Here is a 140608-nt window from a genome sequence, read left to right as displayed (position 1 = left end):
TGGAAAGCGGTGCGTAGCAGTGCTTCAGAAGCTAGCGGTTTCCCATCTCCAAGCTGTTAGGTTTCTTGTAAAAACAAAAAGTCAATATTTGGTTGTTAGGGCTTCCAATGTGGTCAGGAAGTGCTTCATTTATGGGTTGGTGGGTCCATTCCTTCCCTGGTAGCTCCTTCCATCCAGCCTGGACAGCCAAGTGCTGTTCGTTCCCATCTTGTCCCCAGCCCAGGAAAGAAACAAACCTCATCAGCCCCAAAAGCAGTCCCATAGCTGAAGGTGGGAAAGCTGAACTGTACCACAGATACTTTTGTATTTTCAACAGCAAATGGCCATGACCTGTTCGTACGTAAAGACATGTGACCTGGTCGTAGTATCTTACTAGGTGCTGGTACCAAACAATGTTCTGATGCTCTGATCATATCATGATTCTAAACGTAAATAGCATCAGACAATGAATGCCAAAATTAGTAGACCTGCTGTCATCATGTTGTCTGTCATGCTAGCCTTGAGCTTTGCCTTGTGCGTACCCTGCCCTGTGCTGCCTGAGGCGTCCCGAGGGGTTTCCAGCAGCTGCTTCCGCCAAAGGAAGAAGTCCCTCCAGAGCCGTCCCAGCCCCGTCACCGATATCAGGTTGAGGATTGGGAAAGGAAGGTAGGACATTCCTGTCCTCCTTACAGACCTCTATGGCTCCCTCGCTTTTTCTCCAAAAAAGGTTTTAGATGTGATGCTTTTTCTGGTGATGGTATTTGGGTAACACTTGCCTTTTACTCCTTGTTCTAAAAGGGTTAGTGTCACAAAGCTGAAAAAAAAATATTAGCCAATGCATTTAGGAGAAAAAATATAAATGGAAAAATGCAAGCAATAATTACACATTACTAAAGAATGTCTTATTTGTGCCCAAACTCTGAAATCCCACAATTAATGAAGAAAGCCGCACTATTTCAAAATCAGCCTGGCGTATAAAAGAGATGGCACATCTAAACAGTAGGACAGTCGTATATAGTTAATCGTTAAAGGAGAAGAGGTTAATACTACTGAACATAATCCAAGACTAAAAATGAGAGAAGTGAAGAAATAAGACACAAGTAGCAATCTCTGTCTGGCCTGATTAATGGCAGTAAGGAATTAAGCTTATTAAGAACAGTAGCATTTTTTAACTACAATATTGGTTCATGACCGGATAGCAATGAAGGAGTGGTAAATAACAATGTAGTAGAAATGTTTCAGTTCTGTACTTGAGGAGAAACTTCCAGATAGTATACAATAACAGCATAGCATAGGGATGAAATACTTTCCCTCAAATGATTGTGCAGTGTTGAACAGCAGCTGCCAGAATTAGGTATTTTAAAATTCCTAGCTCTGGATAACTTGCATCCAAGAGTCGCAGAAGAATTTGCTGAGGAGCTCTCTGATCAGTTGCCTTTTAGTTGCTCTTGAATGAGAGGATGATTCTAAGAGACTGGAGAAGACTAACACTGTACCAGCATTTAAAAGGATAAATGGGATGACTCAGGTATTTATAACACAGTGAGCTTGATATTGATCCCCAAGAAAACAGTGGAATGGCTGACGTGGATCTGAATTAATGAAGAATTAAAGGAGGGGAAATGAAGGCCAAGTAACATAGTTTATGATCTGCTTTCCATAAAGTTGATAACTCTTTCTGCACAGAGTGATTAGGTATAGTTGTTAACGTTTAAATCATGTGGTTAAGACTTCTTTATGATATTTGGCTTAAGATGTGGTGACCTTCTGATGGGTAAACTAGAACAAGCTATGGTCAACATGAGACACACAAAATGGATCAAAAATTAGCATCTCAAAATATAATTGTAAATGGAAGTGATCTTGGATGAGTTAGGTTTCCAGTGGTTTTTACAGGGACCTGTTCTTCACCTTACAGTAGTTAGCATATTTACCAATGACCTGGAAAAAATCATAATTGACTAAATAAAGATGACAGTCACAAATATGGGAGAAATATAAGCAGTGAAGTGAGCAAGTCACTCATACAGGAGTTCAGGCTGTACATACTGGATAGGAGATTTCATCCTGAGAACCACGACTGAAAGCACTTGCAGGATTATACTTATGATCAGTGGAATATGAGTTCCTAGTGCAAAAAGGGTAATGTGGACTGTGTGTATGTGTGAGTGTGTATATATAGGGAACATGGGGTGAGAGAAAAGAGGTTTGGCACTGGATGATCACGGCTGGGTGTTGTGCCTAGTTCTTAAAACAAAAACACTGGAAAAACTAGAGAAGTTTCAGAAAGATTTGTGAATTAATTACCAGTTTGGAAAACGTACCCCTAGAGAAAGACTTGAGTAGCTCTTCTTTCTGGATTATCAAAGAAAATGTTAAGAGGTTAGTTGATCAGATTTATAAATATCTTTAGGGGAGCGGAATTTTGATAGTGGTCACTTCCTGTTATAGGCAAAAGAGTTGCAATCTGACTAGAAGCTGAAGCTGAAAAACACACGTTTTGAAGAGGTGAGGGCAGTAATTCAGAGGACAAGCTGGGGTTGTTTACCAGTCTTGGAACATATGAAGGCAAACTGTCTCCTGAATGGCACTGATGAGAGGTGAGCAGGCTGGCGGAGGACCTTCTATTTGTTTTTCATTGCACCAGTGCTAAATGTGTTTCAGGTGGACAGCATGGACTAACGATGCACCAGCAGCTCGGAGTGCGTGGATGAAGGGGAATCTCCAATGGGATTTTCTAAATAAAAAGCAGGATTCAGCTTGGGCAGCAGGGAGGCAGGAAGGCTCCGTGGCATAGGGGTGGACTCCAGCTCAGAGGATTTCAGAAGGCAAATTTGTGGGAGCTTGAGAGACTGACTCTGGAGAAAGTGTAAATGAATGCTCTTTTTAGTGCGGTTTCGGGGATAACAGTCCCTGACTAAGCTGCCTTTTTCACTTCTTCACTGAGACATCTAATGATTCTGCCCCATTCTCAGTCCTAGCCAAAAGAGAGGGAGCTGTTTGCAGCCATGAGCTGCTCATCTGACATGGTTGTGAAAGAAAATGCAGTGGGAACATCTGGTGTAGCTGGGCTGTGTAAGAGGCTATGAGAGGCAGCAGAGCTGTCCAGGACAGATGCTCGTGGGAGTTGAATCTTTCCTGAACAGCTTAGTGCTGTGCGCCGCTGTGGGGGGAGCGGCCATCTGCTGCCTGCTCCCAGCCTGAGGTCACCAGGGTGCTAGAAAGCAGATAGTGCAGACCCCTGTCTGTCTCTGTCCCTCAGCTGTGCTGTAAGAGGGATCTTAGCTGTGCCAAAGTAACAGTGATACTGCAGGTTACAACGCCAGGCTTGCACAGCCAGGTGCATCTGCAAGTTCTTCCAGGTGGAAGCTCGGAAAGGAAGAAGGGAGATGTCCTCTGCTCTTGCAGGTCGGTGCCTCGGTGTGTTTCCTTGCTGATGGAGCACTTGTGGCCAGGGCTGACTTGAAGCGATCCTGGAAGTTTGCCAGGAAAGAGGGATAGATTCCCTTCTGTCCTGAGACAGCATGCAGCCTGTCAGTCAGTCTGCCGCTCTGCAGCAGATGACGGAAAGTCTTCCTTGTGCACATCTGCTGCAGAGAGCAAGCTGTGTCCAACCTTCTGGGGATGACAGTAGCATGGAGTAGGGGAGGGGATGAGAGTAGCATGGAGTAGGGGAGGAGGAAGAAAAAGGGTCATGGACTGTGGCTCAGAGAAAAGGAGGCCCTGCACTGCTACGTGCGGACTCAGTGGCACAGGAGGAGGTCGAATGTGGGTATTATGAGTTATGAGCTGTAGCTCGGTGTCCTGTGCTTTGGACTGTCTGTCCTGACCTGCATGCATGAGAGGGCAATTGACTGCAGTTGTGTTCTAGGGCACAGGCTGATAATGGTTGTTTTCCTGAAGTGTTTTCTTGCTGGCCCAAAGTGTATTTTAGTATGGCTGTTAATCCCATCTTCTCTCCCCATGGCCCTCCTGATGCAACACAGCTCATCTGAAGATATCTCCTTTGTCTTGCTAATGAAACAGCAGCAAGCTTGGAGCTGTGAGAGGTGCCTGAAGCTGCATGCACCTCCTGCCCTAGCCACATCGGAAGTTCACATCTGTGTTCAGTTGTGGTTGTCTTCTTCCTCTGCGCTTTTCTGCGGTCAGGCCATGGGGACTCTTGGGCCTATGCTGGCATTTCTCCAGGAGGGGAAATGTGGAAACAGTTGAGGGTTGCCTTAGCAGTGAGGTGCTGGAAGGGGCAGAGTAGTGGGCTGGGATGTTCCCTCCTGGAAGGAGAACGTGGTGAGATGGAGCGACGCACGCTCCCGTTCAGGAGGGTGAGCGATCCTCACGCTCTGAGGTGCGCATCTGCGGCTGCAGCAGGAGCCTCTGGGGACTGTGAGGTGCAGATGGGAGGCCAAGAGCCTCTTGTGATGTAGGTTTTTGGTTTTTTTAATCTATAGTTGATAGTTTGAGGCATTGGGGAAACCTAAAATGCCTGTGTGTTCAGCAGAGCTCTTACCTGAATGCCAGTATGGGAAATAGCATGCACTGATGGAGAGGCCACGCTCTTAGGCTGCTCTGAGGAGTCTGTCTTCCAGTAGCATCCTGTTAAGTTGAGAGCCTGCAGGGATGTGCAGCCCTACCTGCCGCACTGCAGAGCCTCTCCTGCTCTGGGAGCACACCATGCGATGCCCAGGGCTGGGGAGAAGCTATAGCCCTATGAAATAGGGGATGCAGATGGTAAAATAAAGAGGTTGGGAAGGAATTAATCTGTGACAGTCTTCCATGCTGAGACTGATGGGTGTGGTATGTGTACAAAGGAATAAAGCAAGAGAAACAAGCATAAGGGTGCATGCAAACCCCATGTTTTGGGGTTATTTGAGGTACGAACATGGAGTGTGGAGTGCTGTGGGGTCTAGGTTATTGTCAGGGCCTCAAAATAACATACTCTCTCCATTTTGTTTGTCTTCTGCTGCACTGAGACTCCTGAGCGACAGATAACCACCTGTGCTGGCAAACAAACAATGGAGGAATTCTGAGCTGGCATTAAAAACCCCGTGGAAATGTTGTCCCCTCTTATTCCCAGATTACTCATCAGTCTGTTCAGATTCCTGTGTTCACTGATTGTTCTGTGTCCAGGCACTACCCTGATTTCTTCCTTCTCCAACCAGCAAAAGACAAGTTTGTGTGAAAATAAGTGCAACAACGAGTTTCCGTTGGGTCGTGTCCTGTTGGCATGTAGGCGCGTACCGTACAGGCTTTTTTGTGGCCTTGTTATAGGCAGTAACTCTATGAGGCAGTAACTTAAGATGTGCAGATGCGTACCTATGTGTGTATGTACGCAGGAGGAGGGAAAAGAAAGAATTGTCCAAAGCTCTCCTCGATACTTACATCTGAGCTTAGCTCTAGCAGTATAACCTCTTTTTTGGGGGGGGGTTGCAATGCCCATCTGATGACCAGTATATAATTCTGCAACTCAGCTGGTAGCATCTGTATTACAGTACCACAGTTCCATAGTTCAGGCTCCTTTGGTTGTGGAGGAAGGGATTGTACAGTTATATGTAACTTTATTTTTATTTAAAAAGAAAAAGTCATACGAAACTACTTGCAAGGAAACTGCACTAAAAACAAACGTTATTTCAGTTCCAGAAGCCAACCTCTTGAAAATCAATTTGCATTTGCCTTACAAGCTAATTTGAGTCCTTTTGCATACATGTTATGATGCAGCCTTTAATTATGTGCTCCTATATTTTCCACAGAACTTTGCCTTACTCAGAATGTAAAATGCATGCACGCAGGCCTGAAGTAACGTTGTGTAGGCAGCTGCAGATCTGGCACTCCTAGCTGTTGAGTGCTTGTCTTTGTGATCTAGATCATGTTCTTCTACTGCATTTGTTTCAAACTGTACTAAAAATGAGCTTGTCTGGAGGGAGCTTAACTTTGTGAAATGGAGGGGCCCTTTGTGCCCTCCTCTGGTCCTCGAGGGAGGAGTTTCCTCAGGGCATCTTTCTTCAATTCTTTTGCCTCTTGGAGGTAGAATTAGAGGATTTGGGGCCCAACCCATCCTAATTAACCCCTTCTCTCCTCCTCCCGAGGGCTGCATTGCAGAGAGCTCCTCATAAGTCTACTGGCAGTGGTATTAGGCTCTCAAGATCCTACGTCAGCATAATACTGAGCTTGTATCTCTTGCTGCTGCGTGACAGTCCAAACGTGATTAAGGATTATCATGAACTCAGAGTCCTGGACGACCCCCCTCGGAACGTCAGGAATGACATCCGCAGGGTCCCTTGGTGACACTGATGGGCCACGCGTCCCCTGGCTCCCTCCCTGGGAGGGGAGGCTTTCTGCTGGATGCTGCCCCGTCTTGCCCTGAGCGCTACCCAGAGAGGTGGGAAGGAGCTCCATGGCTAGTGACGAGGGGTCCTCCCCTTCCGTCACCTCCTGGTTTTCCATTTGCAGGTGGTTCGATTGTTCCTCTGTAACAGTGGCCAGGTTTTGTTTTAATACCCCTCTCTGAGATCAGAGGAGTACAGGGAGAGAGCGCTGGCGAGGTGCTGCCCGATAGTGGTGGGGAGCTGGTTCGGAAAGATACAGATGGTGACTGCTCCATGCTGCAGAGGAATGAGAGTCCTCGTGGATGTAATCAGGATGAGCTTTCCGTCGAAGCTGGCCACCTCTCTGAGCACTTGTGTGCTTTGGGAGCTCGTTGCTTGTGATGCACTCGAGTTATTTCGGAGGAAAAGCCTTTATTCCCCACAGGCTGTTTTCTAATTCAGTCGCATCTGAGGCAGGGCAGAGACTGCAGTCTTCTCCTAAGACAATGATAGGAACTGACTGCGGGACTTGGAAGGGTATGTGGGCAAGGAGATTGCAGCGGCCTTTTAGGACAAGGGTACTTTCTGTTGCTGTTGTGAATGGATTTATAGATTGGCTGGGGGCAAAGTGAGGAAAGAATAATCTCCCTCACGTCCCCAGCTCTCTTCTGAGTTTCTGCCCTATGCTGCCTTGTCTCTAGGCGAGTCCTGGTCTCTGGCATTCCCTGTGCAAGGGAAGCAGCAGCTGGTTTGCATGAGATTAACATGAGCGACATTGTTCTGAGTTGGTATGTCTGGGTTCCTCCGAGGACTGGCTGTTGTCTCCAAGGCTGAGCGGGGCCCCTGCCCAGCCCTGGAGAGCCCCTTCGCCCTCCCCTGACGGTGCCCAGGGGACCTCTACGAGGATCCTGTCAGAGACACGCAGTCACTTCCCCCTTACTTAGTCTGACAGCAGCGTCCATTTTTAGCTTCTAAAAAGCTCAGGATCGTGGGTTACGCAGCCCTGGGAGGGTCAAAAGGAAAGCCGTCCTGCTACAGGAGGCTTCCTGCCGCTGGACCTGTATGTGACGCCCGTTGGTCCCAAGCCGTGTCCTGCACCCCGAGGTTTGTAGCGCTTTGTCTGCACGTTGCTCGGTGTCGGTCTCGAGAGCGTTCTGGTTCGCAGCTCTCCCAGCTGTCCTGGGAGCGTCGTAGCTTTCCGGTCGGGGCAGAGAGGAGAGCGCTGCGTGGGGCTGGAAGGCCGTCGGTCCCGGGGTGCCGTCTGTGACGGAGCGCTGCAGCGCGTTCGAGACAGCCTCTGCGTGCACACGCGCGTCCCTGCTGTTCTCCGCCGACTCCCCAGAGACAAACGAGGCAAGACGCTGTCCGGGTTCTCAGTGGCTTTCTGAAGCGCTGCTTATAGCTTTGGGGTGAGACTTGTGGTGGATGTTTTCCTGCCTTGGGCTCCGTGGAGCTGTTTTTGCTGCATTTATTTGGTTGGCTTGGAAGAGAGCTGCTGTAGGGCTGGAAACAGCTGAGCAGCGAGGGAAGTGAGTGAAAGGCTGGGCTAGCTGCCTTTGCAGAAGACAGCTTAATTAACAAGCTAGAATTTGGCCAGAAAGCAGGGTTATTCTTCCTATTCTTGGAGTAAAGGCACAGGATATAGCACAGTTTGAGTCATTACTGGTCATTCCTAAGACCTCAGAAACTGATTTGCAAAATAACTGTTAGCTCTGGACTGCTGTCAGTGCCTGCTCACAAGCTGACGTTATAAACATTTTAATTAAAAATACTGATCATGATTACAGTAGAAGTTTAATTAGAAACTAAAGCATAGTTAAATAAATACTTACTTCTGTGTTTATCACTGCTTCTCGCTACCAACTGCCAAACACTGGTACGGTGCAAGATAATCCCTGGATTCTTTTAAAAAGTCATGGTGGCCCTTCTATTAAAAAGCTTGTAAGCCTCTGTCCTAGGGTTCACAGACTCTTTCTGGGGCTTGTTGGACACAGCGCTCCTGGCTCTGCGCCTGGGGACCGTGCGGCTGCCCCTGCAGAGCCAGGGCTTTTCCGAAATGTGGCCCATCCTCAGCTCCTTAAGAGTTAAGGAGAAGAATCCATTTTTAGGCACCCTAGCCTCATTCAAATGCAGATGAAGGCCCTGCTGAGGAATCTCCGCTTGGCTCCAGGATGCTTCTGGCTTTCTAGTCTCCATGGTATCCCTACCCTGCGAGGACAACTGTGGGGTGGTTTGTATGCTGGGTGTGAAGCTGGGCCTTAATTGTAGATCAGTACCCTCTGGGGTGTCTGTTGGCTGGGTGGGTGCGGATGACTGGCAGCCAGGGTGGTCTGTGGAGCCACAGAGTGGGAATACCTCAGCTAGCTAAAGGTCCTGCGGGGGCCTGCGAGGGTGCTTGGGTAGGTGGAGACAGCTGGATGGTAACACGGGTGTTACAAGCTGCAAATGTGCCTTTCTCTGGAACTGATGTAAATTGCAAGTAATGCTAGGATACGTCTTTGTTGCCAGCCGGGCACCTATCTCCTGCTGCCGTGGTCGTGGTCGGTGAGCAAGCTAAGCCTCCTTAGCTTTTCCTCTCTCCTTCCCTGTTCCAGTCAATCCACAGCTCTGGTCTTTGCTGGTCTCTTTCTCTGCGGCACATTCATTGTATACCCCTGTTTGAGGCTTAACATCCGTCTCTCCTGGGTGGTACAAATCTGGCTTTGCTGCTGCGAGGGCAGCATATTCCCAAGAGAGGCTGTGATTATCTGGCAGCTACTGGGTCAGAGGCTCCCAGGCTTATGGGGAACATGCGCATAGAACTGCAGAATAAAAAATTGCAGTTGGAATTGTTGGCTCATTTGGTATTATTGGCCTTTGGAGTTGTGTTGTGCTTTTCACTCTCAAGTCATAGGCTGGGTTGGTTTATGCTGTGGCTTTCTTGGAGGGATACATCTATAATGACATATCCATCAAAATAGCAAATGCAGTCCTATGCTACGTAGGGAAAGTGTGTCCGGCAGGGACATGAAAATAGTAATGACCTTGTATAAGGCATTGCTGAGATTTCTTCCAGGATGCTTTGTACAATTGCCTGTCTCAGGGGAGAGGACTTCAGATGGGAAGAGGAACAGAAATGCATTAGTAGGGTGGTCAAAGGAACAAGGAGTCTGTCTGAAGAAGGTTGTACTGAGTCAGACCAAAGCTCTGTTTAGCCCCGTAACCTGCTGGAGGACGGCTGAAAGCAAATGCCTCAGGAGTCGCATAAGACGAGCACAAGCATATAGTAATGTGGCCCTGTTTTACCCAGCATCCAGTGATGTGCAGCTGAGGGACTTCCTGAGTCAGTGGTAGTGTCTTCACGTTTAGTAGTGCTGGATAAAATTTCTTCTGTGATCCTGTTTAATTGCTTTGTGGACTCAGTGAACTTTTAGTATTCCCAACATCCTGTGGAAAGGATTCCACACCTTAACAGCATATTGTATCAAGAAGTGCTGCTTTTATTTGTTTTGAAACACACTAATTTAGTTTAATTTTCCCTACTTCTTTTATTGGAAGAGGCCGTGAGTGGTTGTGTTCTTATTTACCTACTCAGTGCTTTGGGTGTCAAATCACGGGCTTCTGTCTTGCCCACCTCAGTCGTCTCTTTCTCAGGCTGACAAATGCTTTTCTGTCCCTAGTGGTTCCTTTTGTGGAAGCCATTTTGTGTCTTTTTTTGAGTAAGAAGTCCCTCCCCTGCATACTTGGGGTAAAGCGCAGGGCTGCTGGGGAGGGATGGGCAAAGAGGAGCAAATGTATAGTCACAACCGGCTGAGGCCTCACAGACAGCTGCAAGAGCAGGACGAAACGTTTAACCCTTGCCCAGCTTGGAACAGAGGTTCAGCGTCAAGGATCTGGTGCAGAATGGTGCTGCGTTATGGACTAGAGGTGGTTTTTCTTCTGACTTGCTTGAAGATCTCTATTGCATCATCTGAAGATGCACACAAATTTAATAAAATCATGCATATTCTGACCAAATACCATTCTATAGCAATGTTAGTTTCATATGCTATATGCCACCTATGTTTTCTTAAATCCTATGAGGTGTATTTCCTTTCTTAAAAAAATTCCTAATGAGTAAAGTTATAAGGTGAAACTTGGGGCCTGTTTCTCAGGAAGGAAGCTGGGTTTGGCTTCTCAAGAAAACCTCACTGCTAGCTAGAATGCTGTAATTACCCTGGATCAGGTATGATACCGAACGGTTTACTAATGCTGCTCTCACTACTGACTCTTGTAGTTTGTGGCAAAACAATCCCTGCCTTCGTGTGCTCGTGTTATTAGTCATTCTGCTGTATCTCGGGAGAATGACTAGATAGAAGCATTAGATGAAGTAACATTTGAAGGCATTTGTTGGGGTGCTTAGTTTTGTTTCAGCATCTCATGTTGTTATCTAGTCTCTGTGGCTTTCTACCTTGTTTATTTTCAAAAAACTTCTCTCTCTTTTTTTTTGTTTGTTTACTAAACTATTGAACAGGTGCCTGAGGATTAGAGAAGAAGGACTTGTTCCTTTTCATGGTTTCTTTCAATATAATTGTTTTACTTGTTTTCTAGAAAGGATTGTTCTCAGATAGTTTTCGAAAACTCTATTGGAAAGTCCCATTCTGGGTCGCTGGGCTTGTCTTCTTTTTATATAGCTGAATGTCTTTGCAGTCCTATCTTCTGCAGGTGTCTATTGTTTCTGTACTTCTTGTTCCTCTGTCCTTCTGTGTCTTGATACCACTTGCAGACCCCCCCCTTTTTTTTTTTTTTGGTGGTGTCCTCTGTGTTGCCACCTAAGGTGGAGCAACAGGGACCTCTGATATAAGGAAAGACGTTAGCGCAGACCTGGCTTTGGGGTCTGTGTTCACTTCTCTGCTTGGTTGGGAGGCTGTTCTCATGGCTGTGGGAATGCCCCTTGTCCTCTGTGTGTGTCCTCATGGCGACCGTGCAGTCGCTGTGGAAGATGCCTCACCTAATGCGAGAAGTGGGGCAGCGAGGTTGTACCTGTGAATTGCTGCAAGGCGCTGTGTTGTCTCGTGTACACACAGCTCTGGTGTCTCAACTCGTGTCTGTACCAGGTGGGTCTGGCACTGCCCTTCTTCACAGGCATGTGGTAAGGTTGCAAGGTGTTTCAAATATGATGATAAGGTCCATGCAGACATCTTAGAGATTTCTGTCATCTTAAAGCAGCAGTTCTAAGTGCAGCTGTTTTCTCCTGGTTGTCTCTTTTTCTGAGGGCTTGCTGTGCTTGTTTTGTTTTCTTTATGCTGCGCAGAGTGCTCTGTTGGTCTCCTAACGCACCGCCCTTGGGAGGCTTGGCCAGGGAGCACGGGCTGCCTTGACGGGGTGCAGCAAGAGGGGCTGCTCCCCCTTGCAGCACCCTGGGGAAGATTTTTTTTTGGCTTCAATCCGTTGTATAAACTCACTAACCCTTTTGTGAGGAGCATGCGATCAGGGCTGGTCTTGAGCTGGAAAAGGTATGGACCTCTCTTCTGCCCTCCCGATCAGCCGAAGAATTGTGCTCTGCAAGCTGTCCTTCCTAGGCTGCTGTAAGATCTGTTTTTCTCGGATGAGGGAGGATTTTTCAAGCTTTCCTATCTCCTGGCTGGGAGACTTCCTTCTTCTCATGACCTCCAGATTTTTTTTTTACCTGTCCTCTATATCTTACTTTTGCACAGTCCATCTCTTAGTTTCACCCCTTTGGGTATTTCTCTTTTTCATTTCTCCTCCCCTCTTTTGCTTTTGGATTAGGCTAGAGGATTTTCACTATTATAAATGGTGATTATGAAAGGGATTTTACAGCCATGGCAAGGACTGGGCTTGAGGACCTAAAGAGGTCTCTCTCAGTCGTATTTCCAAATTTTCTTGCGGGCTTATCTCTTTGGATTTCAAAATAGTAAGGAGGTTTCACAATGTCTAGTCTAATCATGTTGAGTCTGTTCATACCTGTAGTCATTGCTTGAGCGTCTCCAGTAGACAGGTAAAGAATATTAAAGGATTGTTTAAATACAGCCTGGGGACTAGTCTGGCGTGTAGTCTGGCATCAGGGTGAGTCTGCCCAGTGGTTCAGAGCAGAGTGGGGAACCGTGTTATCAGACTAACTGCAGTCAGGCAGAGGCTGACATTTAGGCAGGACGCTGGTGTGAACATCCCTGCTTACAGAAATGCCGTGGGGGGGGCTTTGAGCAGCAGTGATCAGTGCCTTGATCTTCTGCTGCGCCCAAAAGATAACATCTTAAGTGTTGTTATCTTCCCAGGCTTCCTTGTGGAGCCCTGCTGAGTTAGGGAGAAGGATCTCCGGGCCTGCCTCGCGGTCAGCGAGCAGGTGGGCAGCGCAGCCGCCCTCCTGGGCCGGCTGATGGTACCGGCAGGGATGGGGTGCATCCTGCAGCGGGCAGGACAGGCGGGCTGCGCGCCCTCGCTTGCGAGGAGGGCCGCACGGCCCGGCGGGTGGCGGGTGATGCAGCGTGACCTCATGGTGTGTGGGAAGAAGGTGGATTGCTTCAGTACTGCAAAGCCCAGGGGAAGAGAGAGTGGTAATTTCCTCGTCAGCAGTGGCGAGGTTTGGAGGCAGGACCTGGGCTGGGGGCGTGTGAGGAGAAGGTGGGAGGAGGGAGCCATCTCATGCTGCAGCCAGGCTCTTGTGCGCGTTTTCTGTTTACTTCCTGGCGCTGGTTAACTGTTTGGTGACTAGGGCGTCAGGCTTGCCTTGCGGTTCCCTCTTCCTCCGTTCTCCGGGGACGCCGCAGACAACAGCTCCATCTGACGCTCCCGGGCTGAGCCACCTCTCCCTCCAAGGGGCTGTTGAAAGCTGGGCCCGCAGATGTCCTACCGACGGCTTGGGGGCTGCGGGCGCGAAGCGGGCAGGGCCACGACGCGGCAGGGCCAGCAGACCCCGTCTCGGCCTTGCTCGCAGACGGGGTGGTGGTGGGAGCGGGGCCTGGGAGCACGGCTGGCCCCGCTGGTCGCCGTCCACGCGCGTACGCGACGCAGGAGCTCAGCTCTGCAGGACCAAATGATTTCTCCTGGTCTGAAACCCCGGGTGCCGCGGGACTGGTGGATGTTTCATAGGTGGGGGGGGGGGGATAGCCCCCCCCGATGGCTGATCCGCTGGGGCGACCGGGCTGCGCTGGTGCCGTTTGCCGTCCCTGGTCGCGCGATCCGGCTGCGCGGACTCGCGGAGGCTGCGCCCCCGGCGCGCTGCTGCGGCCCAACGTGGCAGCCGGGGACGAGCGTCCCCTTCCCTGCCCCGGCGGGGGGAGGCCAGGCCGCCCCCCGGCACCCTGCGCGCTGGCTGGTCCCGCGCGCCCTTCCCGTCCTGGCGCAGGGCCTCCGGCGCGCCGTCCGCCATGGCGGCGCCGCTCCTCTCGGGAGGCCGCGCGCCCCGGGTGCTCCCTCTTCGGAGCTCGTTCGTCTTGCCCGCGTTCCCGCCTGCGCTCCTGCCTCGGGAGCCGCCGGGAGGGCCGGCGGGGCCGGGCCGCCAGCCCCGCTGGGAAGGGGTCCCGGGCTCGCTCGAAGCCCGTGCTCTGCCAGGATCTGCTTCTGGGCCTGCTGCCAGGGCGCTGAAAACACCCGGCTCTGCCAGGGCCAAGAACCGGGCCCCTTCGTGGCTGGTCCCTCGGACGTTCGTGGAGGCCGGCGTCCAGGTCCCCCTTCATGCTTGACGCCTGCCTTGCCGCAGCGTTCCTCTGGACGGGGGCCCGCTGTGCGGCGCGACGGCACCCTCGCTTCTGCCGTCTGAACGCAGCTGTCTCGTCCTCCGGGCCAAGTATCCCCTTGCAGCAAACCCTCCTTGCATGTGCACGCAGCCGGAGTGGAAATACCAGTGTCAGTTAATTCTGGGAGAGCAAAACGGAGCATTTGGCCAGTCAAGGCTCACACTTTTCTTCCATTTCTGGGCTCCACCCTGAGCTTCGTACTGGGGACCAGCCAGCAGTGGAAAGTTCCACAACTTTGTCTCCAGTGTAGCCCTTGTTTGGCCTTTCATGTCTTTTTGTTAATTTAAGCCAGATGTTCATTGCCATAATATTTGTAACGTGGGTGTGACTCAGAAGAGAGACTAACTGGCTTCTGTCCCCAGGCACCTGCCCTCGGTCAGGATTAGAAAAGTTTTGTGCCCTTGTTACGTTTGAAGTCTCAGTGCTGGTGCACTCCAGAGCGCCACATAGCACAGGGAACTCTCCCCCTTGGCGAATGCAGACAGCGTAACCTTTTATTTGCATTAAGACGTGCACACAGCACCAGTCATGCAGTGGTATAATCAACTGCATAAGCTGCATAAGGAGAGACAGCTAAAGATGAAGAGCAGTGTATTGGGTCTGTTTCAGTGATGACTGTCTCTAACACCACTAGCTTCCAGTTACAGGGTCTTGTCTTGTTCTCAGAACAATTCCTTAGCAGTTACCTTTCCAACCATGGTAGTTGAGGAAACGGCCAGAGACTGTGTGTCTCAGGAAACATCTGGGCTTGTGTCACTTCTTTGGGTGCAGGTGCACTCTCTGAAGCTTTCTGCCACCAAGAGTTGTATCTGAGTCCCTATTTTATTCTATTGTAGGTGTATTTTGTTCCTTCTGCAGAAGTAATGCCAAGGGGTGTTATATCAATACGTATAGCATATAGAAACCTTTGCTTCTTAATTAAGGCTAGATTTTTTTTTTAGATTTTAAAAAATCCTTGTGATGCTACTATAGTAAGGCAAATATCTTCTTGGGACATACCAATAGACATTTTGTAGGTGAGATGCAATAATTTGTTACTTCTTCTCAGTGCTGCTGGAGGCCTCAACTAGAATATTGTGCCCAGCTTCTGGCACTGCATTAAAAAAAAAAAAAAAAGTAGTAGACAAACTGTAGAGGATTGAAGGGAGCACATGATAAACACTAATAGCTTTAAAAATATGATGCTCAGTGGAACACTGAGGGAGGCATCATCAGTTGAGGGGAACTTGCTGTTTCCCAGTATGTTTAAGGTTGTCACGGAGAGGACTGTAATCTGTTATTCTTCACATCTGATAAGGGTTTGGCAGAAGTAATTGACTTTATATATACAGGAAAGGGGATTTGGACAAGATATTGTGAGAAAGAACATGCATCAATAGGGATGGCAAAGTACTGCAATAGGCTTAAGGAGATTGCTAAGGATGGGTTAGACAAACACCTGCCAAGGATGATCCACACACATCTGATCCTGCTGCAGCATAGGAGTGTAGGGTAGATGATCTCTTGAAGGCCCTCTCAGCTGATATTTCTGTGATTCAGTAATGTTTTAAAGCCTAGAACTCACCAGGATTTTTAAAAACACGAGAACTATATAGAAGGTGTACCGCCTGGAACTGTTACAGTAAATTTTAAAACAAGCTCAAGATTTTGGGAAGCAATAAATATAGGGTGGTCTTGCTTCATTATAGGAACAAACTTCCAGTCACTGGGAGTGAGAAATTATGCAAAACATGGTTGAAAAGGACCTTGAGAGGTTGTCAGTCTGTTTCCCTATTCAGAGGCTGATTACCTGTGTCTGAATAACTCCTGACAGATGTCTGTCCACTCAGTTCTAAAATCTCCAGCGATGGAGACACCATGATTTCTGCAGATAGCCTCTTCTTGTGTTTAACCCTCTTTAGAAGACATTTCCTTATAATTGTTTTCTGCAGAATTCCTTGAGCGTAGCTGCAGTACAGTTGGTGGTGGCTGCCCTTGGGAGACAGGACACCAGATGATAGGGATGAGGGGTCTGATCCAGCCTGGTAGTTTGTGTGTTCCTGTGACCTTGGCACAGATGGCAGAGCTGTAACTTTGGTGTGTTGTCAGGCACGTCCTGTTAGATTTCAGACACTGCTGCCCATTGGCTTCGGAGGAAGGGGAGCTGGATATTTGTCCCATCTTCTTCCTGAGAAGCATTTGGGGCAAGGGAGGCATCTTTTAGGTGATCCTCAGTCTAGATAGCCGCTCTATTTGTTTTAGCACTGCATAGTTGGAAGAATATATCACTGAGTGAGAGAATTTACCATCTGAAAGATGCACAAACATAGAGGGAAGAGAAGGACCTCCAGATAAAGGAACAGGTTACTGAGCACAATGTGGTGGTGGTGGTGGTCTATGTTATTAACGGGGGCCGAGGTGAATCATGGGGGATGGTGGAAAGGGGGCTGGATGGCAGAGCTTGTGAATTTAAGAGAGGATGGAGAAAATGAAGGAGGAGGCCTGGCTGAAGTGTTGGCTGTGTTGTGGGGAGGGGAAAGCCTGAATCTGGTGGCAGTTCAGTGACAAGGTAGGATTTAGCTGTGTCCTAGGGCTGCAGCTAATGCTAGTTAAAGGTAATAGCCAGGGCTGGGTGCATCCACTGAAAAGCAGAGAGGAGAGAGGATGTTGTTGAACAAAATCACAACATCCTGAGTGCACAGTTTGAAGGAGGATAAAGGACTGTAGAGAGAACGGCGTCCAAAAGTCTGGTGGTATTTCAGGAAGAGTAGGGGCAGTGGAGTCAAAGCCTCCCTAGATGAGTCAAGGAGAAGGAAAATGGGGTTCAGATCTTAGGATGTAGCCCGGAGAGTCTTTGAGAAGCAGGAGAAGACCTAGGCTGGTTTAAAAGACGGAGCTTTCAGAAAGGTAGAAATAACTTAAGGGGGGGTCAAGCATCTTTTTTTCTGAGGAAGAGCAGATCATGCTTGCACTGAGGAGGAGGAAAACCAGGGAGAGGGATCTTTTCTCCCATTAGGAAAAAGAGGAGGAGGGGAGGCCTTGGGTGATGGTGGAGGAAGGGATGGCTGCTCCTGGCAGCAGAGATAGGGGAGCGCTAGAGAGGAGGCAGAGAAATTACCTCATTGGGGGACCCTGGAAAAAATAGATGGGATCCTGGAAAGAGGACCAGACTTTAAAGATAACATGTTTGAATAAGAGAAACCACCTGAGTTGTGCTCTGGAAAAAGACAAGAGTAAAGCTGCTGGCCCAAGCTGGTTACACGGATTCTTCAGCTCTGATCGTCTGCACCGGGTCCCTTGCAACTCTCTGCAGTCAACTCTGGGTCAGGAAGTCTTTTAGATGTTAGTGTTGAGCCTCTTTTATCCTTCTTGTTAAAGAGTTTCTGAATGTAATGCTGTTGTTTAGATCCAGAAAGAGCCACATGGCTGCTGCTGGTAGTGTTTGCAGATGAGATGAAGATTTAGTGAGGTGGGAGCAAGCGGTGAGAAGGTCGTTATGCAGAGCCCATGGATCTCTTGGGAGAGGGGGCTCATTTGGAGAGTGTGACTGTAATATAGCACGAATGAAGGATCTTAGAAACAGGACTTGACAGGGACTTCTGGGGCAGTTGCACGCTGGTCCCCATATGAAAGGCAACCTTATAGTGTAATCCTGTGAATAGAAACCTTGATCAATTTATTTACTTTCCGTAAAGAATCTGAGCGACAACTGCCAGGTGGGGATCTTAGTCTGGAAAGCGTTATAGCCCTGCAACGAATAGGGGGCCACGGTAGTAACCAAGCAAATGTGAGCCAACAGAGTGATCTGTGGTGCCCAGTGGCAACAGGCACAAACTGGAACGCAGGAAATTTCACTTGAACACAAGAAAACTCTTCTCTGCTGTGAAGGTGATTGAGCACTGGAACCGGTTTCCCAGAGAGGTTGTGGAGTCTCCATCCCTGGAGATGTTCAAACCCCGACTGGACATGGTCCTGGGCAGCCTGCTCTAGGTGATCCTTGCTTGAGCAGGAGGTGGGACCAGGTGATCTCCAGAGGTCCCCACCAACCCCAACCGCTCTGTGATTCTGCAGGTAAGAGGGTGAATGCAACCAGCACATCTCTTGTGGGGACTGGAAGGGTGTTACTTGTGCATATGGTGCCCAAGAAACTGTTTTGGGCATTAGCTTTCATTTTGGCTGTCCACATTGCTTTAAAGCATGCTGACCAGTTAGAAAGGGACACAAGTGATAGTATTTTGTCTTTATTCTCGTGCTGAGAATGTGTTTTACTTTCACATCTCCCCTTGAGTGTTTTGGGATGGCGACATAGTCTGCAAATACTTACAGCTCACTGTTGTCCGGCAGGTATTTGGTCTGTCAGACTTGAGTAGACCCTCGTACCTGGGAGACGTTGCTGGGCTTGAATCGGTGGGGAGCTGTGAACACCCGCCATCGACTCAGAAACTGTTTGCTGTGTAGTGAACTATGGTATAAAGCCAAGCCAAGGGGTCGCTGCAGCCCGGCAGCGCGTTAGCGGAGAGGGGCGGGTGCTTGCAGACTGGCTGCTAACACGAGGGCTGGAGATGTGCCCCGCCGTCCGGGAAAATCCCCGTGATCTCGAGCAGCGTCGAGTGCGTGGATCTGGTGGCTGCAGCATCTGGGGGGTGCTGTTACCTCCCCCTCTCTAGCCCCTGACTGCCCCCTTAATGCTTTCTTGTACCTGGGCTGGTGGTACCAGTTCTTGGACCCTTCCCTAGGCTGGTTCTGGTCACAAAAATGGGAGAATCCTTCCTGGCTGGGTCTTTGCTTCACATGGGCTCACTGCAGAGTCCAGGGAGCACCGGAAGAGCTGAGGTCTCACAGCTGGAGACGACGGGAGGAAGGGAAGAGGAGCGAGAGCAGACCCGCAGCACGGGGGAAACGCTAGGGCTGAGGCAGCTCCTGGAAACGCAGTCAGAGCTGTGGAAACGCTGTCCTGGGTCAAAAACCCCACCAGAGGGTTTCCAGCTGCAGTGCTGGACTGTGGCTGTTTGGGAGAAACCATGTCTTGTCTAAGGCTTCTTCAAGTGCTGGTAACAGCTGACTTGTTTTAAAAAAAAAAAAAAAAAAAGGTGATTTTAGACCATGCTGTAAAGTGTCAAATGCTTGGAGGTTCCCAGCTAAGACCCTTCCTCAAAGGAAAGGAACTGCTTTGGGGAGGTCGTGGAGCCGAGCGGGTGCCAGGCAGCGGGAGCACGCGCTGAACCGGTCCGCGACCCCTGCGAGCAGAGCTGCCGCAGCGCTGGCTGTACCCGAGGAGCCCTGCCTGCTCGTGCAGCGCCGCACGATTTCGGTTTCTTCCTTGCCGATGTTCACGGGCAGTAGAGAGACCCACGCGGGGAAGGACCCGGGGAGGGAGCCCTCGCTGACGTCCTGAGCGGCAGAGCCAGCTCCAGAGGACGCAGCGGTGGTGGCGGCGGCCCCCGGAGCAGTCGGGCTGGGACACCCCCGCCCCAGTACCGGCTCCGGGGGGGGTCCCTGGTGCTGGTGGGGTGTTTCTGGTGCTGGCTCCCCGGGGCTGGGAGAGGGGGGTCCCCAGTGCTGGCTCGCTGCAGGGGTGTCCCCAGTGCTGCCTCCCCAGGGCTGGGGTCCTGGGGCCGGCTCGCTGTGGGGGGGGGTCCCCGGTGCCGGCTCCCTATGCGGGGGGGGGGTCCCCGGTACCGGCTCCCTATGGGGGGGGTCCCCAGTGCTGGCTCCCTGAGGAGGGGGGGTCCCCGGTGCCGGCTCCCTGTGGGGGGGGTCCCGGTACCGGCTCCCTGTGGGGGGGGGTCCCGGTGCCGGCTCCCTATGGGGGGGGGGGTCCCCGGTACCGGCTCCCCGGGGCTGGGGGGGTCCCGGTGCCGGCTCCCTGTGTGTGGGGGGGTCCCGGTACCGGCTCCCTGTGGGGGGGGGGTCCCGGTGCCGGCTCCCTATGCGGGGGGGGGGTCCCCGGTACCGGCTCCCTGAGGGGGGGGCTCCCGGTACCGGCTCCCTGAGGGGGGGGCTCCCGGTACCGGCTCCCTGTGGGGGGGGTCCCGGTACCGGCTCCCCGGCCGGCAGCAGCGTAGGGCGCTGCCGCCCCCTGGCGGCCGCTGCGCTGCCCGCGGAGCCCCCGCGCCGTGGCGGGCGGCCCCGGCCCCGGTCGCCGCGGCGGAGGGGACCCGTCGGGGCCGGCAGGCGGGGGGGGGGGGGGGGGAGACAGCGCCGGCCCCCGCGGCCGGAGGGGCCGGTGCCCGGTCGGCCGGGCCGCGGGCAGCGCGGCGTGTCCGTGGGAGGGAGCGGGAGGGGGAGAGGGCTCCCGTCCCGGGCGGATCCGGCCCCGGAGTTTGCGGCGCGCCGAGCCGGTCCGGTCCGGGCATGTCGGCGCGGCGTGGGAGCCGGCGGGCGGCGGCAGGGCCCGGGCGCCGCCGCGCTCCGCTCCGCGCTCCGCTCCGCGCTCCGCTCCGCCGCCGCCGCCGCCGCGCGGGGCATGGGGCGCGCAGGCCCCCCCCGCCGCCGCCCCCCCCGCCGCCGCCGCCGCCGCTGAGCATGGCCGAGGGCTGGCCCTGGGGCGGGCGGCGCGGCCCCTCGCCGCCGCCGGGCCCCCGCCGCGCCGTCAGCGTGTGCGAGTCGCTGGACCTGCAGGGCGTCGCGGCCGTGCAGGCCGCGCTGCAGGCGGCCCGGCAGCAGCAGAGGCGGCCCAAGAGCTTCTGCTCGGCCGGCAGCGGGCTGGCGGCCGCGGGGCTGCTGCCGCCCCCCGCCCCCGCCCGCGCCCGCAGCGGCCTGCTCGACTTCCTGGGGCTGCGGCCGCGCCGCGGGCCGGGGGGCGCCGAGGGGGCCGCGCCGCCGGCCCCGGGACCCGGCGGGGCCCCGCGCCCGCGCCCCAGCAGCGTCACCTTCCTGCCCGCCGCCGAGAGCCCCGGCTTCCTGCGCGGCGGCGCCCTGTGGGGCAGCCGCCGCTGGAACCCCTTCGCGGGCAGCGGGGGCCGCGCCGGCCCCGGCCCCCGCAGCGGCTTCAGCGCCCTGCGCAAGAGCTTCAGCTTCCGCCTGCGCCGGGGCCACGAGCTGCGGCGCTCCGGCTCGGGGGGCCTGCTGCGCCCCGCGCGCCTCCGCACCAGGAGCGAGGGCGACGCCGGCTCCCTGCACGCCTGCCCCAGCAAGCGGGACCTGCTCTGCCCGGAGCTGGCCGGGGTCGGGGGCCCGCGGCCCGCCCAGCCCCGGCAGCCCGCCGGGCTCTGGAAGCTCCTCACCAGCCGCTTCCGACGGCGGGAGCGCGGCGGGGCCCGCGGCGCCGCCGAGCCGGTGCTCCTCGCCGGCGGCCCGCTGCGAGCCCGGGGTAAGTGGCGCGGGGGGCGCAGCCGGGGGTCCGCGCAGGGCGGCGGCCTCGCGCGGTGGGAGATGCCCGGGCCCTGCTCTGCCGGGAGCGGAGCGCGTCGCCTCGCGTGCTCTGCCCCGGCGTGGCGGCCGGGGCCGCGCGGCGGGTCCGGGGCAGCAGAGGACCGGACGTCGCCCTGCACCCGCGGTGGTGGTGCTGGTGGGGGGGGGCGTTGGTGGGCCGCTGAGCAGCGAGCCGCCCGGGAGCGGTGCCGGCGGCTCCCGCCGGAGCAGGGACGGCACGGGGACGCTCCCTTCACTCCGTCCCGGCTGCGCCCGCCCGGGCGTCCCCGGAGCGCGAGCGGATGCTGCCGCGCTCGGGCCGCGCTGGACGGGCTGCCGGGGCCGTGGGGCTCGCCGGTGGCCGCCGAGCCGTGGGGGCCGCGCTGCTCCAGGGGCCCCGCTCGGCGTCAGCCGCCGGCGTTTCCCGCGGCTGGGTGCGTGCCCGGCCGCTGTAGCGCCGGTGCGGGGCGGCGGAGGTGAGAACGGCCTCCGCGGCTTTGGAGGGCATTGAGCGTTGGCTGGTGAGCCAAGAGACGGGGCGGGCCGGGCCGAGCTGCTGCCCGGGGAGGCAGGCCGCGTTTCCAGGGCGGGCGTTGCGGCAGCGGGTGCCCTGCCTTGGCTCGCGTGCTGGAGGGCGCCGATTTGGAGCAGCGGCTCCCCGAGGCAGGCACCCGCTCTGAGGTCGGGGGCTGCCCCCAGGAGCCGCGTGCCCCAGGGCTTTCCGAGAGGAGCGGGGCTCCCGGGACGGGGGCGGCAGCCCCAGCTCTGCTGCTGTGCACGTGCCGCGGTGACCTGCGGGGGCTCCTTCCTCTCGGTCCCCGCGGTCCCTGCTGCTCGCTGTGCCTCCCAGGTAAAGGTCTCCGAGCGCTTACAGACCCCGAGCGGGTGGCCGGTGCTGCCCTGCGCGCTTACGGGATGAGGGGAAGGGATGCTCCCGGGCCGCCCTGCCTCCCGGGAGGGGTGCGCGGGGCCGGTGCCGGTGCCGGGCTGGGCGGCGGGAGGTTCCCAGGCCGAGGGGAGGCTGCGCTCATGGCTGGGGAATGTGGGTGTATGCCAGGCGGGAGGGCCGGGCCGGGCCCTTGCAGCGTGGGGGCCTGTTCCTACTTGCCAGCCGCTTCCAGGCGGGAGCTCCTCCAGCAGGCAGCCAGCCTGGCCGCTGCGATCCCAGGGGAGCAGCGGAGGTTGAGCGCTCGCGGTTGCGTCCTCACCCGGCCGCTCTGCTGGGACAGGTAGGGGCTCTCTCTTCGGTCCACCCGTAGGTAGCCCTCTGTGACTTCTGCGGGGAGCGTCGGCGCGGGCTCGGAGCCCTGTCTGCCGGCGGCTGGCTTGCTCGTGTGAGACCACCGCTTGTCACGGTGGTTAGCATTTTTCACTATGGGTTTTACTGGCGGCTTGGGGACAACCCAGGCTGCCTCTGGGACTGTGGCTCATTATTCACCCTATGGTTTGGTCTTCACTTGGAATACCATTTCTGCTCGATTACCTGCCTTGTTCTACCTGATTATGATATAACCTCCTGGGACCAATGGGCTGTGAAGAAGCAGCAGTGAAGTCTGCAGGCCAAGGCCGTTGTTCCTTGTCCTGTTTTATACACTCTGTCTCTCCCCGTAGTCTCTCCACCAAGCGTGTTGTCAGTGAGCTCTGGCTCATTCTCAGCCTCTAAGCCGTGAAGCTATAGACCCGACTTGCAGAATCTCAGTACTGCACCAACATGGCACTTGCTAGATGCAACAGCTCGAGAAGCCTCTGCCCTGTTCCTATTGCAGCCTTGCAGACCAATGGCGTTTCTAACACCCTTTCAAAATTTCAAAAACTTTGATGCATTATGCTAGTGCTGCCCACCTTAGCCTTAGGAAAGCTGCTGATACAGTCCCAACATGCCCTCCTAAGGGGGTGCAGCTGCAGTTGTGGCTAATCAGCTCTTTGGAAAAGCTGGGTATATTAGTCCAGGCAGAGATCCAAGCCAACACTGCTACCCTGTTTCCAGTACCTGGAGAATGTTGTTTATAACAAGCTCAGATATCCATCCAGCACTGCACTGTGCTGTGCAGACATACCCAAAGGCCAAAAACCCAGCCCACCCGGTCTCAGGGCTGTTGGCTCTGCTGAAACCTCTTCTGGATGGTGTGCGCAGTGCTGGCTCCCTGCTGATGGAGGGGTTCAGCCTGAACCAAGCACAGGGAAAGGCTTCAGGCGTGATCAGGGGAATGGAGAACTTGTATATAAAAAAGGCTTAAAGAGCTTGTCTTTGTTTGGGAGAACGAAGGCTGACAGGGGATGTGATTTTCTGTAAATAGAACAAGGGAGGGCAAGAGCCTTTGGAGCTAAAGAGCAGTGTCAACACAAAGCCCAGCCGGTTTGGACTGATCACAAGTGGACGTAAGCAGTAGATCAGAAGAACGTATCCGCTAATACAATTCTGAAGAAGCCCTCTGATGGGAGCAGGCTGTGGAAAACCGGACAGTTTTGAAGGTGGTGTTCTCCCTTTTTGAGAGGGGATCATATGGTGGGGTGGGTGCAGTGTCTCTGGCAGTGGGATCTGAACCCCATGGCTCAGGAAATGTTTCTCCCAACCATATTCTTATCTTTCAAAAAGAGGCTCTGCTGTAAGGTGTCCCATGCTAGCTCCCTTTAATCTCCTGTTTGGTTCATGGCTGTTCAGAGGACTAACGTGTATGGCATGTGTGAGAGAAGAGGACAGGGAGAAGAGCAGGCGCCTTATTTTTACATTAATAAGGCGAAGTTTGCATAGTGAATTCAGTACATAATGATATGTATCATCTCTTGTTGGTACCTGCCTAAGCCTAGCTGAGAACGTTGGTAAGAAGCAGAGATGATAAGATGGGGTTGGAGACCATGGCTCAGATGCTGAATCCAGTCTGGTGTCTGTGCTTCAGACAAACTTGAGAAATCCAGAAGGTATCAAGGAAAGAGTTGTCAAGACACAGATGCAAACAGCCTGATTCTCCGTATGACTGTAGTAGATTCAGAGGCGTTCTGGTTACGGTCTACAGGTTTCTATATGAAAAGGAAACTTCAAAAAACAGTGCCCTTTTAATCTTAACCTGCCTTTGCTTGTGGAATTAAACAGCTGGAACTGAAGTCAGACAAATTGAGTACAGGTTTTTACTGGCGAGGTAAGTCCCCAGTAGAGCACGTGTGTTGGGAAAGCAGTGGATTAGCTGTCTCTTCACATCACTAACTCTGCTGGGTTGTCTCTTTCAACAGACCCCTTCCAGCTCTGTCTGAGCAGACAGAATTTGATAAGGTCCTTTGGTCTGCGTGTATTGGAACGTGGACTGGAAAACAGTAGGCGAGGAGAGGCTTAAAATGTATGAATCTTCCCAAGTATGTGCACTGCGAAATACATGGTGTCTAATGGCACGGCAGGTGGCCTTAGCTGCCACCACATGCAGTATAGATGAGAAAGAAGGGTAAAAGTTAATAATCACGCCCTTTTTTCCAGAGATATGCCAGATCCTCTCCCTTCACTGCTGCCAAGTAGAGTCCTGGTGAGAGAGTCCTGGTGAGAGAGTCCTTGCTAAGATCACATCCTGCACATGCTGTCTTATTGGCTAAGCTCTCTGAAGGTGAAGTACTAGCCTTGCGTGTGTGGGTCCCTGACCTGGAGAAATCGGTGTTCTTGCCAGCATTGCCAGGACCGAGTTGTTGTCAAGTCTGACGTGGGGAAGATGGTTCTGCCAGGACCGAGTCGTTATCAAGTCTGACCTGGGGAAGATGGCTCTGCCCAGGCATGTAGCAGTCTGCTGCCGTTTCATCTGCATGTGCAGGCAGCTGGGTACTTTGGAACTTGGTTCGTGTGGGCACTTCTGTGTTTGTTCAGCCTCTGACCTGGTTTCAAGGCTGGTTTTAGTGTCCAGGTTTTCAGTGTCCAAGTTAGTTCCACGGTGGCTTGGATAATGACTTGGTTAATTATTAGTTGCTGTCTGTGTGGAGACCAAATGTGTCTGACATTTGCTGTTCTCAGCACAAGGCAGGTGAACCTGCTTCACTTCATGCTATGCAGAGATCAGCCTGTGTAGGGAGTCAAGTTTTGCCCTGCTAGCCTCTTCCTCCTCCCAGCTTTGAAGCAGCAGCAGGAGGGTGTAAGAATCAGAGGGTCAGTAATGGCATGAATTCCCAGTGAGCTGTCAGCTACTTTCAAGGCAGGTGGTGCTGTGGCGTGCAGCCTCCGTGATGGAGAGGAGGCTGTGTTCTCTTCCACTCGTGTTCTGTTCTTCCCTTCTTAGCGTGTGATGCTGTCCTGTCACACAGCGCCAGGTTAACTCGCTGACCAAGAGGCACCATCTGTTTAGAGTGCCTACTTTATGCCCATACGTGCACCTCTTTGGGGTGGGGACTTTGTTCACTTTAACTTCCAGACTTCTATATGGACCTTTGCTTTCTGGAATACAGAGCTGTGTATGCTTGGAAATCTCCATGAGTGGAAGCTTCTAGGCGGTAACAAAATTGGCCTGGATCTTCTTTCTGAGGGACAGGTCAGATTGCTTACTTCTCTTGTGTGGCTGTGTCTTGTGTCTTGGAGCCGAGGCCACCGCTGGACTGTGGTAAGGCACTTCATATGCTAGTCGTGCCACGAGCCCACTTTTTCTGTTTTTGAGATCAGATACACCTAGGGAAAGAACCCCAACCACAGGACTGACTCTCTAGTCTCTTTTGTACTCTAAGCAACAAAGGGAAGAGGGAGGAAAGGTGACTGGATGTGTTTTAATGTGAGATATCAAGTGATACAAGTAGTCCAGCTGTGAAACTAATCAAGTAAGTGACTATTCACCACTGCATACAGGAACCCTGTTGATGAGGGAGATGACAGTTCATTAAGGTGTTACCCAGGCTAGAGGGAGTCTTTGCTAAACAAACTTGTACCAAGGCTCCGGAACAACGTGGAGCAGACTGAACCCCACACTGTAAAGCCAGGGACTGAACTGCACTTTGGGTACTAACGCTGACCTGCCTGCCTGCATGTCAGTTAGTGGGTGCTAGTGCATTAGTCAGATCAGATCAGGTCATCGGGTGGCTTGCTGTGCACTTCCCCGTGGTTGCTGTCTCTTCTCCAGAGAAGGTGGGGATCACCTCTTCAAGTGGTGAATGCTGCTGCAGCAGCTGACGACACCTCCTGTGCCTAGCCTGGGATGGGGACGTGGGTCTGGCAGCTCCTCAGAGCGAAGGTGTCTTCAGGAGGGAGGCTTCTGCCTCCAAGTCAAGACTCTGTAGCTATGGACTTTGACCTCCCTGGGCTTGCCTGCATACCCTGTTGCTCAGAACTTGCGCTAATTTTAGTGTGTAACAGATAACACAAATGTAGAGAGTACATAATAGTATGCTAATAGAATTTATACTGATTGAATTCAGGGAGCGACCATATGCTGCATTTAACTGGTAAATGATAAACACTTGGAATGGACAGAGCTGACATCAGCGAGTTGTGTGGGCTTTTTTTGACGGTCAGGTTACTTGGCCTGTGGCTGTTTTGGGTGGTTGAGAAACTGTTCTTGAGGTGCTATTCTGACGAACTGTGGATTTCGTCCACGCACTCCCTCAAACGCCTGCTGTTTTCACTTACTGCGAGAAGATACCGGTAGTTGAGAAAAGCAAGTGTAAGAAAACTGTGCCGTTAAGGGGTCTCTGCTGGAGAAATTGCATGAAAACCTTGTGGTGGAGTTGCACCTGCGTATGCCAACGCGGTAACTGTACAGCTTAACTTGGAGGAGGGCTGTTGGCTGCATGGGCGCAGGGTAGCTCAGCATGACTTGTGCGAACTGACTGAAGAGGCGTGTTTGGGCCTGCGAATGAATGCATCAGACCCGAGAAGTGGGTCACCCAGATGTCAGCGTGGCATGTATGGATTGTACGTGTCCTCTTGTGCGATGAGAGAAAGGTAGTCTGTGGGCTTGGGGAGCAGAATAGTAATTTTGTAAAAATAACTTGTCAGCCAGTTACAGTAATAAATTTGAAAGACTCGGTTGTGTTGCGGACCTCAGTTTGAAATGTAAAAGTGGGTCATGCTCCAAATCCTCATTAATCTCCTGCATTAGCTGATAGTCTCCTTGACTTATGTACTAGAGACGAATGGTGTCAGTAAAGGCTTTGTGTTTGGCCGTGGCAATTCTTCAGGCCCTGAAAAAACCATCACATCTTCCAGGTTCTGCTCTCCAAGCCTGTTGTGGGAGAGGGAAGCAGTGCAGTGTTGCAGGCTGCCACTTGATGCAGCTGAAGGCATTTATTTTTCTTCTTTGTGGGTCCTCTTTTTGACAATAAGAGCAAAGCTTCTCCCCTTGGTCTGTAAGAAGTGCTAGGAGTGTATCTGTGGGAGCATTGCTTTATTAACCCGGTAATTTGGGGAAGTTGACATTAAAGCCTTCTGGTTATGACGAGTTTCAGCTTTCAGGACATAGTTTAAGAAAGCCCCAAAACTATCTACATGAAGCTCGTCTAAAGCTAGACCTGAAGAGTAACTAGTTAGTGCCAGTAGTTCAGGGTGCAGTTGAAACTTGATTGAAATGCTTTACTTGAGTAGACCCTTTCTTCTGCACAAGACTGATTTACTTTGGCGTGAATTAGATGTTTTGGGAAATGGCTTATTGGTGGGCTTGCTATGGGACATCGTGAGGCTAGCTCTACGTTCTGTCCTCATGAGGAAGCTGGGACACTCCCCAAGCATGCTGCAGAATGAAGGCAGCGGACATGTGCCTAAGCCTTCAGGAGTCAGGCAATGCCTGCTGAGGCTCTCGGCTCCAGTGCGGACACGTCGTCAGGGTCAGTCTGAATGTAGAAGGCAGAGCCTGTCTGTGGTGACAGAACGGCACACGCCGGTGTGCTGACACGCTCAGCTTCCTCGAGCCTCCCATTGCTTTGCTCAGATGCTGCTTTGCTTGTCATTAAGCCTTATGAGAGAAAACATGAGCACATCATGTAGCTCCATCCGCGCAGCTGATCAGAAAAGGTCAAAGGGTGATTGGGCCAGTCCCAAGTGTCTTTAGGGGAAGCAGTTCTGATGAGCCGTCTGGTGTCAGTCTCGGAGGTGGGAGGACAAGGTGCCTGGCCGGATCAGGGAGCACCGCAAACGCCCCTGGAGCAAAGGTGCCTGTCCTGCCAGGAAGGGTAGTGGACCCCAGGAGCAGTTTACCAAGTTGTGGTGGAGTCTCCATCGCGGGCAGTTTAAGATCAGGATAGGATGTCTTCCTGAGAAAGAGGTGCTTTTGTTCATGTAGGAGATTATTAATGGAAGGCTGTGTGTGTGTGTGTGTGTGTGTGTGTGTGTGTGTGTGTGCACGCACACGTGTTTGTGTACGCTCTGGGATGGCAGATAGACACAAAGGTCTTCCTGATCCTAACCTCTGTGACTGTGACTTTGGATGTAGACCACGGATGGAACTGACCCCTCTAAGATCTGTATCTTGGTAATTTTTCCAGATGATTTTGAAGGAATTCCATGCCGGTCTTCAAGGCCACTTCCATCCTAATGTTTGTTCCTTTTGTCACATAGCCTGTAAGCACTTGCTTTTGTACTTCTGGATAGTGGATCAAGACTGGGTTCATCTGTAGTTCTGTGTGCACTTACAATGGAGTTATCTCTACCCCAAATGCTACAGTAGATGCGTATTTTTAGAAGAGCCTTATCTTTGCAGCTGACTGACCTGTAGCAAAGCGCTGGGAGTCTGGGCAGGTTCAGTCATTGGAATCCTATGGGATTTCCCAGTTATGGCTGTCGGTTTCCTTTCCCTTGTGAATAAGAAATGCTTTGCATGATGACACATGTGGTGGCCTTATCTTTTTTCCTCTAAAAAGGATATATTATAACAGGAAAAGAATCAGAGAAGGGCAGCAGAGAGGATTGAAGGTACAGAACAGCCTCTCTATGAGGAGTGACTGAGTAGGCTGGGACTCTTCAGCGTGGGAAAGAGAAGATTTAGCAGTGAAAAATCTTCGGGGCTTGATCAGGGTGGCTGGAGAGGTTAGTTCACTGTCTCTGTAATGCAAGAATTGGGGCATCCAATAAAGTTAATCAAAGCTGGGCTGAAACCCAGGAAGTGGGTTCTCAAGGAGTGGAACTTCTCGCTAAAGGATGATGTGGAAGTGAAATTTTACGTGGTCTTAAAAGGAGATTGGACAAGTACTCAAATGAGAGATTTTTTGAGGTTTGCTATATAGACAAACCACATGAGGCTCAGGAGAGCCCTGCGCTGAAGAAGTCAGGGACTGTGTAACATATGCACTCTTTTTGCTAAATACGCACTTGTTATGACTTTCCCTGGGTTCCCACTTGCAGCTGTTGTTGGAGACGGCCGGGCTGGGGGACCCTTGGCCTGACTCTAGATGGCTGCTCCCATGCAGTGGAGCTGCGTAGCCTGGTGCCGTCCCTCCTGCGTCTGCAGGAGCCCTTTCCAGGCTGGGGATTCGGCAGCTGTAGCCGGGGTGAGATGCTGCCTCCACTCGGGGGGGGAAGGAGGGAGAATTAGCCCACTTGGCAAGGGCAGGAGGAACCCCGCTCCCTTGGGTGGCACAGCAGTGAGGATCGGTGCCTGCCAAGCAGCCTCTAATAACAAGTGCATTTCCGGGAGAGAGCGGCGCAGCGCTGCAGCCGCTGTCCGCCTCCTCGTGCCAGTGGCTGCTCGCGGTGTGCCCTTTGCAGCAGAGCCAGGTCGTGAGCTTGGTCGAGCGCTGCTGCCTTCTTCCTGCCGCGTGGAGGGACAGCCCCGTCCTCGTCCGCCCTGCGGGTAGTTAAATTGGCAGCCGCGCTCTGGAAACCAGGAGCTAGAGCCAGCAAGAAGGGCCTCGCCCCGTTCAGCCTGGGGTTAAACCCAGACTGCAGCGTGTGAGCGCTTGGATGATTGCTGCTGCAGGTTGGGGCACAGAGGAGCTGAGAGTGGAGACGTGGTGAGTCACTGGGCATCGGGTGCATCCTCAGGCGGCAGTGCGGGGTGGCGTGAGCAGCCGTGGGAGGCTGTCGCTGCGCCGTGCTTCCGCCTCGCCACTGCCCTCGAGCGGGGCTGGGCCTGGGGCTCGTTGGGTTGCAGCCCGCGGGGCCGTGCCTGGGGCACGTTGGGTTGCAGCCCGCGGGGCCGTGCCTGGGGCACGTTGGGTTGCAGCCCGCGGGGCCGTGCCTGGGGCGCGTGGGGTTGCAGCCGGTGGGGTTGCAGCCCGTGGGGCTGTGCCTGGGGCTCGTTGGGTTGCAGCCGGTGGGGCTGCAGCCCGTGGGGCTGTGCCTGGGGCTCGTTGGGTTGCAGCCGGTGGGGCTGCAGCCCGCGGGGCCGTGCCTGGGGCTCGTTGGGTTGCAGCCGGTGGGGCTGCAGCCCGTGGGGCTGTGCCTGGGGCTCGTTGGGTTGCAGCCGGTGGGGCTGCAGCCTGCAGGGCTGTGCCTGGGGCGCGTGGGGTTGCAGCCGGTGGGGTTGCAGCCCGTGGGGCCGTGCCTGGGGCACGTTGGGTTGCAGCCCGCGGGGCCGTGCCTGGGGCACGTTGGGTTGCAGCCCGCGGGGCTGTGCCTGGGGCTCGTTGGGTTGCAGCCGGTGGGGCTGCAGCCCGCGGGGCCGTGCCTGGGGCACGTTGGGTTGCAGCCCGTGGGGCTGTGCCTGGGGCTCGTTGGGTTGCAGCCCGCGGGGCCGTGCCTGGGGCTCGTTGGGTTGCAGCCGGTGGGGCTGCAGCCTGCAGGGCTGTGCCTGGGGCTCGTTGGGTTGCAGCCGGCGGGGCCGGGCCGGGGCTGCGTTGGGTTGCAGCCGGTGGGGCTGCAGCCCGCGGGGCCGTGCCTGGGGCTCGTTGGGTTGCAGCCGGTGGGGCTGCAGCCCGCAGGGCTGTGCCTGGGGCGCGTGGGGTTGCAGCAAGTGGGCGCAGGGCTGTGCCTGGGGCGCGTGGGGTTGCAGCAAGTGGGCGCAGGGCTGTGCCTGGGGCGCGTGGGGTTGCAGCCGGTGGGGCTGCAGCCCGCGGGGCCGTGCCTGGGGCACGTTGGGTTGCAGCCCGCGGGGCCGTGCCTGGGGCTCGTTGGGTTGCAGCCGGTGGGGCTGCAGCCCGCGGGGCCGTGCCTGGGGCGCGTGGGGTTGCAGCCGGTGGGGTTGCAGCCCGTGGGGCTGTGCCTGGGGCTCGTTGGGTTGCAGCCGGTGGGGCTGCAGCCTGCAGGGCTGTGCCTGGGGCTCGTTGGGTTGCAGCCGGTGGGGTTGCAGCCCGTGGGGCTGTGCCTGGGGCACGTTGGGTTGCAGCCCGCGGGGCCGTGCCTGGGGCACGTTGGGTTGCAGCCCGCGGGGCCGGGCCGGGGCTGCGTTGGGTTGCAGCCGGTGGGGCTGCAGCCCGCAGGGCTGTGCCTGGGGCGCGTGGGGTTGCAGCAAGTGGGCGCAGGGCTGTGCCTGGGGCGCATGGGGTTGCGGCAAGTTGGTGCAGGGCTGTGCCGGGGGCGCGTGGGGTTGCAGCCCGCAGGCACTCCAGTGACCGGTGCTGGCTGGGGCGGCCAAGCGCAGAGCGCAGGCAGCACGGTGCGGGCGCATTGGGCTGAGGGTGGACACGAGCATCGTGCATGGGCGTGTGGCGGTAAGAGACCTGCAACGGCCTGCTGGTGGCCTGAGCTAAAACTCTGACTTTGCAGGTGTTAGTGCTGATTACGGCTGTACATTGACGTTTTGCTTTAAGCATGTTATATTATTTAAATATGTTATATGAATGAATATAGTTAAATTGGCATTGTGTCACAATTACTTGTGTGCAGATTTACCCAAAGGCCTTTGCAGCAAGTTAAAAATCAGACTGTTGCTAAAGAGCACCTGGACCGTGTTATAACGAGACGTGTTAGGCAGCTAGGAAAAACCTGGACGGTTTCTCTATCCTGAGCGTTCTGGGGGCCGAAGACGACAAGAGAAGAGTCTGCCCTCTCTCGGTCTCTCTACCTCTCTTTTTATGGCCAAGTCAAGTAGTGGATTTTACTTCTGCTGCGTTCAAAGACCCCCAGAAAAAATCTGCCCAGTTTGGCCAGTTTTTCGTAGTCCGAGGGTAAGGAAACTCATACAGTGAGATACTGCCCCATGCTACCGTTGTCCTCAGCTGGAGGGGGCGAACGCCAGCAAAGAGGAAAGCGGTAACGGAGCTGTAGCCGTCGCGGTGACCTGACTAAGGAATTAAGCGGAGCAAATGTTAAGGGGGAGGTGACATCTTTTTTTAGACCAGGTAATACCGGTGAAATATAGAAGGTGTGTTGTTGCCTTTTTGAAAGGGCTCAAGGACTTATCGTTGTCCTCTGTCCTTAATAGTTGTTTTATTAAACATTTTACCTCTACCTTAAAACTTTTCCTAGAATAAAGAGAAAGAGTAACAGAAAACATAGATGAGTGAAGAAATGATATCCTGAGTGAAGAAATGATATCCTCTTCAGAGCTTTCACGATGGATATTAATAGTTATTACTTTATCAGGCTAGCGTTGGACCCTGTAGTTTCAGAAAAGTAAGTGTTAATAAATTAGTACCTGACTACAGTCTGAGCGCTGCATTCTTTCCGTGTTTGCCGTGAGGGAGGATGCGCCGTGGCCCGCGGGTGCCGGTGGCTGCAGCAGAGCCGCGGGGCAGGCGCAGAGGGGATCGTGGCGCGCTGGACGGCAGCGGCACGCGGAGCAGAGCCTCCCGCGAGCGAGCGGGCGCTGACCCCTGCAACTGCGGCCGTGCGTCGCCCGGCGCCCCGGGCCGCTCCGGCACCGGGCAGACGAGGCAAAGCGTTAGCCTGGAAACGCAAAGAGGGCTGAAGCCATCAGAGACGTGCGTCCTGCCTCCCGTGGGAGCTGAGAGGACAGGAAAACAAACCAGGTTGAAGGTGGTGGTTGCCTGGCTCGTGGCAGGGCTGGGGAGCCTGCTCGGCTCTCGGCTCTCGACCCCTCTGCAGGCAGGACCCGCAGCTGCCCGCCCGCTTGGGCGCTGCCTTTGCGCCCTGCAGGGTGGCGCGTCAACCGCGGGCGCTGGCGGCGGGACCCGAGGCGGCAGCGGGGCCCGCGGCTCTCCCGGGCCGGCCCGTGCAGAGACCGCAGCGGGAAGGCAGGTCCGAGGCGTCCTTCCCCTCGACCTTCTGTCCCCACGGTGGCCTCTGGTGACTTTCCGAGCAGAGGTTGCACCTAGGCTGTCGCGTTTAATAGCCGTCAGTGATGGCGTCTCGTGGATTTGCCTGTTCCCTTTTTGAAACCGTCCGAGCGTTTCCTTTCTGCAATAGTTTGTGGCACTGAATTCAGCATTTTTATTACGTGCTCTTGAAGAAGTAATGCTCTCACAGGTTTCTGATTTCAAAAAATCCGTATTATTTTTATGCAATTAAGAAATAGCAAATGCTGCTCTTTTGATTTGACCCCCACCTTCTTGCCTTTCTGGCTTTGCATGGAGGATACTCTTCCTCTTTCAAGGCAAATTGAGTTCTCGAGTTTTGCTAGGAGTGGCTGCTGACTAATTTTGATATTCAAGATATTCTCCAGGCCCTTCCTCCTCCTTCTCCTGTGTGTCTGGTTTTACTTGGGAAGTCTGTTGTTTGCCCAGCTCCTAGAGATTGTTTGGATGTAAATTAATTATTTGTGATTTCTAGGGCAGGAGAGAAGGTGTTTCCTGTGCTGCTCAAAGCTGTTCTTGATTGTTAAACCTTCTTAAGTCTATTACAAGGTTGTGTAAATTACGTAACAAAATAATTAACTGTGTTCGCCATCAGTCAAGAAAACAGATTGTAGCATGCCTTCAGCTCTTTACATACGCTCCACATGACACGCTGACATTACAGATGTTACAGACCTTTACGTGCCCTCGGTTCAGGGGTTCCCTGCGACGGGTGCCTCCCCTGCAGCAGGCGTCTGCTCGCTGGCGCTCCTCCGCTCCCTGAGCCGGCGTGCCCTGGGGAGGGAGGCTGTCCGGCTCCGAGCTCCTGTCCCAGCCGGGGTGCCGGGGCGGTCGTGCGAGAGCTGCCTCCTCGCGCCCTGCCTGCTCTGCTGCGAGCTCCTCTCCTGCGCTCCAGCTGCGGGGCCTCCTGGGCTGACGCAGCCTCGGGCAGCTGCGCTGCCTGTCTGTTGGGAAGAGCCCCTGATCCCCTCCCTGGCGGGAGCAGGGGTGCGGGAGGCAGGGGTCCGTGCTAGGGTATAGGATTTGGCAGGGATCTTGAGGAAAACAGCTGTGTGACCTGTCCTGATGGCTTCTTCTTTCTGTTCTGCAGATTCTTTTGTGAACAGCCAGGAATGGACCCTGAGTCGCTCAGTGCCTGAGCTGAAAGTGGTGAGTACTTGTGACTTGGGCACTCCCGGTTCTCTGTTGTGTCTCTAAATCCCTAAGAAAAACCCATGTTTTAATGTGGCTGACTTAACCTGCATAGGGGCTTCAGCCTCGCAAAGTGGGAAGAGGAGCTCAGGCTGCCATAGTGATGGGGAAAGGAGAGGCCTTCTCGGTGGCTTACGCTTCTAAGGGAGAGGATGTTGGTCTGAGAGTACGCTCAGATGTGAAGGTCAAAGGGCAGTATTTTGACCTCCTTAGCCTTCCTGCTGGCCATAGCAGAGCAGTAATTCCCTGGCCCGGTACTGCTGTGTTGGCCAGACCTTCTGTAGCAGGAGTGGGTTTGTCAGAGGCAGGTCCGGAGTGGTGTTACTGGCATCACACAGTGGCTGGTCACTGCCCACACTCAGGCCAGCCATCCAAGCTTGGGAGATAACTACGTGGAGAAGAGCATCACCTCTTGCTTTGAGCCTCGTTGACTTCAGCTCCACACTGGTGCTTCCCTTGCCTCTACTGGCCACCTCCAAGACACAGTCACCGCATGGTAGGCCTTTGGTGGAGTGATGCTGGCAGACTGAAACCGTCAGCCCTGATGCTTTGTTCTGTTAAACAGAGTGGATCCAACTCCTCCAGTTTGTCAGCACAGGGCGGGTTTTCCAGACCATGCCATTACCAAGCTTCATCATTCTACTTGTGGGGTAAACATCAGAAACGGATATGGCATCTAGCAATGGGTCTCCTGCTGCTTCTGCTTCAGCCCCCTCTGACACAGCCCTGCTCACCCTAGAGTACAGTCATGGGTGACGGGGGACCTGATCGCAGAGTGCAGCACCTCCAAAACAGGAGACTTTCCTTAGCACCTGCCCTTGCTGATTACCTCATGCCAGCTCGTTGAGGCCTTCCACGAGCTGATTCAGCTCACTGATCCAGCAGAGATGGGGACAATGTTCTGCTCAGGCAGAATCGGCTGAGGAGCGCTAGTGTTCATGCAATGGTTGGGGCCAGGATCTGTGCCGGTGGTCAAGGGAGGAAGCAAGACCTCCTTTTGATGGCAGCGAGCTCTCTGGTTGGTTCAGCCACCCATGAAAATGCACCCTCAGCTGCAATGTTGTGCTAACAAATGAGTGCTGTGGGGGTAGAGCTCTAGGGACCTCTGGGGTGGCAGGACACCTCTGGCGTTTCCAAATATGTTTGTCTGGCTTGTTCTTAAGAACCTCAGCAATCCATTCTAGTGATTCACTCTCCTTAAGCTCTTTGTGCCAGTCTGTAACTTTTTTTGGAGACTGCTGGCATGTCTCCCTTCAGCCCTTTTAAGGTTAATTTTTTCAGGCTTAATCTGAGAATCGAGAAGCCTTTTTGCAAAAAATAGAAGGACCATGCTGCCACAATTTTTCTTATTTACAGTTAAACAAAATTTAAATCAGACTTAGGATCTTCATTGGTTAGTTTTATATCTGTTTTGTTTGTTTCTTGGCTTGCGTGCCTATTCAAAAATATTCTTGCAGTTATTCTGTTTATTGCTTTCTGACATTTTAACAGTCTACAGGCTGCAAAGCAGTGCTGCAAGCTAAACCAACCTGAAGCTTTTAGTTGTTCCTCAATGAACAAAACCTTTCCTACATTTTTTTTGACCTCTGGGGACCTCTGTTGCTCCCAGGTTTTATCCAACTGATACAGTTCTTTCTAAAAATCTTGAGGCTTTTCAAAGTACTGATTTGGTTAATGCCTTGCTGGGTTGGAACCTTTTCTGTCGTAATGAAACACTTTGCTGGGATTATTCTGCAGCAGCTGACTGCAGCAGAGGACCCTGTGCTTGGGAAGGCAGAGCTCTTGTCTGTGGAGTAATTCAGAATTTCTTCTCTCTACTGCTACTTAAAGGAAGGAAGTGGCACAATGGTAGAGCTGGTCCTACCTGCTCTCCGGAGACAACAGTCAGCATGGGGTTCACGTGCTCTGGTAAATGCCGAGCTCTGTGTCTGAACAACGAAGGCTGCACAGTTGCTCTGAGCTTTACGGTTGGGTATCTAGCGGGGTTAGTTCAGCGCGGACGCTGCCACGGCCCTGGCTGCCTGCGGATATGTCGGCCGTGTGTTGCCTCTCTGGGGTTTTCTGTAGTTGTTCCCATCTCTCCTGGGAGCCCCAGTGGGGCGGCCATCCCCACCAGCACGGGGCCCTGCTCTTCTCTCCAGGCCTTCCCAGATGGATTACATTTGAGTGAGCATCCTGAATTACCACAAACTGACAGTGGTGCAGAAGGAATCCCCTGCTTGGCTATGTGCCACGTGCCACCGTGTCCCGGATTCCCTACACTGGTCATTAAATGTCTAAAACTTTGCAAGAAAATTTCCCAGGATGTGCTCCCTTCCAGTTTTCAAACAACTCGCTCTCCTCTTCCCACCTCAGCCTCACCTGTCTCGTCCTCAGAGGCACGTTTGGCACAGTGAAGCACGCTCCAGATGGAGTAAGGCTTTGCCTGAACCACTAGCACCTGTACTGAATGCACCAAGTGCCCGCATGAAAAACGTGCCTGAAACCAAAAGAAAACTGCTGCGGAAGCACTTCGAGCGTTTGATAGATGCCAGAGCACACCAGTAAGGATGAGAGAGTCTTGCACAACGCAGCCGCTCTGACCTGTCAGTCCTTGCCCTTAAAGGAGACCTACAGCAAACCTTCAGCGTGTCAGCCTGCGCACCAAGATTCGTGATTCTGCGAGCATGGAAAATCATGGATGATTTGGAGGCTTTTATGTTTTATGGCATATAAAATGTTCCCTGCAGCTCACCTCCCTCATTCTTCCATGGGAATGAACCATTTCTTTTCTCTCTCCTACCAGAGTTAACTGTACCATCACTTCCTTCTCTGCTGATGTTCCAATTTGCACCACAAGTGGTTAGTGTACTTTCTCTGAAATTTTTTAGTAGTTAGATGTATTTGAGTTAAACTGAGAGCAGTTTTTCCCACCTGAATATTATCTTAAAAGTTTGCTTTTTCTGCTTCAGGCTGAGAGGAATCTGTGTCGCCAGAAGCATGTCCGTTTTTAATTGGTCTAATAAAAGATGCTGTTTCCTGTAAAACTTGCCTTCCTCGAAAGGCACAGACTGATGCCTGTTGGCTGGGACGCCTCCCCCAAACCTGATAACCTGGGCAATATCTTAACCTTCCCTGGCTCATGCAGAAGCAGGAGGCATTCCCTAATTCTCCCAGCATATCTTTATGTAGAGATTTTCATGGTGCCTATACACCCTATTTTATTTTGGTTTGCTACCTCTAATAGGTTAGGTTCCTCAAGACTGTCAGTTTTGTTTGCACTTATCTGTAACGCCAGATGAGCTTGAGGATAAAACAGAGCAAAAGCTTATTTCAGCCCAGATTTTTGGTTATAAGCCAACAAAATGTAAATGATTTCAATTTCAGTTTTCGAAAACTAAATCTTTCCTAAGTGTTTAATCTGGGATGCTGCATGGAGTTCTAGCTGTTAGGCAGCTGTGGGGAGCTACTTTGTTTCCCGAAATTTCCCCAAGGTTTGAAACTGAAGCTCGCCTGGGCAGCTGGCGCCGGCCCCTGCACAGCTACCAGCTCTGTGCAGTCGTCTTCACAGTCTCTTCTCTCATTCTTCCTCTTGATATCCCACACGGTTTCTACTGCTATTGAAGTGCAAATGCAGCTGGAGGAAAGGAGGTGTTACCTTTATTGATAACACTTCCGAGCGGGTTACAGCATTCTTAAAATCCTTACATTTTCACAGATCGTTTGGCTTCAGAAGCACATGCATGTGATCTATGAAGTTTACGGTCTCATACGTGTTCTCATCTGTCTAAACGTGCTGTGTATCATGTTTAATTATTGTTGCAGGTGACAGATCTGGCAATAATACGTTTGGCCCAGACATGCCCACGACAGCAAGTTTTTCTGCACTTCCTAGTTTTGGGTTCTTGGAGTTCTGGTACCACAAGTAGTTCACTCTGTGTGGCATGTGCACAAGAAGCACTGATTCGTCTCCTGTACTCTTGCAGTGAGGTCTGCCGCTGGGTTGTGAGCACTTGCTGTGCTGGTGTGTAGTCTTTGCCTCTAGAGAAGAGCTTCTGTTAGGCCCTTTTGAGGGCTGTGCCGATGATGCAGCGGGGAGCTTTTCTGTTTGCAGAGATCACACCTGCTTTTAAAGCTGGAAAACATGCCTGATGGTGACTCACTTGCAAAGCTCATCTGTTTGCCTTTAAGAGGTACACCATATACTTTTCTTTGGTGGCAAAGCCAGCTTTAATATTCCCAGCCGCTCCTCTTTCCTCACCCTCCCACTCCTGTTGGTGCTGGTGCAGCTGTGAGTGCTGCTGTACTGCACACCTGCTCAGGGAACTGAGCGGTTTTGAAAACAACGCTGCAAAAAATCATTAAGCTGAATTGCATCCTTGATTCATTTTACTGCACAGTCACACAAACAGTCTCAGAGGCACAGACAAGAGCGTAATGAGAAGGTGGGGACAAGGGGCAAGGAGGAGGATAAGGTGGGGTGATCAGCCCCTTAAGTTGGATGGCATGGAGCCCTCTGCTACCACAGCTCGGCTGCTGCTGATAGCAGGGCTGACTGAGGTACGCCTGCGCTGTGCCGCAGCCTGCTGCGGGGATGCAATCACAGACGGTGTCGGGGAACCGTGCTTATGGTCCTCGGGTGTCTAGATGGAAAGTGGATTTGATCTGGCAAGCAAACAAGGATGACTGGAGCTGAAATTTTTGTAGTTCAAATTTGGAAATCGTGAGGAAGCACTACCAGTACGTGTGGTTTCCGACCAGAGCTCCAGCCCTAACAGCGTGGCTCTGAATTCTGTCTCGTGATGCCAATAGGTTGTATGAGGTGTTTCCAGCGGGTTCACCTCTTCCTCCTGCACTGGAGATGCAGGAGCCAGAAGAGCCTGCCCAGGGCAGTGGGCTGGACGGTGCGAGCTGCCCTCTGACCTGAAACTGTGGGACTCGGATCTCTTTGCCCTCTGCTGCAAAGTCCAGTGCAGTGTCCTCTGCTGTGTTGGTTTTAAAGTTTCTGTGAAAACGCGCATGTTCTAGTCTGAACGCTTGTATCAAGTGGCTCCTTGGTGAAAGTCTGCATGGCTGCGGGGCCTTAGAAAGCATCACTTTTCTGGCACTTGCAGAGACTGAGTTCATTTGAGTTGTGAATGGATAGTCACGGTGTGGTGGGTTGCAACTGGACACCACCCTCCCTTTAAGGAATTAATCCTTATCCAGCTACGTGAACTATGTTCCCCTGAATTGGATTTTAAAGACTGTTCCAAGAGTCAGGGCTCTTTGGAGTCCACAAAAAGGGCTTTTCCCATGAGAGGAGACAAGGGGAGAGCTTTGATATTGTTATGTATTGTGCTTGTTTACTTATAGCCAGGCAACACTTGGAGAAAAAAATAAAACTGTGGATTTTAATTTTGTCTCTCATATGTATAAGGGTACCTGTTGTTTTCATGCATGCTGTTAGCATGTAGAATTAATGACAGAATTTTTCAATTCTGTGTGCCTGCTTGAAATTTCATCATAAAGATACTGTATTTCTGCCTGGGATTTCCTGCATAGAAATACACCCAACTGCTTAGCACCCGTGCAGAGAATCTGATGTTTCCAGGAAGTGCCGATACTCTGCATGTCCCCAATAAATCGAGTGGTCTAATCTAATAGTGGGTTTAGGAAGTGTGCACAGCTCAGTTTATGCACTGCTGAGGAAGAAGCGTCCCAAAAACATTGGTGTTACTGTGCATTTGCTGTGAAGGCGCAGTGGGCACGCAGGGGATGTTGGATTTTCTGGAAACGCAGCAGCCTGGTTGGAGAGTCTACATGGGGATATCTGTGGTTGTTTCCTTTCTGGTAGATTTACCATAAACCTTAAATACCAGTGCAATAGCAAATCCTGAAAATCTATCCTAACCAGTTTTGGGGACAGAGAAAGAGGATGCAGAAAAGAACATTTGGGGAGATGGTATCCTGAATCGAAAAAAGTCTTCTTTTAGTCATACATTTGGAGGGGCAAAGAGGACACCTCGAGTCATGGAGAAACCCCCGAACTCTGGGTTGCACTGGGCAGTAAGCGCAGGTTATGAATGGCAGCGTTTGCATTTCAGACATCCACTTTAAGGGCATGTTTGTGGGAGCACTGGAAGTGTGATTTAGGCACTGGAGGAAGTGTAGAACACCCTAAAGTAGCAGTGACTTATGTAGCTCCGTTGTGCAGCCAGACTGTTCAAAGCCAAAGATAGGCTAAATTCTTTTAAGGAAGCTGTTTAGAGAAGGAGTGAGAGAGTGGTTTATCTAGACAGGTTTCAGTTATGGCCCCAGCTCTGCCAGAACAGCTTCCTGAGCTCTGTACAGTGAAGTGTTGGTAGATACTTGCCTGCCTTCTTCACTAAAAGGCTTTTGATGTGCACAGACCCATCGAAGAAGTGAATTAGGAACGGCTTTTCTGGCTTCTAGTGAGCCTCTCCACAGGCCGGGGGCACCAGAATGAGGTGGAAGAGCACGCTGTGGGTAAAGGAGGTATCTGCATCTCCCCAACATTTTTATTCCAGCTGCATCAGGGCAGCAGAGCTGCATCTGTGAGTCTAGAAGAGCATAAGGTAGGATGTTCAGTAAAACAGGATCCAGCTCCACAAGGCACTACTTTGTCTGTGGATGTGGGAAATAGCTGTGGGATGTACATTCATCCATCTGAACTGGATTTTTGGAAAGGATGGTAGAAAATGCCCCTTGACCCCCAGACTGCTCTCCCATCAACAGGCAAGTCCACTTGCCTTCCTTGACCCCTTAAGCACTGGAGATCTTTTAAACCATTGGGAAAATGTTGACATTAGGAAAAGAAATTGGTTGTGTGGCTGGGACAGCTGCATTCCTTTTGTAGCCTAGTACATTTCAACCCAGTTAAAAACTAGGCAAAGTCATTACCAATTGACTGAGGGTTATAATCGAAGTACTAGATATCTTTATTTGTAGGTAGTGTAGCCAGCTCTACCAGGAGATATATACTCTGCTACAGCAGTATCACCTGTCACAGCAAAGAGCAAACGCTGTGCCTTGCTGCTGATATCCAAAGTAGCAGCTGTACCCAAGTACATGGCCCGTCTCTGCTCTTGTTCTCTTTGTGTCAGCATTGTGTCAAGAGCTATAATGCCTAAGAATTTGGTATGCGTGGGCTGGGAGAAGAATTTTTCCCCTTGTGAGCTGACTGTGGCTTGGGAGGGCAAGTGTCCCTCAAAGGAACAGGAGAGCTATAGAAAGAGAGGATCATGTCTAGCACTGAGCTTACGGTCTCCTGTTTCTGGACTAGAAAGAACATCCTCAGCATCCTCTGTGCATAGCTGGGCCCCAGCACCTACTGATCTGTGCCCATCTGTATGCCGTCAGGGTTCATACTGGACACCAGGATGGATGGTGCGGTCCCTTGTACCCTCTCTCTGGAGTGTCTCTGCCCATCGTCAGTGTGTGTGTCCGGCACTGATGTTCTCGCCGTGCAGGAAGGGGCCCGCACCGCATCTTGCAAAGAGAGATGCGCTGGGCAGCAGGAGGTGCTGTCACACATGTCTCTGTGTTGCAGGGCATTGTGGGGAATCTGTCCAGTGGCAAGTCGGCCCTTGTGCACCGCTACCTGACTGGCACCTATGTACAGGAGGAGTCTCCAGAAGGTAAGTTGGTTTCTTGGTGCTTGGGTGAGCGGTCTGGGCCCTGACTCCTCCTCCGTGGCTCAGGTGACCCTCCATCTCAGCATCTCCATCTGCCACTGCCAAAGGGCTCTGCAGCCTCGCTTCCTTTCATCATGGCTTTCCTTCTGCTTGCTCTTCTCCTCTCACTTGACCTGCTGCTTTGCTTTGTTCCCAAGGTGGCCGATTTAAGAAGGAAATCGTAGTGGATGGTCAGAGTTACTTGCTGCTGATTCGTGATGAAGGGGGCCCCCCTGAACTCCAGGTAGGAGATCTGTACCTCCTGAGATCCCTTCCCACTCCCTGTCATACCAGAAGGATCAGAGAGTTCCTGGAGAAGGAACTGGCCCTGCTGCTTCTTTGGGGAGAAGTTCTGTGGTGGAAGAGCATGAGGTTTTAAACAGCAGTTATGGAGACACAGTTATGGAGACTAAGAAAGACTATTAGAAACTGCAGGGCCTAAGTAGGAGCTGCCTTTCTTTATGGTCACTGCTGACCCCAGTGCCTTACTGTGATGCTGAGGAGCTTGTGCCACAGAGCCCAGGCCAGTGTAAAGTTGAGCCCAGCTGCAGCATCCCACCTATCTGCTGTGTTGCTCCTCTTGCTGACATCTCTGAACGCAGGGGCTCAAAGACACTTATCTGAACTGTAACTGTTGGTATGTCTCCTTCAGTTTGCTGCCTGGGTCGATGCTGTCGTGTTTGTCTTCAGCTTGGAGGATGAAATCAGCTTCCAGACAGTATATAACTACTATCTGCGGCTCTGCAGCTACCGGAACACAGCGGAGGTGCCGATGGTGCTGGTAGGCACGCAAGGTAAAAGCTGGGGAGCTGGCCACCCAGGCTCGGTCCTCACGTCCTCCCTGGCTTAGTGAGGAAAATTTATGATACGTAAACACTGGCAAACGAGCTCGGTGCTAGCCCTTTGAGTATGTCATTGGGGGATTATAGGAGCTGCTTGGTCTTCTCGTCCAGCGCTGCTAAGCAGTACTTGGGACAGTTATTCTGAGGCCCCTGGTTCAGGGTGCTGTAAGTGTTGAAAAATTCCATCTCAGCCGATTTCTTCCTGTGGAGAGCTGCTTACCTTCCCACTGAGCCACTTGTTTCTTTGAAATACCTGAACCTCTTGGCATTTCCTTTCTTCCTCAATTCCTGCTTGCATTCTCTGCAACAGTTGAGCTGGGGCAGGAAACAGGGCCTAGTTGTCAAAGGTTTTTCTGCTAATGCGTTGCTCTTCATCTTTCTACAAGCTGCAGTAAGAAAAATTTGAGGGGATGATAACTTGCTTTCAGCACCCTGGGAAGAGGCCTGAGTTGTTGGGCACCATCTCCTCTGAGGTGCTGCCAACGCATGCGTGGATGTGTAGAAGACCAGCAGCAACCTAGAGTGAGCCTCTTCTTTCGTCTTCCAAGTGTGGTCTGGGACAAGAGTCAGGCAGGAAGCAATAAGGCGAGCTTTCACTTAACCGCAACGTGAGGCTGCAAGTGGGTATGGGCAACAGAGAGAGAAAACAAGGAGGCGTGGGTGCCTGGAGGTCCAAATGTGCACAGTAAATGAGCCTGGGTAATGGAGGCCAATGAAGAGGGACCACCAGGAGAAAAGGCAGCCCTTGAGCTGGGATTACCTGCCTTGTGCAGAGTGCATTGGAGGAAGCGCCTTGCCTTGGAAAGCTTTACTGCTGGTGCCCAAGCCCAGGAGGCAGGGAGGTGGCAAGTAACAAGAGGGCATTGCTACAGGTATCTGGGGGCTCCAGATGCCTGAAATGTGGTTGCCTTTTTTGTCTGTAGACAGTAAAACACAGGCAGGAGGGAGAAAGGGTTCTTGATGCCTGGGGCTGTAGAAGTTGTTTGGATGTAAGGGTAACAACTAAAAGCAAGAGGAGGGGATGGAGGATGTGAGGAAAGAAAAGGTCATGGCAGAACTCAGTTCCTGAGTAGTGGGATACACTGGTGGGACCATATTCTTCGTGAAGATGAAGCTCGTAGGGTTAGAACACGGCAATGACAGCAGCAGAGGAGTATCAGAGGTGTCTGCGCTGGGCCCTAGCTGAAGAGTAGAACAAAGATGTTAAATTTCTGATATTTAAACTTAATGGAATTAATTTCAGGACTGAGGGATCATTTTTGGGGGCAAGGCTGGGGGTACAAGCATGTGTCATGGAGCCTCAGGACTGGGAAACGAGTGATACGGCAGAGGGCTCAGAGGTCATTGTCTCAGATTTACAGCCAGCTTGAGGCCACAGCCTTGGTATGATCACACTAAGCAACCCTGTAGACCAGCTCAAGAAGAACTTCTTTTTAATGGCAAGTCCCAGTGCACCTTTGACTTCTCCTGACAAGGTTCATTCACAGCCCTTGCTTGTCCCTGGCATGTCTTAAGGAATTCAGATCAGATTCTTCTTGGGAAGGTAGTTTTTTCATACCATGCAAGCACTTAGTAGCCAACTGGGATACAGTTTAAGCCCATTTTTAGTGTTGTCTACCAATGAAGGCATAACGTGGAGTGCATCCTAGCAGAGCCATCTTTCCCACTTAACTGAAGATCATCTCTCCATTTTGATTCTTTAATCTGTAAAGTATGGCCTTAAGACCTAAAATGATCGAGATATGCTGGTGAGTCTGTTTAACTCTGCAGCTGAGGCAGACTTGGAGATGAATGCACCTGGTAGTTACAGCTTCCATGACCAATCATGCATTGATGGATTGCAATAAGTTGGTGACTTATGACACATATAAACACTATAGATTCTTCTCATCTTTGCTCCAAGCTCTCCGTCTGTTATCGAGTGTCCTTCCATTGTCTTCACACATGTGCACTGTTCTTAACGTTGTCTTGTGAATTCCTGATGGCATGTCCAGTGCCAAACAGCCGTGCTGCCTTGTCTTGCCAGTCACACCTCGTGCTGGTTTCTGGGAAATATTTCCTCTGTCTTCAGAAATATCAGTGACTGTATGACTAGGAAAGTTGAACGTTCAAGGTTCATTTAAAAAATGTTAACAAATCCACGTTTCTACAAATGTGGAACTTCGTTATCTCAGGCATTTATCAGATGAGTGTACTGTGAAGGTGGATATCTCAGCATGGAGAGGAAGGGAGGGAGGCCAGGAATGTGACCTGTAACCCATGAACAGATGGGACATGGATGCTTGTTTTTTAACCTTCTCTCCTTTTGGTTTCCAGATGCCATCAGTGCTACGAATCCCCGAGTCATTGATGATTCTCGGGCACGGAAGCTCTCCAATGATTTGAAGCGCTGCACATACTATGAGACCTGTGCTACCTATGGACTGAATGTGGAGCGAGTCTTCCAGGACGGTAACTGCAGTCTGGTGGAGGGTATCCAAGCAAGACAGGGCAGCAGTGCTGTCTGAATGTCTAGGCTTACAATATCTAAAACGCAGGATCCCAGTTAGAAAGGAATACTCCAGTGAATACACAGGAAGTTAGCCATAAGTTCATGTGCAATGCAGTCACTTCATGTACAGAGATTGTGTGTGGATTGATTCTCTTGTGTACGTTAACATCGGTGATCTGCATGTGTTGTGAAAGGAGGACTACTGCAGAGCAGAGAAGGGCAGCATCGTTTTCCTCCCTTTCTCATAGAGGCCGTTTGCTGGGTAGCCACTTGTTCCAGAGACCAAAGAGGCTGTAGGGTACTGTTGCATCCCTATGGTGGGCCTATGCAGCACAGCAATTTATATAAGCCAAAGGACTTATGAGCCTGGAGAAATGGGTTTGATTACATATCATGGAGGAGAGGAGAAAACAGCAGAATCCTTGAACATTAAGGGTAAAGGAACAGCAACCGAAAGGCCAGATGGAGGAGCTGTTCCTAATGCAGAGAAGTATTTCTGCCTAGGCTTTGAGAAGGGTCTGTATAACAGTGCTGCTACAGGTGGAAGAGGGAACCCGCACCACATCCTAGGAGTTTTCTATCTACTCAGATAAACCTGTCCTTGAATGGGGCTGCATATTCCCCTCTTCCCTTTCTCTACCTTGTCTTCTAGAGCGCAGCTGAATATCTCTGTTCAATGCCACGTGGAAGGAGCACTGTGGGGAAGGGTTTGTGTAGTGCTGAGTGGCTGGGCAGGACAGAGTTGCTTGTGGAGAGAAGGAGAGCTGAGCTGGTAGAAGAGCGTTTGCAAGTGGGACAGGTGGCATGGAGAAAGTTTGGAAATAATAGTGCAGCAGGACTGTCCAAAACCAACATTCTAACTCAATTCATTGTAGCATGGCAAGATAGTCTGGGTGCAAGACAAAGGACCCAGCCTGCCCCTAGCTTCAAGTGCCTCCTTCCTCCTCTAGGCTGGCGCTTGTGATCTTCCTTCCCCTGCGTAAGTCTCTGACCTTTCAGTGATGTTCTGTTAAAGTGCTGAGGATCATAGCCAAAGTGCTTGCCTGTTCCCCTCTCCCGCTGCTGGTCAGCCTCTAAGAGAGTATGAGAAATCAGGCCAGAGAGAGACCTTTCCAATCATCCCACTTGGCCCTCTGTCTAGCTCCTATCAGGGAATCCCTCAGCATACAGCAGCCTCTGCATTTGTTTGGTATTCCTGGAGAAACTGGAAAACGGTACCATCAGGCAGAAATGCCTATGCTGATGGTACTGACCCCAAAGACCTGACTTCACTATTGTGTCCTCAAGCCACCTGCTTTTTCCCATTTACGCTCTTGTTGACCTCAGTTTCACATGCTGACTCTCCCTCTTATCTTTGTCGACCAGCTCTAAAGCTTGTCTACTCTGTGAAGCCCCTTCTTCATATTTTGTATCCTAGAACCTTTGACCCTTTCCTCTGTTAGACTGAACAGGTCAAGTTTCATCAGTCTCTCTGGACTAGATTTTCTAGACCCTGATGTAACTTTGTGGTTGTTTCCTGCCTTTTCCCATTTGTTGATATCCTGCTTTTGAGCACGGACCCAGGACTGGCTGCAGTACCCAGTAACATTCTTATTGCCAAATGCCCCTTTCACCAGAAAAGCTCTGAACAGTAGAGTCTGCAATCTGCTGAGAGGTGGCTGGGACTTACACCTACTCAGCTGGAGAAAGGGAAAGAGGTGTTCATGAAAGCACGCAGCAAGTAACTGTAGGATGAGGAACAGAGCCCCAGACTCTTGGATCCTGTCCTGCCTCTCTAATCTGTGAAATGTCATAATCTTTTGGTTTAGCAGCCTTTAATTTGAGGTCAGATATTTCCATGAGCCTTTTTAATAGTGAAGGGTAGTAAAATCTGGATTTTTTTTTTAAAGGGAGTGGCAGGGGTGATCTGCTCTAGGTTGTGTACATGTTTTGGCAGGTTGACAGAATCCTGAGGCATGGAAGAGTCACAGTCTGTGGAGTATGAGTAGTGAGGTTTCTGTGAATGGGGATAAAAGCGAAACTCACAGTGTCTTCTGGGCTTTGTTCCTTCCCCTCACCCCCTCCCCAGGATATGCAATTCATGAGTTGAGAAGTACTGCTCAACAGCACATGTCTCCGTAGCACACTCCTCCATTAACGGACTTCCTGCCGAGGCGTTGCTCCAAGAGTTTCCTGAGCTGGGAGAATATGGAATGACCTCAGGGTCTCCAGGAGGGGCAGCAATGGCAGAGCTCCAGAGCCTCTGTCTCTTCATCATGATGTGGTCTGGACAGCTAGGTAAAATGCAGATCTGCCCTTTGAAGAGTGGTCCATGAGTTCATTGTGTCCATAGGGGTTATGAAGAACTAAGTGGCTTGGTTTGGCTTGCTGGGGAAGTTTTGCCTATTGGGAAAAGCAAATGTATTTCCATTTTCAGATATGAGGAAAGCTGTCTGGGTCGTTGGTTGCCTGTATCCCCTCCTTCCTTCTTTCCTTCTAGTGAGTAAAGGAGAAATGGTAGGGAAGAACAGCTGTGAATAGTTGAAGATAGTGAATGTTGCAGCAGGCCTGGAAGGGCAGAATCTGTTAAACCAACTCAGCATTGTGCAGAGTAAGTCTGGAGCAATGGGTAGGTTATGTGCATGGTTGTTCTTGGCTTCTAGGAACTGTTTGGTACTGTGTTTCACTAAATTTGTTCAGCAGATTCCTTCAAATCAGCATGAGGATTGGTTGTGTCCCTTCTCTGAAGAACAGTATTGAGAAGAATGGCAGAAGGTGGATTTGAGAAGGGGAGGGGAAAGGACTGCAGGATTAGATGCTGCTCTTTATTAGGCCACCTGTCATCCTTTTTTTATCTCAAGATGAAACAAATTGTACTCTGGGCTTGCTTTTATCTTTGTTGACCACAGGGATCATAGACAACGCAACTTTAAACGGTGAGGTGCGTGAGATGAAAACCCTTGTGTGGGACCAGGGCTTGGAGCTTTTGGCCCTAGCTCTGCTTAGCGAGCTCTTCCTCTCTTGGTTGGAGATTTTGAGCTGCTGATTGAAGGCTCGCGTGTCAGTGCCTGCAAAGTGCTTTGCTTAGTTTTACCTCTGGGTTTATTCATGGCCTGCATGTGTGGTCAGGAAGGAGGACAGGGAGTGGGTTTTGTCAACTGTGAGAAGGAGCAAAGGGCAGTGAGGCTGAGGAGGAAATCCAGAAGATCCCCGGGAGTGAGGGTCCTGGAGTGTGTGATAATCTGAGACTGCTCAAACAAAATTAATGTATAGCCAGATACTTATGTTGTATTGGAATGAGGAGTGTGGGTCATCTCTGTGTGAGGAGGAGTTGTGCCCGGGAGAGGGCTGGTGATGTCCTTGGGTGTATAAACAGGGGAGCACCAAGCAGAAGTATGGATGGATTCTTATCTTTGTACATGGTAGCAGACCGTTGCTGGAGCGCTGTGTCAAATTTGGGTATCAACGTTTCAAAAGAGAGCAGAGAAACTGAGAAGAAAAAAAAAAGCCATTAAAAATTAATCAAAGGCTGACAAAAATGCCTGACAGTGAGACACTACAAGAGCTTATCCATTCAATTTATCAGAAAGAATACTGAGAGGTGACTTGATTACAATGTCTGAGTATCTACATGGGGAGAAAATCACAGGTACTAAGAGACTCTGCAGGCTAGCAGAGATCTAATGCTAGAAGCTGAAGCCAGTCAAATTCAAACTGTAATTCTTTTTTTCTCTTAACATCCCTCTTTTTTAACTTTTGGAAAAAATGTTGTAGGGAAGGGCTGTATTCTGCATCTCTTACTTTCTCAAAATCCAGACCAAGTTCCTTTGTGGAAGAGACTCTGACTCTCCCAGATGACTGGTGCATTGTAGGCTGGGTGAGTTGAATGACTAGCAAGATGCAAAGATCAGCCTGGAAAACTGAGAGACCATTCCTGGCCTTTGAGTCCTTCTACCCATGAGCTGAGTTCCTGCAGTTCCCTGTACAGTAGTCATATTTTCTGCAGTACTCTGCCTCTGTGTGCTATGCTGCACACCTGTGAGTGCACTGTTTTCCCAGTCCCAGTGCCCTCACCAGGGATGACTGTTCTGCTTCTGTCTGCACCACGTTTCAGCAGAAGCTTTTCTTTGAGAGTACGGCCAGTTAGGGCTGATGTTCATGCATCGTGGTGAGCTTGATAGATCCAGGCTCAAGGGTGGTGGATGCCCTTGGAAAGCATGTTGCTCAAGGCTCTGGAGAGCTGTGGAGAAAGCACAATGTAATAATAATGAGTAGCAAGTGGAGCACAGGGACCCACCATTTCACAGATCGGGACTAAATCTCACATACTCATTGCTTTCACCTGCCTGCTTAACTGCAGGACAACACAGACTCCCTTGAGCACAGCTGTGGCAAGGGAAGGAACAGAGAAGAGAGCACTGGCTCTGTGAAATGTGTGGAGCTGAGGATTGCTCAGCCAGACACATTTGCCCCAGATGTCACTGGGATCTGAGAACCATTCAAGGACTTCCAGGATCCAGTTTCAGAAGAAGCTGACTTGTCAGGATGAGGTGTTGTCAGAGTAGGTAAGCAGCTTTTCCTGATGAGCATGGATGGGGTTTGATGCATCTGGTTTGAGGTCTGGTGGAGTGCTGACAGTCACGGATTGTGTACGGAAAGTTCCTTTCATGGAGATACAGTTACCAGCCAGGCCCCATCTTTCCATGCTTTCTTCAACGCAAGTTGCTCAGGCCACACAGTGTTACGCCTGCCCTGTGCAGGCAGGGGAAGATACCGTGTTTCCACAGTAGAAACAGGAAATCCTCTCTAAGCTCTGTGGTCGTTGCTTTCATTGCAAAGGTTTATTTGCTTGTCCAGAGTGTGCAGTGTATATACTGCATCTCTGTTCCCAGAGGTCCCTTTCGTGCCACTGTCTTGTCCAAAAGTAAGCAAGCACTGACCTTTTTTGGGCAGCAAATGTTGTGCTGGTCCAGTGTGGCAGGTTGGAGGAGCAACCATCCTTCTTTCAGGTATGCAATCAAAGAACGAGGCTAGCAGTCTTCCTTCCCAAACCGCTGTCTCTGCAAATAACCCCATGGTCTGCACATAGTGCTGCTGAGTGCGGGCAAAGTTCTGAGATTTAGAACTTTGGAACTCCATATTCACTGCCTGTGCAGAGATTCTTCAAGAATCGGGTGGTTCCTGCTATTGTGGTGCCCTCCTTTATGCTCAGTTGTGGCAGAGAGACTGTTCGTCTATGCCTAGAGCAGTTTCTGGATGTTTGATTTCAAGCTGAGTTTGTTGTGTTGTACGAGGGATCTAGACCATGCCTGTTCTGTGGACTGTACCACTTGTGTTGAATCTTTTGGAGTGACAGATGTTTTGTCTTGACAGTCAGGCTTCTGAAGGTCTTTGTGAAAAGGACGCACGGCATGGTGAAGGTTACCCCTTTTCTGCTTGCAGGGCTAGTTTCTCACGTGCAGCCTGGCGAAAGTCCTCCCTGAACTGCTGTTCACTGTGTAGGAACTGCCCTTCTCTGATCCTTTCAAAGTTGTTTCCAGTATCAGATGTTGTCACAGTTACTGCTTTTGTGGAAAGATGGAGCAGTCTGCCTTTGGCTTCAAATACAATTTGGAGATGATCCTGGCCCAAAGCAGGAAGAGTGACCTAAGCTGGGTTAGGTATTGTAGTGTCCAGGCCTCTGCAGACATGAACTTCTAGTTTCAGAACTTTGCCAGTGGCAAGGCTAGGTCTGCCCTGAAGGGATGGATTGGTGTGAATCCTTTACTCATACTAGAGCTCCCAGTGAGGTAAGAGGCTAGTACTGAGCATATTTTCTGATTGCTTAGCTATGGAGATATATTGTTAAAGTTTGGTTCTCAGAATTGCCTTCACAGAGCTTCTGTAATGCAGGAGTCTCATAGAGTTCAGCAGATGCCAGGACAATAGCAAGATGCAGTCAGTGTGGAGGCACCATGCAAAGATCAGGGAGCAAATTGTCAAGAGCTCTTTGGCAGGTATTATCTTGGAGTTGTTCTTGAAGAGGAAGAATTATCCAGGTTTGATCATGCAAGTGCATGGAAAGGACAGCAGCCCAGCTGCTCTGTGCCGTAGATGGCTACTCTAGCTTGCTTCTGGCTTCCTTTGCAGCAAGTTGAGGATGAGCGCTCCTCTCTTCCCTCTGTCCCTGAGCATTGGAGAGGATGGTTTTGCGATGGCGTTGCCAGACAGCCTTTTACCAAAACCCTACTGCTGAAACGCTTCCAGTAGATCCACTGTTCTTCTTTCCTCCTCAGTGATAAGGCTGCAGTTTTGGACTTTAGTTTGAAAGCTCAAGGATAGTTCTTACTGTCCCCTGCATATGAGGGTTGCTTGTTTGGGTTTGTGTATGCTGAGTGGAGTTGTTGGACAGTAAGTGTCATTTCTTCCGCTTGGATGTAAATTAGATCGTTCCATGCCTTCAGGGCTAATTGACAGCATTGCCACATCTCCCAGACTAGCGAGTGAAGCTTCTGAGGAACTATCTAGCAGGAGTATTTCCATGGAGAGGCCAAGATATCATGTACAGGGGTGTGTGCAAGGCCCAGTGATTCCAAAAGGTGCCACCCCCACGGAAGATGTTTCTATAGAGCTGTTTCTGTGCATTACTTTGGACCATCCAAAGCACCTCCCCTCTTTATCCAGATTCTCCTCACAGAGCTGACTCTTCCTGTTGGTGTCTGTATAAGAGATTTCTTCAGAACGCCTAGACCAAAGTGTTATGATAGACTTTAAAATAACTTGTGTGATGCTTAAGTGCTATATACACTGTAATACCATCCATCAGATTTGACAAATACTGAGAAATGTATCAAGAAGTGTAGGTTCTGCACTGATGCAGGGCTCATTGGTTATACATTGTGGAACTATATGTAGCAAGCAAAGACATCTTGCTATCAAATGAACCAGACACTGGCTTAAGATATCTTTGAAACAGTCCATTGTTCACAAAGCGGGAGAACCTCTGCCTAGCAAGCAGAAACTTGACGGTCCCTTAATTCTGTCCCAGATAAGGGTTAGTGAGATTTTTATCACCCCCAGTGTGGTCTTGCTGGCCTCATGATTAGTTCCATTATTACCGTTAATGATGCAGAATGAGTGACAAGGCAAAGACTATGCCAGGCTGTTTGCAGAGGTCAGCATTTGCTGTGAAGTTTTTCTGAATTTTTCCTGAGGCCCTCTCTTTTTTTCCCACTAATGGCTACCTTAACCTCACTGGCTCAAGAGAACACTCTCACCTTTCCTCTTCCTCTAACATTGGACCAGCTTATGTCCGGCATATTGGGAAATTTACTGCCTTTGATTTGATTTCTCCAGTGAAATGCTGAATTGCATAAAGTCCTCTGCCCTGAAAAGTAAAAAGATTTTCTCTGTGGGCCATGCAGAAACTTCCCTTCTCATATCATGTCTTGTGTGATCTATTTTGGACTCTGATCTACTTGAGATTTCTCAAACTGGCCTTGACTTCTGCTGTGGGGTGCTCAGCTGTCTTTTTGGAATCAAGTGGCTTTCTGGGTGTCACAGCATTCCTGAAAAAGCTTTCTAGAACATGTCCTGTCATAGGAATTTTGCTCTGAGCTGATGAACTCCCCTTCAAGTCAATGGTATATGTGGTTGGTCCCATTTGGGCAAGTTGTCAGCTGCTGTCAACAAGCATTGCTCCTTTGAAGTCAGTGGCCTTTGTGCAGTCAGTAAAGCTGTCTGGTCTGGATTCTGACCAGATAGTTTTCATTATCACTTTAATAGCGTGAAGAATGAGAGAACTGTAGGCTTGCATGGTAAAATACCTCTTGCTTGTATTCTGTGATGGATAATTTCTAATTTTTTTTTTTTGCCTAATCATTCCCCTGATGCCGAGTTTAAATATTCCCTGCATCAGACCTGCCTAATTTCTATGTCTCCTTCTGAGTTGTCTTCTCAGTTGAGGTGACTGAAATCCACACTTTGTGTGCCAGCTGGACTATGTTCTGACCTGCCTAAGTTTAAGTCCTTTTGTGCCAGCACCTGTGGAGTTCTCGCAAGGACAGCAGTGGCCAAGGCGGCAGTGGCTATCAATATTATCCTGTCCTGCAAGTAAATCTTCCAAGCTGCTTTCTCAACTTCCACATGCTTGCTTGTATATGTGAAATCGCTGCCCCTCACCCTTCCATCCCAGCATCCAGAACCCAGGTCAGTTTGAGGGGGTAGCTCTGTTTCTGGTTGGAAGAAGCTCCTTAAGCCCTCACTCATGTCCCTTTTATACAGGAGAGTCACTCATAGACAGTACTATACAGTCATATACAGTAGACACTCATATGCAGTAGAGTCACTCGTAGAAGCAAAATAAGAGACTTTTGAATACAACCATGAATCTTTTGAGTTTGCTGTCCATGAGCCGGCTCTGCTCCTTGTATCGTGGTACTCTGGGTTTAAGAGAAGGAGAGAAGACACCTGGGTCTCTGTAAGTCTCTTCAGAACTGGAGTTTTCAAGTCTTGGGGCATGAGCTGTCTGTGTGTTTGCTCTAAGGTCTGCTTCCCAGTAGACTCCAGCCCCAAGTGTGAGTATGGCAAAGGTAACACCACTTTCTGAACTGCTTGAGTGAAGTGTTTGCAAAGCCCAAGGAACTGAGCCCACTGACTTTGCAGTTGTGCTGCGACAATACACTTTTTAAAATTTTCTCCCACGTACTTATGGTTGTCTAACACGGTCTGACTGAGTAAGTCTAATGCTAGCTTAGGACTCTAACCTCATACTTTTGCTGTGCTGTAGCTTTTCACAATGAGCAACTGTTAAATAACAGACATGGTGCTTCAGAGATGCTGCTGCTCAAAAAGTGGTTGATGCCCTCCTGGGATTCACCTTAACACAATACGTGAATTTTCATTTCCACATCTCGGGAAGGGCTACTTTTTGGAGAGATTCTGGAATGCCAAACAAACATTATATGAAGTTTGGTGTTCCAGAGGCTAAGTGACCTGTCATTGTAACTATTAACCTTTTTTCTCCAAATTTTCTCTTATAGTGATCACTCCAACATCTCATGCTTTCCAGGGCTGATGGGATGTCAGGTCCACATGTTCAAAGCACTGGAGATACTGATTAGTCTAAGAGTCAGGAGACAGATCTTATCCTGCCCAAGAAGGGGGAGAAGGACTTAGAGTAGATGCAGCGTAAGCAGAAGAGAGCCAGGACAGTGAGATGTGGAGACTGGTGGTTCCAGAGGTGGAAGGCGCAGCGCATTCAGCAGGTGCCTTTTGCGAAACACAGTTACGCAGGAAAGCATAGCTCATCAGTTTGATCTTGGCCTTCAGTTCTGTCACCTTTCTTCACCAAACACTCTCTTCTCATGGAAGAGGTGAAGGCAGGGAGATTCTTCAAGGCATACACTCCATGTCCCTTTGGTCTGCCGCACAGGTTTTTCCCATGGACAGCTGCCATTTGGCATTTGACAAAGGTTGACACCACAGCTGAGCTTTGTATTCATGCATGTGTAATAACAATGGATGACTGAAAAAAGCCTTTATCTGGTCAGCAGTCTGTGTTTTATTGTCTACAAAACAAGAAGTTGCACCCTGATACTCCCTCCTTGTGACTTTCACAAGTCAAAGCCAGCCATGAAGAAAATGTCAGACACAGAGAGGCAGGGGCTCTGCCATAGGCTATAATGGTGCCTGCCAAATGGATTCCCTTGCTCCACCGCTGCTACTCCATAAACGCACCGCTCTTCTCTGCTCCATGAAGTTCTTCACCAAGCACATAAGGTCACTGCAATAGTGAATACATATATAGATTCCATCTCTGGCAGACCAAGAGGAGACTGAAAGTAGCAACAACTGCTAGTGTTAGCTCAGTGAGCCATCCCTATTCCCTATCATTGAGTTGAGTATAAATTTGGGATATTTCTGAAACAGACAGCTTGTTACCTGTGTGCAGTAATGGTATAAAAAGTGAGCTTAGCCTTAGCCTGCATACCTGACTGTGATCAGGGATCTGCATGCCTTGCAGACATCACATGGCACTGCATTGAGTTTGCTTTCAGTAGGCAGAAATTCACTGCTGAATCAGCAGTTTCTTCCACTTTCCTCTCAGCTTCACAGAAACAGAGGGATTCTTAGGCCAAGGATTTGCTGCTTTCATCTCCAGGTCTGCCGTTTCACCCTGGAGATCAGCTCCCCGTAGAAGGCCTAAGGCTCTTTGTCATCCAGCAGACTCTCCACTGGGCTGTGGCCACAATGTTCTAGTCCTGAGGGCCACATTGTCTCAGCTGGAGACACGTCTCATCCCTGTAGCATTGCCAGTCCTGTGTATTGCTTCTCCCAGGCAGCCAGCACAGAGGAGTGTTGCACTGTTAGGGACTTGCCAAGATCACCTGGCTCTGTGGTGTGCCTGGCCAGTGTTTGAATACAAGCCGGCTTATTCGGAGAACAGTGGATGAAGCTGGCCAGGGGAGGGTGTGGCAGGGAGATTAGCAGGGGGAAATGGCAGATTAATATTGTGCGTTTGGTGGGTGGAGGAGGAATTCCTGCCATTTACGGGACTAACATTTGGCTTGGGAGTCTGGTCAGGCTCCCAGCTTTATCAGGCAAGCAGGTAGCAGTGGTGGCTCAGTAGACTCTCTCTACAGGACATTGCACCTGCTCCTGTGAGGTGGCGGGATTTTGCGATTGTTATCTGTGGCTCACTTTTCTGAATGGGTTCAGTCACACCATGTGTGTGGTGCAGCATCTTCCGTCTTTCTGGAAAGGAAATGTAGCAGCCCCTTTATGGCAAGGGTGTATATTAAGCACGTTGGGTTGGAAATGTGATATTCCCAATGGCTCAGCTTTGTTCGTCTGAAAGATTCTGTGTTGTGATTATGGGGGTACCTGGCCAATATGCAAAAGAAAAAAAGGAATGGCAGCGTACTCTCCTGAATTCCCCAGCGGCTCAGCTTGTTTGCTGTCATGTTCTGTCGCCAAGCTGTTTTCTTCTTCAAAGGGTGGAAGATCTGGAAAGATTGAAATGCAGTTTTGGGCCATTGGGATGTGGCGGTGAGGTCACAGGAACTGAGAGAGTGGTTGGTGACAAGCGCCCAAGGTGATGGAAGTGGCATTGCCAGGCTATTCAGTTCAGGCAGCACCTGCCAGAATCTCCATCCTGGTCAGCTCTCTGAAATTTGTAAGATGCTGAGCATGTGCTGGTTCCTGCTTTGAGAAGATGACTGAGGAGTGATCCTGGCTACCCAGGAATTCTTCCACAAGAGCCTAGGGCTCTACACGGCTTTTTGGTATCCACGTGGTGTCACTGCTTCACGTGAGACCCAAGAGAGCAGGCAGCCTTCAGTGGCTCAGCATGATGAATGCGGAGAGCCTGTCCTGCTGCCTGCTGGAACAGCCACTGGCAAAATACTGTCACTTATGGCCACGCTGTGTAGCAGAGGCAGGCAATGGGATAACGAGGTTAGATGTTCTGCAGAAGTCCTCCTTGTTGATGTAGGATGGCACAGTTTGAGCCCTAAATGTTGGCTTCAGTCAGAAGAAGGGTTTGGGTCTCACTGAAGCACTCTAGAAATTTGGGAGTGGAAAAGGGTGTTCTGGACTCTGACCCTGTCCCCTTTCTCTCCTCTTTCAGTGGCTCAGAAGGTGGTGGCTCTACGGAAGAAACAGCAGCTTTCCATCGGTCCCTGCAAGTCCTTGCCCAATTCACCCAGCCATTCGTCTGTCTCTGCGGCCTCCATTCCTTCGGTTCACATCAACCAGGTGGGAAACAGGAACAGGGAAAGCCCAGGACCCCATATGCTTCTCCCCACCCCCGCTGTTCTCTTCACTCACTAAACAGCTTCTTTAGTCTGGCACTAGACTCGCACTAAAGCCCTGCAGTAGCTTTTGGAAACAGCAGAGTGGTTGTCACCCTGGGAGCTTCTGTCTGTAGCCCAGAACAGCTCATTGCTTGCCTTGAAATCAAGCTCCGTGTATAAACCATCAGATCTGGCTCACATGGTCTCCAGAAATTGTGGAGTGCTTCTAGAGGCACTCACTGAGTCATGAGCAGCCTGTGTAGAGAAGTTCCTGGGCAAAGCAGAACGTAGGTCTGTGAAACAGGCCTCAGCCTGGCTGCCCCGGCAAAGCAGGACAGTTGCCCCATAGAATGGGATGTAGGCAGACATAGATGAACATAGATGGTCCTGCTTCCCCTGAAAGCAGGAAGCTGGTGGTCATGTATTCGTATGCAGATGGACTTCTTAGGGGATGTGTTTAGCAGGGTGGATTCAGTGGTGGGACTTTCTGAGGACCCCAGTAGCACAGAAGGGGAAGGAGCTCTCTGGAAGCTGCCCTTTCTGCCAGAGAAGGGTTCTTTGCTGTGTTTTAGGCACAGAGTTAGCTTGGCAGGGACTCCCAAGGTCTCCATGCCGGGGAGATAGTGAAGCCAGATGTATTCATTCTGTGACTTTGGAGGAGGCAGAACTGATACAGGAGAAGCAGGTCAGAAAGCAAAACAGGCTGCCATGGTGAGTGCCTGGCAAAAGAAATCCTTTGGGTAGCCTCATAATTGCATTAATGCTTTGCTTCAGTTTTCAATGTGCACACAAATGCTGAGCTGGCTCTCTAAAGAGGAAGATGAAAAACTGGGAGTGATTGTTTCTCAGGGGCAATCAAGCCAACATATTCCAGCTCTGAAGCAGCTGGCATATGAAATCACAGAATCTATAGCAAGGACTTCACTAAATTTGTCTTGTTTGGCATGATGCTCTCAGACTGGAGAACAGCAAAAGTAGCAACTGTTAATGAACGAGGGGAGATGGCTCCTCAGCCTCCTCGCTAGTAAGCAAAGCTTGAAACAGTTTTTTAGGAAGAGAGTATTTAAGGACTGAGAGGAAAATGTAAAACAAAGAAAATGCAAAGCAAGTTTAGCAAAACAGGCTATGCCAGACTGGCACTGCTTTTTCATAAGGGGATTGGTTTTGAGCCCTAGGGTGTATCAGAGTCTGTCATGCCCCCAGGCGAGCTTTTGATACACTACTGCAGGAGAGATTGTTGCTATACAGTCTATACTGACTGCATAGGTTTTTAATGCTGGACTGCAAGTAGTTCTCTACAGATTTTTGCAGAGACCTGTGCCAGCTTCCTGGTGCTCCAGGCCACCTGAACACTAGCCAATTTGTATAAACGTGCAAGTGAATGTGCTAAGTCCTGCTGACTGCCAGAACTGCCTAATGAAGCGGTATAGCTTTCTGATCACAGCTTTCTTGTGTCCAGCAAGCTTGGGACGCAAGCAGAGTGAGCATAGCTGATTGCAAAACACGTGCAGCCATACTATGCCCTGCACTGTGGCAGGATACAGGCATTTTTTGAAAGGTTTAATAGAGGGCACCCAAGGTGAAGAGCAAAGTCCAGAGAAAATGCAAATTTGAGTGTGTGTGTGTGTGTATGTGTATATACATATATACCTACATACCTACATACATACATACATACATATATCTCGAGTATTTTTATTAGCAGAAGAATTGATTGTAAATAGTTGAAGACTGGCTGGGAAGGAGAGGCAGATTGTACTGAAAGTGGGAGCAGGGTGAAAGATGGCCGAGGGTGATGTTCCTCAGGGACAAGTTGTACACTTGTTTAATATTTTATTTTATTTGATGTCCACAATATGAGAAAAGGGTCTTAAGAAAAGTTTACTAACCTGCTTGCTGCACCAGGCAATGTGTTTGTAGTGAAGATAAACATGTGTTTCTCATTGTGCGGGGTGTGGTGATAGCAGACTCCTCAGTCTCATACCAGACACTCACGTTTCAGTATACATTCAAACTGGAGTAGTAACAGAAAAATGCTAGTGGGAGGGAAAGGAGATCCTAATACGGGAGGAAATAAAGAGCTTGGCTTGCTTAGCTTAGAAGAATGAAGACTGCAGTGGACAAAACTTGACATCTGAAAAACAGCTGTGAAAGGAAAAAACTTGTGAGGAAAAAGAAGGTGCTAGAGCAAAAGAGGAGGATTTAAGACTGGCCATGACAAAGCGGAGATTGGGCATCAGAAGAAGTGTCTGCGTGTCCTGAGCTTTGTTAAGGGTTCTTGCTCAGAAGCCTCCTTACTTTCCTTTTCTTCATAACATAGTAGCAAAATACTCTTTCAGTGCAGCTTGCTGATGACTTCTGTGTAGAGGTGAATGCTGGCTCCTTGACTCTGAGACAGGACCTTTAAGTCACAGCACTTGCTGTGCTCCCATGGCTTTACCAGAGAGGCCTAGGTTATTCTGGTGGGAACCAGAGTTTTTTGATGGGAAACCAATGCAAATAAATGTTCATTGATTGCCTGGACTCTAGCAGTGTCAACAAAAATGGTAGGCCATGTCCTTTTGGAGCTTATGCTGTCTCTGTCCTCCCTCCCCTGGACATACTCTATGCCTGTCTTAAGCTGTGTGCCTCTCACACTGAACAAATCTCTATGCCACAGAGGGGATCAAAGTTAATCTGCATTCCCTGGATCGTCTGTGGATTCACCAAGGAGCACAGACCCTTTCAGTTCCCAGTGGCCTGCTCCAGCAGTCTTTGCTTTGTGGTTACACATCTCTCCTCCATTACAAAAAGCACTTCTAATAGAGCATGAAGCAATGAAACTGATGAGTGATTGCAACATATGATGAAGTATTTCCTCATTCTCATTTGACCTGAGCAGTGAGGCTCTGGAACTGCTTCCCAGCACCTCAGTGAGAAAATCCAAGTGGTTTTGAGAAACACAAGCTAATTGATCCCTGACATGTCTAAAATGGACCTGGACAGAGCAGCCTGTGCATTCAGGTGCATATGGGCACGCTGCCGTGGCAGGAGGACACACATCCCATACTGAGCACAGCAAACTGGCAGCTATCAGTCACAGCAGTTGTTGTAGCAGGGGCTCAAAAGAGCCCAGAACTTCTGCTCAGAGACTGCTCAAAGATTGCGCTGTGGTGGTGGTGACACACTGAAAGGTACAGGCTCCAGCACGAGTTGGAGCAGCTGTCCCTAGCACAGGAGAGCGCTCAATGCAGACAGAGCTGCAGAGCGAGGGTGCTGCTGTCCAGGTGTGGGGTGCAGGGAGTGCTGGTGCCTCTTGTGGGACTGAGTGACTGTGGCCTTACTGCTGGGAGGTGAGCTCCGGCCCAGGCATGGAGTCACCAGGTGAAGGAGCTCTGGGAAGGGATGAGCAGACTGTGCACCATCAAGGAGGATAAAACAGAGTGACAAGGTCTTTGCAGAAGAGTGCCATGGTGTGTCTTTTCCTTTCTAAGGCTGAAGGGGCTCACTCCAGTATTTCTGACTTGCCTTCACTAACCCTGAGAGCAGGTACTGAGGCAGGGACAAGGACCTCAGGGAAGAGGGGAACACAGGACTCAGCATGAAATGAGATGGAAAGATGCCAAACAAAATACAAATTAGGTGCTTCTGTTTATCTTTTACTGCCACTAGGTGTTGGGGTACTCAAGAAAGGCACAGACACTGGAAACAGGAGAATCTCTTTTTCTTTTTTTTTTCTGGGTGCTGCTTGAGTGAACATCAGGACTGGCATTTGCGTCTTGAGCCCTTGGCCAGCAGGAGCCACTGGGAGCTTGTGCACAGCTCTGTCCCTGCCGGCCTTGTTTTGGGGTGTTGAGGGATGCTGCCTGCAGACACTGGCCATGTGTGGTGACAGCAGTTGCTCTGTTGCTTCCAGTCAGTTATGGCAAGAGAATGGCATCTCTGTCATTGTTTCATTTCCCTTGGCAGGCTGCCTTTCTGAGGGAAACCCTTCCCGCTGGTTGGAGTCCCTCCTTCCAGCAGTTGCTGAATTGTCCCTCTTCCCTTCTGCCTGCAGCTAAGGTCAGGGGCTGCTTCCCTTCACAGCCTTGTGCCCAGGAGAGATGGCAGTGCTGTTGAGATGAGAAGGGTATTCTGCTCAGGGTCTCATCTCCTGGCCTACGCAGGCAGGGACAGTTGTACCAGGCTCTGTATCTGGAGCTGTCGGTGAAGATGGCACTGGTCTTCCTTGAAATGGGAACAAGTGGTTCCCACAAAGGGTTACTTACAGCAGGCAGGAGCTGGGCACCAGCCCTGCCTCTCGTTCTAGTACCAGGGACATCTTTTCTGGAAGCAGTTTGATTTTCAAGGTTGATATTTTGGAAATGGCTGCTGCTTGTCTGGTCTCCTGACAGTCCAGCCAGTTCATTGCAATTGCTGGGAGAGAAGAGGACCCTGGTGATCACATCCTCCGTCTGTCCAGGAGGACTTTTTCATCCTGTTGTGAGGTGGGGGCCAGTGTCCTTACCTTAGTGCTGTGCCAGTTTCCCAAGCTGGCAGGGCTCTGAGAGGGTGGTGCTGTGAGAGCTGTTGTGATGGCCTTGCGCAGTGGAGGTTCCTCTTTATGAAGCAATTCTTGAACTAGCCAGAGGCCCTGGTTTCACCTCAGTCTTTGGGAGTTTTGGGTTGTTTTTTTTTTTTCTTTTTACTCCGTAGCAGTGCCTGTTGCCACAGAGCATGTTGTTCCCTTGTTCTCTGCTTTGATGGAAACTGTAGTAAAAGGTCATCTGGTGGTCAGGATTTTCCACAGGCACCAGATGAATGCACCAGATGTGTCCATCAGGTCTGTGACTCTTAAGTAACTTGTTCAGCATCTCTCTGGTCTTCTGAGACACCAAAGGGCCAGGATCAACCCTTGGGAGCCCTGAGCTCTCTGTGCTCAGAATGCCCTCAGGAATTTCAGAGCCACTAGGTTCCTTGGACCTTTCCCAGCAACTCACAGGAAGTCAGTTTGCTTTTGGCATCAGTTTAAAGGCACCTTAGATCCTAGAGGGCCCTGTAGTCCCCTAGGAAAACTCTTGTTTATCTGCTGCTTTGGGTTCTCTCTGCCTGTGCCCTGCCCGCACCCCTGACAGGGCGAGCAGGTCTGATGGGTTTGGGCGCTCCACAACCTGGCCTTACCTTCCACCTTGCTCCCTTTTGGCAGCTGCCTGCCCTTTGCCTTCGGGGTGTGGGTGGGAGTTTCTTGGGCCAGTGGATTCTTGCAGCACTCAGAGAGAGTTATTCCACCGGATTTCCTTACTGTTCTTACCCCTTTCTCCATCTTTCTTCAGGGACTCTGAGATGCCTTTAGGAGTACCCCAGGCTGTGGGATGAGTCTCCGTTGCCTGTTTGCTGTGGGATGGAAGTTTGTCTTTCTGCCAGGGAACTCATTCCCAGACGCTGGCAGGAGGTAACACAGGCACCCCACACTGAATCTTTGCAGGCTAGTAGAGTGAACTGCCAGGTCCCCTGGCCTTTCGGAGCACGTCGCTGGGTCCTTCTGTTTGGCCCGTGTGCTCCGCTCTGCTGATCTCCCTTTTTGGGACAGTGCATCACAATTTAAGAGTGTCACTCTAGTTGGCCTTGGTCTACAGTATTGTGTAGCATCTTCATTGGAAAAAAAAAAAGAAGAGGTTTATTTATCAAAACTTTAGTTAAGGAGAACAGATAAAAGTACTAGAAACTTAAAAGTTCGCTACTGAAATGAAACACAAACTGCAGTTAACCTGTGCTTGGTAACAGGAACTTTTCTTGCCTGTTGCAACGTGTTTCACCAAAGTTCAGTCAGCATGCGTGTTTCGGCAGCTCAAGCAATGGGCCTTTGCATTTCCTTGTGGAAGCCTGCATCCAGTAGCTAATTCAGCTCATGAGGTGCTCCACTGTGATTTCGTGGTCTGTACATTCTCTAGTTTCTTCCCTGTTCCTATGCAAATGCTGAGTCAGTGGCTTCTGCTTGTTTGCACTCTTCCCTTCAGAGCCCTTCCCAAATTTCACTCCCTTGCTTCACCTCACGCCTTTTTTTGCCAAAAGTTAATACAGTTTAACTTCACCTGAGTTATTCCAATGCACAAGCACCCTATAGCACAATTGACATTCTTTGATGTATACAGTTATCCACCCACTGCACGCTAATGGGAAGGATTTGTCCTGCATGTGTTCTACTAAGCTTACAACTTCCACTGTATTCATTGATTCTGATGGAGACTACCAGTGGTTGTTTAGGTAGATCAGCACAATAGCTGCCAGGAGCAAAAATGAAGTATTTGCCCAAACATGCCCTCTTGTCGTGGTTCTCCCCCCTTCTGTGATGTCTTTTGGGTTCTTGGATTCCTCCTGAGCATTCTGCTTCAGCTGAGCAGTGTGATGGTTCAGGATTGCCTATGTAGCCAGAGTCTGCACTGCTGTCTGCTTTTCGCATTCTCCTCTGCCCTCAGCACTTACTGGATGGTACCAGCTCCCTCACTGGCCTTCGTAGCTTGATGTGAGACAACCTTCAGCCCCAGCACCTTTCTTGAGGCTTGGATGTCCATGGGATGCCCGCATGCTCAATTGCTTGTGTTCATTGCCCCGCAAGAAAGACACTCCTTGACTTGTTCCCAACACTAGGCAAATTTATGGGCTAAAGAAAATGAAGTTTTATTCTAGCAAGGCAAAAATTGAAAACAAGGTTACAGGGAGTATGTAAAATATAAAACACGGTTTAGCAAGATTCCTTCCTAGAAGCTTTAGTGTCCATCACCTAGCAGCCATAGGATTAGTCCCAGCTGCTATGGCAGGGGTTCAAACTCTGTAGCCTCTTCTGAACTGAATCCTTCTCTCAGTCATAGCTTCATAAATGGACTGAGTTACTGAAATATTCAGAGCTTAGCTGGGAGAGTGTGTTTTGGACTCCTGGTTGCCTTATCTCGCTCGACTACTTGGATAGCAAGTCTGTATGTTGCAGCTTTGACCATCTCTTCCCTCACACTTTGAATCTTTTTCTGGTTTTTGACATATTTCGCATATTATGCATCCATTAAATATTGATTGTACAGGCTTTATTATTCCTGATCATGCATGTGAGTTGTCCCAATGAATTCTCTTCAGCTTGGTAGCTGTTCTTTCATCACTACATTTGCAGAGTACTTCTTTATGCAGTGTGGTATCTGTGCTTTACAGGAATTATCTCTGATTAATGGTTCGGAAGTCACGGGCAGGATGGCGTTTCTCTTTGCTTCTCCATGTCCCTGATAGTCCCTCCTCCTCTAGGGCTGGGCAGCAGAAATGTGTCTTTCAGCAGGGTTTGTCAGCTGCGTGGCCTCAGGAGAGTGCCCTTGGCTACGTTCGCTTCCCTGCCCAGAGTGCCCAGCCTCCTTTACATGCGGAGAAGTGTAAGCAGACCAGATTCCCACTCATTCTGCATTTCAGGGTGCCAGCAGCTTTCCTGTCTCTGGATGCATTTCAGACACTCTGAGTCTTGCACTTGCAGGGAAACCACCTGCTCACAGCAAGGCTTTGCTGAAGGCTGCGGGGCTAAACAGCCTCCTGCTCCTCGTTTTGAGCCATGCTTGCTGTCAGGCTGACAGCAGGCAGCGTGTCAACCCAGCAGATCCCATGTGGTACAAGGTCCCTTTCCCCAGAGCAGAGGTGAGCAGAGGTGGACAGTCTGCAGAGGATCTGCGACTCTGGGCTGCCCTTTCTCCAGGTGTGGTGTTAGGTTCTTTCAGAACCATCTGGAGACAGTGGCCTTTAACGAAGATGTTTTGTCAGGGCAGAGTGCCTAGCCCACAGGTTTCTCCTCCCCTCTGTGGAAGGGTATTTAGCTTAACTTCAAACAGCAGATAACATGGCCAACTGTGCTATCTGTGGGCAAGCCTGTTCTGGAGCTGTCCTGTTCTGGAGCTGTCCTGTTCTGGAGCTGTCCTGTTCTGGAGCTGTTCCGGAGCCTGGGGTAGCTCTGACGAGTGGAAGCACCTCAGCTTCTTGGAAGTAGCTGTCAGCTCCCCCACGTGAGGCCTTTGAAGGAGGTCCATCATCAGACTCCTCTTCTGTGGTCAGATTTCTCTGCAACACATCTAGCTACCATGAGTCAGAAGTTCCTTGCTCTGCTTCAGAGAGAGAGAAATCAGGCTGTTTTTGGATGGCTCTTTCCTCTCTTAAAAGAAGTTCTCCTTTGTGTGTCGTCTTCCCCTTTCCCTGACGAAAGATCAGGCAGGCTATAGCCTGAGTGCAAGTTGCACCCTTTCTCTAGGAGAGGGCTATGTCGTTCGCAGTTGCTGGTCTGCCTGTACAACCTCTTTCACATTTCTAATGTTTCTTGACTTCTTGTCGTAGAAGGCTCAGACCCTGCCAGGTACAGAGTGTGCACATAGGTGTTTTCTTACTGAGCATCTCTGGTGGATCCTTGCTCCACACGTGCCCATGGCATCCCTCTCTAAGGAGATTCTGTTTGTTCAGCTGGGGTCCATGGGGACTATTGCGTTGTTATTGGTCTCTTTGTAGACTGCCTTCTTGGTGGCTGTTACTTCAAGTCGGAAGACAAGTACACTGCAAGTTTGGTAGTCGTTTAGTGCTGTGAGGTGTTGCAAGGGGCAGAGGGATGTTCAGCCTGTGTGTCAGGTTCTCCTGTAAGAGATTCTTTCTTCCAGCCATGCCAGTCCAATTCTGCTGGCTTTTTTCCTAGGCCCAGGTGGGGTTTGTATATTTTTTTTCCGGTGCTATTCACTCTTACCCACGGTGGACATAACCATTCTGGTAGTGGCTGTTTTCTGTGTTATCTCATTGCAGTGTTTTAGGAATTGGTGCCTTTCTGATCAGCCATGATCCATCCAAATCCTACCTCGTTAACTAAGAGGAGGTAGGCTGCTTTCTGCAAAGGGTGCTGGAGCTCTGTTAGCCTTTTAGAGGCGATTTCTTCAGCGTATTTTTGAAATACTATTCAAAGATCAGCAGAACTGCCAAATGGAGTTCAGGCTGCCATGTGCCTTGCACTAGTATGATATCCTGGGCTGCAGATTTGATATGCTTTTTCATGAATGTTGCTCCTTAGAACCTCCTGCAAGCTCATTTTTAGGTCATTGTCTGTAGAGCTTGCATGAGCCAAATGGGAGTGAACAGTTTCTTGTCTAAAATAAATGTCTCTCTGAGATGTCTCCACAAACTAGATAGTTGGACCTTCCCGTCTCCCTAGAATCAATCTAGTTAGTGAAGACATAGCATATTTTCCCATGCGTTCTCAGACACCGAGGTCACTGTAGCTAAGGTTGCAGTGGCTGCTGCTGTCAGAGTCAAGGTGCAAGAGGTGTGCCATCCATGAGGCTGGATAAACCTCTCAACACCAGCAGTAAAGACACCTTCTGCATACAGTATGAGCTTGTTTTATGGTTCCCTGTGCTTCAGGACACCAGAGAGGCTAGGACCTGAGCTGTGGGATTGTACATCTACCATGGTATCGTAGCTGCCTTGGTGAGGCTGGAAAGGAACTATGTGGGAGTCTAGACAGGTGTGGGCTGTCTTGCTACTTCGTGTTCGACAGCCTTTGCAGAAAGGAGGATTCTCCCTAGCAGATTGTCAGAGGATTAACTACGCTGGTCGTATGTTTTTGAGAGAGATCATGCTGAAGTGTCCCCAGCCATCTCCCTCTGAGAAGACATGCAGCTACAGTTATTAAGGGCTGCAGGGTTCATAGCTGCCTCCATGCCTTCAGCACCAGACCCTTTGTCTGGAAACGCTTCTCTGAAATCCTGGGCTACAGCCGACAGAGTAAAGTGTCCCTGTCTAATTACTGCTTTTTGCTATTGATTTCAATATTTTAGTGTTTTACCAGCAAAAAAGGTAAAGCAGAAACAAAGAATCACAGAACGGTTGAGGTTGGAAGGCACCTCTGGAGATCATCTAGTCCAACCCCCCTGCTCCAGCAGGGTCCTCTAGAGCATATTTCCCAGGATCGCATCCAGATGGGTTTTGAGTATCTCCAGGGAAGGAGACTCCACTACCTCTCTGGGCAACCTGTTCCAGTGCTCTGTCACCCTCACAGTCAAGAAGTTTTTCCTCATGTTCAGCTGGAACTTCCTGGGTTTCAGTTTGTGCCCGTTGCCTCTTGTCCTGTCGCTGGACAAGGATACAGCTTTCCCAAGATAGCCTGACTGGGCAGCAGCAGTGTGAGGAGCAGAATATCTCCCACAGCCCCGTCCAGTGCTATCCCTCCTTGCCCCGGCTGTGAGGCTGCTGCCTGTGCAAGGAGGTTCCTGCACGTGGTAAGCGGTCATGCTTCAAGGCAGCCTCCTGTCTCTGTGTGACTCATCCTGCTCTCTCTCTGCCCTAGGCCACCAACGGTGGAGGAGCTTTTAGTGACTACTCCTCCTCTGTGCCCTCCACACCTAGCATCAGCCAGCGGGAGCTACGGATTGAGACCATTGCTGCCTCCAATACACCCACCCCCATTCGCAAGCAGTCCAAGCGGCGCTCCAACATATTCACGGTAAGTGACACAGGGGCAGGACAAGCTTTGGGTTGAGCTTTCTCTGAATCAGGAGAGCAGAGGGGACAGGAGGCTGCTGGCAGCAATCTCGCCCCCAGGCTTTGGTGCGTTAGTCTCCAGGTGACAGTGTGCCCTGGCCCAGGGAGGGACAGGTGGCAGGGGACGCAGCGGGCTGCGTGTGTGGGAGCACAGCCTGGAGGAGCGTGCGCATGCGGGAGGGAGAAGCCTTTCCAAATGGGTGGGAACCGTGATACTGAGAACTGTTTTCTGCATGTGCCTGTGCATGGGTGAGTGAGTGAGAGCAAGCCGTTCCTTGCACACGCAGGAATGTCTGTAGGGTAAGGTGGTGTGAAGTGTGTGGGTGTGTGGGTGTGAGGTGTGTGTGCATGCATGAGCAGAGTTCCCTGATTTTTTACTGGGAGAAGAGTTTTACTCCCTTCTGTGTGTGCACGGCACCAGTGACCCTCTGCAGTTCCTCTCCCTGGGGCTGTGTCCCCAAGAATGGAGTGAAGCCCCTGGTGACTGGGCACCCTGTCTGGTACCAGCTGGGCTCTGGCAGATGGTGCTGTGCAGAGCCCAGCATGTGGCACTGGGCCCCACTCACTGTAGTACCCAAACCCCACGCCAGTGTGACTTGAGTAGCGCGCCCGGGAATTGCGTGGGGCATGGAGGGAGGGGAGCAATGAACTGAGGTACTAGGGAGCCAGCAAAAGCCCTGGGGACCCAGGTGGTACAGGGCGTGTTTGCAGCTATTATCTCCCCTGGTTGAATTTGCAGCCTGCCTCTTAGCACCTTCTCACACCACGCACACACCTCTTCACCCAGTGTGCACACAGTCCTGCCCGCAAACTTGCCCTTGCTATTAGCGCAGCCCACAAATTTACCCTTGCCGTTAGCGCACATGTACTCTTAGCCCCCATGTCTAGCGTAGATATCCTCTGTTCCCAACATAAATGTGCTTCTGTCCCTCTGGTACCCGCGTAAATGTGCTGGGCTTATGCCCTTTCTCCTACCCATGTCAATGTGCTTTTCAGCCACCATTGTGCTCAGTACACCTGTGTCTGCTGTCTATGGAAGTGGCCATCACAAAATCCTTGTACCTGTTGCACCATGTTATCCTGTGTGAACAGCTGCCATTGCCCTGATCCCAGATGCACAAAAATTCGCAATCTCCCATACCCTATCTCCCTGTCATTGCACTACCAACCTCCCAAATTCCCCCGACTCGTTGTGCTCTGAGTGTACCCATCTCCCTCAACTTTTGACATCCTGAAAGCATCTGCTCTGATGTCCTGAACGCTCTGTGCTCTCCCCACTGTTTGCATCTCATGTGTACCTGCCCTGCTCCCTGTTCTCTGAACGCACATGTCCCCGTCCCTCTGCAGTGCGCATACTCACCCCAGCCCCTTTGCTCCCTGGCAGACAGGCTGTCCTCCCGCCAACCTCCTCCCAGCACACGCTCTCCTTTGCAATGGATCCACTGCTCCTGACGCATGGTTGTTTCCTCACTAGCCCTTCCCTCCTCTGTGTGCTCATGCCTGCCTGAAGATGCCCTGTAGGTCTCCTGTTGTTGATGGTCATGCTTACTGTTGCACCTCAGTTCTGATGGATGCTTCTCCCTCCCCGCCGTTTCTCTTGCTCATGCTTGCTGCTGTGCACCAGTGCGCGCGGGCACTCATGCACTGCCACTCATCCTTCTGCTCACCTGCGCCGACGGGTTCTGGACTCGCCGTCAGCTCATGTTCACGCTCTCACTCCTCCCAGAGCCAGCCAGTGCCACGCTCGGTCACTTGGCTTGGGCACGCGCTCATGGGGGGAGGAGGAGGGCTTGCTGCGGGGCTTATGCTTATTTGCTGTGGACGTCATCATCCGTCTTGGGCTCTCACTTGCTCTCTCATTCTGGGCTCAAGCTTGCTCACTTTCGCTGTGGGGCTCACCGTGCTCATCCTGGGCTCGCGCTCCCTTGCCGCCGTGCTGGGGCTCACGCTCACTTGCTTGCTCCTGTGCTGGTGCACATACATGGCTCTCATCGAAGGCTTCACCCCATTTGGTCGTGGCAGCAGCAGCAGCAGCTCCAGGCAGAACTGATCCGCCACCTCCTCCCGCAGGGGGACAGGGCCAGCAAGGAAGGGCCGGGAAGGCCCTTTTCTACCTTTAGTTTTTCCCGAGCAGGCAGCGTAAGTTTAGCCAGCAGCCATCCCCGTGCCTGCGCTGCCGGGGACCGTGGCGTGCCCCCTCCCCGGCAGGGCCCTCCGGGTGGGTGCGCAGGGCCGCCGCGGGCTCTGTGCTGCGGGGCTGTGCCCGCTCCGCTCGGGGAGCGCCCGCAGCCCGCGCGGCCGCGGTCCTGGCCCCCGCTGGGCGCCTGGTGCGTTCCCTGGAGCTTCGTTTCCAAGCCTCCTCCTCCTCCTCCTGCTCCTCTTCCTCCTCCTGCTCCTCTTCCTCCTCCTCCTCCTCTTCCTCCTCCTGCTCCTCTCCTGCTCTGCTCGCTCCCCTCCCGCTCCCTGCCCGCACACCCGCACGCCTGCGGCGCCGGCAGCGGGGTCTGCGTGTCGGAGACCGCCAGGTGGAGACAGACTCCTGTCCGCGGCGCCGCCGCGGTCCCAGCTAGCCGGGAGCCCACCCCAGCTCAGACTGCTGCTGCCTCCGCTCCACGCTCAGCGGCCTGTCTGTCTGCCCGTCTCCTCTGACGCCCCGTCACTGACAGACTCGTGTCCGTGTTCTGAGTATAACTTGCCAAACTCTTTATTCTTTCGATATTTGCAGATATGTGCCACTGTTTCCAACTTTTCATCAACAAAAAGGCCTTTCCAACTCCTTCCAAATTAGAAGATCCAGGTGGTTACACACGGCACCTCTGTACAAATTCTCTCACTTTTCATTGCCTCTCCAGGGCCGGATAAGGGATGGGCACTGGGATTGATCTAAGATTAGAGGCTCGCCCGCCCTCCAGCCAGCATGGGTCCCCCTCTCGGAGACACGCAGGAGCCTTTTAAATCCCCCCAATGTACAGTCTAGGAAGCGCTGAGACGGCCTGCGCCTGCACTTTAAGCTGGGACATTTCTGGGCCTGCTGGATGCTGTCTTGGCACTTTCCATGTTCGGGGATGCCAGGCGGACGACCCTCATGGGATGGGAAGACCTGCAGACCCGCCGGGACCGGGGCGACAGCAGCGAGTGGAGCTGGATGGGCCAAAAGACGCTTTGCTGCTGCCTGCGGGAGCTGCTGTTAGCGCCTGCCGCTAGCACTCAGCTCCTTCCTCCCTACTGCATCTCCTGCAGCCTGCATGGACTCCTGCTCCTCCTCCTCTTCCTCCTCGCAGCAGAGCAGCCATCTGTGTCTCTTTAGTTTTCCTCTCTTTCAATCTCTTTGTTTTATTCTGGGCCCAAGAGCGAGTGAATTGGTGTCCCAGGCGTGTGGGGCTAACGTCCCTTTCTAATCCAAAGCACACGGGGCGCTCCCGGACTGAGGGGGTGTGTAGGACGCTCCAGAGAGACGCTGCCGCTGCCCTTCTGCCATTGTTGTGATTCTGAATGTATTGATTGTGCTCCATGCCGTGTATGACTTGATATTTTCCTCTGTCTTAAGCACTTTGAATGAGTTCTGCTCAACAGACTGTATATTTCATATTGTATTTATTGGAGTTTGCTCTCACCACAGCCGCCTTCGGGGGCTGGCAGGTTTTGCTCTCAACTCTCTAGACGTATGATAGATATTTATTGTCCATGCTCTTTTGTAAGGGGCTGGTATCTCTGCCCAGTGACCTGTGCTACTTTGTATGGTGCAAGTGTGTTAACAGAATAAATCTGTTGGATTAGTAGAGGTGTGAGTTCCTTTCACTGCCTTAGCCTCTCCTGCTTCCATCCATGCTCCACCTGCATCCCATGCCATTTCTGTCTGTCGCCATGTCCTGTGTGCCCCCGCGGGAGGGGGGACCAGAGGGTAGCCCTGTGCTGCTAGGGGGATAGCCCTGCTGGAAGCTGTTGGGGGGCAGGGGAAAGCTGGCCAGCAGACAGGTCCGGGGTGGCTAGGGCAGGAGGGTCCCTAGCGGGGAAGGGTGAGATGCTGGCTTCTCCATTCACTGGGAGACCTAGCCTGGGGGAGAGCGATCTGGTCTGGTCTGCCGGCTTGCTGGGGGTGGTGGGGGCTCTGCACTTCCTTCTCCTGCGTCCCTGTGGCTAACACACCTGTGTCTCTTCTCTTCCAGTCTCGAAAGGGCGCAGACCCGGAGCGGGAGAAGAAGGTGCCGGAGTGTAAAGCGGACAGTATCGGCAGCGGGCGGGCCATTCCCATGAAGCAGGTTCGATCCTCCTCCCTCCCTCCCCATGCGAGAGCAAGCTTGAGGAAGCGCGGCTGGGCTTTGTGGTGTGGATTGGGGTGTCTTCACCTGGCCCAAGGCATGGGAGAGCATGAGCCAAGCGGAGCTGGGGGGTGCCCGCTGGGCCGGGCCGGCGCTGCGCAGGGGTGCACGCCTGCCTGGTTGCCCAGGAATGTCTGTCTCAGGCCCATTGTATGTTTCCATGCAAGTGTTGCTGCCATCAGCTCTGTGCTCAGGGGTGCGTGCGCCGGGCCGCCCGTGCGCCCCGTGCAAACCCCCGTGCTGTGCGTGTGTGCTGGCCGGCGTTAGGAGCAGGGCGACGGTGCTCTGGCTGGCGGAGCGCGTTCCAGCAGAGGGCATCCGAGCCCCGCTTCAGCTCCCCGGCCGCCCGCCGCGATGCTCCTCCGCCGTGATCCTCTCCTGCTCCAGCTGGCCCTGCTGAACTGCTCTCTGGGAGGGCAGGGAGGCTCTCCCCATCGTGGGCAATGGGCAAAAAGCAGTGAGTGTGGGGCCGTGCCATGAGCCTTCACGAACCGGAGGGAGGCGTTTGCTTGCCCCGGCAAAAGTGCATTTTGCTCCTGCCTCCTGGGTTTCAGAGACGCTCGAACCACTTGGGACCCAGCCCTGCCGCACTGCCCACCCCTGTGTCTGTCGGCTGGAAAGCAGCGATGGGTAATGCCGGGGCACGCCAGCAGCACCTAAGCACAAGCAGTGTGGATTGATTAGATGGTGTTTCCACTAGGGTTTTGCCATACTGCAATACTGGTGAGACTAATCTGTGCGCTGCTTTGCAGCACGTGGCTGTGCTGTGCCTCTGCCTTGCAACCTGTGTCCCTGTTGTGATTCCCTTTTTCTTCCCGTGGTCCCAGCTGGCGTCTCTCTTCGCTGTCTGGCTATGAACTCTCAGAGCTGAGCTGCTGCGCATGTGGGGCCCGTTTTGTCTCTGCGTCCCGGGAGTGCTGGGCAGTGGGGTGGGAGAGGCAGAACCTGCATCCCGTGCAGGTACCGTTTGGTGCTGAGGTTTCACTGGGGAAAGAGATCCCCAGGCTCACGTAGTAACACTGTGAAAGGTTTGTGCAGGTCTGTTGTCCAGTAGCACTAGGAAGGTGTTTGGGGCAGTGGGTGGCAGTGCTAGGAGGAGCAGTGCTGGAGAAGGGCTTTCTTAGGGAGGGGAGCGTGTTGAAGGAGGGCTCTGGGCAGGAGGGGGGCAGCACCGAGGGAAGCAAATGGTATTGGCTGGGTTTGCAGGGAATGACACACGGGAGCTGTGGTTCCAGCGTGCCAAAGGCTCGCGTGGCCCTAGCAGAAGGGGGCGTATCTATTTCATGCCAGGCCGTGCCCCTCCTCTCTTGGGAGCCTGGGTCCTTTTTTACCTCCTAGGTGGAACATAGGATCGAGCCTCCTTTAATGGTTTCTTCTACTGCTCGTATTGGAGGGGTGCCTGCCCCTCTGTCCGCGCTGTTCCCCTTGTTTCTATGTGAAGCTGGCTGTCTCTGCACACTCTGCTGTGGGAACCGTGTTCTGGAGATGACGAACCTGCCCGCTCCAGCACCGTCCAGCGTAGTGCTAGATGGTTGTGAGGTGCACATCCAAGCCCTGCCTCCATGCTATGCATTACAACTTTTTGCTTGTGAGTCAACATGAGATGTGAGTTGGTTTGCGGTGGCAGGGCTTATTTGCTCTAATTTGAGTCAGCCCATGGTGTCGGGTGGGGAAAGCGGAGGGCAGAAGTTCTGCATTAAAGAAAGGACGGCTGAAAACAGAGCAGGCGACTCCTTGAGCTATACCTGACCTACATCTCAAAATCTTGCAGCTGGCAGACAAACTGGGTGACTCCAGGAAGTCTGAATGTTAGAGCATTTCCATGGCCTTTGGTTTCTGGACCTATGGGGTTCCTTTTTCCAGGATTTTCCTTGAACCAGCAGGGCAAGGTGCTTTTTTTTACCTGCTCCCATGTGTCTGTGTGTTGCTAGTTGGGTCTGACTTTGTCCGATCTGCTGGGCATGGCAGTATTTTAGAGGAATTATTAAATCTTTCCATGCTGTAGGCAGAGCAGTGCTATTACCATGTTGAACAGATGAAGTACTGGGACAGAGAGACAAGGCAAAGGCCTAGGTCTGCAAAAACAAGCGTGCACTTAATTTCTGTGGATTGCAGGAAGAATTAGGTGCCCGACTACCTGAATGGTTGAGGGGCTAAATGAAGTGACCAGTTTGTAGAGCAGCACCTTGCCAGTAGATCCTGGAGCATGTTGTTACCTTCTAAGATCCAGATCTCTGCCCAGTCTCAGGACTGGCACCTCTAATAGCAAAAGCTACAGGAGGTGACTGTGCAGAGGAGATCCTTGCTCTGTTTTTAGGGGAGCATGTAGTGATGCTGAGGAAAGGAGGGTTTTGTCAAAAATGTGCTCCTGTTTATGGAAATGGTTCTTCCTCCCTGGGCTCTGTGTGTTGCACCATGCTGGAGTTGTTGGCCCTGGGGCAACGTTAAGACCAGAGAGCACTGCTGTGACCTGTCTCTTGAGATACTGGGGCACTCTGAAATGGCCGCCCTCCCACTGCTTGAATTAAACAGTTCTTCTGCAGCATCTTAAGAAGGCACAGAGCTTTGTTCCTAAAGGAAAAAAGAGGCCAAGATCCTTACTGAGGTCATGGAGTATGAGCTGGTGTAAGCGTGCAGTGCCGTAGATCCAGAGTAACATCAGGGAGCCAAAGTTCTCCGCCATCCCTGCTGTGCTGTCAGCCCTTTGCCAGGGCATCCCTCCAGGACAGAGAGGGATGACTTGATACCACAAATGCGAAAAGGAGCAATGGCTTTCTGAAGCTGTAGTTCCACGCTACAAAGAATCGGGACAGGTGGTGATATCTCTGCTCTCTGATTTGGACCTGCCCTTTCTGGAAGATTGTGCTGATCTGGTTGCATGCCATCTCTTTGAAAGTCAGCAAAAAACAGGGCCTCTAGCTAGATTTACTCTTCAATGTTGTGGTGGTCCTACCTTGCCATAAAGGAACTGAGAAGCTGGTCATTTTGAGGGGAATAGAGTGATAAACACTGTGTGCCTGGGTGCTTGGCCCTTTTTAGACTACTTCCCATTCCCTAGCACATGCATTGCAGGGCTGATGACAACAAATACTGCATGTCTGGGGTGCTCCAGCCACTGATAGATAGCCTTGGGAGTAGTCTGACCCTGCGTGGTTGGCAGAACAAGGCTTAATGCATGCTTAAATTGCCTAAAGATAGTCCAAGTCAGTTGGTGATGTTGGACAGTTGTAAGTGCCCTGCAGTCTCCTTTCATGAATACTTGTGGCTGTGATCACTGTGACCAGTGCACGGTATCTTCCTGAGCTATGTGGGAAGAGGACTGTGGTGCTGTTGACTGCTAGCACCCTGTTTTGGCCCTCAGTGCTTTATGTTTCTGCAGAGAGCTGAGTCTGATGACTGGGACTGATCCTGAGGTGAGAGGCTGGGTTAGGTGTTGCAGAAAGGAGAAATGCTGGGTGGAGACTTCGCTTAACTGAGAAGGGCTCTAAGAGGAGGTATACTGCCGTGGAGATGTGGTGGCTGGATGGCTCTTGCTTATCTCCACCTTCTCCAGGACAATTGAGGACAACTCCTTTGGGCAACCTGCTTTTGTCTCCACTCACATCTAAAAAAGATGGAAATGCCCAGAGGGACAGATGCGTTCAGTCATCATTCTGTCCCTGTTGGGGCACCTTTATGCCAAGAACAGCACCCTCCTCTCTCTGCAGGCTGCAGAGACAGCCCGTGCCCCTGCTAGTAGGCAGTTCTGTGCCGTGGTCTCAGGATCCCTTTGCTGTAATGGCCTTTTGGTGATATGTGGGATCGGATGGTCTTGCACTGAGGAGTGAGCTTCTTCATGCTGGACGCTTGTCTCTGAGAATTGGGTTAATTGGGCCGGGAGGCTAAGCTTTCCCAGCTGTTTTTTTGCTAGGAATAAACTCCTGATTGCACATGCACCAAATCCTTTCTGGGAATGCTGTACTGAATGCATAGGCAGCCCAGGGACCCCCAGATCCCTGGCCCAGCTCAGTTTGGGCCATTCACTCCAGTCGGGCCCAAAGCGGGTGACTCCTCCTCCTTGGGAGCTGGGATCATGCTGGGAGCTTAGATTACATTTAAATTGCCATTTGCATTTTCCAATCAATACACGACTTTACAATTAAGTTTGGTGTTAAAATTCTTAGCAAAAAGTGAGTGGAAGGGAGATTTGTGGAGTAAACGAGTCCTTTGGGGGCCATCGCTGCTCCCTGCTTCATTACGCTGCATATTGCTGCTGCTGCTTTTACTGTGCACCACCACAACCCGAACACAACACAGAAACAATCACACTGGCCAACAAAATGCAGGAAAAGAAAGGAAAAGTGGGGAGTGGAAGAGGGTTGAGCTCTCCTGCCTCTCATCTCTGACATGTTCTTTCCTTCATGTATGACAGTCAGGAAGAAACTTCTGCAAGAGTTATTTCTTGTAAATCTTTCCATGAGAGTTAGAGGGTGCCTGAGGTGTAATAATGCACGTGCGTGTGTGTTTGAGCAGTGTGCAGGGTTGCCATGTGCAGGCCTGAGAAGCCACGGGTATTGGGTGCACACGTGGAGCTACAGAGGTATGTTGGGGTGTATGCGTGCACATGAGCATACCGAATACGTGCATGGAGGTGATGAGCTCTGCGGGGAGGATGGGCACATTTTTGGAGATACTGCACCTCCCTATATCATCCACATTCCTGCATTTCACCTGGCTTTGTCCTTCTTGCCATTTCTCACTTTTCTTTGAGTTGTGGGGTCTTGCTCCATTGCTCAGAAGACAAGAAAAAGAATTCTCTAGATGCTGCTGGTCTAAATCTCCACATTTCACCACCAAAAAGGAAAAGAAGTTGGGCTAGTAAGTAACCTTGATGCTGTCAGCACAGCAACACCGTTAAAACCTGGAATCTTCTCAGCTTCTATCTCCTGCCTCTTAATCTCTAACATAGCAGTGAAGAGCAAGTCTAACTGTAAGCTCTATCCCTGGATTCAGCTGTTTCTTGCAAATATTTGGTCTTAAGCCGCCCCCCCCCCCCCCCAATTTTATTACATGTTTACTTAGATTGTGTAGTTGCTCCCAATTTCTCAGGAAAGTTTTGGACTCTCATGCCTTCTGGGTTGAAAAAGGAGCTGCTGGTACTTAACTCTGTTTCCAGGTCTGGTTTTGCTTATTTTTCAGTTTTTGAAGTTCCAGATTTGTGTGCTAAACTATAATTGCAGCTGAACTCTTCTCTGCAGACAACACATTTTGGGGGCTTGATAGAGGATGCAGCAGTGTGAAAGGGTTGAATAGCTGTTCTTGCAGCACCAAGTTGTATCGAGTTGAAGAGATATTAAGGAGAACAGAGGCAGCTAGAATTTTTGGGTTGTAGTACGTGTTGGCAGATCAGACTTTAGAACTTACAAATTTTAAAACCAGAAGGGATCTTTCTGACCACCCAATATAACACAAGCCAGATGATTTCACCCAGTGACTTTGAACCAGACTTGTAAGTTCAGTCTGGTCTATGGCAGATTTGTTTGAAAGATAAAAGTATAGTTCTCAAATACAGAGACTCCGCCATTTATCCAGATTAGTTGTGGTAATAGTAAATTAACTGCAAACATTTTGAGTGCTGTTTGTGGCCTGGTTTTCTTTTTTTGTTTGTTTCCTCTGGCTTATGTGTCTAATTTAAAGATTCTATTCATGTCTTACTGTAGAAGACATGTTTCCAGATCACAAGTGTCTTTCATTTTTCAGTGTTCCACCCACCTTGGACTTAGTATCCATTAATAGTCTTGTGAATCATTTGCATACAGAAGCAATGGACGAGCGGTTCAGACCACGGGCTCTGCAGCTGGCCTCCAGGCAGCAGGCATGTACCCTTTGGCTGTCCAACAGACCAGTTACCGTTTGCAGAATAGCTTACCAGCAGCACAATGTACTTCTGGACTAGCCACAGCCTGTTTCCCGGCCAAGAAACCAACCAAAAATGTAGGTGTGGAGCATGATAGAGAAGCTTAGGGTATTGGAGTAGCCAGGGCTTCAGAGGAGGTGGGGTCAGCTGGGGATAGTGTGACAGAGGAAGACTTGTGATGGTCCGCTTACAGGCTCATGTTGGGCATTGCTGTGGAATATTACTGATACTCCATAGTATCAGTTAACCACGGTTAACTGATACACAAATGGCTGGAAAGCCTTGCTCAGGTTGTTCAGGGAATGACTGTAAATGGTGAACTGAATGGGGACCTGCAGTCTGTCTTTGATCTGATGTCATCCAGTGCATCTTCATTCATCTTCCTGACTGGGGTGATAGAAAAGATTATGTGCTTATTAAGTGTGTAGGAGGCACCAAGTTGGAAAGGCTACAAACAGGTTCATATACAGGTCTGAAATTCAAAACGCTCTCAGTAACCTGGAGAACACAGGATATGATTCTAAAAGGACAAATCAAAGGCTTTGTATGTGAGGAGGAATAATCATTTTCAGCGTATGGGAAATGCATGGCCTGGTGCTAAAGAAAAAGATGTTATCAGTGGTAGATCAGAACCAGAGCAGGGCCAGCCATACCCTGCTGCTTAAAAAATGCAAGTATTGCACAGTATGCATGAGAGTATTGCTTACCAGACACATGAAGCAATCTTCCCTCTAGGCACGATAAGGCCTCAAGTGGGCTACTGGGTCCGGTCTTGGACACTGCACTTCAAGCTCTGGAACAACTGAAGACCGTCCAGAGGAGACAGGGTTAACACTCTGAGAAGAACGTTCTACCAAGCAAGAGTGACCACATGTCCAGGGATGGGAAGACTGCAGGGAGACACAATAGCAGTCTTCAGATATATTAAAGGCTGCAGCAAAGGACATGGGACTGTTCCCTGTGATAGGGCAAGCAGTGCGCTGCTGTTTCATCGAGGGAGGTGTAGGAAAGCATTAGGAACAGATCTCTTGTGGGTGGAGTGGAACCTCAGTCGCTGGCAGTTCCTACAAAAAGGCTGGAGTGACATGGGCACACCGGTGCCGCTGGGTGGCCTCTGAATGCACTTCCAGCCCCGTTTCTCTATGATAATATCACACCTGGAAATAGTATCATCTGCCTTGTGCAATCCGATAGTCCTCTGCTTCTACGTTTCCAGGTTCAGTTACCTTCTTAATGACAGTGTTAACACTGCAAGCTCAAAACCTGTTTAGTGATGGCACTTTGCAGCCAAGAGAGCCAACCCTGTGAGATGATCTGGCAGGCTCTGTTCCTGGATGCAAGACCTTGTATGAATTGTGCTAAAATCCATACTGTTCTTAAGAGCCCAGTTTGCCAAGTGATCTGAAGCAGTTTGTGTTAACAACCAGTCACCGCACTGATTTACTCCCTGCAGTTTCTGTGTTTTCTTCAGATTTTCTCACTGAGTGTTTTCTTTCAGCTCATCAGGTAAGACATTGATTAAATAGCATGGATCGAACGTAGATTGGTTGGACCTCTATGCAAATATTTCTTTGGGACATGGATTTACCATTTATGATTAGACTGTTGTGGTCATTTATGATTACATTTTGTGACCTTCTACTTGACCAGTTTTTACTCCATATATTAATGATGATAAGGATTTTATGCAGTGTTATTTTAATGGTGTGTGCCAATCAGTTAAAATCCTTACAGAAATCTAAAAATGCTGTGTCAACAGTTACCTTTGTTATCTTACAAAAAGTAACATCGGACTTCTCTGATGACCTATTTCCATGTCAATTGGTGTTAGTTATGCTGCTGTCCTTTCATTCTTTGCTGATTGCTTGTTGTGTTGGCTTTTCCAGTTTTGCCCAGTATAAGCATCAAACTAACTGTCCGTAATTACAAGGGTCATTGCTTTTTCCCTTGCAAATTTTGGCAAGGCATGAGCTTTCAGACTGCTTCTGTGTTTTAAGGCATGTTAAAATCAGTACCTTTTAACCACTGCAAAATGAGCTCTTCAGCTAATTTTTTTAGACCTCTTGAAGGCAAGTGATCAGATCCCACCATCAAAACACTTCAGCTTTTGCCATTCTGTTTTAACTTTCTCTCCCTTGTAAGAATGGGAGGCATTTCCTTTTCACACTGATCGCTTCCCAAATACTGAACAGAAACAGTCATGGAGCACTTCTGCCTCTTCTGCATCATTTATTGTCGATTTCATGGTCATGTCTGTGCAGCATTGTTACCCCAGCATGTGCCAAACCCTACATCTTTTCTGTTGTGTTTTTCCATCGTGCAAGTGCAGCAGCCTCAGTCTCTAGGCAGTACGAAGGGGCCCCGAAATATGCCAAAGCTGGCAGGACAGAGATGCTCTGTCCAGGTTTTTGAGGAGGTGCTGGCCTGGGGCCCAGATTTTTGCCACGTTAGGAACAGCCAGTCTTGACGTCTGTTCAGACAGTGCTTTTGGAGGGCCTGGGCCCAACAGTTGGTAGATCCAGCTTTTTCCCAGACTCTGCTTTTCTTTCATACTTTTGTCTGCCTGTTCCGTCCTTTTCTCCCTGCCGACAGAATACTTGATGTTCTCTCCCCAGTCCCTGTTCCAGAGCCCTCACATCTAGCTTGTTGCCCTGCCCTTGTTCTCCAGACCCTCCACCTCCACCCTTACTCCTGTACCTGCTATGTCATGGATTGCTGCTAGAAGCAGATTTCCTGGGGAGTCAGAGTTGGGATGGGTAGAGGCTTAGGAGGTCCCAAGCTATTCTTTGGGATGCAACGCTTTTTCTCTTTGTAGTTTGTGACAGAGCAAAGAAATCAGTCCCCAAATGGCTTGGCCCATCCAGTGCAGCACAGAGCCAATGGAAAGTCACTGCTAGAGATTAGAGGGCCTAACTAACCGTTTGGGGAAGTAGGGGACAGAAGGTTGGGTTCCTGGGTAGTTTGGAGAAGTGACAAGATAACAGGGAAGGAATGAGCTGGGTGCTGGGAAATAAGGTAGGTATAAGGAAGGGGTTTGTGGGAGGAGATAGCAATGCTTTATGGCCCATTCTCTGTCATGCTAAGATGTTTGTCTAAGGCAAGCCTTGTGAAAGTGAACGTTGTGCTCCTGTGTTGTATAGGGGGTAAACTGGAAGTGTGAATTCCCACATCAAATGCTTTCACTACAACTGTTGGTTTAGATCAATGAAAGTAAGTTCTGGGGTAGGGCCGTGGGAAAATGGAGGCTTGGAGCGTGGAAGCATGATTATCTTCAGGGCCAAGATGTTTACTGTGTCTGGAAGCCACAGGATGGATCTTGTGTAAACTCCTGATGGGGAAAGGGAGTGAACCAATACCTTAGCTGACCAGGATCTGCTCTAGCTCCTTAAATGTATCTCTGGCTCCATCCATTTGACATCTCTAAGCAAGAACTGCAAGCAGGCAACGGAATATCTGTCCCTTGTGAGTCCCATATGTTGGGATGTTATTCCATTGGCCCCAGCATGTCCTAAATTGCCCTTGCTTTGCCCTGTCTGTGCTTGTGGTGGTCAAAGACAGTCTGGGAGCACTATGGTAATAAAGCTGGTGGTGAGACTGGTTTCTGCCTTGTGTTGGGACTGTCCTTTAGCACAAGCAGAGCTGGCCTGAAGGAGTGGCTTGGGACAGCAGTGTATGTGGTAGGTCCCTCAGAGGATCTGGGGATCAGTGCTGGGGTGTGGAGACCCTCAGCTCTGAGAAGGGGGCTGTCTGGGGAGGCACACTGGGGATGATGGGGTTGGGGGTGCAGCCCTTTTTCTTGAGTCTGGATCTTCGTGTCTCTTCCAAAAGCAATCTCGTATGAGGGGCAATTCTGGAGCTGAGGGGAAGGTGCCTGGACCAACCAAGATCTGAGATTCTCTACACTTCTCTTTTAGGGCATTCTCCTCAAACGCAGTGGCAAGTCTCTCAACAAAGAGTGGAAGAAGAAGTATGTGACGCTGTGTGACAACGGAGTCCTCACCTACCACCCCAGCCTGCACGTAAGTGCTGCACTTGAGCTGCGGTGAGGAGCAGGGTGGGACAGAGCAGAGTGTCCTCCTTCCTGCTGTGGCTGATGGTGCAGGACCTCCTGCAGATGCCATAGTTGCAAAGGGTTGCTTGGAAAGGGTCTGGCAGCAGGTAGAAGCCCCAGTTTCTCCTTGCAGCAGGACCTAAAGCAGGAGGTGCAGCACTACCCTCTCTGGGACAGGCTTATTAAGCAAATTTGGTACGTTGTTATTTACCAGAGTCTGGAGAAAACCTCTTCCCTTTCCTGAAAACTGCCTCTCTGCAGTGTCAGATGGGTGGGAAAAGCTGATAGGAACATGCTCTGCATAGAATTACGCTAAGTAAATGCATCTTTCTTTTCTCTGTTTCCCTTGCTCAGTCCATTAAAGCAGGGGTTGCTGCCTCCCTGCCTCTGGGGTGAGGAACAGGCGGAGAACTCCTTGCAGCCATATCTGATGGTGCCATTTGGGTGTAGAATAATTTTCCTGGCTGCTAGGTATTGGGTAATGGAGATGAGGTGCCTGTGCAGAGCCTGCCGAGCTGAGCTGTCACTCGATGCATCTCTGATCCTCTTCACTGCTTGGCTCAGGCACACAGCTGCCTCCCCATCCATCTCTGTCGCCTCCCCACTGTGGGGCTAATGACTTCTTCCCCATTCCCTCTTGAGCACAGTTTGCTGCTGAGACTGTGAGCCACGGACAGACACACCTGTGGCACTACAGGCCACAGTGCCTTGTGAGCAGAGGACGTTGCTTTCACAGGAGAGCATAACAGCGGATGGGAAGGGCAGGCTGGAGGTTGTTTGCAGAGCGGTTTAGCAGGATGCTGAAAAGTGCTCTGGGACGAAAGGGCAAAGAGCACCGTGCTCCAGCTCCTGTGCTCCCTCAGCACTCCAGGGCCCTTGATTTGTCTCTGAAGACCTCAGACACAGGGGTATTTGAGTGCCCTGAGCCTCACAGCCTTTCTCCTCCCTCCTAAACCCTGTGGCCCCAACTCATGGGCTTGCTATACTCAGTCCTCCAGGTCCTGAACCCTGGAGCCTTTTAACCCTCCTATCCTTAAACTCAAAAGCTAGTCATTACACATCCTTTCTGTAATTCATGGCACCTCTGAAAATAGTTTTTTCCTTTTAGTCTTTGATCCCTGTACCATGTAACGTGTTGTCTAGTTCTACAGTTTCCTAACATTGTAATCCCATTTTTTTGCCTTTATAGAGTCAAACTGGGAGGGAGTGACTGCTGCCTGCTCTGTGTGTGTGTGTGTGTGTGTGTGTGTGTGTGTATCATGTGCATGTGTGGGAGTATCATCTTTTCAATGGAGACATCATAGGTCCTTGTTACAATCAACTTAGAGGCAGAGTAGTTTCTGGGGTGTTGTTGAACTCTTCACAGATGATGCTGCTACACACTGATTTCCCTCCTCTTTATACATTTCTTCCTTGGGGGTGATTGAGATTGATGTCACTACCCTTCCTTATGGCACTTCCTTCAGTGTTTCGTTTCATTACTATATTCCCACAAGCAAAAATGCAGTTTGCTTCCTCCTGGTGCTATTGGTGACCACAGCCTGTTACTAAGAAAAGACCAAGATAGGCCTCTCCTCCCCTAGGTTACACTGAAAGCTTTGAACCTTGCACCCAAGATATATATTGTCCTAAATGTTTACCTAGAGCAGTGGCTAATTCCCGGGGTACTGCAGATCATGCAGCTGCCACCTGCCCAGCTCTGGCTCCTGCAAGGACAGGGAATCCTGCACGCTTTCTCCCTCACATTGCCGTCCTGAGAATTAGGACAAAGAGCAATGACGCCTACCATCATGTTGTGTTTTTTCTGTGACGTGGGCAAACTCAGGCTTTGATGCACAGTTGTGTGCAGTTCAGATTGCCAGAGGCCCCTCTGCCTTGCCTTGCCTTCCCTCTGGATATCTGGTTTATCACCTACTTAGAGGGGACAGAGGTAGGAAGGCACCCTGGGGGAAGAAAGAGCCCAGAAGAGGATGTCCCATTATATCCTCCCCGTAGTGTGCCATCTTCTAGAACGAATCAGGAGATGCTGCCGTGCTTTTGTCACCTGGTTTGTCTTGTGTGGTATAAGCCAAGTTTCCATGTTCTTTCACGGGCCATCACAAAGCAGAGCATGTTAGGACTGCACAGCCTGGGTCACTGCTCAAACCTGTGTTCCTGAGGAAGGACACATGTTTCTTTGCCACTTCCGTTCGTAGCAACAGCTGTCAATCCCACAGGCATGTGGTAAGGTAAGCTGCTCCCAAGAGCAAGCATACAGGATCCCCTGTCAAGGAGACACTCAGCGTCCTGCACTTCACTGAGTCGTTTAGTCCCAGCCTCACCCCTACCTTGTTCAGCATGAACCTGTGCTGCCATGTGTCTAGGGGATGGCAGAATTAGGGGTGCAGCAGAGGCATCCCTGAGGACATGGCTGAATACTGAGGGAAGAGGATTTTTCCCAGCCCATGTCAGGACTGTTCAAACAGGGAAGGCCTTTTTGTGCTGCTTTTGCATTCCCAGTGGCTTTTCCTTGGTGTGATTCAGGGCAATTCCTGTCTAGACATCTCTTCTCTTGCATCTCCTTTTCGTTCTGTCCCAGCCTCTCCTGGGATGGATGTAGATATCTCATGGACTAGCAGCCCTGACATTCTTCTTTTTCCTCCAGCAGGCATATCTTCCTCAAATGTGTCTGTGCCTCCTCAAGTAAGAGTTGCCTCATGGCACTGTCTAGGTCATACTTCTGATATTATCACCCAAAAGCTTCCTGACTAAGATAGTCGTGTGCTCTTGTGTGTTTATCACTCTGCCAGTTTCAGGATCTTATCATGGCACCTCCATCCCCACTTTGAAGTTTCCTCGCTGGGAGTAGGGCTGAACTGTAGATTTGCAGTGATGAGTTTAGTAGAAGCGCGGTCATGTGAGCTGGATTCAGTCTTGTAAGTAAATGTTCCTTAATTCCTTGAAGAAAGTGTATCTGACTTGACTAGCAGCTTGGACCTATGCTTGGGTCTTACGGAGCTGTGTATTCCTGCTTTTAGATGTCACCTCTGCCTTTTCTCTGACATAGTCAACAGTTTTAGAGACTTTGTAAGTAAGACCTCTGGCGCTGGAGCTGTGAGTAGCAGCTCTGGCTGAAGGCAGGAGTGTTTGAGGGGCCTGATCCCTGGATTCAGCACAGCTTTTCTTGTTGCCTCTGTATTTTTTCTTATCTTTCTGTGAGTATATTCACTGAGAAGAAAAGAACAAGTTTTATGAAAAGACCGGTGTGGTTTCATATCACTTTCCCAAAGCCTTGGAGAGCAAACGCTTCTGCTCGTGAGGAAAGCGTATGTGGTTCAGCCCAGCTTCACTGGCCAGGCTGCGCTGTGCTGCACAGAGCTAGAGAGAAAGCATCTCCCATTTTGCAGCCAGTGGAGCCATTCACACAATCACCTTCTGTTAATTCTATCTGCAACATCAATTAAATTGTTTGTAGAAACTAATTGAATGTGGCTTAATCACACATCTTAATAGCTTTCCACGCTTTGAACTCGTTGTTAATTCCAGTAATAAAATGAAATGAGAGAACTGGCTGGGTAATTAGCGAGGAGGCTTGGGAAGAAATTGCTGTTTTATAGCATGTAATAAAAGCAGTGCGCTGGTGACCGCTCTCTCCGGCAGGCAGCCGGCTAGCACAGCGATTGTGCTGAGTTAGGGAAAATCCTCCAGCCCCTCTGAGATTCCCTGCCCAGGGGTGTCACCAGGCTCCCACCCAACCAGGAGCAGCTCGGAGTAATGTTTAGTTGGGCTAGTTTTCTAGAGATTGCTTGGGACACCCAGGGTGTGTGCCTGTCTTGATTGTCATTTAAGTTCAAGTCCCCCAGAAGCTAGAAGCGCAGAAGGGTGCGTTGCGTTGTGCTGCACCCATCTTCCATTTTAGCTGTGAGAACTTGATGCCTGTATATGAATCTGTGGAAAGAAAAGAGTTCAGAGCAAGGCGTTTGAGGTGCTGCTGAGAGGTTGTAACCCTTGCACATAGCGACCAGAGCCCAAAGAGCGTTGCCCGTGCAGCCCTCTTTCACCTACTTCTTGGAGGCAAGGACTGGGAGAACAGCTGCTCTTAAACTGATCTTGTTCGTGTCTTCATCCTCTTGAGTCTGGAAGCAGACGATTTATACGGGGACCAACTCTGAGTTAATCTTTTTGGTGACCTCCTTGTGAACTGGAGCAAACCAAAGCCTCCCTGCTGAATGAAGAGATGCAGTCTCACCTTGGACAGTTGCCGTCACTCATCCCCCAATTACAGTGTGAGTCCCCACAGCAGGAGCTCATGGGAGGTCCCAGTCCCAGGGCCAGGAACGGATGCGCCCCCATTGCGTGGCAGGGGAATTCCTTCCAAACTCTCTGGGACTCAGCTTTCTGTCCCCGTGCCCTTGAGGTTTGTACCCCAGAGCAGGAGAGGGCAGTTTCCCTCTGTGCATCTCTGGGAAGATCACGTCGGTCTGGTCTTTCCCCTCTGGGTAGCACAAGTCCAAGAAAGATGCTGCCACATTGGAGAGGGCTAGGGGAGAGCTGCAGTGCCCTGTGGAGCAGGAGGAAGGGTGGAAGAAACGAAAGAGGATGCAGCTCTCAGGAGAGGCTAAAGGTGTGCAGCCTTATTTAGTCTGAAAGGTGAGACAGTATTAGGAGACAGAGCAGGATGATATTAACAAGTCTGTATGTGGAGTTTTCTGGTTGCTACCATAACCTACCGGAAGGAAAGGTAGAAACACCACGTTTGGAAGCGTTTGAAGATGCACAGGTGAATGTACAAGGGAATTATCCTGAGTTGTGTTTTGGAGTTGAATTATGCTAGCGGTGAACTGAGAGGGAATTTCCAGCTATTATATTACTTATATTATAAGCTGCTATAGCTAAGTGCTATGACGACAAAGACAACAGATGACAGGAAAGAACAGTCTGTCATCTACGTGCTCTTTTGCTCCATCTACCTCCGCTCACCTAGCCAGGTTTTCACAAATGGGCTTGTCATGACATCTGAGCGCCTGTGGCTACATCTTGACATTATTCACATTAGAACCAGCTAGATCTGGGCAGTGGAAGTGAAACCTGGTGCTTCTCTGGAGCCAGTTATAACTCGTCCGCTAGGGTCACAAAAAGGCAAATTGGAGTCAAGGAATTGCATCTGTGTTGTCGGAAGATGGCTGGCTGTGGGCACTGGGAAGAGTCACTTACCTCTAGCCCACCTGGCTTGGTACCTCAGCGTAGTGCAAGAGAAACCAGCATGTGAGCTCCCAGATCACTTCCACGTTGCTGGCTGACCTCCTTGCTCCTGTCTGTTAATTAATTGCTATTTTGATGAATAGGTCCGAGTGAATTGGTTTTGAATAAGGGAATGAGAGGGGAGCTGAGTGAGATGGCCCGGAGACAGGCTGAGCTTGAATGGTTCTGCCTCTCCACTGTAGGATTACATGCAGAACGTCCATGGGAAGGAAATCGATCTTCTGAGAACAACGGTGAAGGTGCCAGGCAAGCGGCTACCCAGGGCGACAGCGACAGCAGCACCCAGTGCCAGCCCCAAGGCCAACGGGCTGGCGAAGGAGAGGAGCAGCACGCAGCTCACGGGAAGCACAGGTAAGGAGGGGTCCTGAGTCACAGAAGTGGGGATCATCCCTCCCTCCTGCGCATTAGCGGTGCCTTCTTTAGCTGAACCAGCAGCAAAAGCTGTTCTGATGTTCCTTTTTTTAACCACTCTTTGTGAGTGCCTTGAGTGCATGTTCCTGTTTCTGTGCAAGTGTTCAGGTGAGCTGCCTGTTGGGATTATGCTGGCTAATTTCCAGGGCAAAAGAAAAGGTAGAAGGGCTATAACTACTGGCATGAACTCGCTGAGAGGAAACAGTCGAGTCTGAGCAGTTACAGATGAAGCTGTTGCTCCCTGAAATAAGGGAAATCTCAGGCCAGGGATGTCTCTCGATCCCTGGAAAGTTCTGTTGTGTCTCTCTCCTTATTTGTGGCTGTTTTTTCCTTCACTTTGTCCTGGAGAGACAGTTATGCAAGAGGATAGTTTTGTAATTGTTATTTATTTTTCTGTGTGCACGTTCAAGAAGAAGACACACCTGCCACCAAGACAGGAGAGGGTCACGTTGGGAGAGTCCCTGATTTCTCAGGGAGTTCATGCCACACTGCTTGCCTCCTGCCACAGGAGGTATCTCTCCCTGCCCGGGGGAATTACTGAACTTAGAAGTTTCCTGCCCACGTTACCGAGGGCCTTGAGAAGTCTTGACTTTGTTCTGGGGCTGGTATCCTTAGCAAGAATGGACAGTTTCCACATGCATTCTTCTTCCCAGCCAGCTGCTGGCAGCAGTCTAATATAGCCGGATATAGTCAACTCTACTCTTCAGGGTAACAGGAGAGTGCTGGCATGCCCCTGCGTGCATGCTGCATTTCCTGATAATGGAAATTCTCGATAATCTTCTACTGCACAATGTGCCACCTAGGGTGAACCTGGGTGACCAGCACATCCTATTTTCTATCCAGTCCTGCTGTGCACTCAGGTTGTATCTTGCAGTCGTGTGGTTGTCTGCACTGTGCTTCGCGGGTTTTGGGGGCTGAGGTCTCATTAGGTGAGGTGCAGCTGGAACAAATGCAGGGAACTGGCTGGGGTCCTCAGCAGCACACGGGCTGCTGGAAATGGCTTCATGCTGGCATTGCTGTGTTCACATGGAGCTGAGTGTAAAGTAGTAAACCCTTCTGAACCCGAATTGCTGTTTCAGTAGAGTCAGAATTAGTCTGCAGAACAGATAAACTGCTAGTGAATGATTGAAATTACTGTATTTTTTGATCAAGGCAGTGCAGCTCAGAAGTGCTCTACCTGTTTTCTGCAGCTGCTGTCCCCTGCACGCTCGCCTTTCTTCACCACCACTGTACACCTTCAGCACGCATGCATTTTAATATGCCCAAATGCAAGGCAGTAATTCTGTGATGTGAGAATCAGACAATACCTGCAGGATGAGAGACTAACTTTGAAAGCAGTCACTGGGACAGGATTTAAGAGTTACTGTATATAGCTGTATCTTCATGAGCTCTCAATGCTGAGGGGCAACTATATGAAAAGGGCAGGTCAGGCCTGAGTAGGATAATAATTCTTGCCTCTGTACACAGCACTTCTCAGATATGTATTTCTAGGGTACTTGGGCTGATGCTAGTACTTAGAGAAGGTTATCAGAGCTATGGGAAGAATTCAAAGACATACTGCAGAAAAGCCGATGGTAATGTCAAACCGAATGTCCACGTAACCCTGTATCCTGCTTTCGACAGTCGTCTCAATCCTGTTTGGCTCACAAGAAAAGAATGAGATGTGACTTGATCACTGGTTACTGCTGTTTGGAAAACCAGTACCTAGAAAAGAGATCTGTGCTGATAGCAGACAAAGCGTGAGGAGATCCAGTGCATGGAAGCTGAAGTTAGAACAATTTAAACTTGAAATGAGATGTAGCTTCCTACCAGGGAGGGTAATTAAATGTTGAAATAGTTTATCTGGAGAGCCAGTGGACTTATCACTGCTTGAAGCCTTTAAAATGAGATTAGTTATCTTTCTACAAGATATGTTGTAATCCGGCTCATGTGCCTGTTGCTGCACCCATGCGTACATGCAGGGGATCAAACGAGATGGATACAACGGTCTTTTGTCATGTAGAAATTTGTGAATTTGAGATTCCCTGTTCATCGCCTTTTCTTCTGGGTCCCTGAGCACAACAGTGCTCCTATCCTGCCGAGAACGTGCGTATCAGACCAGGACTCGGTGTTAAGGCAGCAGATTTTATGTGTCTTTGCTTTGGGTGGTTGTCTGCAGTGGTCAGGAATTTTTTTTCAATTACTATCATGCCTCCGAGACTGATTGCAGTTGGTGATGCAATCGCCATGGTAAGTGCTCTAACAGAATAAGAATCCTGCTTACGGTGACTTGCTCATATCCTCCCCTAATGCAGAGCACTGGATTTGGGGTCAGGAAAGAATCTGCCCTGCCTCAAATTGGCGGGGACTTGGCAGTTTTTCTACCTTTGGGGCTAGGGACGGGACCATTACTGGGATCGACTGGGCATCTGTCACCTAATACATGCTTTGGGCAGTTGGAGAAGGGACACCTCAGGATTTCCTGTTCTCTGCCTGTGCACAAATGAGTCTTCAGAGGACATGCTCTTTGAAGACCTGAAGTAATCATCGTCTTACACCAGGAGTGTCTAGTTAAAAGCAAAACAAAGCCTGTGTTTGGAGTTCAAAGCAGGTGATCTATTATCTCCTCATGGCCTGAGCTCTACTAAAGCTCCTGAATGTGTTGATGTCCACTGGATGCACAGTCCTCACCCAGGAGTGAGAAAATAAGAAGTAGATAAAAGGGAGGAGGAGAAAAGAAGATAAAATATCTCATTCCTCCCAGTCGCTGTATAAAGTGCACATACAAAACACTGATGAAGATTCAAAATAACCTCTGAAGTAAATACAGGCATCTTCAAAATCCAGTAGTACGCAAGAGCTCTGGCATCCAGCCTGCCTTACTGAGCTGGCTTGGTGTAAGTGGCCATAGCTTCGCCCATCGCGTCAGGGAAGGGCAGGCTGACAGAAATGACTGTGGGACAAACACTCCTGCAGGTTGGGCATAAATAGAGTGAGAATGGGGAAGGAGCTTGTGTTTGTGAAACCTGTGGGACCCTGAGCTCAGTGGATAATCGTACCTTTGCTATTTGAACCACTGAAGAAGGGAACTTTACTGCTGTCAGAATTGTTTCTAGTTTAGGTTTCATTCATTTTCCATTGTAAACCCTGTTTTCAGAGGCGCAGAATTTTGACAGACTTTGCGGCCATTTGTACTAAAAAATTCTGATTTGTATCTATCTAAGGCGTACTTTTTGTGGAACATTCAAGCAAATGTGGCATGCTGCGTTGTTTGCCAGTATTAAAAATTTGTCTCCAAGAGCTGTAAATCTTCAGAGATTTGGTGGAAAGATTGGCTAGAAGCAGAAATTTTGTCCCGAGTTAGAAATGTGATTTTTGCTGTCCCCTGGAAAATATGTTGTGATTGATCGAAGTTTTGGAAGTTGGTTGATGAAAGCTCTGAAACACTTAATCTAGTACTGGCGCTGTCAAGAGGTCCTGGCAGGATGGCCTCTGCTTTTCTAACCTTTTTTTTGCCTTCACTTTCCAACTGTAATGTCCTCCTCATTTTTTATTTGTTTGAAATTTTACTGGTAGAGAGACTAGCCAGGGGTGAAAAAGTAGCTGATGTAGGGCATAGGATCTGTTAATAGGTTTAGATCTAAATGCAAGTAACCAGCATTGGCACAACATTAAGACTGAGCAATCAAGCCCTTCAAAGTCAGGACATTTCTAAAGTGCAGGTTACTGGCCTGTGTTGCCTCAGCCAGCTTGCACTTCTGGCCTGTTGCATTACTTGCAAACAGTGCATTATGCAGAGTTACATTTAACAAAGCAAACCAGCCGAGGAAGCACAGCCCCACACTTGGACCTGCAGTGGATTAGGAAGGTGTGTACCTCATTCTTGTCTCGATACCAAATTTGCTGTTTGTGTATTTTGCTCACACACCTCCCTGGCTGCATCCTGGAAGACCAAGAGCAACTCGAGGAAGTATCAGCCAAAGGGACTTTGTCTGAGAACATTTTGAATATGCTTTCCAGAAGCATCTTGCATATGTCCAGATATTTCCTTGGCACTTTTCTCCTGCCTTCATGTCCTGTAGGTTTTGTTAGCAGACTTGTAGACTAGCCTTGAACCACTTGGTCCTCTGAAATTGTGGTTCCTAAACAGTCTCCTGATTTTGCCAAGGACAGCCCTGTGAAGATAACCCTGTTAAAGCTCCCTCAAGGAGGACGTCAAAGACTTAGATGTTAACACAGGGCTCTTTGGACTAGGTGTCCTACATCATCTCCCCTCCTCCAGGACACTGAGTGGCCTTATCCTGGGAGACAGGTGGAGGAAAAGGGCCACATAACACTGAATTCCCTGAAAGCTGCAAGCATGCAGGGAGAGGGAAAACTTGCTTTCCTGAGAGTGCCCGAACAAAACATCCTGTCACTTTAGATGAGAATATGTTGTGACTGATGCCCATGAGGGCTAAGAAGAGTATAACTAAAACACTTTTTATGATTTGTAATTTATAAAATGTTATTTTTAATATAACAACAGTCCAAGAAGTGTTTTGACTAGCAAAGGCGCCACTTCCTCAGATAAGCCATCAGTATTGCATTGACATGAAGTAGCGCATAGGCAGGGCTTGGCAGAAGGAGGGAGATGACACTGACCGCTTAGGGTTACACCGAGAAAGATGTTGCAGGGGAAATGAGGCTGGTTCCATGAGCTTCCATGTTTTCTTTCAGATTTGGATCTGTTAGCTCTCTCTGGTGGGGTTGGGCGGTTGTGTGGGTGCTGGACATCAGCTTTTGCAGCTAGATCATTCAGACAGGTAATAGTCTTGCTGGTGAATACTAAGACAGTATTTTATGTTTTCTCCTGTAACAATTTCTTCTGAACTTGGAGTGAAAAGTCAGATATTTAGCACTGCTTAATGAATCTTGTCTTTATTTTACAATTAAGTCTTCCTTCTTGTTGAGGTAAGATGAACTGGAGTGAAGAATTTAGGATATATTGCCTATGTGGAGGTAACTAGTCCAAACAAGCAAGGAGTGCTGGCACCTCTGGGAAACCTGCACCCTGAGACATGAGAAAGGAGCCCCGAAAGAGGCAACTGGTTCCTGGCAAGGTCTAAGAGAGCTGTGTAAATATGGGCTTTTGCTGGTATCACTTTGGGGGAAAAATCATCTCTATCAGGTACCTATTAGCACCCTTTCTACAAGAAAGAGGAGTCTGTTTCGGGAGTTACCCAGACTGCCTAAATCTGATGAGGAACAGAACTGTTTGACCACTTCCCCTTGTCCCAGCTATGAATGAACCTCAGCATCATTTGCCATCTGCCCTTTATCAGGAAGTGAAGGGAAAGGCAGCTGGAGAAAGAGAAAAATTTGTGAAAGCAGCTATTGCTTAGGAACTGGGGAGGAAAGGGAGCTGCTGCAGAGCCACGCTCAAGGAGCCCCAGCAGACTTGAAAGGAGTTAACACTCGTGGTCCTGCAAACTGAAGGGTTGCTCCTGCCCTCCTGTACAAGGGTTTGCAATGGGTGAAGCTGGCGGTGCGAAAACTTAAATATGCCACGTGCCTCCCCTCTAAGATCCTATCCTCAGTGTTGGTGGAAGGAAATGTTACCTGTCCTGGGAGAGGTGAAGGGGAGGGCATGTGAGCTGGAGCAGAAAGGCACAAACTTGGATGGGAAACAGGTTCAGAAGCACCTGTAACCAATAACATGTCTTCCACCAAGAATGAGAAGTGAGCCTAATCCATGTCTCTGCATTTCCTGGTCATCTGGTCAGTGTATGAAGCTGGCAGAGCACATGTGTCCGTTCTCCTCTTGTGGCAGATCCCAGGGAAGAGAGCAACCTTCCACTCTTCCCAAGCACTGTACTGTGGACTGACAACGTTAGACAGGTCTGCTCGGTTCCTGTTCTTCCCTGGCTTATGGCCACTGCCAGAGGTGGGTCACTGGATTATGTGGGCCTTTGATTGAAGCCTGTACAGTTGCTCTTGCTTTCTTCCTTACAAGAGTAAACTTTTAAGATTGCGAACTTGAGTGTGTTTGAGTTAGGAAGCACTTGGACTGGGCTTGCTCGTGACACTAGGGTTTGTTTTGCTGTATTGTGATCTGTTTTTTGGTTCCAGTGCAATTGTAATCTATAGTGTAATGCAGGCTCATACACCAGCTGGAAAGTAGTATCGTGGTTCTACGTGTCTTCAGTGGCTGATGGCACCAGCCTGCTGGTGACCCCATCTTGCATAGCTCAGTCTAGACTCCTCCAAATGGCTAAATCCTTCTCTCCCCTTCCCCTGTGTCTGTTGCCGCGGAGCTGGGGTGATGCTGTCTGCGTGGTCTCCAACCTGGCGGAGGGGAATGGGGAAAGGAGGCAGCTGATGGCTGGTGCCTCCTCTCTTCTCCTTCCGGCATCAGAGCCAAGGTCCGCTGCACGTGGGCACAAGGGCCAGGGAGGGAGGGATTGTGCCGGAGAGGTCGTACTCTGCTACAGGATTCAAAAAGCATTGCCTATCACCAGTCCAGGTTTCCCAGGATCGCCTCCCGCTGTGCTCAGTGTGGCTTCCCTCCTCTCAGACAGGGCAGAGCCCCTTTGGGCAGGATTAGCATCCGAACAACCCGTGTTTCTGGTGCCAGGTGGAGGCTTTTAGGGGTGCGGTTTTCGGTATCTGCCCCACTTTGGCGCAGCATTTGGGCAGGTCAGCCCAGGAATGCCAGCGCTCGGGAAGGGTTTCGCCATGCGAGACCTGTCTGGTGTTTCCCGGGGCTCTGGGCAGAGGCAGGAGCGGAGCCGGTTCTCCAGGGCTGCTGTCAGCTCACACCTTCCTCTTCCCCACAGTCCCAGCTCTCTCCCCTCCCTCCTTCCTGGAGAGAGGCTCTCCTCAGCCAAGAGCCTGCTTCAAGTCACAGACCGACCTCGTTTATCTGCAGGGTGCTTTACATTGCAGGTGCTGAGTGAAGCAGGTGTCCTGTCGAACAAATAATTTCATTCAAGTACATTATAATCCATATGCACAAGGCTCAAGCTAAAATTGTCCTGACAAACTCTATTTTGGCATTTTCCAACTTTTGGGTATCTTAACTTTATAGTAAAAGAACAATTTTTTCCTTTAATTAATTTTTAAATAAAGTTTAAAGACAGATATTTTTCTGAAGAGCAGACCTTCAGTGCTTTGAATCATATGGGCTTGGCTTGTCCCATAGATAGGTAGGTTTGAACCACTTGATCTAATGAAGGATGAGCTAGGAGTTGAACACTTGTTCTCTGAATGGGCCTCCTTTGTAAGAGGATGGGAGTCACCATTTGCCAGTGAGATGCTTGGCTGTTCCCTGGACAGTTGGGCATGCTGGGATTTAGGAACAAGGCACTCAGCCAGTGGATATTGCTGCTTTATTCCTGTCCTCTGCTGCCTGTGTTCTCCTCCTCTGCTTGCTCCTTCCTACTCCCAGCCTTTTCTTCCTGCCTCCCTCTCCCACCTCAGATTCCATGTCCTGCTCACTTTTCTCCTTCTCTGTGCTGCCAGGCAGCTACTGATGGGCAGTGGGAACACAGAAGAGGCGATACAGTGCTCTTATTGCCCAAACCTAAAGCTACAGCAGTGCTGGGTGCCAGGAGAAGCAATTGCAGCAGTAGCCCTGCTCACCCTGCAGATCACCCTGCTGCATGGGAAAAAAGCACGTACGCTGTCCTGCCCGTTTCAAAGACCCGCGAAGACTTTGGAGAATCCATCTGTGCTTGTCTGTAATTTTCTGCATTTAGAAAGGAGACCATCAAAAGCCCCTAGGTTAGTCAGAGCTTCCCTACACCTGGGTTTCTGAGTGGGATATGTCCTAATAGGACAGTGATACTTGCTAAAGGCCTTTCTTTTGAACCGCTAATAAAAGTTTTCCACAAGGTGTGAGACCTGAGGAGATTGTGGGACAGATCACAAGCAGCACCCTGTGATGTCTCCTGTGCTGGACGAACCCAAGTGGGGTTGGGGTTGTAGAGGGCAGGAATCAGATGTGCAGATCTCGCTCCTGGAAATGTTGTAGGTAGAAATCAGCTGTGAGTATGGATCCTGATAGCGTGTATTCACTGCATGTATGGCAGGGCTGGTTCAGAGTGTCTCATTTGGATCCCCTCAGATTTCTTCCCACTGGAATATTGCTTCTCTTCCACCCTTCTTCAAGGATCCTCAGATGTATCTTTGCTGTGGTTCAGCAAGCTCACCCTTTCTGCTTCGTCGCCCCATCTGTATCTCATTCAGTGTTTGTTTCCAGCCTGAAGAATGAGGACAGCTCTTATTCAAAGTGCAGACTGGATCAAAAGGGATGTTTTAGTGGAGAAGGCAGATGGTAGCACAAGCAAAATATGGAGACAATGTGAATCAGCATGAGAGACTGGTCTCAGCACAGCTGCAGCTCTGAATTGTTGCTTTGCAGAGGTATGTAGGGGCCTTCTCCAAAGTGGTCAGCACTGGGAAAAACATGAATAATATTACTTGAAAACGTGATATGTTCAGTGCCTGTGCACATGCTTACGTGCACGCTTAACATGGGCACACGAGCCTGTTCCTCGACGCTGCATTCAGCTGAGCGGTGTAAAGGGAGGCCAAGCTGCCAGGCACTGGAAAACCTGCCTGCAGATGAGACGTTCAAGCGTAAGGAAGAATGAGCTGATACTGTTCTGGTTGGGAGCAGCTGTATGGAGGCACAGTTCCTGATAGCAGGAAGCTGTCAGGAGGCAAGAGCAGTGCAGATGCTCTACCTCAGCCAGAAATGCTGAGCTAATACAGCAGTCCGAAGCGAGATCTTCTGTCCTGCGTTGTACTGGCAGCCAGGCTAGGTGGCTTGGAGATGAGACAAAAGTGAGCAGAACGTGCCAGAGCATGGTGTTAGGGGAAGAGGTTAAAGGCGAAAGCTCTGCCTGGTCGTGCTCCACAGTGTCTAAGTGTTGGGTGCTCTGGCTCTCTGAGGAATTGCTGTGGGCTCTGCTGCCACACTGAGCAGGAGAGCAAGCATCACACCAGTGTCTCGGGGAAGACCAAGCAGAGGTTGAGCTGAGCTGAGGAACATGAGCTTCAGCACTGTAGTCTTGTATGTGGTAGAAGAGACGAAAGGGGCTGGTGCGGCTTGGTCCCCCTCCCGCTGAGGAGTCCACGTGGTCTGACAACCATACCTGTGGGCCCTCCTCGTCTCGCAGGATTTCTTCTACAGCCAAGCAGGGAAAGCATTTACTGAAGCATGTCTGTGGTGTAGGCACTGCTTAGGGCTGCACTTCAGTGGCTGACAGCTCCTATTTGCTCTGAAGCGATGAGGCTCCGACTGCCCCTGGGCCGCGGTGTGGCTGCTTCCATCGATCTGCAGCTTGGCTGGCTGGACCCAGCTGCTGGGCTCCTCAAGCCCGCGGAGGAGCTGAGGAGCCCGTGGTGAACTGAGCTGGGCTAGCTCCCCTCTGCCCATGGCTGTTGGGCCGAAGCGGGTGGCGGGGAGCATGGGTTGGTCTTAGCTGCTCAGCAAAGAAACCCTGCGTTTGGAGAAGGTGCTGGGTTCCCAAGCAGCTGCAGGATCGATGCTGGGTTTGTGCTAACGCCCAGCAGCCTGTTTCACTGTCGCTCCCCGAGCAGAGTCTGGGAGCATGCTTGCACCAGGCAGGCGGGAGGAGAGCCGCCTCGCCTGGCCGGCTGCCTGCCCTCCGGCGCTGGGAAGCGGCGACGGCGGCAGTGCCCTCCCCGCTCGGTGCCGGCCCGGGCGCCTGTGCGCTGCCCCCTGATGCTCTGCCTTGCAGAGTGAGGGATTGGCTCCCCCAGGCCGGGGTTGCTGAGCCTGCTGTGATCATGTCACGTCGGGCTCCGTCGATGTTAACATCTCATTATCTTTGTTACTGTAATTACATTATCCGCTGCTTTATGCAGAATTATTCTCCGAGGACTAATTGATGGATCCATGTTTAATTCATTAATCATTAGCATCAAATTCGACAATTACAGTGCACACTGATTGTGGAATTTCAAATGTAATGAGGGAAGAATTAACAAAGAAAAGGGAAAACCTGTTTCCCTGGCATACCGCTGCTCGCCATGGGGGACAATGACATTGAGGGAAGAAGAGGCAGCAGAGAGCAGGGTGGCGCAGGTCATGGCCGACAGGAGACTGGTAGGATCATCTTGTACGTTTCTGCTGGTTGCGGCTGCACAGCTTATTCTTCCAGGTCAGGGCAGAATCATTAATCTCGTAGAAAAGAATTGGCATTTGGGTATTGTGGAGGAAAATCTCAACTCTCACTTCAGGAACAAAGTTGCCTTGTCCACCCTGCAAATGGCCCGTGGGGACAGGAGCAAGCACCCGCCACCCTGCAGTGGAAGGTTTCAGGAAATGCAAAGAATATCCCCAGTATGCACACGTGCTCATGCGCTTTGCAAGGAAGGCTAGCTGATCAAATTGGGGTGTCTTCAGAAAGAGCTTGCTGTCCCCATGATTTGCCCATGACCCTATAACTGGTCTGCTTCCTGCATGGTGCACAGGAATTTGTTTTGTGGGGCTACTGAAAAAGTTTCGCAGACCTGTTCTTAAAGGCTATGGCCACCTCACATTGTTTCAGAATTACCTGCTCTGAGGCAGGGCTCCTATCACCCTACTCCCTTTCTCTTGGTAGCTGTAAACTAATTTGCAGAAAGAAACCTAGAGCAGCCTTCTCTTTCCAGTCCTACCACAGCAGCTGGTGGATCTGCTCAAGGGCCAGAGTTGATGCGATATCTCTGCACAGCTGTTTCAGTACCAGAGGTGGTTACACTCTTTTCCTTCCTCTAGACCTGCCACCACAGGGGCTTCATGCATATGAACATGGGCAGCTTCTGCCTTGCATTTCAGTGGTCCTTGACACTTAATTCAGACTAGCGGTGTAGACGGGCGTTCCCTGGCACATTGAGTTGAATCAGCTAAAGAGCTGAGGCTGCACAGTGTTTTATGACTACCATTGGCAGAGGTGTTGGAACTGGCTGACAGATCATGCCTGGTTTATGTCAGTGCAGGCCAGAACAGTTTGGTTTAAGCAGAGGTTTCCAAGCATGGGCTGCTTGGGTGCCACAGTGGCAGTCGTGGCAAACACCTGCGTTGACCATGTCAGCAGCAGTCGCAGGGACTGCCGGGTGTGCAAATACCAAGCCAAGAAACCTGCTTCCAGCCTGCCTTCCCCTCTCACCTCCTACAAACGAGGCGCGTCCCTGCAAGGCGTGCGGTACCCCGACAACCCGCTGCCATCTCTCCCCACCAGGCTAGGCCTGCTCAGCCCATGGCCAGGCGCTGGCAAGTGATGCTGGGCAAGCTCCGATGCTTTCTGTGGAGGTAGTTGGAGGTTGCTTTGAGGTGGTTCGTGTACAGATGACTGGAAACCTTGTGTTAAACCATCACTGCCGTGGTTTAAGCTAATCTGCTTTACTTTCTGTTGAAATGGACTGGAATTGCTCAAGGCTGGTCATCATGTTTCAGCCAATGGTCAGGAAAAGCTGAAAGCCAGTGGCTGAGGGTCTTTGGAGTTTGTCTGCGTGTAACCTTTATTCTTCCCAATAATACATTAAGGGACTCGGTAGTCTGAGGATGCAGCAGACACTGGAGACTTAGCAGATTTTATCTGTAAATAATACTTGTCATTATAAATCATATATAAAATACTGTAAAGTCACGTTTATGGTATTATAAATATTATAAGTTCACTATAAAATTCGCATTACACCATCTTAAGAACGTTTATCTGGCTGCCTGAAGTAGGAGAATGAATCCAAAATGTGAAGTCGGAGCCATTGCATTTAATGCATTGCATTGAATAGAAGCAAGAAATTAAGTCTGGACTTTGCAGAGGGAGAGGAGGAGTGCATCGGGAACTTGAAGGGACTACACAAGGTAGGACAGTTCCAGCAAACTTTGATACCTGGTTCTTATTGCTGATAGAAGCCTTAAGGACTGAGATATGTACAGGATCAGCTTGAGGTTGTATTTGCTAAGCATATGCCAGAATTATGTTATATTTCACATTTCCAAAGCTTGTAACTCTGATTCTGTTCTTTCTCTTAGATGTTCTTATTTCTTTCTATAGAAGGGAAACTGAGGCAAAGAGAAGGTAAAGCCAGAATTGTCAAAAGCCTCTGCTAGCTGTGTACCCCCAGTTTAGAGCCTAAGACTTTCTTTTTTTTGTTCTTTTTCCCAATAACTTAGCATTTTTATAGCCCTTTAAAGCATAGCTGTGAGCACTGAGCTCCTGTGCAACAGACCGCAGGGTTTCCAGCTGGGCACTCAGAACAGGAGGAACACATTATTAGTGACTGATTTTGACAGGTTTTGGTATAAGTGACTTGTATAATATTACTGGGAATTTTGTGGCTGTGTGTGGAACAGATTCCAGCTACCCAAAGGAAATATTCAGCTCCTTAACCCTGGACTGTCCACACTTCCCCTGCTGCCTTCTGCATTGTTCTTTTCTGCATCTTGTTCCTACAAGAAATTCTTTAGAGGTCCTACAGATAGCAGACCACTTCTCTACACAATCCTCCTCAAGTACCTGCTGGCCCCAGTCTGCCAGTTGAGGTCCAGTACTCTTTTCCATGTGGGCAGGTGCTGTGCAAGCACTGGCCTATGCCAGGACTACATTTGTGCCTGGATGAGGTGGCACTTGCACAGAGCTGCTGGTCAGCACCACCATACCGTGCTGAGCTCTGTCTCCATTAGCAACACTGTCGATTCCAGGTGGGATTTGTAGAGCCCAGCAGTGGGTGAAGACCTGCTAGATGCACTGTGAGCATTGCCGTGGGTGCAGGGAGCGTACTGCAGTCTAGACCAGCCTGGTCTGGTGGACCGAATGCCCTGCAGTGCTTGGAGCGTGCTAGGTGCAGTGCTGGAGCGTGTATTTGCATTTAGTTTCATCTGAAAGGGATCCATTTTGTGCGCTTGGAGACTGCTCAGCAATGTGAACCGAAAGCGCTGTCCTGGCCAGAACTCAGTGCTGATGCATTTACCCCTTGGAGGCTGTGCTGCCTGGCTGCTGCTCGGTCAGGCTGCATGCCGAGGTGGAGAGGGACTGGCGCAGCCCGCTTGTTCAGAAGTCCTCGCTTCCTCCCCTCCACAAATTACTCTTTGGCACCTTCTGAATGCAGGATGTCTCCCAGTGATTTCTGTGGCAGGGTGGTCTGCTGGCTGAGGGAGCGTTAACGTCTTGGTTTGGAGGAGTTTACTTGGGCTGTGCGTTGGTCGCTGTTGGCTATTCATGCACAACCTCGGAGCAGCAAACTGGGGTATTTCAGGATGAGTTTCCTCTTCCTTTTCAAGGGATTCATTGTTACCTATAGTGTCTATACGTCATAGAGGTGTTAATTTCCTGTGTGTTTTATAGAGTCCGTGAGCTTGACACATCCTCAGCTTTTGATATGTGACACACAGTCTCTGCACACGTGCTAATAGAGAGACACCAGACACAGGAGCTAGGTGCTTGCCAGCCACGTCTGCGGAGGCCGATGCATCTGCCTCCACCTCGCTGGCTGCCAGGCGTCGGGGTCACACAGGGCCCTTGCAGTTGGGAGGCTCGGATTCGCTCTTCAGTTCTGTTAGGGACTCCCTGGGTGACTGGCAAATTACTTCTCGCAGTGTCTCAATTTTTCCATCTGTAAAACAGGAATGATTATGCAGAGCATTCCTGCTTCCCAGAGGGGCATTGCAGCACTGGCACTGTGACACACTCTGATATCTCACCTGTGGATCCTGGTGATGAAGTACAGTACTGAGTCGCGCTTAAGTTCCTGAGCAAGGCTACTGTTGCAGGGTGTTGTAAAGACATGTCGTGTCATGTTGGCAGTGATATTCATGGTACTGCAGCATATTGCATCCTTAGGTTTTACCAGTTGTCTCCCTTTAGACAGTCAGCTGACTTATTCTAGCTTTTAGGTAGGCAGCTGAATGTTTTTTCCAGAAAGAGTCTGCTCTTATGGGGGAATGGAAATGCTTTGCACTAGTGATGAAATCAGATATGGTCAGGTGTTTGAGGTTCATCTGGAATGGCAGAGATGCGCAGCAGATCTGAACTGGGGCATGCTGTGGTATACCAGCTGAGCCTGCTGGTCTGTCGATTGTGAAGCCGAAGGGCACGCTTGCCTTTCATACACGCGCTGAGCTGCTCTGCTGAGTTATCCTGGACCCTGCATGAATAAGCAAAGTTGTTACTGAGTTGTACCAATTGGATAGTGTTTGCACCAGCCGAGAGAGGAGTAGTATGGGTGTATCTGTCTGAGGCAGAGTGGTGAGGAGCAACTCAGAGGAAATCCCTTACGAAAACCCTTAGTTTACACAGTTTGTTGCAGCTCCTTGTCTGCCGGTCCATGTTCCTCTAGAGTCTATCTATCTTCACTACCTCTGCACACCGTTTTAGCTGCACTTGAGCTATTATGTTAAAACACTGGTAGCCTATTCAGTCATATGGAAAAACTATTACTGTTGTATCAGTCTCCAGCCTTACTGGAGGCTCTGCAGATGTGTGCAAAGACACTGCCATGCTCAGAGTTGATGACCAAGCAATCTGCAAAGCATTAAGTAGTTTCAACAGTCACTTGGTTTCTGGAAGGACCTCATGCTGCCTTTGTCAAAGCATGATTCCTCTAGGAGCCAGCGAGTCAAGAATCCTGCCTGGGAACAGAGCTGCCAGCTGAGGCCGTCGTCCTTGGGAGAGCTAGAAGCCATCAGCTGGCCATGAAAATGAGGTCTCACCTCCTGCCAAGTGCGCAGGGTTCTCTGCAAGCATGGGAAGAATCTGGCTTCAGATCTGCTCTTCTCTTTTCCTTGCAGGCTTTCTTTTTCAGTAATCTGACTGCCATTCTCCTTTGTGGCCTACCAGGGCAGAGTACTTGCATGTCATCATCACCCGGCAGTGTGGTGGGGTCCTGGCAGTCCCACATCTCAGGGCTCCTGGTGCGAAGAGGCAAGCCTGGTGGAGAGAATCATGCCCCTCCTGGGTGATTTACCTTCTGTATTTTGGACTGGAGATTCCTGGAGCTGTGGCAGTTACTGCCCTTGGGTGAGAATACAGGGTGGCAGGGTCAGAACTCAAGTGTCCTGGCAGCCAAAACGTGCTTGGCCTGTTGCTCACTGAGGGCCCTGTGACATGCAGGCCTTCCCTTCCTTCCTGGACTCTGCGATCAGTCCTGACGTTCCAGTGCTGCTTTGGTAATTCCTCACCCCCGTCCTGGGGAAGAAGGAAGACATTGCAGCTCTCCAGCTGCGCAGGTCTGTGAAATAGCTTTCTCGGATGTCACTTCGCTTGTGTATGAATCCTCAACACTGCTTTGTAATTTATTTTCCAGTTTGAAAATGTACGACAGCCCAGCTTGCGGCATCTGCACAGGGATGGGTTTCTAGCTTATCGATGCAGCCACCTGCACCTTGTCAACCCAAGAATGCTACTCACCTATCTCTCAGATACTCAGATACTGACCCCTCAGTAGCTACAGGAAACCCAGCGATAAGGCCAGTCTTTTCAGTTGCTGAATGGCATATTACAGCACAAGCTAGATTCATAGCTTGCCAAAAATGAGCTTTAGGCCATTGCCATGATGTGACTTATACATGGTCAGCAATCATGTGCTTCAGGAACATGCAGGGTAGGTGTGCCCAGGTACACCTTGTGCCTGTGGCCTCAGGCTTCCAATAGGCTGCAGAACATCACTGCAGGTAGGTGGCCCTCACTTGATGTACCTTGAGGAGACATAGCACTTGCACAGATCTCTGCTCTGCACTACCCTTTCACTAGCTGGGGAGTCTGACCTCTGCAGCTCCAGCACCTGCACTTCATCTTTCCTCTAGAGACAGAGCACCAGCTTCCCCTGCACACAAGCTCCAGGATTGCTGACAGAAGGACCTAATGGTGCAGCTTAGTTCTACAGAGATGGCTGCTAGTGTTGTAAGAACATCCAGCTGCTCTGCATCCCTCCAGGTCATCACAGCCCTGGTTCTGCTGCCTGTCCCTGAGGTGGCCTGCTCTCCCCGATGTCCTCACCAGCGAGGCAGTGTGCCCAGGCTCCCATCACTCGGACCCGTCTTCCCCAGTGTGCTCCAAGTCCTCTGGTGCTGGCGTGGGCAGGAAGAAGCTTGCTGAAGGAATCAGAGCACGGGAGGGAGCTGCCAGCGCCTGCTCCCCCCACCTCTCCCCATCCCAACTCTCTCTGCCCTCCCTGATGGGAAACCAGAGATTGATTTTCTCCAACCCAACAGTATAATCACTAACCCTAATTAGAGATAATTACTGGGACTTGATACACTTATTACTTGCTAGAACACTAAAGGAGCTGTGCATTGCAGGGCTGAACAAGGAAAAAGGCCTCAGTGAAAGTGGGGAGGAAAAGAACAGAGGAGAGAAAAGAACAAGGCAGACAAAAAGCTGTGATGTGAGAGGGAAGGGACCAGAGCCCTGCCTAGGGAGGACGAGAGTGGCGAGGGGAGCCAGATGGGCCTGCAGCTTCAGCACACAGAGACAGCAAGCCAGACCCATCGGCTCCAGTTGGAGTTATAAGCATCCTGCGTTTCTGAACATCTGGCTCTGGGTGTCTTCCACAGGGCACCTGGGAAAATGAAGAAGGAGTAATTAGTAGCCACCTGTGAAAAATCTCAGTGTAAATAATTTGCCCAGTGTTGCCAAGGAAGACTGGGGTAGTAAGGTACCTGGTATTCTTCTGGGGTGGGCTGAAGACCTTTTCCACAAAGCCACTCTTTCTTTTCCATATAGATCGTGCATGTGCTGCAAAAGGAGAAGGGCGGGCGAGCGCCTTTTTACAGGCAACAAACTCATCCCCTTTCTGCCGCCACCTAGGCCCTGTCTCGGCTCATGTTTCCTTGGGCGCAGGCTGCCCCCCCGTCCAGAGACCCTCGCTGCCCGCTCCTCAGCTCCTCTGCAGCATGGGGATGCCGGGCTGGCGGCTGGATGCTGCTTCTGTTGTTGGACGGCGTGAGGTGCCACAGAGGAAGGTGCACAAACCTGTTGCTCTCAGTTGAGGGATAGTCATCCTATTATTTCCTATAAATCCCATATTTGGGCTTATTCTAAACATAGATTTTCATATAAATGAATCTTGCTATTCTTAAGGGTCTGCCCAGAGCAGGGTGTGTTATTGCTGTTTGTTCCTTATAGGAGCAGTGCTTGTTCTGTCCAGCAGGGAGAGGTCCCAGGGACAAGTCTTGGAGACTTGTGCAGAACTTTAAGCTGATCTACAGTCTCTCTTGATGTTGTGCACACCAGGTTGTTGTATTACCATGTACCCAGCAGCCTGTGTGGGCAGAGCAAGCAAGGATGTATTAAGCAAGTTATGAGTGAACAGCTATAGAGAGTGTAGGTACCAACTTGGAAGCAGAAGTTACGTAAGAAAATAAATTATAATTCCAGCTTAAGATGAGCTGCCTTTTCAGCTGGTTTGTCATGTTACCTGGCATTCCTGAGCTATGTGCAGGTGGTTAGAGCTGGGTTTTGACCATTCGCAGCAAGAATTGTGTCCAGGCCCACAGTTCTCCAGCAAGCCCAGAAGGTTCTGGGTCTGCTTCCTTCCTTCCTTCAGTTTTATATCAGACGGCTTCCTGCTTCTGACTGTGAATGCAAATAGTGATTTGTGTCATTACAGCTGGTCAGTAGCATCTGCCTCCCATTCCAGTCTTGGTGATCTTTTTTGGACCTTTACATTACACAATTTCTTTTTTGTTTTGTATTTTAAGCAGTAGTGTGCATCATACATTTTCTGTCGCTTATGATTTCAGGTCTCTGTAGAGACGCTGAGTGACACCTGTAGTCGTACTGATAGACCAGAAGAGAGGTCCAAGAACCAGGAACGCTGTTCCTTCGTCCATTCCCCGCTTCTCATTCCCAGCACTTGGGTCTGTGTGTCTCAGAAACAGTTTCTGAAGTATTTCTCTATAGCATGTAGGAGAGTAAGTTACATTATCGCAGCGTTACTCACTGGAGAGTGGCTTGTGGCACTAAAGCTTCCTCAGGTTTTCTAAATCCTATTTATTCAGAGAGGCAATGCAGCCCCCATGCATACTGCTCCAGTTACGCTCATCTAAGTAGATGGGGAGATGAATTTCAAAACTAAAAATTAATAACAGCTTAGGTATAAGTAACCTTGACTTTGAACGCAGTGATGTTCAGGCAGAATAAAATTCAAATCAGAAATATAGAGTAGCAAATACACACGCGCGCGCGCGCGCGCACACACACACACGTGCACAAATATATATATCTGAGCCAATTTCACAAAGCTGAAAGCAATTATGAGCCAGATCATTTGGGAGAAAGAACTTAAACAAAAAAAAGTGAAGCATAATTAGGAGTTTTTAAAGAACATTTCACTGGATACCAAAAAATCACAATCAAAAGGAAGGTTGCATTGCTTAAAATATATTAATCTGGGTTAAAAGGAGACATGAACTATTCACTCTTTCTCTGTTCAGATAGCGACAGAATGCACAGGAACAAAAGAAAGTGAAGGGGGAATAAGCTGTATTGTGTTACCGTGCTTTACACGTGGGTATATGTATATAGGTGTTATGTATATATATAAAAAATAATAAAGCAATTGCTAAGTATTGAGTAGAATTGAAAGCCACGATACGTAGATGATTGATCATACAAAGGTGGTAGTGTATGGCCACCTAGATAGATGCTCTCTCTGCCGTTTAGCCCTTTGCCAGAGCTCCACAGACAAACATCCGCTGCGAGTGATTAATTATGAGCAGCCCTCGAAGTGACCCTTTGGCTTTGTGGGAAGCATTCCAGCTCCTGGCGTTCCCAGACTTGCTCTGGTTGCAGCTGCACAAAGGGTTCGTTTCACTGTGTTATTTGGGTTCACTGCGTGTGGAGAGGTAGTGCACCTTGTGCTGACCAGCTTCCTCGTCTCAGGGTTAGCACCAGTCAGCTTTACAGAAGAAAGTAAGTACAGTGTAGCATAGTTATACTCTTGATTAAAAACTTAAATGCAAAGTTACCGGTTAGGTGAGAATACCAGCAAAACACGACTGTCAGGTAGAGTTACCCACCCAGTTCCTCCGTAGGGATATCAGCGCCTCAGCTGATGGGAAGACTGGCACTGCACACCATATCAAAGAGATGCTTAGTTTTGGGGAACCTCTGCCCAAATCTGTCGCCTTTACTCCTTTTCTCCAAGAGAGAAAGACAGGCCTCTCCTTCTCTTTCATAACTGCTTTATTTAAAACAACTCTTGCATCTTGGTTCCTTCCTCCAGCACAGTGTCACGTGTTGAGCTCATAATAATTCCTGTGTTTTTCTTGTTTTTTCCTCCCTATTCTGTTCTCTGAGGTACCACGTGAAAATGCAGCAGGGCCTCCCCCCGCAAGATACTTTGATTGTGCTCTGTACTTAGTTTGCTTCTGGTTGAAATGGCTGCCTTGTCCGCAGCATCTTGGACATTGTTAGAATATTTTTTAGGTCGTGAATCGTGAGAATAGTCACTGTTCATATGTCTTATCAAGCTCCTAATCTCTAACTTTTACGTTTCCATGGAAACTCTGCATAACATACAGATATAAGTGATGGCTTTAGAATCTGAAGCTCGTTTCCCAACTCACCTTCCCTTCTCTTTGCTAGTTTCAGGAGCCTGCATTACCATGGTTGCACAAGGGGATATGGAAAAAGGTAACCAGCAGAATTAAAGACAGTGAAAGATTTCTCAAGTTTATTAGGAACTAAGGAATCCTAAAAACAGCATTGATTCATTACTATATTGAAATTGTAGAATGGTTAATAAAGAATTAAAAACAAGGAGTGTTCAGTAAATACCTCTGTTTGATATTTGAGAAAAAGCAAGATGGTATGTCTTATCACAGAATGATGATGAATTCTTCACATTCCAACTGTAATTAGGAAGCATATTAAACAGCAGGTAGGAGATTTAGACATATTCAAATCAGCAAGTCTGAATTACTTAACTCAGGAATTTTAGAAGATCTGGTCAAGGTCTTTCTCAGCTGTTGGTGGCAACTGTCGGTTTTGGAGCGGGGAGGAATTCCAGAGGGCTTGAATTCCAGGGTTTCTGATGTCCACAGTAGTATGAGGATGAAACTGATGATAGGTTCGAAAAGGTTCAGGGAATAGCTGTAAGAGCAATTAAATGATTGTAAAATACGCCTTATAGTGAAAGATTCAAGGAGCCCAATTTGTTTAGTTTATCAAAGAAAAGGTTAAGAGATTATTTCAACACCATCTGTAAGTACCTACATAGAAGTAGAAATTTGATAATAGAGGGCTCTTTATCAGACAAAAATAGAGCAAGATCCAATGGCTAATAGTTGACGCAGGACAACTCAGACTAGAAGTAAGGTGCAAATGTGAACAGTGAGAGTGATTAACCATTGGCGCAACTTATCAGAGTTGCTGTGATTTCTCCGTCACTGGCAATACCATAATCGAGATTAGAAGATTTTCTAAAAGATATGTTGTAGTTCAGGCAGGAATAAATTAGTGGCAGTCCTATGATGTAATTTTATGTTATGCAGCAAAGATTAGACATTCACAGGGCTCCTTCTGGGTATGTGTCTGCATGTCCTGTCCAGAGTCCCTCGCGCTGTTCTGGCTGGGTCCTCCTGTTATCCCCATAACTCAAGTCACCCTTTCTTGGCGATGAGGCTGCACCGTGTGTGGATAAAGCATGCTCCAGCAGGCTCAGCTTGCTCTGATTGGGAACGTGATTCAGCCTGAGCTCAGGCTGGAGTAGGAGGGGTAGCTGCAGCTGTCTGTGGTTTCCCTGCGGTTTGAGCGCTCCTGGTTTCGGAGGATTTCAGGGGCAGCCCTCATGGCAGTACCTGTGTGCAGGCTGCTCCGTTTTGCTGGATTCCTGCTGGGGCCGCGTGTAGTCAGCTACCATCTGAACTGAGGGTGACCTATGTGCGTGTCACCTTGACGTCTCACCAGTAGAGAAATACGCCCATGAACTCTGATCTGGGAGATGAGGGTACGAAACAATAACCCCATCATGGTCAGCTTCTCCTGTCCTGCTGGAAGCACCTTGATTTTTCGGTCCTCAAAGAGATGTCTGGACTATGCAGAGCTGTTTCTCCTTGTGGTGTTGGTACCTAGCCACATATTAGCGTTGGCAATAGCTAGGGTGTTACGTAATCTCTTATCCAAGTGCATTTGTCCGAAAATTTGTTCTCCAAAGCAGTGCTAAGAAAGGAGAGAGATTCCCCCTGCGTCAGAGCATCTGTGAAGCCCAGTGAAAGGCAGTAGCTCTGACTGTGTGCAAGCTGGCAGGTCCTGATGGTCTTGCTCAGAAGCAGGGCTGGGAAACCTCAGTTGCCTGCAATTTGTATCAGTGATTTCACACAGATACCCACCGTTGGCAGAACTGGGAAGGGCATCTGTCATCTCTGAGCATGCCCCGCTGTGCCTGCGGGGTTGTATAGGTGCTTCTTGTTGTTGCCATCTCCTGGGAAGAACTTCCTATCGATGTCTTTCAAATGACACGTCTCCATCCCTAGTACTTCCGGTTGATAAACGCTAGCTGGCATATTTTGGGCTTGTTACTGGTAGGAATTGCTATTTCCTACCAGGAAAGGAAGGAACTGCTATTTTTTCAACAAAACAGCGTGCGGTACTTTGTTCACAAAACTGACCTGATCTAGTCACCTCGGAGTCTGACCCTCTGCATGGTGGGGCAGGGGCAGCTTTCACAAAAGCAGCAGTAGGGTACTCCCAGGACAGCCACATTCCTAGACTCACAGCAGCTGATCACCCATTGATGAAGAAGGGTGAATTATGTCTTTACCAGCAGGGATTTTACAGGCAGTCCGCTTAACCAGCCTATTGGCTTTCACTTTCCCCCAAGAACCAGTTGATCTCTAGGAACTGAAGAGTTTCCCACCAGCTGGAGGTGGGTATCCTTCCAGACCATTGCTTGTGCTGTCCAGAAGTGTGGAGCTGCTGTGGCTGCCTCACTCGCGCTTCTTTCAGGGAGGCTTTTGAGACGTGGTCTGGGCTACAGATACCAGCAGAATGCTTTAGAATCAGTACACCAATGTGAGTTTAAGTAATTGTAGTTTTGAATGGAAATAAATATTTAGCAGTTGGCAACAAATACCTTAAAGTTTGGTTGGGGGCGCGGTAGCTGACGACTCTTTGGGATATGGTTAGACAGATAGTTAGCAGCACTAGTATGTGGTGTGCTAACTGTGCATGCTATTAGCCTGATGCAGTACAAAAGAAAATAGGGTTTCCTTAGTACCAGGGTGACCTCCGTGGGAGTCCTGGGCGAACTCCGTTATCCCGTCACACCATCCAGCCTGCAGTCTTTGCTGCAAAGTAGCTGCTTCCACATGTCTGGAGGAGGTATGCCTCCTCCTTTGCTGGAGCAAAACCTGGCACTTAAAAAAAAAAAAAAAAGATCTGTGCTCTCCTGGGCCCACTGAACATGGCTGGATCCCCACACTGGTCTCCAGCTTGTGCCACTTTCAAATTTGGAATGCCGCAGCCCGCAGGAACAAACCTGGTTTACTCCTCAGTGGGCCCGTAACAGCCGCCTATCACTTAGCACCTCTCGCCCAAGAGAGCAGCGCTGAGATGGGGCAGGCGCTCAGCGACTGCTTCCAAAAACACATTTGCAAGTAACTGTCTGACCATACCCTGAGACCTTGCCTCCTCACCATGCCTCCACGACCTTGAGGAAGTAACAGCAGTGGAGATAGGGTGCCTCGGTGGGGGGGGTGTCTAAACTCTGACTCTGTGAAAATCCTTATAGCAAAGATTGAGTGTCAAGAAGATTAATCTTAAAGATTCCCAGGCTCTAGGTCCTGGGAGGGGTCATTTACAGGTTGTAATAGACATTTTTAGCATCCTGCTGGAGGCATCTGTGTTTTGATCATTCTGTTTAGATTCCTATATGAGGGTCATCACCGTAGAACCAGCGGCTCACTTCCATCCCTGGAAAGGTGATGGAACAGCTCATCTTGGAGGTCGTCTCTAAGCATGTGGAAGACAGGAAGCTGATCTGGAGTAGACAGCATGGGTTCACCAAAGGGAAATCATGCTTGACCAATCTGATAGCCTTCTATGATGGGATGACCGCCTGGGTAGATGAGGGGAGAGCAGTGGATGTGGTCTCCCTGGACTTCAGCAAGGCTTTGGACACTGTCTCCCATCACATCCTCCTAGGTAAACTCAGGAAGTGAGGGTTGGCTGAGTGGATGGTGAGGTGGATTGGCTGGATGGCAGAGCTCAGAGGGTTGTGGTCAGTGGCACACAGTCTAGCTGGAAGCCTGTATCTAGCGGTGTCCGCCAGGGGTCACCACTGGGACTAGTCTTGTTCAATGTATTCATCAGCGATTTGGATGAAGGGACAGAGTGCACCCTCAGCAAGTTTGCTGGTGATACTAAACTGGGAGGAGTGGCTGACACACCAGAAGACTGCGCTGCCATTCAGAGGGACCTGGACAGGCTGGAGAGTTGAGTGGAGAGGAACCTCCTGAAGTTCAACCAAGGCAAGTGCAGGGTCCTGCCCCTGGGGAGGAATAACCCCATGCACCAGGACAGGCTGGGGGTTGACCTGCTGGAAAGCAGCTCTGCAGAGAAGGACCTGGGAGCCCTGGTGGACAAGTTGACCATGAGCCAGCAGTGTGTCCTTGTGGCCAAGAAGGCCAATGGTCTCCTGGGGTGCATGAGGCAGAGTGTTGGCAGCAGGTGGAGGGAGGTGATCCTGCCCCTCTCCTCAGCCCTGGGGAGGCCTCACCTGGAGTACTGTGTCCAATTCTGGGCTCCCCAGGACAAGAGAGACGTGGCACTACTGGAGAGAGTCCAGCAGAGGGCTACAAAGATGATGAGGGGACTGGAGCATCTCTCCTCTGAAGAAAGGCTGAGGGCGCTGGGCCTGTTCAGCCCGGAGAAGAGAAGATTGAGAGGCGATCTCATCAATGTGTATAAATATCTGAAGGGAGGGTGTCGAGAGGATGAGGCCAGCCTCTTCTCCGTGGTGCCCAGCAACAGGACAAGAGGCAACGGGCAGAAACTGAAACCCAGGAAGTTCCAGCTGAACATGAGGAAAAACTTCTTGACTGTGAGGGTGACCGAGCCCTGGCCCAGGTTGCCCAGAGGGGTAGTGGAGTCTCCTTCGCTGGAGATATTCAAAACCCGCCTGGACACAATCCTGGGCAAAGTGCTCTAGAGAACCCTGCTGGAGCAGGGAGGTTGGACTAGATGATCTCCAGAGGTGCCTTCCAACCTCAACCGTTCTGTGATTCTGTAATCTTTCCCCAATGCATTAAGCAGTGTGACTAAATGTGTCATGTATTGCTTTTCCTCACACTCTCCCCAGAATGAATCATGCACTGAAGAATCTTGTTTCAGTCAGATTTTAAAGTTTGCCTAGAACTTTTTGTACTTACACGCTGCTTTGTATTTAGGAGAGCTAAGATGGGACAAAGCTACGTCCCTTGCGCTTGGAGTGGAGAGTGGTGAATTGTGTGACAAACGTTAGTTTCTAGAGGTCTGTATTCCTGCCGTGGCAGCCCCCAGGAGAGCTGGGTAATCTGCAGCTTGCCCTCTTGCTGTTGAGGGTTTTGTTGTGCTGGAGAGGTATAAGTGTTGGTTATGACTTTGTCAGTTATGACTGTTCTTGATCCTGGAGCTCTAAACAATCTCTTAGATATTCTGGACCTAGGACTTGAAATTTCTTGAAAGGTCTTAAACTTGGCTGGTTACTCTACAAGAAGTCAACGTAAAACACAGAGGGTGGGTTTGTTACGCCTCTATAAGAGCAAAGAAGTCATGACTGAGACAGACTAAGCACCCAGCTAGCCTTGTAGCATTTTCCAGGAATGGCCAAAAATAGATGCCATCACTGCATTGCTCTGTGCTGGTGGTTACTTCATACACAAATAAATAGTGCGTTGGGATAATTCAGCTGAGAAGTGACTGAAGTATAAGCAACTGAGGCCAAGCTGTTGTATCCACTGGGTGAGGCCAAGCCTACTGTTCAGGCAAAAACGATGACCCATCCATGACTAATTGTGCTATGCCAGAACGTAGCATGGGTGAAGAAACTGAGACTGAGGCTAACTCTAGACCACACTGATGACTTCATTGGTCTTGGCCTTCAGATTTCACTGTAGCAGCAAACTTTTCAAAGTATTTCCTCTACTACCAGCCTCACTTTTTGCCTTGCTCAGGTTCAGATAATCTTGTCTGAGATTATCTGAACATAGCTGATGTGATGAAGCACAGGCAGAGCAGTATTTCTCTCCCATCTGAACAGTTATCCGATTGGCCACCCTTTAATGCTGAATAAATCCAGCAAGGGAGAACTGTTCCCTTTGGGTTATCAGCAGAGAGGGAGTCTAATGATGTGAAGACATTTTTGTGTTGCAGTCTGCTGTGTGCATTGGTCAAGGGAGGATGAACCTTCATGACACCGTCCCCTTTCTCAGGTTGAAATGGCACTGTTCCTTGGCTGACAATGTCAAACAAAGCAAAAAGGTTAGACCAGACAGTAATCACCGATATCTGTCCTGTGTCTGTTGGTGCACGGAGTATATCCCTCTGTGCAGCTGACACAGTTTCTCTTCCGTGTCCTGGCCAGAAGGCAGACACCAGGCCTCTGTGCACAACGCAGAAGGGGGTGGTTGGATGCTGGTGGGAGGAGGTAGAGCTGATGTGTACAGGCTTGATTTCTTCATTGCTGGTCAGATTATAGTGTGTTCAAGGAAGAGAAGGAATATTCCTTTCCTGACTGAGGCTGTGGATATTTCTGTATTACTCCTATTTAAAAAATGTGTGACTTAGCAGATCCATTCACTTTGTGTTGTTATTACTGGCAGTCTCCATTAGCTCAGGACAGCAGGATGCAGGATGTGTGCTGCCTTTACATTTTTGTACCTGTTCCACCTTGAATTAGTTTTTTTAAGGTGATAGGTTGTCTGCTTAGTGCAGACATTCTTGTCATTATGGTGTGATCCAAATCCCATAGAAACCAGTAAGTACTTTCCCAGGGTTTTCTGAATCAGGCCCATTAGTTCCAGAGTGTGCATCTTTGTGCTCTGTGCTAACTAAATTTTAGTGTGTTTTTGTTACCTCACTTTTCAAAGCCATACAGACCTGTATGATATCTTCATCTCCTTGGTACTGGCAGTGCTTCCAACCTAATGTCACATAGAAGTTTCACCAGAACCCGCATACTGTTTTGCCCACAACTCTATTGAAAAATGTTAAATTAGATTTGTCCAAAGATCCTCAAGTGACTCTGCAAATGATCTCCTTCCCATCTGATAATACCCCTTTTTGTTAACTCACCTTTATCCAGGTCTGTGTGCATCCACACTTTAATGAGGAGTTTCTGATTTGCGTTGCATTGAGTGCTTTGCATGGTCTTTCTGCCAGGGTCCACTCTTAGGAGAATGGTGTTCACTGTCATGTAATCAATTAGGCTTTGCTTCAAAGGGCATCATGAAGCCTTGCCTGCTGGTGAGGTCACACTAACATGTCTGCATGAATCTCTTTTTTTCAAATTTTGAGGAAACAGTGATTGGAAGAACTTTGCTTGAGGGGCTGTAGGCAGGTTCAGAGAGAGTTCAGGTCCTGGAGGCTTTGGCTCAGAGAGGGAGGTAGTGTTTTACATGTAGCCTTTTGTTTATCTTTCTCTTTGCTTTCCTGACTTAAAGGGAACGTATCAAGTAAGGGTTGGTGGTGTCACTTCCAATGGGATGTAATTTCCGAGGGCTCTAGCCTGGTGAGGACCACCTCGCAGGTCCCTGGGACAAGGCAGAGGTGGGCAGCCACAAGGGCACTAAGCCAGAGGAGCAGCAGAGCTGTGAGGACATTTCTCTGCGTCCAGGAGAATCCAGGCATCCGGTGTAAAGTTAGGGAAGCTCCTGGAGGGACGGGAAAGGCTGATCGAAGCTGTTCCTGGAAATCATAGCTGCACCAGCTGCTGCTTTTTCAAAACGGCACCGCTCGTTCTTGACACCCGCTGCTGGAAAGGCAGGGCACAGACTGGGGACAGGACTGGTGTCCCCCCGTCGGACGTGGGGCGGTCGCTGCGGGCAGGAGCGGCGCGCGGCGCAGTGCCTGGGCGCTGGCGGTGGCTTTCCCAGGCACGTCATCTTCTCGGCGCTCTTGGCTTGGCGGAGGCCCGGCGCGGTCGGGGCGGGCTGGCCCTGGCAGCGTGGTCTGCTGCCGCGGTGGCCGGCGGCAGGCTGACCCGCGCGGGAGGACGGCTCCGGGTCTGGACCTAGCAGCGCCAGCGCCCAGGGCCAGAGCTGCGGCGCGTCCTCCTCAGCCTTCGTTTTCTGCTGTCGGCGCTCAGGCGTCCGCTGCCTTCCCCCTCCGCCGCGCGGTGTGGCAAAACCGGGGCGGCCCCTGGCTGGGGGGCGCGGGCCCCGGCCGCTCGCGAGCGCCACGTCCCTGCCCCGGGAGCCCTCCCGGGCGGCCCCCGGGGCGGAGGTGCAGGCGGCGGGGCGACAGGCCCCTCGGAGCCGCCCGGGCCTCCCCTTCCTCCCCGGCAGAGCAGCGACGTCCCTGCTCCGACGGCAGCCGGCTCCCTCCCGCGAGGAGGCAGGAGGAGATGGATGCGGCAGTCAGGAGCGGAGCGCCAGCTAATTACCCTTCCGAGTGTGTCTTGTAAATTAAGGGCTAATTAGAGGCAAAGTCAGTGTCATGGTTTTACACGTGTTTCTGTGGCGCTGAACGAGGGGAAGGGAGGGGGAAGCGCCCAGCAGCCGGTCTCCCTGCGGACGAGCCCGCGGCTCCCAGCGCCTGCCCGGGCCTGGGCTGGGGGACGCAGGGCCGGGGCCGGGGCCGGGCAGGGGGCCGGGGACGGGCAGGGGGACGTGGGGGTGCCGGGCAGCAGGGCTGGGGATGGGGACGGGGCCGGGGCCGGGCAGGGGGCCGGGGACGGGCAGGGGGACGTGGGGGTGCCGGGCAGCAGGGCTGGGGATGGGGACAGGGATGGGGCCGGGGCCGGGCAGGGGGCCGGGGATGGGCAGGGGGATGTGGGGGTGCCGGGCAGCAGGGCTGGGGATGGGGACGGGGACGGGCAGGGGGACGGGCAGGGGGACGGGGACGGGCAGGGGGATGAGGATGGGCAGGGGGCCGGGGACGGGCAGGGGGATGTGGGGGTGCCGGGCAGCAGGGCTGGGGATGGGGACGGGGACGGGGACGGGCAGGGTACGGGGACGGGCAGGGGGATGTGGGAGTGCCGGGCAGCAGGCATGGGGACAGGCAGGGGGCCGGGGCCGGGCAGGGGGATGTGGGGGTGCCGGGCAGCAGGGCTGGGGATGGGGACGGGGACGGGGACGGGCAGGGGGCCGGGGACGGGCAGGGGGATGTGGGGGTGCCGGGCAGCAGGGCTGGGGATGGGGACGGGGACGGGGCCGGTCAGGGGGCCGGGGACGGGCAGGGGGATGTGGGGGTGCCGGGCAGCAGGGATGGGGATGGGGACGGGGACGGGGACGGGCAGGGTACGGGGACGGGCAGGGGGATGTGGGAGTGCCGGGCAGCAGGCATGGGGACAGGCAGGGGGCCGGGGCCGGGCAGGGGGATGGGGACGGGCAGGGGGACGTGGGGGTGCCGGGCAGCAGGGCTGGGGATGGGGACAGGGACGGGGACGGGCAGGGTACGGGGACGGGCAGGGGGATGTGGGAGTGCCGGGCAGCAGGCATGGGGACAGGCAGGGGGCCGGGGCCGGGCAGGGGGATGTGGGAGTGCCGGGCAGCAGGCATGGGGACAGGCAGGGGGCCGGGGCCGGGCAGGGGGATGTGGGAGTGCCGGGCAGCAGGGCTGGGGATGGGGACGGGGACGGGCAGGGGGACGGGCAGGGGGACGGGGACGGGCAGGAGGATGAGGATGGGCAGGGGGCCAGGGACGGGCAGGGGGATGTGGGGGTGCCGGGCAGCAGGGATGGGGATGGGGACGGGGACGGGGACAGGCAGGGTACGGGGACGGGCAGGGGGATGTGGGAGTGCCGGGCAGCAGGGATGGGGACGGGCAGGGGGACGGGGACGGGCAGGGGGACGTGGGGGTGCCGGGCAGCAGGGATGGGGATGGGGACGGGGACAGGCAGGGGGATGGGGACGGGCAGGGGGATGTGGGGGTGCCGGGCAGCAGGCATGGGGACGGGCAGGGGGACGGGGACGGGCAGGGGGATGTGGGGGTGCCGGGCAGCAGGGATGGGGATGGGGACGGGGACAGGCAGGGGGACGGGCAGGGGGACGGGGACGGGCAGGGGGATGAGGATGGGCAGGGGTCCGGGGACGGGCAGGGGGACGTGGGTGTGCCGGGCAGCAGGGCTGGGGATGGGGACAGGGATGGGGCCGGGGCCGGGCAGGGGTCCGGGGACGGGCAGGGGGACGTGGGGGTGCTGGGCAGCAGGGCTGGGGATGGGGACGGGGACAGGGACGGGCAGGGGGACGGGGACGGGCAGGGGGATGTGGGGGTGCCGGGCAGCAGGGATGGGGATGGGGACGGGGACAGGGACGGGCAGGGGGATGGGGACGGTCAGGGGGACGTGGCGGTGCCGGGCAGCAGGGATGGGGACGGGGACGGGCAGGGGGCCGGGGCCGGTCAGGGGGACGTGGCGGTGCCGGGCAGCAGGGCCGTGGATGGGGCCGGGGCCGGTCAGGGGGACGTGGTGGTGCTGGGCAGCAGGGATGGGGACGGGGATGGGGCCGGGGACGGGCAGGGGGACGGGCAGGGGGACGTGGCGGTGCCGGGCAGCAGGGATGGGGACGGGGACGGGCAGGGGGCCGGGGCCGGTCAGGGGGACGTGGCGGTGCCGGGCAGCAGGGCCGTGGATGGGGCCGGGGCCGGTCAGGGGGACGTGGTGGTGCTGGGCAGCAGGGATGGGGACGGGGATGGGGCCGGGGACGGGCAGGGGGACGGGCAGGGGGACGTGGCGGTGCCGGGCAGCAGGGATGGGGACGGGGATGGGGCCGGGGACGGGCAGGGGGACGGGCAGGGGGACGTGGCGGTGCCGGGCAGCAGGGATGGGGACGGGGATGGGGCCGGGGACGGGCAGGGGGACGGTCAGGGGGACATGGCGGTGCCGGGCAGCGGGGACGGGGAGGGAGCAGGCAGGGGCCGGGGACGTGGCGGTGCCGGGATGGGCAGCAGCCCCACCAGGGCTGGGCCCGCTGCGTGCGCGGCGGGGTGGGCGGGATGGGCGGACAGGGCTCGCGGGTGGTGCTCTGCACAGCGGCAGCAGAGGAAGCGGTGTTGGCCCGGGCTGGGTGCTCTGGTGAGCGGGGTGGGGGCTCAGCCTCGCTGGTGGCTCTGGCACGTCTGCAGCGAATGAAGGGTGCTGTGCGTTGAGCGTCTGTGCAGGGCTGATCTCGTACGCTCGTCTAGCCCATCGGGTGCCTGCCTTGGTCTCCTGGTGCATCTGCCTTTCACTGGGGGAGGTTTTGACCTACCAAGCGAGTATTTCAGGCACTCTGCAGCTTCAGGCAGCTTTCAGGCGCCAGTGACGTTTGAATCACAATTTTTAGGTGTTCATGGAAACTGCAGCGTCAGAAATGCAACTTTACATACAGCGTTTGGGGCTGGGCATTTATCGATCCAGAGACTTTACAGGTCTCTATTCCTTATGGAAGGCCCAGGCATGAGGCACTGGAGAGCAAAACGAGGCAGGTTTTGTGCAGTGAAGACACAGTCAGATGAACTGTTCTGGCCATAGCAGATCCAGCCGAGGAACTGCTCATCTAAGTGTTCATCTGGCAGCTGTCTGGCCTGCTCCTGTGGATGGATCCCGTTTAAATACCGGGGCTGTGGAAGAACCGGCTGTTTGTCTTCAGGCCGGCTCGCTGCACAGCCGCAGGTCGGCTGGCGCTGGTGGGCGGCCGGAGGGAAGGGGCCGGGGCAGGCAGTGGCTCCGGTCTCGCCAGCTGGACGTGCTGCTGTCGGAGCAGCTCCCTGACCGTGCCCCGTCCTGGGCCAGATGGGCAGGTGCAGGAGTCCCAGCTCAACATTGCGCCTCGGGGCGCAGAACGAGGAAACGCAGCTTCAGCCTAGGGGAAGGGCCGATTTGCTGGCCCCAGAGCTCCCGTCCTGGTCTCTTCCCCAGGGCACTTGCTGCAGCAGCGGCTGGGACTGAATGCCATAAGGAGAAGTGCAAGGAAGTGCTTGTAGCAGGCAGATGTGGGGCAATCCCCCTAGGGCAGCGTGCTCCTCCTTAACAGATTGCCTGCAGCCTTGAGCGGCAAGATTTTTCACTCCTTCTCAAAGCTGCTCTGTTTGCTATTCTGAAAATTTTGGGTACTCCTATAGTTCAGAAACACGTGACCCATTTTGAGTCTCTTAGTGATCTTGCCCTCCCGGCTGCCCTTATCCTCAAAACATTCCTTTTCTAATGGTTCAAGCTCCTGGGCAGCATCTCAAGAGGTTTCCAGGCGGGGAAGAGCCATTCTCCGCTCGATCCCCACCTTAGACCTCTGCTCCTCTGCTTGTCCCTTCCATGTTCTCCATCTCATTCTCCATTTACTTTTAGTGCCTCCAACATTTGTGGTTTTTGCTAGGGACACGCAAGCGGTAAAGGTGAGGAGTGACGATGGGCGCGTGGGTTATGGGGCAGATTTGTGTTCCTCCAGGTGTCTTGAGGCCATAGTGAGGGTTGTGAGCAGACCACAAACTCCACCGCCAACGGTCTGGTGGAGGGGGGAGTCGTGTGTCAGGATGCCAGTCTGGGGTGTCACAAGATGGGAGTCTATCCTCCTGCAGGGTCACCCAGGGGCTTGTCACAGCAAGTACAGGTCAGCTCTTTCCTGCTCCGCTGTGCTTCAGAGCGGCAGTCGGTGCGTGCTAAGCTCGTGGCTCTCTTGCAGGTGCCCCCCATTCGACCAGCAGCACGTCGCTGCACTCGGAGCGCTCCATCAGCGGCATCAACCTGGTGGGCTTCAGCTCCAAGCCAGACGGCATGCACCAGCGCTCCTACTCCGTCTCCAGCGCGGACCAGTGGAACGAGGCTGTGGCCATCCCCAGCAGCTGCCCCAACCCCTGTGAGTAGCTCTTCTGACCCTGCTCCTCGCAGCTGCCCGCGGGGGGAGGTTATTTGGGCAATGGGGAGGCCGTCCTGAGCTCTCCTCCCGCGGCTGTGACAGCCCAGAGTTTGTTCAGCGTGTCAGCCAGTCTCTGGGCTCTCGTTGGGCCTGTCCACCTTGGGGAGGGCCAGCTGGCCGTGCCCGGGCACGCGCCGGAGCAGCCTTCCCCAGCCGAGGGGTGCTCTGACCTCTCCTCCGCCTGCCCACACTCGGCTTCCTGGGTAAGGAATAATGAGCACTTTCGCCCATCTCTGCTCCTCGTCAGCACCCTCACCCCCCAGATTTTGGGACAGGTGAACGAATAGGAGTAATTCCTGTCTCCTGTGCAGACGCTGACTGTGTCCCACCCCCTCCCCCCGCGCTCACTCGCTCTCTGTGATGTTTCAGGACAGTTGAGTGAATTAAAATAATTCATACATTTCCCAACGTAGCCACTTTGCCGAATTGGAAAATAAATGCTTTTGTGCTGCATTCATCACTCCTTCGTTCCTGGCTCTGCCGCTGCACTAAAAAAGCAGTTAAATGCACATCAAGAGTGGAGGAGCCATTTCCATGCCTGCTCGCCCCTTGTAGTTCTCATTAGCGCGGCAGCCGCCCCCCCGCTCGGTCCCAGGGGCTTTCGCAGTTTAAAGAGAGCCTCTTTATGATCATTACCGGAGTCCGACTGTGCGGGCGCCATTTGCAGCTGAGGAGGCTCCTCATTTGTAACTGTGAAAAACTATCAATTTCAGCGCGCCTGATGCAGCGGCTCCATCATTGGCCCCATCAGCTCCCTGCTGGAAGCGAATTAATCAGACTGTTACTGCTGATGGGGCAGCGCAGGCGACGGGAGCGGAAGGGCGCAGCTCTGAGCATTAATGTGCCGGCAGCCCTCGCCCCCGCCCCTCGCGCGGACACGGTGCAGCGGGGCCGGCGCCGCTCCTCGAGCACCGGCAGAAGCGGGGTGCGGGAGCGGGACCCGGGCTCCGCTGCCGTCCGTCCATCCGCCCGCTTGGAGAAGGTCTCCGGGAGCGCGGCGGGGCCGTCCCCTGCGCGGCGAGCTGGCTGATCCCCGGCGCGCCGCCCCTTCCCGCCCCTGGGAACCGCTCGCCCCGGCGCCGGAGCGTCCTGGCAGACCGCGGCGCGTCCCCCACGCTGTGCAGCGGCTGCGCGTGCTGGCGGCCAGCGGTGCAGTCTGCACACGCGTACCTTCGTGCACGCGTCCCCGTTGTGGTTCACCCCTCCGGACAGGGCCGGGGCAGCGGGCTGCCCCAGGGGCCTCTGCGACGAGGGGCGCGGGCACAACTGCTCCCACGTGGCAGGTGTCAGCTCTTTCCCGCAGCCCCGCTGCAGAGGCCGGGTGTCTGGGGCAGCCAGGCTTCGAGCTTCACCAGCCCCAGCTCTGTCCTGAACATCACAGAGAGCGCGTCGGCCTCTCCGCTCCCGCTCCGCGCGAGGAAGCCTTCTGTGTTTGCTGCCACCCAAAGCAATCTACCTATTTCATGCAAAGCAACCCAGAGATTGATACAGATAGGAAGCGAGATGCTGCTGCTTCTCCCGGTGACACGGAGGGGGTGAGATGTCGACGTGGTGCTAATTGTATGTCTCAAGCACCGATAGCTGCCTGCCGGCTCCCCGGGGAGTCCCCGCTCCACGGACAGCCGTGCGTCGGCCGCAGGGCCCTGCGGTCGGGGCTGCTGGCCCTGCTGTTAGCCGTCCGGAGACACGCGGCTGGGCAAGGTGGGCTGGGGGGACCGCTGCCCCAGGGCAGCAGCTAGCCCAGCTTTCCTGGGGGCTTTCTGGAGCAGTGGCATAGCCGGTTGCCCCTACTTAGAGCTGGAGAGTCTGTCACGTGTACTTTGGCAGGGAAAACAGCCTTTTGCTTCCTTCCATCATCTGTATCCCTTCCTCAGGACTGCTCAGGGCTGTCCAAGGCAAGGTTGGGGCTGGGGAGGTCTGGAGCCTTAGCATTTGGGAGGGCGAGCAGAGACCTCTCCCTGGGCGCCTCCTCGTTGGATGGAGCAGCCCTGAGCTGCGCACTTGGATCCCGTCTCTCCTGACCAAGCGTGTTGGCAGCGAGCAGGAGAAATGGGTTCTCAGAGTTATGAGGGACGGGGCTGCCGGGGAGGAAAGGCAGTGCTGCTCCCAAGGTAGGTCCGCCACTCCGCTCCAGGGCCAGGTGAAGCCAAAGGGAGAATGCCTGTACACAGAGCTGAACCGTGCACCACGCTCCTCGCACTCAGTTATGCTGCTGGGTCTGTGCAGCCCAGATCCAACTTTTCTCCTCTGTGTTTCCAGCTGTAAACTGCAGGGCAGAGTGGGGAATATTTTTCTGCTTGGAGCCAAATAGTTTTCTCGGATCCTTGCAGGGGCGTGCAGAGGATGCAGGCTGATGTTATAGCTCCTGGAGATGAACTGCCTCCTTTGGTTGCACCTTGGAGAGTAATGGAAGAGGTGCAGGGCAAGCTGTATGGGCCATGTAAACATGCTCCAGCACATTTTACATTTCTCCTTCATGGGAGGACCACTATGGCTCACCCGTGGTGACCCAGGAGCTGCCCTTAACCTCAAGGTGGCTTGGAGGAAGGAACCAGGAGGCACCAGGTGTCTCTGCGGAAGGATTCCACCTCCAGATTCCGTTGGGGAGGTGGGGACCTGGAAATCCTTGGATGAATCCAAACAGCTCACCTCTATGGTGCTGGAGAAAAGCAGGAAGAACAATCTGTATCTGAAAAAGCCGTATCTGCTCTCGTGGAGGCAGTGTGTTTCACAGTCTTCCCCATCCCATTGCAGTCCTGTCCTCATCCTGTTAGGGGCCCTGGAAGTCTCCAGTCCCCACCGCTGTGGCCTTCAGCCGCTGGGCAGGAGGAAGAGCAGGGAAGTCGGTGAGCTCCGCTTGCGCAGAGCGGGAGGTGTTGGGCTCACCGCAGCGCTGGAGGAGCTGCAGAAGGGCACGAACCCTCGCGCTCAGCCTGGAGGGGTGCAGCCTGCAGGCGGGTGCGCCGATTCGCCCCGAGGGATGTCGTGGTGAGCAGGTGGGCAGCAGAGGCGGGATGGAGGCACCATGTGTAGCCTCAGACCAGAAAAGTTCAGGTCCCCTGCGACATCCAGGCTGAGAGCTGTGTGTTCCTCACACCTGCTCTAAACATAGTCCTTTTGGATGATATTAGTAATTTATATATATATAAATGGAGTCTAATTTTATTACATTTATCTCTCTTAATTGTCAGCTGTGAACTATTTCCCAGCGGATACATAGCAGCAGAAAAACCCTGCCAGTATGTGTCAAATGCAGTAGAAAATAGAGGAGGAGAAGCTCTGATACTGCATGCTCTCCCAGCTTTGACAAGAGGGGACACATCCAACTTTCAGATGGGACTGCTCCTCGCTGCTCCCTGTAGCCCTCTCCGTCCCCCTGCTTGATGTTCATCTTACTGGAGCCAACCCATACCCCAGAGAAGCAGGCTGAGAAGGGAGAGTAGAAACTAGGCTGGCGAGGGAGACGGGGCTTGCCAAGTCCCCGGCAGCCCCGGCTGTTAGAGGGTGCTGCCCTTGTTAGACGCTGTGATTGCTTTCTTAATTTGAGGTGCTGCAGAACATGAAAATTGGAGGTTAGACGTTGATGGGAGACATGAGGTTATTGCAGAGGACAGGGAGCTGCCCCGGACAGAAATGCCATGGGTGCTGAGTCACCGTACACATCCTGCGGGTGGGTGGACGCGGGAGAGGCTGGAGTGCATTTCAGAGAGGGTTAACAGTGCAGCGAGGGCTCCTGCGCCTCGTTGCCTTCCCCGGAGTCTGCATTTTTATGCTGATTGGAAGCCTGCGCTGTGTGTGCTGCTGAAATTGAATGTCAGGCTTTTGATTTTGTTGCTGGTCTCTAATGAAATTTGACATTTAATGGTGAGTGCAGCGGCAGCGTGTGTGTGTGTGATCGGAGCTTGATTAGCGCGCTCTAATTGACAGTAATTAGGCAGCTCCCTGATTGTTTCTAATTCTGCTATTAATTGTAAGGAACAGTATGATTGAGGATAAATTTGGTGCGTTGCTGCTGGGGATGCAGCTTCTTCAGCTCCGTATCGGAAGCCTATTGAGACCATCATGCTTAGGTTCCTAAGTGTGGCAACCCCCGTCACCTCGCCTGGCAGAGCGGCACCGGGAGGGAGCGATGCCACCGCAGCAGGGACACAGGTCCCGGGCAGGAGCCGGGAGGGCCGGAGAGCCGTTCCCAAGCCTAATTCCCTTGCAGACCACGGGCCTCGCTGTCTGAGGACAGTGCCGCTGAGCAGCGCGCAGAGCCGCCGACGGGGCTGGCGTGTCAGGCTGCCCCACTGATGGGGTCGGCGTGTCGGGCCGCCCCGTGCGATGCGGCTGCGCTTGCCCCAGCCATGTAGCCGACAGTGCTGTCTCTGTGCGGCCGTCCCAGTGGTGCGGTGTCGGGGCCGCCCCTGCGTAAGGAGTCTCCCGGCCCGGAGCCAGACAGGGTGTTGGAGCTGCCCCGTGTGATGGGACTGAACGTGGAGGCTGTCCTGTCCATGCAGTGTTGAGCCCAGTGCAGAAATGGCACTGTCTCGAGGACACTTGGTTGCCTTTAGAAAGAGCAGACTGTCATTGTCTTTGTGTGCATTACTTTCTTTATCTTTGTTTCTAGCTAATGGCACGGCTGATTCTCTCAGCTCCAGCCCGAACATTTCCAGTGCTGCCAGCCCGAAGCTGGAACCACCTCCATCACCGCATGCAAACAGGAAGAAACATCGCAGGAAAAAGAGCACAGGGACAACTCGGCCTGATGGCCCCAGCACGGCAGCAGAAGGTAGGAAAGGTCTGCTCCTTGGTGGGCAGCTCTACCAGACCCAGAGCACTGGGACCCCAGGAGTCCTCCTAGGGTGGCATCTCAGGGACCCTGAGATCTCATTTTCAAAGCTGGCTTATGCTTAGAAACAAACAACCAGCCCATCTTGGTTTGCCCTTGATTTCTCACCTGCAGTGGAAGCAGGACTGCCATCATACCTGTGACTGCATCTACTATTAGTGGCGATAATTAATAACTGTATTAGCAGAGCTGACAGCATACCGTATAGTTAAGGTTGCCAAACACTTTCTGCCATAAGAACCTATTTTTGTTTGCTTGTAAATTTACTGAACTTTCATCATTTACAATTCTTATATTGGGCATCTGCTTCAAGCTGAGGGTTTTCGGAAAAGTGCAGCCAAGCCAGTTGAAGAAATATGCATTGTTTTGCCTTTGCTAAATGTCCTCGTGGTTTTTCTGTTGGGAAATGCTGATGCTTCTGAGATTTTTGAAGATGAACCTGAAGCTTGGCAGGGAGCTTGCAAAGCACAGGGAGGCACATTTTGCAGTCCCTGTGAAAATGCATCCAAATGTGTCCAGGCAGAGATTAGCTTGGCAACCACATCCTCCAAAGCCTGCATCTATGGTCGTCCTCTGTAGAAAAAGGGATCCTCAATCTATAAGAATCTGACTTTACCCTAGGTCATCCTGCCCCATAGCACATGATAAACTTTTGTAGTAAACCAAAATAAAGTTGTAGTTCAGATGGCTAAAGGCAAGGAAAGAAGGTGACGTACAAGTGTTTGAAACAAAAGGTTACTGTAAAACAAAACAGAAAGTGCAATCCGGCTGCACACTGTAGCTGCCCTGGCATCTTGCTGCAAATCACAGGTCAGCCTGTAGACCGGTGGCCCAGATTTTCCATGGTACAGCAATTGTCTTCAGTTCTCTCTTTTACAATCATCGTGGTGATGATCTGCATTGAAGTTTGACAACTCTGTTGTTCAGTCTTTCCTGTTGTAGGTGATCTTCACCTGAAAACCACTGATTCTAGGAGCGACTTCCCCTTTGCAGTGGTTGATTCAAATATCTTGAGCATCTTAGGCTTGAGTCTATAATATGCACTGGATGCCTCATAAAAAGCAAAAAGTATTATTTGTACTTACATCTTGTTAAACTGATATGTTCTTAGCTATGATAAAGGCAGTATGTTGACTCTGTGGACACATTACTACCCTTCCCACATCTGTTCTCAGCTTGCAGTTCCTGGGTCACGATAGATATGAATGAGTTCTCGGTCCTGTGCTTTGACAAAGAGAGCCGTGTTCTTTACATATCTGAAAAGAGGAACACTCAAAAGTAGAATGACTTTACACTTGCACGTCAGACTAAGAAAGTGTGTAGTAAAATACTGTGTCCCATCATGTAACTAACAGAGAGCTTGGAAATACTGGAGAGAGTTCAAAAGAAGGTCCCAAAATTGATTCAGGGCTGACGAACACATTTATGAGGTGGACTTTAAGGTATTCAACTTACTAGAATGAAGATGGAGAAGTGAAAGATTGGTGTTATCAGTACTTACAGAAAAAGAAACCTGGTCCTGCAGGACCATTCAGCATAGCTGATAAAGACCTAAGAAGGTGCAGAGGCTGGAATCTGAAGCTGCACAAAGTTGAATACAACTTCTTAGTGGAGAAGGTAATTAAAAATGGAAACACTTTTATGAGGCAAGGGAGTGGACTAACCACTGCTCAAAGTCTTTAAATTAAATGAGTTACTTTTCTGCAAGGCATGTTTGATCCAGCCTCTGGCAGAATTCCCTGGCCTCTGCCTGCGGTGTCAGACCAGCTTACTGTAGCCTTCCTTCTTGGCTGCCTGGTCCTGAATCTTTGAGCCATCCCATTTTCTGTCATCTCATAGGGAATTTTTTCAAACACATGCTCGTTCTTTCTGCTCTTCCCTGTTTGGCGGTATCCTTGGGAGGCGGAGCAACTGAGGCTGCACATGGTGTCCATACGGTGCTACCTGATGCGTATGAGAGCGTCAGAATATTTTCTGTTATTCCCTGCCCCTGTCCTTGCCCACAGTGTTTTGCTGAGCAGAAGTCTTGTGCTGTCTGCAGTGATAGCCAGGCCCTTTCTTGGGTTGATATAGTTAATTTAGAACCCTGTCAGGTGCTGGAGTAATGTAATTTTTTCCTACAATGTGCATTACTTCACATTTATCAACATGGAACTTCATTTGCCAGTGAAGTGTCAGTTACCAAACTTCATTTGTCACTGCCCAGAACTTACAAACAGTTGCTCCTCCTGGCTGCCAGAAGCCTCTAGCACCAGAACTGAGAGCAGGAAGAATGCCTTCCGCAGTTACCTTCAGTACCGCTACTGCTGGGAAACGTGGCAGTCGGTTGCTTAACCTGCTCCAGCGCAGGGCTGGGAAGAGACCCGTAAGGATACGGCTGTGAGGGGTTACCAGGACAAGGCAGAGACAGGAGGGGCACCGTAGAGCGCATAGGGCAGATTTGGTCTGTCATCACATGAGCAATCCTCCCTCTGTGTCTCCAGCTTGAATTCAGTCTTTCCAAGTCCTTATGTCCTTCTGCAGTCAGCAAATAGGTGCAGTATTCCCTGGCTAAATGCTATAGTTGGCAAGCGGAGATGGTAAGAGCCTTCTGCTCCCAGGTACGTGCTGGGTCAGAATGGTCCCATGCAGTGTCTTCCAGTGTAAGGTGGATTTTCAGGCTTTTCAGTTGGCTTTTTAAAAACTTACTCTTATATTTATTTTTAGTATAATCTGCTGTATTAGAAAACTGAGCAGATTGCAAAGTCAGGCTTGCAAAGGCTAGGTCAACGCTGTCAGCCTCACAGGCCTCCCTGCATCATCACGTCCTGGGGAGGCCAGGCTGTGCATGGTAGAGGCCCGGAGCAGCTGTGGTAGCCCTCGTGCAAGCTGCACCTTCCTCTGTGTGCTAGAGGCTGTTTGTGGAAGTTAGGCACGGCGTCTGTGGGGAAACAGCACGTAGAGCTTCAGATTTCGGTTCTACTGCAGCCAATCTGATGTTTCAGTATCAAACAGCTGCATATCGCATTTGTGGGGTTAGAGGGACATCTCTGGGGAATCACAGAACCACAGAAGGGTTGAGGTTGGAAGAGGCCTCTGGAGATCATCTATTCCAACCCCCCTGCTCAAGCAGGGTCACCTAGAGCGTGTTGCCCAGGACTGTGTCTAGATGGCTTTTGAATATCTCCAAGGATGGAGATCCTTGGAGGATCTCCCTTTCAGGAGGGTGATCCCTGGCCCGCCATACATTTGATGAGCACTGAGTCTCTCCCAGCCTGCAATACCTTTGCGGAGCTTTTTCTGCAAGTTGGGCCGCTGTTTTGTCTCCAGGAGTCATCCGGGAGTTGTCTGTTTCCTAGAAAGTCAGGGCCAGCCATAGACTGGCGTTACACCCAGGTCATGATCCCACCTGACAGCCGGCGATAGCACTAAAACCTGACAGTGGGCAGATGGGAGATAATGAGCCTCTGTGTGAGGCCCCATCCTGACACCTTAACGGTCAGCAATTGGTTCCAGCTGTGGATCGGGGGCATTGCCCCACATTATGATCACGACTGATGACTGAATATTGCTTATGTCTATGAGTAAGTCTGATCCTTCCTTGAATCATCTTCTGCCGCCTTTGAGCAGCTGCTAGCGGATAGTTTCTCCACTGCAGCACGGTCTGGGCTTTGTGCTTTTACGTAGTCAACCCAGCGAAAGTGTGGAAGTCACTGTGCAGCGAGCGGGGCCGCCTCGCTCTGCGGTCGAGCTGAGGTCCCGCGCGGTGCTCAGCCTGCTGCCGCGGAGCCGACCGGGGCAGGGCGCTCGCGGGGGCCGGGGGCGAGCGGCCCGGAGGACGGCGCGCTCTCCGGCTGCTCGGAGCGCGGCCGTGCCGGCTGGGGGAGCGCCGCCGCCAGGAGCTGCCGGCTCTGCTGCCGGGAGCGCCTCTCAGCCCCGCGTGGGGCTGGCCAGGCGCGGCGGCGCGGGGCAGAGCGTGCCGGCCCGCGGCGCCCGCCCCGGCGCGGCGCAGGGTGCAGAGGAGCCCCCGCTCCGACTCCGGCCGCTGCCGTCAGCGTGGGTGCGCGGGGCACGCGTGTCTCAGGTTAGCATCCTGGGAAAGTTGGTGAGGTCTGGGGATAAATTGCCATCAGTTTATCTCATTTAGGAGGTAATCAGAGCCAGGGACGTGCGGAGCAATTGAATCTTAGTTGTTCTGAAGTATCATAAATCAAACGAGCTGTTGCTTTTTTACATGGTCGCATGTTAAAGAGAGCGCAGTGTCAGGCTGCTAGGGAGCATCAGCAAACTATGGCAAGCGTGGTATTGGGCTGCTAGGGACTGTCAGCAAAGCCGAGCGCGCCGCTCGGGCTGTCAGGAGCCCCCACCAGCTGGCGACAGCGGTGTCAGGCTGTCGGGACGTCACAGCCCCGGGGACGAGCTCTTCGCCGGCGATGGGGCGGCCGCAGCAGCCGGCGCGGCGGCGGCCAAGTCTGCTCGCGACCGCAGCCCAGCAGCGGCGCTCTGGCCGGAGGGGCCCCCAGCCCGCCTCAGACAAGCCTGGAGCCTCTTCCGTGCCCCGGCCCTCCGGCTTGCGTTTGGGGCGGGCAGGAGAGCCCGGGGCCTGCCGGGCGCACGCCGCGGCAGGGAGCGCCTTCGCGACGCTCCCTGCGCCAGCATCCCCGTGGCTGCCAGAGCTCCAGGGATAATGAACTTCTCATGTGCTTAAAGAGTGATGCAGGGTGCATGGCGAGAAGCTGACAGCCCCTTAATGTGCTTCTCAGTGGCGGCCAAACGACGCGGTTTTGTCTTTGTTTTTTAGTTTTAAAACCCACGGGAAATTGATGGCCAGTAAAGAGTTGTGTTGGGGCGATGCGCGTGATTAATGCCAACTGTCAGGGGCTGTCGGGAGGCCGATCTCGGCAGGCTGGAGCGCGGGGCTGAGCCGCGCTTACCAGATTGCTGGGGATTGCAGCTGCTGTCGCTCGGCTGCCGCCTGCCCCACGCAGCTCGCGTCACCCCTGCCCTCCCTTCCGCCAGCCCCCTCGTTCAGCGCTAACAAGTCACTCGCTCGTTGCAGACCCCGCAGGCCCCCCGCTCCGTCCGGGCAGGAGGAGAGCAGCCCGTGCCTGGGCATCGCCCCCCGAAGGCCGGGGCTCCTCTGATCCTGCCGTCCGCCAGCTCCGCACCCCCTCTCTGCTCCCTGGAGGAGCCCCTCTGCAGCGTCGCGTTACCGCCGGGAGACCCCGCACGCTCTTCCCTACCCCTCTGCTGTCTCCTGCCCTGAGCCTCTGCCTGCACGCAGCAAGCGCCTGCTGCCGGTGCCCCGGCGCGACCCCCCCAGCGTGGGCACACACACCTCGTAGCCCCCAGTGCCCCCCAGTCCCCCATACCACATGCACCCATTGCACCCCATGTCCTCACCCCACAGTGTGCACACACACATGTAGCCCCCCCAGTGCCCCCCAGTCCCCCACACCACATGCACCCATTGCACCCCATGTCCTCACCCCTCAGTGTGCACACACACCTCATAGCCCCCCCCACTCCCCCACACCACATGCACCCATTGCACCCCATATGTCCTCATTCCCCAGTGTGCATGCACAGCACTCCTCCGAGTGCCTTGCAGGACCCCGCTGTACGTTGCAGCGTGGCCCCCCATGTCCCTCAGGAGCATCTCCCCCGAGACGTGCAGGCTCTGCTGCCTTTGCTGTCAGTCTAATCCACGCGTGTGCATGCACGCACACATTTGGTGCCCTGTTGTTCGGTTCAGTTTGCACATCTTCACCAGTGTCACTGTGCAGAGCCCTCCCAGCCCTTCGCTCCCGGCTCGGCGCGCCCCGGGGGCCGGGCAGGTGGGACGTGGGCAACGGGAATGTGCCGGCTCGGCCTGGGGCACTCGGGGGTCTTGGTGCGCTGGGACAGAGGGCAACGTGGGGGTCTCCACAGCAATGTTCTTGCTGCGGCTCTCCTGGCGGCTTGTCGCTGTGGAGGGGGCCTGTCCCCGTTGCACTAATACAGGTTAGGAATATTGGGTTTAATGATCTGCAAAATGAGGAGGCAGCGAGCTGACATTTACGAATGGTGCTGCATCCTTCTCTTCCCAGACGCCTGCTAATTTGTTGATATCCCAAACACCTCATAATGATGTGGTACAGTGGCAGCTTGCAAACAAGCATCCTGAGGCCAGGGGCTGCCGGCTGCCCTGCGCCTGGACACTCCTCCCAGGCTCAGCAGCAAGAGAGCAAAGCTGTCCTGGGAGCGTGGGGTCGCTGCACCAGGGCAGGACCTGCCCTCCCTCCCCTGCTTACCCCGCGTGCCCGGCCAGCGTCCCCCTGCCTCCTGCCCTGTGACCACCCCGGGGCAGGAGAGGGGAAGCATGAAGGCAGGCCCTGGATGGGACTTGGGACCCAGAGGAAAGTGGAGGTGAAAGAGGAGACTCCCGCTCCAAGAGCAGGGCATGAGCCAGTGTGAGCTCCGGATCTAGGGGGAGATCCTGCTCCTCCTTCCCTGGAGCTGCTCTTGCCGGGAGGGGAGGGGAGGCATACCACGCTAGGTCCCGCACGCAGGGCAGGGGCTGCAACCCGTCTGCTCAGCGAGGAGCTGGTTAGGGCAGTCTGCCCTGTGTGTCCTGTGCTGGCGTCGGAAACTGCCCGTGCCTGGGAAGAGCTGCAGCATGTCTCTCCCATGCTGAGCTCTGTCCCTGTCCAGCCGCCGGGGTAGGGAGCAGTGCCTCCGTCTCGTGAGCTGGAGTCGGGAGACTACCCAGTGCCCTGCCCGCTGGGGACAGGAGCGCAGCCCCACGCCCTGGGTGCTCGGAGAAGCACCATCCCATCACGCTGGGTCAGGTCTCCCACACCAGCTGGAGGAAGCACTGCTGCATCTCCCATGTCCTCCCTGGAGGAGCTGCTCAGCGTCCCCAGTGCTGCAGGAGCAGGGAAGCAGCACACCAGCAATGGCTGCCTGTGCTCTGAGAGGGCTGCCCCAAGCCTTGGTGTGGGGCTGGGGTCCCACCTCGGGTACCGCTGAGGGGGGCTGCCAGCCCCTCCAGGTGCAGCTCCTGGGGGAGGCACACTGGCTTGAGGTTTCGTCCCGTACCGCAAGGTGTCCATGAGGAAGGAGCTGGGGAACTGCTGTTTCCGTGGCTCCGCGTTAAGAACACTGCAGTGGGATCCTCAGGCTGGGCTGTTCTGCACTGGTATTGTGGGTAATGTGAGGCCCTTCGCAGAGCAAGTGAGATCCCTGCACTCAGCTGTGCGTGCTGAGACTAAGCCATTTGTAGCTACCCAGAAGTAGCACTTCTGCTCAGAGCTGTGCTTCCTCCCACTGAGAGCAGAGGAGGGCCTTATTGGCCTGTTGGGCATCTCAGCGCTACGTCACCTGTGGGCAGCTGAGCTCTGTCCCAGCCGGACTTCTTGGTGGAGCTTTTCCCTTACCCTCTTACTTTCATTTTGTGCTGGTTCCTGGCTCTGCACGTGGATGTCTCCGTTCCCTCGGAGCCCTCTCTGGGCTCGTTGCTCCCCACCAGGGCTGTCAGCTTCCCCTCCCTGTAGCCATAGCAGGCTGGTGAAGGATGAGTCCATGAGGGCGGATCACCTAGGTGCAGTCGCTGCAGGAGTCCTCAAGCCCACTCAGCTTGGTGACTCAGTTGCTAATCGTGTCTGGGTGCTGCGTGGCCCTGGCCCGTCCTGGCTGCTGTGCAATGCCCTTGCTAATTTTGCTCTCATTTGGAGTACTCATTGCTGGGCGGCGTTGGAGCAGGGTCGTGGGGTTAACGCCCATTAGCAGAGCCGGCTCGCGCTGCACTCTGCTCAGCAGCTCTTCACGGAGCTCAGTCTTTAAAACATCATCAAAAAATCATCAAGAGAGAGTGAGACAAGCTTGTTCATTTTCACTGCCCACTAATTCTAATGGAGCTGGCGTAATGGACTCCCACCAGCATGTCTGCAGGCAGCCGCAGGGCCGGGGAGACGAGTCCTGAGTTGTGGCCCCGGGATAGCCCCTGCCTCTACCCTGAGGCAGCTAGAAAGGGCTCCCCCACTCCAGTAGGGATGACATCCTCCCAGATCTTAGCCCTATTGAATCTGAGTTGGTGAGCCCCGGGGCTCTTCTGTCCACCCCAGCCACCTGGGCGAAGTCTATGCCCTGCACATGGCTCAGGGCAGGGGCTTTCTGCCCGCTCCGAAGGTGCAGAGGTAGTCCAACTCCTTCTGCCTGTGTCATCTGCTTTGTGCTACCCCTTCATCTGGCCGGAAATGTCCCTGCCTTGTCAGAGACCTGTGCCTCTCCCCAGCCTTCTGAGAAAGCCCCACACTTTTCCTAAAGCCATGACTTGAGGCTGATTGGACTTGCACAGGCCCCCGGGGAGCTCAGGAACTCGCCCCAGGCCGTCTGGGAAGCCGGCTGTGCACACCATTTGAAGCTGCTCTGAGCCCTCAATTTCTTTTCCAGCTCTGCCAAACCCTTTGTGTGGATCTCAAGCTGTGATCCTGCAGCTCTCCACTCTCCCGCCATAGCCATGCTCCTCTGAAGCCTCCAAAGAGGTCTGGCCCTGCAGCACTGCCCTGAGTTGCTGCAGGGAAAGAAAGGTAGAGATTTTGCTTGCAAAAGAATCCTCAGCGTGGAAGAAAAGCTGTCGTCGTCCTTTGTTAGCTCTTCCCAGGCTCTGCTGAGAGCAACAGGCCCTTTGTTCCGAGTAAAACTGGAATTTGAGAGGCACAAAGGAGGAAAGGGAATGGGAGTGCTGCAGCTTGCAAAGCCAGAGCTGGGGCTTTGGGTCTGACTGGGACCACGGCCAGAGCGGAGGCCACGAGCCCCAGGTCTCTGGGGTATCCCTGAGCTAGGGCAGCACTCCTGCTGCATGGGGACAGCCCGTCAGCGTGGGGTTGCAGCCCCAGAAATCTCGTTGCTTCCCTGTGCTCAGGTGTGGGCAGCCCAGCAGGGATCCCAGCAGGAGGAGGCTGCCTGTCCCTGCTCCATGAGCATCCTGAGCAGGGGATTAGGAGACACACGGTGCCTCCAGCCCTGGAGCAGAGCGTGGATGTGAGTGCCCTGGGGGAGTCAGCCCCGCAGGGCCAGCGCTTGCAGCCCTCTCTCCCCTGGGGAGCGTGCCGGTGTGAGGAGGCTTGGGCTGAGGTTTCTGCCCGCGTGTTTGGGTCTGGACCAGGGTGGGGAGGTATACTGAGCAAGCAACAGAGATGAACAGGGTTGGTGGGGACAGGTGAGCCCATGGCTGGCATCCTTGCAGTCTCGCTTGGGGGGCTGTGCCAACCTGCTGCTGCTGTTTCAGCAGCAGCAGAACCAGCCTGGCAGTGGAGAGCACCCAAAGAGCGTCAGCCAGTGCGTGGCCCCCAGGTCCCGGCAGCTAGCCTGGGGAGTGGGCTATGCAGCACACTCTGACAGTTAGCAGCCACAGGTGGCTCAAACCAGGGACAGGAGAGAGTTAAGGAGAATGGAGCCCTTTCTGTGAAATTTGGTTGTCCCAGGAATGGCTTCATCGATCGCTGCTGCAAGTGTGGCCCGATCCAAGTTCTTGGCACAGCAAATGCTCCCTCAAGTCCCTGGGCACTCATTGGCCCCCAGGAAGAAATGCCACTCTTTCCTTCCTGGCTATAAATGCTTAGCCTCGGGCAACATGTGAGTGCAGTAATCGATCCTGCAGCTGTCAGAGGCCTGGATCCTCTCGTGGCTTCCTACGTGGATGCAGAGGTAGAAGGACCTGTCGCTGAGAACAACTGGAGTGCTCAAGCCCCTGGACTGCAGCTCCGAATCGCAAGCTGGGATGCTGGAAGAGGTGGTGGCAGCTGAATCAGACTGTTGTGGTCAGCTGCTTGCTTGTGAGTGGCCTGGAGCTGAGCAGGAGCTGGCATGATCCAGCTGAGCGCAGTGGTCGTAAGTTTGTGTTGCCTGACTGCCTGCTGCCACCAGTGGTTGGGCGCTCCTTGTCCATGTCCAGTGTGTGGCAGTGCTCAAGAGGATTGTGCTGCCCTGCCAAGTAGGCAGAGGCTATTAGCCAGGCTATTGTCCAGTTATTTCTTCTCATATTTGGAAGTTATATCAGCTGTGTATTTTCCAAATCTTTTTTTTTTTTTTTTGAGCTGGCATTTGGTGTTCTTGGAGCCTCCACAGCAAGCATATCTTTAGGGTAGGAGCTATGTTACTTGCAGGGAGCTTCCAGGAGGAGGGGTTTGTGGTGCTTGTCCTCTGTCTGGGAGCTGGAGGAAGGGGCAAAGTGCTGGGCAAGCTTGATTTGCCAGTTAGCCAGGTGCATCACGGAGAGGGGAAGAGTCCCACAGCATGACTGCCAACACACTGGAGTCTTGTCCTCCTCCTGGCATCCCAGAACCTCCAGTTCCTAGTAGGAGGAAGGGGACTGCAGATTTCTTTCCCCAGGAGAAATCGCCTAGATTCAGTCCCAAGCTGCATCTAGGAAGAAATGAGTGAAACAGCTTCCCCTTCCTACCCGGGAAAGACAAGCCAGTTGGCACTTGCACCTGGAGAGCCCTTTGTCCTGGAGTCATTTCATCCTCCTGAGCATCTGCTGGGCAACAGCTGGTACCAGGCCTTGCACTCCTGCACCAGTTCATTTCATCAGTGCTGATGATGTCCAAGTCCCTGTGTCTCCTGCTGGGGTCTGTGCGGGACGTACCATGGAGTGCTCTCAGCAATGGCACAGGACAGGCATATTTCCAACCAGATGTCACTGCAATTTTGAACCCTGACAAAATGCAAGATCCTGAACCTGCTGTGTGAGACGCATGGTACTCTGCACCATGGCACAGTGGCAGGAGCAGCATTTTACCCTCAGGTTGTTCTAGAATAAGCAACTGTATGTGGTGGAGACACTGAGTTGGGTGCTGTGCCCGGTACTTGTTAATGCAGGTGATGGTGCCCCCAAATGAAGTGAGAGCCTGGAAAGAGCACTTGCAAGAGAGGGGAAGGGCTGCACTCTCCTGCCCCTTTCTGCAGCTGCACCATTGTCTGAGAAGTGTTTGTGGACAAAGCCTTGCTCTCGTCTTTGCCAGGCTGCCCGGAAGCAGCTGGACTTAGCCGAGCCCTCGGTGGGGCAGAATGGGGACCAGACTGGCAGCCTCTGCTCTCTTTGGTTAGCTCTGCTTGGGGTGCAGCAGGCTCCTCTGCCACTGTCTTGCTGTGTCCCTCCTCAGTGAGGGACTCCTGTGGCCTGCAGCTCACCAGGGTGGCGAGTCGGGGCAGAGGAAGGAGCCGCCCCCTGCCCCAGCAGGCAAGGGCCCTGCCAGGCTGGAGACCACCAGAGCTCTGCCCTGCCGCAGACCAGGCTGGGTCCCTCAGCCGCCTCGCTGTCTCTGGAGCTGTGCAGTTGACTCCCTGCTTTTAATAGAGAGCTGGGAAGGCACATTATGGAGATGAGGGTGTTATTTGCATAACGCTAATTAGGTAATTACAAATCATTTTGCTATGAGCTGAAGCGTGTGCTGTGACATAACGTTTATTAGTCATTCCATTCAGGCCCCGCTTAGTTAAGTCATTTACTGCACTAACTACTGAAGTTGGCAATAAAAGGTAAATGCTGGTGCCTGGGTGCGAAGATGAGACCGGGCACCTTGTGCAAAGCTAAGGCCTATGTTCCCCACATCCATGCAGCCCATGGCCTGGGCTGGCGTGAACAGAGCCCTGTCCCTCTGGTAGTCAGAGCGCTGGCCAACGATGGAGACCGCATTTTATGTCTTGCCCTTCCACAGGCTCTTGCAGGGGCTCCGGTGCTGGTGCTAGGCAGATTTGTGACTGAGGAGCCGGTTGCCTGGCCCTGCCGTCCTGGCCATTTTGCCCTGCCTGCACCTCCGCTGCGTGTTGCTGTGACCCACGTCAGCAGCTGCTGGCTGGCTGGCTTCCAGGGACCCCATGGCCACCAGCCTCCCAGGTCGGGCGAGCTGGGCGTTACCTGCCCAGCAGGGCACTGAGAGATGAGGCACATCAGAGCTGGGGATGGCATCACTCTCACCTCTTTGTGGCTCCTGCCCCGGTGTCTGTGACTTAGGGCTCCTGCATGGCAAAACAGCGGTCATGCCCTGTTGCATGGGGTCTGCAGAGCGCCCAGGCACTGAGGGTTCCCTGAGCAGGGACCTATCCTGCTGGGCCCCTCGATTGGCGCAGCACTCCTCAATGCACAGGAGGACTGAAGGGCTGCCGTTGAGCCCACCTCAAGGACGCTCCTTGCATCTCCTTCCAGCCCAGCTTGCAGGGCTCTAGCCCTGTAAAGCCACTCATCACCAGGCACCGAGTGCTGTGGGGCTCTGGTGATGGTGTTGTTAGGGGACACAAGCTTTGCCGAGGGGCTGTTCCCGCTGCCCCAGAGGTCAGCAGCTTTGTCCAGAGGGGGGGACAGCGCAGAGCATGGATAGCGGGGCAGAGGCAGCCTCCAGGAAACCCGAGCCGCAGCACTGCCACATTTCTCTGTCCAGGCCGTTTGGGGAATAAGGCCATGTGTGTTTGCGTGCAGAAGGGCTAGCCCATCAATGAGAGAGTCCCTCACTGGAGTCTGGGAGCAGGGAGCTGCGCGCTCTGCAAGCAGCAGGAGGGACTGGCTGGCCCAGAGCTCAGCTCCTGTGTTGCAGACAGTGCTCTGTCCAAGCCTCCTGGGGGCACATTGCTGACCGATCCTGCCATGTGCCGGCACAGCTGAAGCCCACAGGGATCTGTGGACTTGCACATCAGCATGTGTGCATCCCACGAGGCTGCAGGCACCCCTCCTTCCCTGTCCCATGCCATGGCACACCTTTCTTTTCCAGAACCAGATGAGCCATTTGAGTTCATTATCGTATCCCTGACGGGCCAGACATGGCTCTTTGAGGCCTCAACATCAGAGGAGCGAGAGCTTTGGGTCCAGGCCATTGAGAGCCAGATCCTGGCCAGCCTGCAGGGCTGTGAGAGCAGCAAAAATAAGGTAAGAAGCCTTGATTGAGTGCTGCTTTCGCCCTTCTTCTCTAGCATGTGCTTTGCTGCATCCTTCTCTGTCCCACACTCCTCTCTCTGTCCAGGCTGGATCCTGTCCCGAGTCCTCTGCTCCCAGTGAGGGTTTGATCCTGTCCCTGGGAATGCACCATTCCCTCTCTGGTCTTGCTGTCACCTCTGAACACCCTGCCTCTCCCCAAGCTGGCTTCAGCCCCACTGAGCCCTTTGCTCCCTGCCTTCTGGCCGGCCCTGCCTCCCCTGCTCCCGTTCTGAGTCAGCTCTTACCTGTCTAGATCTCTGTTCCCCCCGGATCCTGTTCTTGGAGTGCCCCGTACTGGACTCTCTCTCCTCCACCTGCTGGGTGCCCGCTGGGTGCCCACTGGAGCAAGGTGCTGGCACCTCCTGGGGGCTGTTTGGGGATGGTGATGGGAGGACACAGACAGGGCTGCAGTCAGCCTTGAGTAAACGGGGCTCCTGTGCTGCTTGTTTCAGGCTCGGCTGGGCAGCCAAAGCGATGCACAGGCCATGCAGGCCGTCCGCACTGCACGTGGGAACAGCTTCTGCGTGGACTGCGATGCACCAAGTAAGAAGTGTTGCGCTGGGAGATGGGGCTGCCTGCTCAGGAAGGGAAGGGGGACTCTACCCCAGCGACCCCTCCTCTCCCACCCCAAAGGGACCTACCCTGTCGGGCTCTCTTGACCTCTCCTGAAGGGACCCATTCTTTCAGGATTGGGAAGTGCCTGTGGGACCGACCTACCTACCGTGCTGCTCCATGGCCCCTTACTGACCAGTCCCGGGTCCTTGCTTCCCTGTGCTTTTGGAGCACTGGGTTTGGAAGGAAGTTGATGGGCAGGTCCTTGCAAATCGGAGTCTCCTGGGTCATGGGAGGGGACTGGTTGGTGCTGTCTGTGCTGGCATTAACCTCACCCCACTGATCTTGCCACCCTCAGATCCGGACTGGGCAAGCCTGAACCTGGGCTCCCTCATGTGCATTGAGTGCTCTGGGATCCATCGTAACCTGGGCACCCACCTGTCCCGTGTGCGCTCCTTGGACCTGGATGACTGGCCCAGCGAGCTTCTCATGGTCATGACGGCCATCGGCAACGCCCTTGCCAACGCTGTCTGGGAAGGAGCAGTGGAAGGCTACCCCAAGCCCACCCCAGAGAGCAGCCGGTAAGGGATGCGAGGGGCTGCGGAGACACTTCTCAGACAACCCCACCAGGAGGCTCGAGGGCATCTTAGGAGGTTGGAAGCAGTGAGCCAAAGGGGGGTAGGCGGGAAACCTCCAGGTGCTCCAGTGTCCAGGGGCTCTGCCTGCTGCCAAGGTGTGAGAGGCCCTCTCCCACTGTCCTGGTGGGGACTTTGGGGCCGGCCACGGCCATACAGAGGCTGCTGGGCCGTGGCTGGCTACGAAACAGAAGGGGTTAACAGAGACGGCTTGGCAGCGTCTGTGGGTCTCAAGGGTGCGTCCCTTTCAGGCCCTTGTCTGTCCCTATCGGAGCGACTCTCCTGTCACTCATCCCAACAAGAGCCCATTCTGCGGCTTATCAACGGATAAGAGCGGGTCAGGGGGCGGCGGCAGTGAGCATGCTCGGCGCGGGGCATTGATGGCCGCGCGCCAGATGCAGATGGATAGAAAGGCAGCAGATAGCGGCGGCACGGCGCGCATCGATCCGCCCGGCCCCGCAGCCCCAGGCGGGACGGACGCTGCCGCAGCCTTTGTTCGCGCCGGGCGAGACGGCAGCAGCGATAACGTGCCTCCCGTGGCACGGGGCTGCCGTGCGCGGCAGCTAACCTTTTCTTGCCGCTGGCCGAGCTTGGCGTCCACGCACAAGCGCAGGACGGAGAAGGTCCCCTGGCTGTCGCAGGAGGGCGCCGGCGTGGAGCTGCGTGTGACACGCGCGGGGCCGTGGTGGGGCGGGAGGCGCGCGCGGTGCAGCGGGACGGAGCCGCGTGCCCTGCAGCGCCCCGGGGCCGGCCGCCAGCGCCGCCGGCGCAGCGGGGGCCTGGGCAGCAGCACCCGTGCCACACCTGCGTGTCGCCCGCCCGGTGCCCGTGCACGCGCCCTGTCCGTGGGGCCGGGCGCGTCCTGCGACAGCGACCGTGTCCCACCTGGCAGGGAGGAGAAGGAGCGCTGGATCCGGGCCAAGTACGAGCAGAAGCTCTTCCTGGCTCCTCTGCCCCAGTCGGACATCCCGCTGGGGCAGCAGCTGCTGCGGGCGGTGGTGGAGGACGACCTGCGCCTCGTGGTGACGCTCCTGGCCCACGGCACCAAGGAGGAGGTGAACGAGACCTACGGCGACGGAGACGGGCGCACCGCCCTGCACCTCTCCTGCGCCATGGCCAACGTGGTCTTCACGCAGCTGCTCATCTGGGTAAGGCAGGGCCCCGCCGCCCTCGGGGGGCCCCCGGGCCGCCCGGGGGTCTCCGGCCCCTCGTCCTCCTCCCTGCGCCTGCCCCGCTGGCGCTGCCCTGCCCCGTCCCACCGCGGCAGCCCGGCGCCCGCCCGGCGCTGCTGACCGGCCCTCTCCCTCCCGCGCAGTACGGGGTGGACGTGCGGAGCCGGGACGCCCGGGGGCTGACGCCGCTGGCCTACGCCCGCCGGGCCGGCAGCCAGGAGTGCGTCGACGTCCTGCTGCAGCACGGCTGCCCCGGCGACGCCGCCGCCGCCGCCCTCACCCCGGGCCTGCCCCGCCGCAACGCCAACGCCAACAACAACGCCGCCGCCGCCGCCGCCGCGCCCGCCGACCTCGGCCCCGGCCCCAGCGCCGTCTAGGCCCCGCGCCGCCCCCCGGCCGCCGCGGTACGGCCCGGCGCGGTGGGAGCGGCGCCCCCCCGGCGGCGCGGGCAGACGGGGCCGCAGGACGCCGCCGCCGCCGCCGCCCGGCCGGGCTGGTCTCCGGCCGAGCGCGGGAGCAGGCGGCCTGGCCCGCTGCTGTGGGAAGTCGCCACCGCTCGTGTATAAAATGTACATTGGAGATATTTATATGGACGCTCTGTATATACTGTTCCTCTGCCGTGGGCGGCCCTGTGTGTGTGACCGCAGCCCAGGAGATAACGGCCAATAAACCATCCGCCTCCTGCCGCCCGCTGCTCTCTGCGCCGCCCCCGGGTCCCCCCGG

General features: G+C 52.3%; 1 protein-coding gene across 1 annotated transcript; it reads left to right on the top strand.

Moving 5' to 3' along the window:
• Positions 1–20500: 20500 nt before the first annotated feature.
• AGAP3 (ArfGAP with GTPase domain, ankyrin repeat and PH domain 3) lies at positions 20501–140262 on the top strand. Its single transcript, XM_068933872.1, has 18 exons — positions 20501–21287; positions 34500–34558; positions 42132–42219; positions 42414–42499; positions 42908–43049; positions 45414–45548; positions 57176–57303; positions 67645–67800; positions 72005–72097; positions 81968–82072; positions 87528–87696; positions 119528–119701; positions 124374–124535; positions 137324–137478; positions 137979–138069; positions 138437–138659; positions 139606–139861; positions 140029–140262. The coding sequence occupies exons 1-18, from the start codon at positions 20501–20503 to the stop codon at positions 140260–140262; spliced, it is 3243 nt and encodes a 1080-aa protein (XP_068789973.1).
• The last annotated feature ends 346 nt before the right edge of the window (positions 140263–140608 follow it).

The sequence above is a fragment of the Struthio camelus genome, chromosome 2 (genome assembly GCF_040807025.1).
Source record: "Struthio camelus isolate bStrCam1 chromosome 2, bStrCam1.hap1, whole genome shotgun sequence".
NCBI classification, from domain to species: Eukaryota; Metazoa; Chordata; class Aves; order Struthioniformes; family Struthionidae; genus Struthio; species Struthio camelus.
Note: the sequence above shows the minus strand (reverse complement) of the source record. Positions and strands in the feature narration are given on the sequence as shown.

Bases quoted from the DNA above. Each gene is read 5' to 3' on its own strand.
- AGAP3 (XM_068933872.1), top strand. From the start codon at position 20,501: ATGGCCGAGGGCTGGCCCTGGGGCGGGCGGCGCGGCCCCTCGCCGCCG. The intron at 67,801-72,004 runs GTAAGTGACACA...CTTCTCTTCCAG, and splicing joins GGCGCTCCAACATATTCACG to TCTCGAAAGGGCGCAGACCC. The intron at 119,702-124,373 runs GTGAGTAGCTCT...CTTTGTTTCTAG, and splicing joins CAGCAGCTGCCCCAACCCCT to CTAATGGCACGGCTGATTCT.